A 144,179-nucleotide genomic window follows, 5' to 3' on the forward strand; every position below is an offset into this window, starting at 1 on the left:
GTGCAAGTTAGGTTCTCCGATATTGCCCATCTCACTAAGTTCTGCGGAACTAACGCGCCAATTTTGCCCGACAGCTTTCTTACAAAATTCGAAAGGGAAATGAGTTTCCTACACGTCCCGCGCAGCCAATATCTTGAAATGCTTGAGTTCTGTTTACAGGGTGACGCGCTTTCCTGGTTTCATCTCAATCGCACCAAAATAAGTAACTACAGTCAATTCTGTGTCGCGTTGAAACAACATTATCAAAATAGCTTCATCGTCGCGAACAGACTTACAGCTCTTCGTACAGAACGTTTCACGCCCACGAAGCACGCTTCGGTAGAGTCATTCGTCGTAAACCGCTTCCAAGATATCAAGGCGTTATGTCCTTCTATTACCGATACCGAAATAATTTCAACTGTCATTCCTTTGCTCCCCACTCGATTTCAAACGTATCTAGTCGCAACTCAACATGAACGGTTCCACGACTTTGTAAGTTGCGTACAAAGACTCGAAGCTTTGCAGGGATCAGTTAATGAGACTCGTTCCACGTCTCACAACGCGTCACGTTTCACTACACCACGCAGTAATTTCAACACACGACAACACACATCGTCATATGTTCCGCGCGCCAACAACACGCAAACTTCTGCTTCTTTGAATAACAATACGTCGTCACGGACGTTTCCGAGTCATGTGAACCGGATTTCGTATGAGCAAAACGAAACCGCGCATGAAAATCAAAACACTTCGCAGCATTCTCGTAATGCTCAGTCCCGATCGTCACGTTCGTTCCGTAATGGACATCGTGGACGGAACCGGAACCGTAGCCTGCCTTCACATAGTCAGCGTCCGAGCAGGAACGAAAGGCAAAATCACGTGCGCTTTCAATCACCGTCTTCAGAACCGGAAACTGATGATCGTGACGAACGACGCAGTTCCTCGGCGTTCCGACCGTTGAGCGACGATGACATGTATCACGAACAACAGAGCCATTTAAACTTGTAAAGAGCTTTCTTGGTTCGGAGGTCAAGAATAGCTATGGCACGGGTAACGATAATGTAAGCAAATCCTCCATTAGAGATAATTTAAGTTGCGAGACAGATTGCAAGAGCTTTTTCGTGAGGCAGTCTCTTCTCAATGTGGACCAGCCAAGTGATACTGTCAATTTTGAAAGTTTAGGTGACAGTGAGTCAGAGAGTGATGATGAACCTCATGCTCCATCCACGAAACAATTAGAATTTCTTGAGTGCACGTGCAGTTCAAATATTAAGGTGGAAATTCTTGGGAAAGAGTACACGTGTCTTTTGGATGGAGGCTCACAATGCTCACTTCTTAGTTTAGATATGTGGTCAAATATAAGCAAAATAGTGTCGTCACCACGGTTGAGCCCAGTTTCACATGTATCACTTGTAGGGTTTCATGGTGGAAAGAGAGCACATGTGAAAGGAAAAGCTTGCATTCCTATCAAACTTGCAGAGTTGGAAATTATTGTACAATTTTTAGTCGTTCCGAACATCAACGAAAATATCATTTTGGGTCTTGACGCATTGTCACAGTTACGTACCATTCTAGATTACGGTAACTGCACCGCTACATTTCACCATTCAGATTTTTATGCTATTTGCAACCTTCTGCCCGTGGTCAGTGAAAGAAAAGTTCGCAAAACCGTAAACAACATAGTCCTACATTCCAGTGTGGCCCCGTCCAATACGGAAGACTTGTTTTTGCAAAAGTTAACTCCCGAGAAGCACTCAGAACAGGATTACGAATTGTGCTATAGTCCTGATGACGTTATCATTGACGACACGGAAAGCATTTTGTGCGCACAAGAATGCGAGGCCATGCTTGTAGCTCACGCGCAGAATTGTGCAGACTCTCATACTGACGTTTTCAATGGGAGGGGTATATCTCACGAAAGTCACCCCGAGCTTTTTGCTTCCGATGAAGAAATTATGAAAGCAGTAGAGTCATCACACGTTCCTTTAGAGTATAAAGATAATCTTACTAACATTCTATTTAAGCACAAACATGTCTTTGCCAAGTTCCCAGGATTGTGTCGCGATTTTGAATACGACTTTAACATCACGCACACGGAACCTATTGTACGAAAGCCTTACCCTGTTGCACACAAATATAGAGATGCAGTCCATCGTGAAATAAACAAGCTGCTTTTCCTTGGGGTTTTAGAGAAAGCTTCGTCACCTCACTTGAATCCTCTTCACGTGGTCCCCAAAAAGACTGTAAATGAAGATGGCACTCCATCTATACGCTTGGTGACAGATCTGAGAGGTGCTAATGCTGTTACCCCCTTGCACCATCAGAGACCAGAAAAGATTGATGAATTGCTAGCCAAATTTAGCGGAAAGAGCATATTTTCAACCCTAGACTTTTCACAGTCGTACCAACAAGTGGGTATTTCCCCAAATTCGAGGCCTTTCACTGCATTTTTATATGGTGGTGTCCAGTATCAGTGGTGCCAGGTACCGAACGGACAAAAGAATGGGTCAACTGCCTTAAATATGTGCCTGCAACATGTGCTTGGTGACGAACTCGCTCGCCAGACCATCAAATACATTGATGACCTCTGCCTTGCAAATTCCACGCCAGCAGAACACCTGTCGTTGCTAGACGAAGTACTTTCAAAAATTAAACATTCAGGCATGACACTGAATTTGGCCAAGTGTGACTTTTTCAAGTCTGAAACGCAATTTCTCAGTTTTCAGATCACACCACGTGGATATCGAAAAAATCCCCAGGCCGCTGAAGCCATCAAACGTCTCCCAAAACCTCATAACTTAAAGTCTTTGAGGAGATGGTTAGGCATAATAGGGTGGCATCGTCGCTACGTCCCAAATTTCTCTATTTTAGCGGCGCCCCTCTTCCAGCTTCTGAAAAAGAATTCACGTTGGCAGTGGACAGAAGCTCACGAAAAGGCATTCTCCCAACTCGTCAATCACGTGGTAGATGATGTAATGTTGTCTTTCCCTGATCATGAAAGGCCATTTTACATTCAAACTGATGGAAATTTGCAAGCAGTCGCCGCAGCTCTCTTGCAATTCGATGAAGAGGGCAATAGACGAGTCATCGAATATTTTTCAAAAACACTTTCACCGGCGCAGTCTAAATTCACAATAACAGAAATTGAGGCCTATGCAATTGTGTGTGCTGTGAAGAAATGGGAGGCATACCTTTTGGGCACCCATTTTATTGTGATTTCAGACCATAAAGCTCTGACTTCCGGAAATAACATATGCTCGTGGAACCCCAGATTAACTCGCTGGTTTATTCAATTACAAAAATTTGACTTTTCAATTCAATTCGTTCCTGGGAAACAGAACGAGTGCATTGATGCATTCACGAGACTAATCCCGTCCCTCGAACAGAAGGTGGTGAGAACGCATGCTCTCAATGTACTTAATGAAGATGTCGCTAGTGTCTCGAGGCAAGAACTCATTAAAATGCAGCGTAGTGACACCGAGTACGCAAAAGCCGCGTCCCACGTGTCCCCAGACACGGCAGTCCCACCGGGCAAGAAAACTTGGGACACATTGTACCGCATACAGGACGGCGTTCTCACAATCAAAGACTTCCGTTTTCCCGAGCGTTTCCGCATCTGCCTGCCTTCACAGCTCATATTCAAAGTTATAAAGTCATACCACGACATGGGACACTTCGGAAAAGACAAAGTTTTGTCCAGTATATCCCGCTCCTTCCACTGGCCACGGATGAAAAAAGATATCGCTCGCTATGTACACGATTGTGTCGTTTGCTTGCGTACCAAACACCACAAAATTCATACCGCACCTTCCATGGGGTCCATCATTCCATCCACCAAGGGTGAGTTAATTTCGATTGATTTATATGGGCCTCTTCCACGAGGTAAACATGGAGAAACATATCTACTCACCGTCATGGATTGCTTTTCTCGCCTAGTACAGGCATATTGTTTGCGATCCGCGAATACGCAGACCATAATCAAGTGTTTGGAGAGCAGGTACTTTCAGCATCTCGGTGTTCCCCTTAAAGTTCTGACCGATAATGGCCCACAATTTGTGTCCCATCAATTCGAACGGTTCCTCAAAAATTATAACATACAACACCTACGTACGACACCTTACCATCCTTCTTCATCGCCCATTGAACGTGTACATTCGGACATTTCACGGCTATTCCGATTGTTTTGTTCTCAAAAACATCAAAATTGGACACTTTTTGTGTCCCAAATAGTAATTTTATTGAACCATTCCATTTCCTCATCCTCTGGAATGTCGGCGATAGAGATGCATTTCAATGATGACCCTAGTGTTGCCATCGAACGGGTATGGCAAGTCTCTTTGAGAGAACAGGGGTTGAACGACGACATTTCAGATTGGCGAAAACGTCTTCTAATGGCTGACATCAAGAGACGTCGGAAGATTGATCGTAGGAACGACAAGATCAAAGAAAAGGGAGAAAAATTACCCTCAATCCAAACTGGTGATCTCGTGTTCTTGCGGTCGAGGCCAGTCAGCAGTGCCATCAATAAGCAAATTTATAAATTCTTTGATGTTTATTTGGGGCCTTATCTTTGTCACAGGCGTGTGGGCAATAAAGTATTTGAGCTATTAGACCTGAAGGACGGTTCGTTGCACGGCACACATTCTGTCGACAATTTGAAATTGTGGAGACCAACAGCACACATGCGGGAAAAGTGGCTGCGGGGCGTGGGACAGACGAAGGTGGGTGACCGAGACGATTGATTAAACACAGTGCACAGGCGGAGGCTCAATATTTTCATTGCAAAAAAAAAAAAAAAAAAAGAAAGAAAAAGAAGAAAAAAAAAGTATATTCGATAGTGCCTCGAACTTTATCCCAAAAGTGCAACCAGTGTCTCAATTCACTCATCGTCCAGCACGAACTTTAGTGTCAACATCCCACGTCAAGCTCAGTAACAAACAAACAAAAAAAAAAGTTTTTATGGTGTGATCTCATTGAACAAAAAAAAAAAACTGTCCCATTGTGTACTGTGAATAATCTCCCAGAATGTGTGCAAAATAACTACAATAGTGAGCTGTCATCAATCTCCACGGATAGACTTTGATCTCCAAATGTGCACCAGGAACACTTTAAAAAGAAAAATTCCAGTGTCTCATGTGTGTCTTGTGTTCAAGTGTCCCACTCAGTGGAAATGCGTTACATCGAATGACATAGTGTTTAGAACGCTTATATGTACATTCATGTCCTAAAAAAAAAAAAAAAAAAAAGCAAATTACATGTCATATAAATAGTGATCAGTGCTTTTACTCGATCCGATTGTGTAGATTAACTGGTTTCAACCAACAAGACTGCAGTGATTTTCAATGTATACATATTAATCATCATCTTGTTTTTATATATATAATGTTATTTCGTGTACTCTATATATATATATATATTTGTATTCGTCGTCCATATCCAAGAAGAGTGTAGTGTACACCAGTCCACGTCATTAAAAAAAAACCGTCCAACAAACTTTAAGTATCAACAATTCCATGCAGCGTTTGCATCTCATTTTTTTTTAAATCGCCAAACTTAATGCATTTTTTTTCCTGTTATTCATAGTTGCATTCCCTTCACTGTACCAGCGAGGCCCAGGAGTCTCAGTGATGGCGCAGTTCCACTTCATCAGATCCAGTCGACCTGTACTTCGTGAGTTCGCCCGTCTACGGAGCACCATCTGTGGTAGTCCCCTCCCACAGAACTCTACAGGTGACGTCACGCAAACAGTTAGCAACACTGCTGTCCAGTCGGCGAGCCTACGAAGCGGACATACTCGGAAAGCAGCGAGGGAGGCTCGTCCACTTCGAACTCGACGGTTGCTGGAGCAGGCAGGAGCAGTAGTGAGCTCCTAATCAAGAAAGAAGAATAGGACGGTTGCTGGACGGCAAACTAAACTTCATAAGTATCCTACTATTCTGAACAGTGGACAAATATTTACTTAAATACTTTGAAATATAAACATTTTAAATTGTATATTTAAATTTTTGAGGCCATCAGCCTAATAAAAATTGCTGTTTACATTCAATTGTTTTCGTCCATCCACCTGCTTGAATCGCATGCCTTTAGCTGTAGCTTTTCTCACATGTGTTTTACCTGCGTTTTAAGTAAGTAATTAGAAAGCGTATTCCTGCTGTTAGCTGCCTTGGCCGACAACGGTGAAATTTTCACTTGTTGTGAGGGTTTGTGGGTCCCCGGATCATTTAATGTGAATATCTCTTCAAAATTATTTTAATTAAATGAGCCGGCGACCACATCCCTTATGTACTGAAGTTGCTTAATTCTGTCTTGATTCTCAGAAAACTGACATTGCGTGGCTAATATAGCAGAGTGTAATAGCCGTGGGGAATATCCATGAAGGGCTTCGAAAGGACTAAAACCCATACTCAAGTTACAAGTCACGTTGTACGAGAACGTAACCTGTGGAAGTAATTCTATCCAATTCGACTGATCATATTTGTCCAAAGCTAACTTCAATTGCTGTTCTATATGCCGGATTACGACTTCAACTGTTCCGATACCGTAATGCCCTTGTACATCTGCAAAGTGTATCTGTGTCCCTAGGATGTGACAAAGCTCTTTAAACACAGCACTAGTGAAAGCTGCTCCGCGGTCACATGCGATCTCTGTTACTAGTCCATATTTCAGAATAACGTTCTCGTATAGAAAAGAACTAACGGAAGCCGCTGAAGCATCTGGTAAAGATCCAGTGATACAGAATCGTGTCCCTTCATCCACGACAACAATGAGGAACTTGTGTCGTAAGATATTATTACAGGGGTACACTCCTCCTAAGTCAACATACACTCTATAGAAGGGTGGAACACAGGGGTGTGTCTGCAGACTTCCGTAAGGTTTGCCACTACGCTTTTTCAATACTTGACAGCTAATGCATTGTTTGCATTTTTCATAAACGAATTTCTTCATGTTTACAAAATAAACAGATTTCACTAGGAGGTTATACGTCTTACTGAAACCAGCGTGATTGGCACTTAATTTCTCTGAATGGGCCTTCTCGAATACTACATCCCTTAACTTGGTGGGCACTGCTAATAGAAAAACTTTTCCCAATGGCGTCTTGTTAACTTTATACAGGATGTTCTTACGCAGGGCAAAATGCGATGCTCTCCTCTCATACTCCGGGTCTTTGTCGGGTCTATCCTCCAAATACGCAATGACTTTACTCAGAAATCCGTCATTCCTCTGCTCCTTCTTAAGGTCAATGCTATCCAAGTCCTCGATCATGAAGATCCTTGGGTCTGAGGCACTCGCTTCTTCGTCCTCCTCGTCTCTTCGATGTTTTACAAAGCGGCTGATAGCGTCTGCTTCTAAATTCTCGGAACCAGCAACATGAGAAATCGTAAAGTCATGAGAATCAATCTCTGACAACCAACGAGCGAGTTTCCCTGTCAAGTTCTTACTATGGCGAAGAAATGTGATAGCCTTCGAATCAGTGTGAAGATGAAAATGACGTCCGAGGATAAAGTAACGAAAGGAGCGTAAAGCGTAGAGAAGGGCTAAAAGTTCCAAATGGTAGACGGACAAATTCTTCTCCGATGGAGCAACTGCTCTGCTCGCATACGCAATTGGCACCAATTCAGCATCCGGCTCATCTGTAGCTGGTTGTTTGGCTACACAGGCCAAACCTTTCTTGCAAGCATCTGTAAAAATGTGCAGCTCTCTTTCAGGCTTGTAGGCCATTAAAGTTGGACTCTCCAAAATCGCATTTTTTAATGCTTCGTAGGATTGCTGCTGTTCGGAACCCCAAGTAAATTCCTCGTCACGCCTCATCAATTTCTGTAAAGGGTGCGCTATCTGGGCAAAGTCCTTGACATACCTTCTCAGGAAAGAACAAACACCGAGAAAACTCTTCAAGTTCTTCTTTGTCCTTGGGCGTTGGTAGTCCTTGATCGTGTCCAGCATCCGGTCAGAGATCTGTAAACCATATTTCGAAAGTTTATGGCCTAAAACCACCATAGAGTGATGTGCTATTTTCGTCTTCTCGGGTGACAATTTTAACCCACGTTCTCGAAGTTTTTGGAAGAGGATGGTGCACCAGTGTATCATCTCGTCCACAGTAGAGGCCACTACATAAAAATCGTCAATGTAATACATTATATTCGAACTCGGGACGCCTGCGAGAGTCAATTTCACTAATCTATTCAAAGCAGCTGCCGAGGACACATGGCCCATAGGCAGAAGTTGGTAAACATAACTCGAAGCACCTGGTACGGAGAATCCTGTACACTCCTGACTCTCTTTTGTGATTGGAATTTGGAAGAATCCCTGTTTCATGTCACTAGAAGTGTAAAGAAGACGTCCCGCCATGCGAGCAAGCAAGTCATCAATCGATGGCGTCGCAAAGTTCGAGGGGAGAGATTGCCCATTGAGATGGCGCAAATCTGAAACAAATCTGAACTGTCCATTGCGTTTTTTCACTAAAAGAATAGGGTGGTTCCATGGAGACGTCTGCTCGCGAATCGTTCCTTGTCTTAGCATAGTATCCAGCTGTTGTTTGAGGACTTCACGTAGGTGGTAAGGTACTAAATAAGGTGTTTTGTTTACTGGCGTGGGGTTGGAAAGTCGTATCTCATGCTCAAAACCACGGGCGAGTCCCACATCGTCTTCCGACCAACTCCAAACATCGGCAAACTGATAAATTAGGTCGTAAAAACGCTCCCGTTCTTTTGGAGACAAATCTGGGTTGACATCTACTCTTTGCGGGTCACACATCTTTCTAGACTGTTCCAACTTCTCTGGAGACGGTAAAGATTCTTCTGACGCTGTCAATGTCCTTTTTTCTGGATCATCGGGTACTTCCTCGAACTCCTCTGCATCGCCTATCTTCGTTCCTTGGCGCAACTTCACGGTGTTGACGGTGGGATTCGTTACAAACACCACTGGGAACCCACAATCTACTATTACCCTCGGGATAAAAATTCCCAACATTTCCTCTATACGCTGAGATGGTAACAGTAACGCCTTTTTCCCCGTAATGTCCCAACAGGAACGTAACTTCACTAAAGTGTGCGAACGAGGTGGTAAAACGGTATTCTCTAAGACTCTAAAAATAGCTCTAGATTCCCGAGCGATTCTCGCTGTTAATACTTCAGATAAGTTGACCTCTAAATTCCTAGGTGGTAACTTCCTGGACGGAGGACGTCCAAAACGATACAAAGTCAAATTTTGCTCATCATAACTTAAGATGGCTTTATGTTTTTCTAAGAAATCCGCACCAACCAAAGGACCATAATCAAAATTCGGGATTATCCTAAAAACGTGAGTAAAACATCTGTTCCCAAGGAAAAATTTCAACAAGGCAATTTCGGACACTTGAATGCTTTTTCCCGTAACTCCCTTCAATCTGGTGTTAAGACGAAAACGTCTTGCGTTCTTCGGAACGAGATTCTCCCCGAGACAGCTTATTTGGCTGCCAGAATCTATCATGATCTTAACTTGCTGACCATCTAAAAGGGCCGAAACATGTGGTAAGTCGTTAGAAGATACAATGGGGACTATAACGCACCTCCGAGCAGATTCGTCCCTGTCATCTACTCTGTTTTTGAGTTTAAAGACGCCCTACAGTACCGTGCAATATGGTTAGGCATGTTACATTTATAACAAACAATAGGACCCTTACTAGGAGTCGAACTCTGGGTCTGTGAAGAAGATTGCGTGGAAGAACCTGAATTGTTTTTATTATTGTTGTTATTATTGTTTCTACGGTTTTGACGATTATCACTTCTCTCGTTATTACCCTGACCTACATTCCTTTCCTGACTTTTCTTATTTTGTGCATAATCGCTACCTTGATTGTCATCATTTGAGGTTAACGCGGATATCTGAAGAGTCATTTTAGCTAATTGCTGTTGCAAGTCATTCATTTGATCACTAATTGCCTTAGTCTGTTCTTTCTGAGCTGTAGCTGACTGAACAAAATTCTCTTGCCTGTACAGCGGACTTTGAACTGCTGACTCCGCACTTCTACATAACTGACTATCAACTTGGCTTGGCGGAAGCACTGACGAATGCAAGACCGCAGAATTCTTTTTAAAGAATTTTTCCAACTCTTTTCTCTTGAGTAATAGCCGAGTCTTTTCTTCCACTACTAAATCACCCAATAACGCAGATACCGTATTATATTCTTTACGAATGACGACCTTGAAAAAGTCGGGCAATAACCCTTCTATGATCAGTTGTATTTGTTTTCTCTCAGGCGCGTTAGGATCTGCTCTCAGAATGAGATCCTGTTTTGCATATACATAATCAACGACTGACTCATCATCGCCCTGTTCCCGTCCTCGCATTTGGGCCTCTGTCAACTGAGGAACCAAATTATCCTTAAACGCTGTTATTAACGCCTGCTTAAATTGCTCATAAGACAGCTGAGCAAAATCCGGCTTTCTCTCTATAGATGTAAACCATGATTCAGCTGGACCCCTAAGCAAATTCCCAAGTACAAGCTTCCGTCTCATCCCATCCCAACCATTGATGTCAGCAATAGATTCATATTTACGCACAAAACGTTCCACGTCTTCCCCTAATCTAGCGTAGAAAGGCTCTGGTCTTACTATGGTATTAAAAATAGGCAACGGTTGGTTATCGCCTCCTGACGCCATGTCTAAACTGGGCTTCTCAACGGTAACTTCCAAAGAATCGGGAGAAATATCGGATAAGACCTCAGAAAATTCTAACTTTTTCCGAAGCTGGTCTAAATAATTTCTGGTAAACTTAGCAGATACAGGGGACGAACAAGCCGCGGGATCGAAATAAATCGTGTCACTAAGATTTAAGAAGTCATCACCCGGTACTAAAAATTCGTCAACAAGACGTCGCAACATATACACAAAAAATGAACTAAAATGGGCACTAGTTTAACGAAATACACTGTGTACATATATAACTACTTAAGTCTAAATTACACATGCAAAAACTTAGAGGGAGGAAGAGAGATAACAGAATGTCTTAAAGCACAAGAGGTATTTGGGGTTTCTCCACCACTCTTCAAAGGATTGAAGAGAAAAGAAAAAAACTTGCGAATAAGAAAAAAATAAACTAATAGCGTTTGAGAAGCTACAGAGAGGGTGGGGGAGGGGTAGCGGTGGTGAAAATGATTAGAAAAAAAACTTAATTGAAAAGTTGTAAAGAAGAAACCAATATATCCACCCTATTACGGGGGAAATAAAGAAACAATTACTGATAAAAGATCAGCATCTCCGCCATTTTACGGGGGGGAATAAAAATAGAGATTACTAACAAAGAACCAGCATCTCTACCATTTTACGGGTGCTAAATTTGAAAAGTAATTTCAAAGAAAGCTGTGTCGTCAAAGTGAGATTCTTGGGATGTTTCTCAAGGGTAGAACGGGTCCTGGAACCGGACGACACCCGTCTGATTTTAAAAGAAATAAAAATAAGAATTTTAGCTTTTCTTGGAGAAAGAGAGAGAATGGGTAGGTGAGAGGTGAGGAAGAGAAAGGAAGAAATCTGACGTCACAGTACCTGAAGCTTCATCTTCTCTGCTGGGCTTCGTCCTGTTGTTCGTCTGGTGTTCAATATATCGAAAACCGAATTATAGACTGTTCGGTTTGTTTTCCAAATTACTCCCGAAGTGCTCGATTGACTGCCGTGCACTCCCCGGACCGACTCCGTTGACTGTCTTTTGATAACTTCGCGATTAAAGTCCTCGATGACCGACTCCAAAGTCTCCAAGCGACTCTAAAGGTTCCGTGAGACTTCGAAGGCTCCGTGTCTCTCCAAAGGCTCCATGTGACTCCCTGTTTCCGGGATGGAGGGAGTATTTAAAGACCAACATCTTCTGGTAATCCTGCTGACTCCAGACACGTGTAGATGTGATGTTTTCGTCCCAACAGGTACTCATGACGTCAGAGATGGACAGATAGTTAGGAAAGGAGCTCTCTCAGCTTTATTACATAAAATACACATTGACATAATACATTATATAACATAAACAAACACTTCCACGATTTAGCCACGAAAACACAAAATTACGGAAGAGAAACGTAGACTAAATTCTCAGACATACATGAATTTCATAAACTAAGACATCCGAATAACTAGCGTTCTTCGACACATAAGAGATGGCTTTATGAAATTAGAAAAAAAAGAAAAAAAAGAATAATCTCACAACACCGAAGATAAGTCTGAAGATGTCTTAAAGAATAAATGATTTTGTGGGAGATCAACGAAAGTCAATAAATATTAGTCTCTTCACAGTATCATAGTATTCTAAATATTCGATTTCTTTAATAGGGATGAGAAAATGGTGCTGTTACGTAAAAAAATGTACATTTCATGTACACTCATGTCCAAAATGATTGTCATATATCTATAACTGTCTTCCTTTAAGAATATAATTTGATAATGATTTTGCAGGATACTTTTAATACGGATACTATGTCTATAATCGGGAAATGTACGATGTGTGGTAAATTTCGTAGGAAAAGAATTGTAAATACTAAGATTAGAATGAGTAAAACAAAATGATGGTAAATGGACAAGTAAGTTTCTTTTTCGTTTTATTGTTGTTATTTACTGCTTTTTTGACATGAAATTTTCCACATATATGTCTTTGCCGACTATACACATACAAACATTATAAGAAATACCAGGCGGATTCGTTATCAAATTATATTCCTACAACAACATATTTATAGATATGCGACAATAATTTTGGATGTGAGTGTACCTCGCAATATGGCGTACCTCACACAAACAGAATTGACCAAATTCATCAATGTTTTCCAGTCTGTAAAACATTCCATTGAAATGTGCAACAAAACAAGTGTATTCCTGAAAAAGTATTATTTTGAAAAATATGTTATGCATATTGTATATACAACATATAGCTATACAGGGTGATTCTTTATAGGATTCACAATTTCAATCAGTTAATAATTCTTTATTGGAACCACATACAAGACTTGGTTTATATGTCATATACTGCAAAACACTTCAAGTTTGACTCACGTAGTGAGTAGTTGTGGAGTTGACCACACGCGGCGCCACAGGTCAGTCGTTTAAAATTGAGACTTTCACTGGTGCGGAAAGATCTAAGTGCATGTTTTGGTTTGAAGAGACGAAGTCAGCAACGAGTGTACAGCGTAAGTTTAGCACACCATACGGCAAGAAACCACCCAGAAAACCAACAGTGTACAAATGGAACCAGACATTTGTCGAAACAGATTGTTCTGTGCCTCATACAAAAACTTCAGGGCGCTCACCCGTAACTGACGATGTGGTGGAAGCAGTTAGGGAGAGTTTTGTCATCAGTTCTCGAAAATCTACACGACGTGCATCACAAGAAACTGGTATCCCTCAGGCCATTCAGACTGTCCTTGGTTCAAGCACTGAGTGAAGCGGATAAACATACCTGACATGAATTCTGTGTTACAATGTTGGTTCGCATTAGTGGTGATGAGTCATTCTTGAAAAATGGTATTCAGTGACGAATTAACTTTTCAGCCTGCCGGCCGAGTCAACACACACAATTGTCGTACTTGGGGCACCGAAAATCCACATGTACGCTTGAAGCTGGTTCGTGGACGCGTTTTGCGCTGTTTCCAGAGCAGAGCTGTATGGACCATTCTTCTTTGCTGAGAGTACCATCATTGGCATCGCCTATCTTGATATGCTCCAGAACTTCCTTGTTCCACAGTTAGGTGAAGATGACTACGATGTACGTTAAAGGAGCAGTTCGACTTAGAAATGCGTTTTTTACAATTTATTTCCATTTGTAGAGTTGAAAATTCTAAAAGGAATGGTGTTTGTTTGATCGCGATACGTTCAGTCGTTCGCGAGTAACAAAGGAAGAAAGATTTTGTGATGACGTCATAGGTGGGCAAGTAGCGAGAGCAGGCTTACACACTACACAGTGCCAAGCATTTCGTTTGTGAGAGGTGCGGTGGCAGTTCTAAGTGCGGTTTCCTTTTCCAGAACTGATTGCAAAGACTTACAAATATCATCTGCATGTAGAAAATGATATCTGATGGTGGGCTGTACAAACGTTTTTATAACATTATAAAACGTATCTTATAAAGCATGAGTTCAGCGTTTCAAAAAAAAAAAAAAAAAAAATCGAAACCAATATGTAAATAGATGGCGGACGAGATTGCTGCAACACCTAAGTACCTTTTCTTAAAGCATTCCGATTCCCGAACATAAGTATGTTCATTTTCACGTTTTGTTGCAATTTTTAACGCTGACCTTATAATTTTGTGCTTCAAGGTATGCACAGGAGCGCAACATATGAGGCAAAAATGAAATAACATCTGTAAAGTTTGCCAGAATACGAAAAACACTTCACCGGTTAAATTTCTTTTATTCTCATAGCTGTAGGAACAACTCTCATCACCCATTTCATCATTGTCACATGATACAGAGAAATTAAATGATGAATCAATATCTAGAGGAACAGTCATCGTCTTCTATAAGCCGGTATATTTCACTCCCTAATTCACATTGTATAGCTTATTTCTAAAGCAGTATCTTCAGAATCATGAGTGACATCGTCTCTATTACCCTCTAATGCAGCGTTTCCCAAGCTTTTACAACTTGCGGCACACTACGGGCATTACTTGGATTCTCGCGGCACACTTATAGATGTTATTTGTAAATATGAAACACAATGGTATTTTTTCTGTGATTATTGATCTCCTTCTCACAGAGAAGAAAGCTCTATCACTGAGTTTTCCCCGTGGTAAGTCATTATGCTTATTTTTCACTCTAATTTAAAAATAGAAAACAATTGCAATGAAATATTGGACTCAGGTCTTTAAAAATACGCTTTCTTTTCAAAAACTGTATCCAACCTTTTACTAAGAAGGAAGATCACTAAATAACGAATGAACAAACAAATCTCTTTTAAAACATAAATGTAGGTAATTTGTCGAAAGGACTGAATGATATTTTAAATTTTCAAGTTACGAAATAGTCTGCAACAATAAAGAAGCAATAATGGTCTTAACAATGATAACAAATACATTTTTCAACATTAGAAATGTACAGAATAGTAACCCGGAATGAAACTTAAACTTGTAGGTTCATAGTAGAGTTTTTCAGTAATGTGAAATACAAATATACATTTTCCCCTACGTTTTGCAATTTGGTTGCTATAACGTTAATAATTTTGTTTCGATTCCTCGCGGCACACCAGCGGCCCATTCACGGCACACCAGTGGGCCGCGGCACACCGGTTGGGGAACGCTGCTCTAATGCCTCGTCTTGACTACAACCGTCGATTGCGTTTTGTACGATATTTGTACGTTGGTAACTGGACATAGATCGGTGCTTGTTCAATGGCTCGGATTTTAAACCTTTCAATAATATACTTGGAACAGTATTCTATCTCAGTTTGCGTGTAAATAATTCTGGCATTAGCCAGAAGTAGATCTAGACGGTAAAAACTCAGGGGGGGGGAGGAGTCAGAACCCAGACTATGATATGTATATCATGTTTACTAAAAACTTTCAAAAATACCTAATAATAATAGCTTAAATGAATTGTGTCACTCAAAAACTGGGGGGCCTAGGCCCCCGGCCCTAGCCCAGATCCGCCACTGGCATTAACTTTTCTTTCAGTAGACTTGACTTCTCGAAGGCAGGCTCTTCAAGATGTTCGGAACAAGAGTGATTTTATTTGGTACATTTTTTTCCCATTGATTTTCTTGAGCCATAATTTATATCGATCTGGTGATTTCTCACGACTTAGAAACGTAAGTAAAGATCCTCAGCTTCAATTGCACAAGAATTACAACCGAAAACACAGCAGGTGTTAGGCATTTCTACTTCACTTCACAGACACAGCACGCGCTGTACTAACACGTGTTTTCTACTTCACACTAGTATTTCTTTCAGAAAAAAAATCCGGGGGGGGGGGGCAAAGGGACACTTAGTATTCGGCGAGGCACATTATTTTTACACACTACTATTATATTTATTACATTATAGACGTAATATTTTGGTCTCCTCCGGGGGAATCTCTCAGAGCTCCGGGAGACAGTGCCACCCTAAAAACATGTCTGGAAGAAACACTGTTTCACACAACAAACGTAATTACTGCTCTCTCTCTTCTCTTTTTAAACTAATGCTATAGGAAAAACAACTAACAAAAATTCCCTCAAGAATTAAACACAGAGCAAGACTGCTAACAAATCCAAAACACAATCGATTAAATCCAATGCACTATTAAAGGTTTATCAGCTGCGTACAAGGGAGTGGTTGCTGACTCACATTGAGTTTCTCGCGTGTCCCACCAGTGACGTCACTATTTACGATTAATCAAAAACAAATCTGTAGAAGCTGAACGAGACGGCCTATCAAGATATAAAAAAATACGGGTCTCTTATTTTTTGTTACTCTTTCTATTGCACCAAACTTGTTTTTAACTCGAACTGCTCCTTTAAGCACATCATTGAAACTTCGGGCTTCATACTAAAATTTCGTTTATCACAATTCCTAAATTTGGAAGAGGTACCTAAGTATTAGATCAATATACCTAAGTATTAGAATTAACCATAAAATTATATGTTGTAGTTAGGTCTCATCTAAGAACATCAATTAAGGTGATAAGCTCCGTACTCATTCATATAATCAGATAAGGTAATAAAGCAGTATGAAAGAAGATAAAATAGGTCAATAACCTTCGACATTTGAATATTTGGCCATATTTATACCCATAAAACGAAACAAGATAGACCATCAAAATTTACAACGGGTCCTTGAGAATGTCTACCAAATTTTGTTATTTGGTAATTCCGAAATTTTAGGAATGGTCCTATGTATCACCCCAAAATTTAAAAGGGAACATCAAAGAATAGATGTACTATAAAGAACATATGTTTAGATTTTGCAATTTTCAAACTTTATAGGGGTAGTCCTATGTACCTTTGCCAAAATTTAGGGGTTAGGCCAATGTATCCACGTGTTATGAAAGAGAATGTACCCCTTTACACATCCATATAATCATATAAGATAATAGGACCTCATCAAAGACGATAAATTAGGTCAAAAACCGAACATGTAGTACAACGTATTGCTTACGTCTATATATATATATATATATATATATATATATATATATATATATATATATATATATATATATATATATATATATATATATATTTTTTTTTTTTTTTTTTTTTTGCAATTTTTTACCCATGAAAGGGAACGAGATGAACCTTCCAAATTTATAGTGGTATATATTAAGGTCTTATTTTTACTATATCAAATGTTTAAATTCGACAATTTCCCAGATTGAAGTTGTTTGCCAATGTATCCCTCCCAATTTTTAAAGGGTTTATCAATCTACCTATGTCTTATGAAAGGGAATTGACCATTGTACATGCCCATATAACAATATAAGGTTATATTAACTCAACAAAGGGGGGAGAGGGATACATTAGATCACAAACCTCCGAAATTTGAATTTTTGGTATTTTTTACAAATGAAAGGAAACGTGATGGACTCCCAAAACTAATAGAGGTACATACACAGGTCCCGTTCTACCATATCAAATTTTTAGATTTGGCAATTTCTAATGTTTAAAGGGGTGGTAATATGTACCACTGCCAAAATTTATGGCGTGGGTCAAGCTACCTCTACCGAAATGTAGAGAGGGAGGTCTAGGCTTCACTGGCCCTGGGCGAAGGGCCTTGACCTTTGACTTATGACATCACAAAAATTTTGCTGACTGAGTTGCATATAATGCGGGACATCCTACTGTTATTTAACTTTTATAAGCTTCTTGTTGATTAGTAAATCTTGAGCATTAATGTAAATTGAATCCATATTTTGGCTTTGAGGATTTTTGTGAATTAAGATAGTACTAATAATAACGTTTTGGTAGTTTCAATATTACAGTTCAAATTATTTTTACTAGAAGAGGGTGTTGAAATTTTGAAAGCATGGTAAAGGCTTCAAACATGATTAGTCGCTAATTATATTTTAATTCCTACTTCCACAGTGTAAAATGACTGCACGATCAGCGCATTGCACAATATTATACAACATATTGAAATTATTAATAATTCAGCAGAATGAAAGAGTTTTAACATATGAAATTGTAATTTGACTTTTCCAATTTAATGACTTCAAAATTGTAGTACAGCGGGGTCTTGGTAATCCAAACAGGTCCGCGGGAGGACTTTTTGTGGCGAAAAAAATGCTGTTTTCGGAAATTAGTAACTAAAAAGATGAAAATGGGTGCATGTTTTCTTAGAAAACAAAGTAAACTTGCATTAAATACAGTTTTTTCTTTAATATCTGTATTTAGGCCTTAAGCCACATTACGACAATTGCTCAAAATTTGAGATAGAATAAAGGCATCAAGTTATTCCAATTTCCAACATTTTTCCAGTACACTACAAATACTGTAGTCATAAAACGTGTATACGCTATGCATTGCAACACAATAGACCCGTTTGCCCGCTTCAAACCGCGATTTTACTGTTATTCCGGCTAATCCGAACAGGGTTCGGTCCCAATTAGTTTGGATTAGTGGGATTCCACTGTATTGATAAATTTCTTCAAACCAGTTTTATTCTGTAAAAGTTTACGTATTATTGCATACATAATCACAGCAAATTAATATCAATAGAACTAGTACGATGGATACTTTTCTTTAAAATGATTCTTCTCTGCTGTTTACTAAATATTATCACAAACATTTAGATCTGATTTCCTTCCTGTTTTGATTCTGGTACAGATGAGTGCTCAGTGGCCAACAAAATGATCATTAAATTGAGGGGGTGAGCCCAACAGTGGTCTAACCCAAATTTTTAGAGCTGGTGAAAAATCAAGTTAAACTTAAACACATGTGTTTTTTATACAATGTATGACACATTCAACCACTTGTGCTTGCTTTTCGTATATTGTACAGAAAACCACATGTGTTTAAGTTTAACTTGATTTTTCTCCAATTTTAAATCTCCTGAAACAAGGAGATGCGTTGTCGCCATTATTATTTAACTTTGTGCTGGAATACGCCATAAGGAAAATCAAAGATAGCAACCAGGGCCTAGAGTTGAACGGCATTCAGCAGGTTATGGCATATGCTGATGATGTAAATTTAATAGGGGATGATAGGAGAACAGTAGAAATAAATGCAGAGATCTTATTAAACGCTTGCAGGGACATGGGTTTAGAAGTAAATGCAGAGAAAACTAAATACATGGAAGTGCGTCGGACCGTAATACGGCAAATTGTGGAGGCGTTAAAATATTAAATAATACTTTTGATAAAGTGGGTACTTTCAAATATTTAGGATCAATATTAACAGACGAAAATCATATTCGCGAAGAAATTAAATGTTGACTAAAAGCAGGGATTTCGTGTTACTATTCGGTTCAAAATCTCTTGTCGTCGCGAATTCTGTCGAGGAATTTGAAGCTTAAAATATATAAAACGATAATCATGCCTTTGTTCTGTATGGTTGCGAAACATGGTTGCTTACTCTGAGGGAAGAACATAGACTGAAAGTATTTGAGAACAGGATCCTGAGAAGAATATTCGGACCCAAGAGGAACGAGAATGGGGAATGGCGGAAACTTCATAACGAGGAACTACATAGTTTATACGGTTTACCGAACATTGTTAGGGTCGTCAAGTCTAGGAGGCTTAGGTGGGCAGGTCATGTAGCTAGAATGGAAGAAAGTAGAAACGCTTTCAAAGTCTTGACTGGTAGACCCATAGGAAAACGACCATTAGGAAGACCTAGGCGCAGATGGGAGGATAATATTAAGATGGATCTCGCAGAGATAGGAATACAAAGTAGAAACTGGATCCAATTAGCTAAGGATATAAGTCAATGGAGAGGTTTTGTGAACGCGGCACTGAACCTCCGAGTTCCATAGGCCATAGAGTTAGTTAGTTAGTTAGTTTTTTTTAAAATGTGGGTTAGACCACTGTTGCGCTCACCCCCTCAATTGTGTTTTGACGGTATTTGAGTTCAATTATAAATACTGAAATGTGAATTATAGAATACGGTTGGTACGTAGTTTTTACTTATATATGGACCAATATTAGAGTAAGTGATGTATGTTATAAAATGTGTAGAAAGCATGCAAGGTTAGTGTTAAAAATTGGAATTGATATGTATCTTGATATTGCATTTATGGACAACAACAATTTAGTATTTTATAAACTATACATGTAAACACCTGAACAGAAACTTGTAAGAAATTGTGAAACATTATTTTATTTAAAATTTATATAATAGGATGGAGATACACATGGACAGATACTCTATTTTACATCATCCTTTTGTATCGCGAGCTATCGTTCAAGGGAACAAGTGAAATACTGCATGCTCAATTAAGCTAGTTGGTATAATGTTTCTAGATCGGTAAAACTTCCTACACAAGACGTCACGGACAGGGAGCCAATCAGAACGTTGTTATTTCATATAGCCTACCTTGACAATTTGCTGTGAAGAAAGATTAACCTAATCAATAAACGATCTTATTTCAGTATTTAGCCAGATGATTTCTTTGCATTTTGCAAGTTTAGAAAGTTTACATAAGAATTTGGCAGAGCACTTGCAAATATGAAAGAAATACATTTTTTACTAGCAATTGCAAAGCGTTCTCAAACATTCAAAGAACAACCTGAATTATAACTTTGATAGGTTCATGATAAGTCAGATTGCCATTAGCAAAGAATAATAAATATTATTTTTTACTTTAAGTAAAATTTCGGTTTTTAACATTTTTAGGAATATTTCTAACAGCTACTAAAATGGCGGGCAGGAAAATACTTTAAAGAGGGACGGGAAATGATCAGAGACGATCATATTGAACCTCTTTTCAATAAAGGAAGAAAGAATTGTCATATTTCACAACTAAATGCATAAAGGTGGGATAGACTTACACGACTGATTGGTTTCTAAGTATGCAATTTTCATTAGGAGCAAAAAAATGGTATTGGCTCATAGTGATGAGCATTGTTGATATGTGTCTTATTAACTCTTGGCTGGTATATAAAAAATTACATCCCGAGAGTAATGCGCTTCTAGATTTCCGGAGGGAAATAACACTCCCGTGTATAAAGGGTTCTTCAATACAACTTCATATTGGTCGCCCTGCATTCCCGTAGCAAGATCCCAGATTTCAACAAGTCAACACGTCTATTAGATATGACAACATAAATCATTATACAAAAAAAAAAAAAAAAAAAAAAAAACTAGCTACACAGAGACGCTGTCAAGGTAGGAGTTGCAAAGCAAAACCTCTGTCGTACTGTGGAAAGTGTTTGAAGTACTGTGGAAAGTGTTTGAAGTACTGTGGAAAGTGTTTGAAGTACTGTGGAAAGTGTAAAACACTGTGTTCAAGTGCTTCATTCCATTTCATTCACCAAAATCACCCTGAACATTGAGTCATGCTACAATCATCATCCAGAATGTGATTATGAAAGCTTTTGAGACATTAATAGACATTCAGATAGAGAAAGTTGCAAAAATAATAATAAATAAATAACATTTCTAGCAAAACATAAAATCATATAATATTTGTTAATTTACATACCTTTTTTTAACCACTGTTCTATTTATAGACACCAGTTTTGGCGGTAAAAAAATTTTACTGTAAAACTGACGTTATGTACATCAATGAGAGGTCTTTTCTACTACTTTGTAACACATTTAACAAAGAATTTAAAAAATTGAAAACTTGGTAAATAATGGGTTATGTAGCCCCGTAGAAATAAATAGCAGGGTTGCCGGGTGCATGTAAGTAAAAGTTTTATCATGATTGTTTCAAAGTTTCTCTTTATTTGTTCTCACGAACTGTACAATGTAGACAGATTATTAACACACTTTTCATGCACTGAAACATCAGCAGTGTTGCCAATTCAGAGTGTTAATTTATGAAAACTACGATTTTCCTAGTTCTCCCTTACAGAAGCCACATCCGATTAGTTATCGGTGGAAATGAAAAATTCTTTTTTCTGCTCCATAGTTTCCAAGCTACTCCAAATAAATAAACTGATAATTAACGACAGAACATATATACGTATGAGTTATGAGTGAATTTACATGTTTTGAAAAAACATTGATTTACACCTTTGGCTACATCTGACAAGACTGTGCGGTTACTAGTATACTTCAATCGTCGCTTCCTAATTTAAAAATATATGCATGAACAAATCTTCACTTTGGTATAACCGTTATTTGTGTATCGCTTCAGGTTCAAAAGTTCTACTATCCCAAACTCTGGGTTGCATTGTAATTTGGACACCCTGTATCTCCACTATATTGAAGGATATACGAGGTATTGCTAAAAAAATCGAATTGATTTAGCTACTGGCAAACAACGTGTACATGAAGGTAAAGCAATGCATGATTCTATAGCACAATACCCTGCCTACTGATTGACAGACTGCCCTGGATGCAGGTCAATCAGTTTTACTGTGGTCTTTGTACAAAGCGGAACATACGTCTGTGCTCCGTCGGAAAAATGCCGAATGTTAAAAAATAGAACAGCGTGCTAATGTGAAGTTTGTGTGCAAACTGGGAAAATACGCAACAGAAACTTACGATATGTTAAGATCAGTGTACGGAGATTATTGCTTATCACGTACATAAGTGTTTGAGTGGCTTAAACGTTTTAAAGAGGGTCAGGAAATGATCAGAGACGACCCGCGTCCAGGATGACCTTGCACGTCGAGAACAAAAACAAACATTCAAAAAGTGAGTGATGTGATTCGGAAAGATCGTTGATTGAGTATTACAGCTGTTGCTGACATCACAGGAACAGACAAAGGAAGTTTTCGTCAAATTTTACATGAGGATTTGAACATGGGTAAAGTGTTCTCAAAATTGGTGCCAAGAAACCTGACATTGGAACAGAAGGAAGCTCGAGTGAACATTTGTACTGACATTTTAACAAACATTGAAAAGGATCCTACATTCTTGGACAAAGTGATTACGTGTGATGAATCGTGATTTTTCATGTACAATCCTGAAACAAAGCGCCAATCAATGCATTGAAAGAGCCCGATTTCTTCAAGCCAGAAGAAAGCTCAAATGAGAAACTCGAAATTCAAAGCCGTGATTTTTTTTTTTTTTTTTTTTTGACGTCCGTGGGATCGTGTACGTTCGTTGGGTACCCGAGGATCAAACTGTAAACCAACATTATTATTTTGATGTTCTGGCAATCCTTCGTGAGCAAGTAATAAGACGACGACCTGATTTGTGGAAAACGAAGTCATGAATTCTGCACCAGAACAATTCTCCATACGGCCCTATCAGTTAAGACATTTTTGGCTAAACATGGCATTCCAGTGTTAGATCACCCGCCATATTATCCGGATCTTGCTCCGCGACTTTGTTTTATTCCCCACTGTGAAGTCAGCCCTGAAAGGAGCCAGATTTGAGACAGTAGAAGCTGTAGAAAGAAAAGCGACGGATGTCATTAATATGATTTCAAAAAAGAAATACTGAGAACACTGTTTCCAACAATTGAAGAATCGTATAGAACGATGTAAGGATCGTGAAGGGGAGTACTTTGAAGGTGATAGAGGTTCCATTGTGCAAAATGTCCAATAAAAAGATTTGGTAGCATCAGTCCGGTTTTTCTAGCCATATCTCGTATATTGTCCTCTCAAAGTGAATCACATCAGTTTGACATTTGAATCCTGCCTACCCAATACTGTAAATCTAGTATTGTTGAATCAATACGCATAACTATATTTTAAATTTCAATTTTGTTTTATACAACACACAGAAAATTAGAGGAAAAAAAAACAATATTTTACTTGCGTGATATTTCTTCTACCTGGCACATAGTTAATATTCTGCAAACCACGGAAAATAATTTTCAGTGGTACGCTTATCTCTCTCTCTGATGCATATCTCCAGGCAACGTAGCTGTGTAATTTATTTGTACTCACATCAAATAGCCAATAGGTAGGCGCTTGATTGTATAAACTTTGTTATTAATCTTTCTCTCTCTCTCTCTCTCTCTCTCTCTCTCTTCCACTTAAAAAATTCTGTTATTACATGAGGATAATTGTTATTTGTTGGTTCATATGTTAACAAAAGCAAGAAGTAGTATAACCACTTGAAAATACATCATTATCAGTTTTTGTATACTGTATATATAAATATCAATGTATATGTACAGGTCTAGCACAATACCAGTGTCTCATTTTGTAATAAGGCAAAATCCTCTTTGATGATATAGTATTAAAATTGTTTAGAGGATTGTAAAAAGAGGATTTAAAAAAAGCAATAAGGGAAACTTAAAACCAGAATAAAAGCCTCTAAAATATTTTGTTAAACAATCTGCCTATAGAATTTTATTTCCTTAAAAATATGCAACAAACATGTCTAGAAGTAATCCTATTAATATAACTTTAAGGATAATAAACCTCAACATAGATGTTTTAAAAAACTTTTATTTTAGTAAAACGTGTCTAAAGGTCTGGTTTGGCAGTAAATATGTATGTTTAACTCATAGATATGGTCATCTCACGAAATAATAAATTTGATATGCCTATCAGTGTTTCTTACGTACATGTTTTTTGAGGGGCACTGCCCCCCGGAGCGTCTATAATATAATAATTAGAATAGTACGAGCAGTGCCCCCTTCCGGAATTCTAAGTGTGCCACCCCGAAACATTTTTTTCTGAAAGAACGAGTGTGCCTATTTTGAAATAATCTCCACAGATATGGTGTCAAATGAAATAGATTGCTTTAGAAGTGGAAATGTTACTTCGGAAACGTAAGAAAACGAATCTTGATTATGATGTGATTAAGAGAACAAGTCTTTCACAGTTAAAAAATGTTAACTAAGAAATGTATTGTTCAATGTTAGTTGGTTACGCTGATATGTGCAGTATAATGTTTTAAGAACACTATGTGTCATTTATATGGATAGATATATCAGGTAGTCTAAAAATAATGACACTTTTGCGAATAAGATGGCGTTATTGTCCCAAATCTCAAGGTGTATGAGTCGAAGCGAGTCAGGCGTTATGTCATTCTATAATTTGACAGTTGAAGCATATAGGCGTCCAAACTGTGTAGCAATTCTTATAAATAGACGTAAGGTATCGTACTGTAAAAATGAGTACATTTTCCACAAAACTGCACTACATTTTATTTCGATGGGGCAAGTGCTACACAGGCCAGTGAAAAAACCTGTGCTATATACATTATAAAAAATCAACAACTGAAAAATGATCCAGTCACTTTCATTCTTGAAATTTCGATATTACAAGATGCTCCTGACAGTGTGCAACCAACCACAGCAAAAATGAATGCTATTCTGGCAAAAGTCAAGCAAGATCAATATTTAAGCAGACATGACATCGCCAATAACCAAAACAGTCATCACCAAATAGTGTTAAACTATTTGGAGAGAGCTGGGTACAAAAAGAAGCACCATATTTGGATGCCACATGTTCAGGCACAAAATCATGTACTCGGTCGAATTTTTATCTTCTAATCTCTAACCCAGCGCTTCCCAACATTTCTCAACGTGCGGCACACTACGGGTGTAACGTGAATTCTCGCGGCACACTCATAGACACTGTTATTATTATTATTATTATTATTATTATTATTATTATTATTATTATTATTATTATTATTATTCGTAAATATAAAATACAGTGGTATTTTTTTTCTGTGATTACTGATCTTCTCACAGAGAAGAAAGGTTGATTACTGGTTTTCCCTCATAGTAAATCAATATACTTATTTTTCATTCTAATAAATATAGGACTCACGTTTTTAAAAATGCACTTTCGTTTTCGAAAACTGTATATAACATTTCACTAAGAAAGAACATTACTAAATAACGAAAGGAATAAACAAATCTTTTGTATTTTTGAAATACAAATGTAGGTAATTTTTGAATTTTGTGCATGTTTGTTTTGTCGAAAGGATTGAATATTTTAAAATTTCAAGTGACGAAGTAGTCTGCAACAATAAGGAAAATAATAGCAATGATAACAAATACTTTTTTATCAATACAATTGTTCAATAATATTAGTAATGTAACAATTTTTCAACAATATTTATTAAAGGTTACAATAGTTTAGTAATAATATATGAAGATTTTTTCAAAAATAAGTAAAACGAGTTGGTGCACGAAGCAGAATTAATGTGCAACTTGCGTTTGATGTTCTTTCATAATCTTCTTCAATTCTGTACGGATAGTTGAAAAACGCACCCTCATATCGTGTTCCGGAGATAACAGTTGTGACCTGTCCGAACACTTGATAGAGTTCATTGCAGAAAATACTGCTTCACTTACGTGGGACTTAAAAAAGAGAATGAGAAATTTCACTTTGTAGAAGTAGCTGGAAATCCAGAATGATGCAATGTCTTGTTGTGAATACTGGAGCTTCAAAACTTGGTCATTCCTCACATCGACCAATTCACTTTCTTCCCGGACATTTAATTCTGCTGACTGTAGGACAGAAGGCGCAAAGGGGCTCCTCACCAGTCAAACGTAGTCAACTGAAGCGTAGGAAAATACTTCTCAACATTTCGTACACAACGAAGACAATGTGTCTGAAATGAGTGTTGAGAGGTTTGTGTCCATTTTACAGCACCTTGTAAGCTCAAATATGTCATATTTGTTTTCTTTTCTAATTATGTCCTCCCAAACTGAGAGTTTCTCCCTAAATGAGCAAATTTTGTCACTTGAGGTTAGGATAGTTTCATTTTTACCCAGCGTGCTTTCGTTTAGCGTTTTCAATGATTGGAACATGTCTAAAATAAAAGCAACTTTATTGCACCAGGAATTATCACTAAGGAATTCGACATATTCACTTTCTTCTGACAGAAGGAGAAGTTGTTCTTTAAGTGCATAAAATCTTGACAATACGCGACCATTAGACAACCACCACACTTCTGTGTGAGTGTACTCAGAATCCATTGCAGAACATATATTAAATCTTGTTCTAAGAGGCCTTGCTTTTACGTAATTAACCATTTTTTTTCACTTGATTTAATACCTCTGCAAGTTCAGGAACAAGTCATTTTGAATGAAATACTCCTCTATGGAGAAAACAATGTGTAAATATTATTTTCGGATATTTTTTTTCTTTTTGGCTTTCTTGGCTAATGCCAAAAATCCCTTTACAGACGCTGTCATAGAAGGAGCGCCATCTGTGCAAATACTCAAACAAGACAAACCTGCTGCATCTAAATAATCACATACTAAAGCAAATATCTTGTCCCATGATTCATGGTAATGTGAAATACAAATATACATTCTTTCCTATGTCTAGCAATTTGGTTGCTACAGAATTAATAATTTTGTTTCAATTTCCTCGCGGTACACCGGTTAGGAAACGCTGCTGTAACCAAACGTAACGACAATCTGTAGTAAGCTCATACTGGCGCCCAGAAAGGTTACGCTGTGCGTTTGATGGGAATGGAGGGGCATTCTGCAGCGCGAGCTGCTAGCATAGGACAGAATGATAGACTTGAAACTCTACTGTCGACAATTAACACGAGTGCATATAGTAATTCAAAAGAAATGTCTGGAAATAGTCAACAGAAAGGATGCTGTATACCATGCTGACAACATCAGAGAGCATACGTACCGGTATTTAAAGATCTGTTAGAAATTGAGAAAGCTCGGCTGGAAGGTTTTAATACATCCAACCTATAGCTTACACCTGGGACCACCAGACTATCATCTGTTTCGGTCTCTCCAGAGCTTCTTGAATAATGTTAAGTTAGTTTCAAAAAGGGATCTTGTAGACCACATGTCTCACTTAAGAAACAAAATCTGAAACTACATATATTCTATAGTGACGGGGGTCATGGTGTTTCTAGAAAAATGGCATTCCCAGAAAAATGACAAGTACTCGAACAAAATGGTTCATATGTGACTTCATAATGCTATTTTCACATCTGAATTATAACCAGCAAATGTTCAATACGTTTTAGACAACCTAATTCTTATTTGCCTATCAAAGTTAGCATTTCTTTTCAGCACTGCTATTCGATATTCTTAAATAGGAAAACAGAATTTATTATTCTATTTCACATGAATATGCAATGTAGCTAACAGAGAGAGACGATTAACGAAAATAATTGATTTTATAAAATTTGGTTGAATGAGAATGTGGTAGCAAACGGAAGAACCCTAAGAAACCGCACAACATGATGTTTATCACCACAAGTGCACGTAACCTATGATAGACCTACGGAACCCTTGCACCACATGTGAGCATGAGCACTCTGCCACTTAGCCATCATGCAACCTGCAATACAGTAGAAGCCGATGATATCTGATATTATTTTGTGATAGTGTATGAGAAACTTCATCTTGATGGATGATGTGATTGTTTTGTCCACAAGGGGCCGCAGTGGGTCAGCGTTCACTTCTGGTGTACGAGGCCCTTGGTTCGATTCCAGCCCGCGCCACGTAAGTTTTGTGGTGAACGTGGGTTTTCTCGGAGTTCTCTCGCTTCTACCCACTTTCTTCAGTCCACTACTTCATTCGTTTCTCATAATCGCCGTTTCTTTTAGAATAGCTGGCATAATCGCGGGACGTAAAACTTAATTCATTTTATTTCACGTTTTGCTTACAGATGAGCATTCTTTGTGTAGAATGAGGTAATTATAAGGTAACCAAGAAAGTTTTATCGCTTTTTCACCCACCCCCTTCGAGCATCGATATGTTACCTAAGATATATCTGTAAGATGGAAAAATAGCCCCCATCAGCGTTGACGACCTTCTACCAACATTCTGGAAGCGGTAGAACTTGGTGGGCCGTGAAGCAAAGAAGGTATCAAGTACGTTTTGTACCTTTACTAGGGATTTGAACTGGCATCCCCTAAGGTGATGGTCCAAGGAATGGAACAGGTGATAATCGGACTGAGCAATGTCTGGGGAGTATGGCGGATGCAATTGTGTTTCACATTCAAGGCGTACAATGGTGTCCCGGGTCGTAATAGCCACATAGGGCTTACCGTTATCCTGTAACAGGAGGACCCCTTTGCGATTCAGAAGTGCTTGCTTCAGAGTTTTGAATTTTTGTTGAACATGGCTCAACTGCTGACATTACCCAGTTGCATTGATGCTCTGACCAGCTGGTAGCAGTTCCCGATGCACGATGACGCAAGCAGTCCACCAAACAAACAGGAGGACCTTCTTCTGATGCAGTGTTGGTTTCGGCTGTTTTGGAACCGGTTCATGGGATGCTGATTAATATGATGAGGCGACGTGGAGCTTCGTACAGGACTCACTTCTTATCACATGTCAACACTCTGATCTTCATTTTATACACGTGTTGGTCTTTCTGCAGGTGGTGCGTCTTTAAGTGTTTCGTCACCGTCCTTAAACTTGTTAAACTACTGCTGCACTGTCCACGTAGTCACGACACCCTCACCAAACACCTGGCATATCTTCTTACCTGCTGCAGCGGCGTTCGATCCCAGTTTGAACTCGTACAGAATACACGACCTTATGACGCTCTGTGGAGATCCCATGCCCACTCTGTCCTTACGCACGTTCCAGTGTAACTTTCTTGCTTATCTTTACAGTTTAGAAGACGAAAGTAAAGTAGTAGGAGGAACAATTTTTATGATATTGATTGTGGAGTCTAAAACTGTGACAGTTACAATCTTGTATCAATAAATACTAAATCAACCAATCGATAATCACAACCTCATGAATGACGGCAGGGATTACGGTTTGAAATTCGTGCAAATAAGGGTAAAACCCGCAATGTGAACTGCTATTGCTACTGCCACTACTGTGGAGTTTGTTGGCAACTTTCTCTCTTTTTTCTTTCTTTCTTATTATTACCAATGTTAATTATTCGAGGGAAATTTCATGGGTAAATTTACCAAAAAGGGAAAGAAGAAATTTTTCGATAAAATTTGAAAATCTAGGGAAAATCTTGTGATGACTGCTGACTAGTATAAATGTTGAAATGTATCTTTCTTCTTCAGAAATAAACCAACACAATGGCGATGTGTACAAAGTAGCATAGTTTGCCACTCATTGTTGGCTAGGTGTATTTGTTTGTACTTCTTGTTTCAAAAAATACACACAAAAACAAATGAATAAAATAAATATGGTTGGTACTTCCTTTAATATAGCTAAATTAACCTTATCTTCTGTCATAGGCAGTAGCGTACTTAGGGGTTCTTCCGGGCTTAAGCCCCCCCTCGAAATCTTACTTACTATAGTAAAGTATATGAAATATCTTGCAGAATTTTCATATTTTCAGGCAAAGCCCGCCCCGAAAGTTAGCAAAGCCCTCCCCGAAACAAAATCGTAAATACGCCATGGGTCATAGGTATTGGACACTGAACAAACCAGGGAAAATTTGATAAGAAAAGGGAAAAATTTGTGCCAGTCGAGGGAATCCTTCGAACACTCGTTAATCATTTAAGGTAACTGTTTTCTATTAGCAATCTTTTCTGTGCAACAACAATGACGGTGAGCCAACTAAAGTGCTCCAAATGGCTAATGCGCAAGCTTTCTATACCTATATGTGGTCCATTGTTTGTTCCCAGTGGGACTACTTGACTCAGATACAAACCTGAGTATGGGTATGAATTGTACTTTAAGTAATCCACCTTGTGTAATCTATTCGCTGGCTTTTTAAAAGGAGTGTTAAAATTACTTAATCATTTCATTCCAAATCTATTGAGAAATGCAATAAAATTTCTGGGTTCACATCCCAGGAATATGCCCTGCAGGCTAAAGAAGACTAATGAGTGGTTAAAGTGAATGGTTATCAAAGTGATTAATGGAATGACACTGTGGGGGGAAATGAAGGAATCCAGAGAAAATCTACAGACACAATGGTGTTCACCACAAAACTGACATGACATGATATCGAACCAGGGATTTCTCGCATCAAATTTGGGTTCTTTTACACTGAGCCAATGTGCCTCCAATAAATCTTAATAATAGGTGTATTCTAATTGTATATTAGAATAACTTTATCAATTTAGTGGCAATACCAAAGTTCAAAGTACTATATTAATTTGGCCTTGTACAGCCTTTGGCTCTCAGAACAGCTTTGATGCGAAGTGGAATGTTGTCACAGAGACCATGAATGGTAACAAATGGAATATTATACCACTCAAGCAGCGTAAAATTCAAGTTGGAGAGGATGGTAGCGAAAGTCTGCTCCGGATTCGTGTATCCTAAAGAACCACAGATGTTCAATTATGTTCAGGTCTGGAGATTCGGCCGGCAAAAGAATATGTTCAATTTCATCTCAATGTTTCTCAAAGCACCACAACAGCTCTATCAAAGTGAATCGGTACATTGACATTCTGGAGTTTGACATCATTACCCTGAAGTGATATCTGGACCATAGGATGCACATGGTTTACTAAAATAGCGATATAATCACGGCAATTATGCGACCGACAAGCCTCACCACAGGAACTGCCGAAAACCAAGATATTGAAGCTCAAGGCATCACGATCCACTGCTATATTTGATGGTTGGTCAGAGACACTGCGAATCATTCGCTTCTTTGAGCATAAAAAGGGACAGTGCTTTGAAACAAGTTGAGCGATGACCCATCCAACCATATCATACCTTCAAAATGGTCAGTAGTTAATATTTCATGTTCGCGGTACCATTGACATGGTGCAAAAGCGTTATGCTTCCTTATCAGCGGTTTGTTTCTTGCAATCTGACCACATAGACCCATCTCATGTAGCTCGTTGCGGAATGTAATTATCAGAACAGGCTGTGAGAGATTCTACTTAGTTCTTCAGTCACTTGCACTGTAGTTCAACGATAGTTTTGAGTGTTAATCCAGTAATATTCGGTGTTACCTGTCACTCACCACCATTGTTCTTCCGACCACTGTCCCTCTTGGTCGATGTGGTTTTGTAAACTATTGTCAACTTCGACACTGTCTCTCGCGGAACACTCAACACATTTTCTACTTGCGTCAAGTTCGCATCAAATAACAGAGCCCCAACAATGTGTCCTCGTTAAAAATCAGAGAGATCATCCATTTCAGACTATCACCATATCCTCAGTTCACTACATACTACTGTTTATAGCTGCTTACGTAGTACAGAGTTCACCCTAACGCATCGCCACCACAAGCCTGGCGCTGCAGTTGTAGTATGACCGTTCCCAACCCATACACATGACATTTTGACGTTTTTGTAACTGCTGCTGTTTTCTTTATGTATTCGTAGCGTATATTATGTAGATTGTATGCTGAATTTCAGTAAGGATGTGATTAATATGGTCTTTTAACAATAGTATTACAGAAACAAATAGTAATATATGTTATTTTAGGAACATTGAAATACTCCCAGGATGCTCGTAGGTTACCTTACGATATACAATTCCTTGATATTTCTTAGTTAAGTAAACCGCACGATAATTCTAAATCGGAGAATAATTGACTTTTAGAATCAGATTGGAATGGAGTCAATTAAGAAATGGTATATTGTATACTGGTTGTCCACATTCTCCTAAACTGATCCGCACCACTGTCCATAGTGATTGGTGCCCGTGCAAGAAGCCAACGGAGCAACCACTCTTACGTTGTTTGTTTGTACAGTCCGTAGCAAAATACCTGCAACATGAGCATGTAATTTTATTGTGAAACTACGCCTAACAGCCCAGGGAATCAACATAACGTCTAAGTGGCACGAATCACGCAGGAGAAACCTCGGCGTCCTCCCCTGCACAGTTATTGTGGAGCAAGAGACTTCGTCGTTTCACAATAAACTTACATGCTCATGTTGCAGGTTTTTTTGCTGCGGACTGTACCGGTAGCGTTATTTCAGGTTTCGCCACGGGGAGTGCGAGAGGTAGATAGTCCACAGACTTATAATTTTCACTTTTTTAAATAGTATACAGTACAATTTATTAAATAGCATGAGTATCTCAAGCAATTACCCTTCCTAAATTACGCCCCTGGTCTGTATGGTTCAATTTGGGAACGGAAAATAACTTTGGATGTCAGTGACAGTACATATGACGGAGTCAGATATAATTTTTTGACATTGAAGCGTTTTTATCCAAAACAACGCAATTATAGTAAGCACAGTTTTTCATTGCTATTTTTAACATAATCTAAAAGGAACTCTATTTCTGTTCCTGTTTCTTGCCGCTTGCATTGTCTTATCGTCCTAAACCGTAAAATTAGGCCACCAACTGCAGAAGTTGGCATGCTTAATGAACCAGGGTGAACACACACAAAAAAATCAAGAAAGAATTACACTAATGGATACGAAAAAAGATCGGTTTAGACATTGCAGAACAGAGACACCTAGCGGTGAAGAAAAATAACTTTACTTAGAAACTTCACGAATAGGAGGTGCGTTTTTGTATTACTTTTACTTTCGATTTTTGTCTCTGTTTTAATATTTCTTTTTCCTCCAGTTTTCGTTGCTTGTAACATTTGTGTTAGTAAAACAAAAGGAAAATAAAGAAGTTCTCTATTTTCGACTGTGCTTCCTGCGGACCTGATTCTATTTTATCTCCTTTATTTCTTCCTTAGTTTTGTAAAATTATTTTCTCTTTAATTCGAGATACAAGAAGTCAAATGTTAGTGTCAGAATGTTGAATTACATCGATATATCCCGTGTTTTACAATACCTTATGTTATTGCTCAATAAAATTATTGTGTCCTCTTTCATGTGCTTGGTGGTATTAGAGCATCGACTGATGTTCTGAGGTGGGGTGAGGGCGGAGGAGCAAGATTTCCTCAAATGTTTCTGCACCAATACTGCATATGACGGTTAAATAAATTCCGGTTCTCAGGGAAAGTTTTCTCCATCACTTAGGCCTTTAGTCCATCGCGGAATTAGCCTATCACCTTACCCTTTTGGGCGTTAGTAATGGCCAATCTATCTATAAAAAAGGCCTGCCGCTGTATAACGGACAAATGCCAACCGATCAAATTGTGCAAAAGATACAGTTAAAAAGAAAAAGCTTCAGCTCGTGCTATATCCATCAAAATACAAATAGTACGAGTTTGGTATGTATATCCTGACATTTCCTCAATTAATGTTGAAGCCGGGTGTGATAATAGATTTATACCACTTCCGGTTTTGGCACAGAAATTTAAGTGAAGAGGAAAAATATTCTTGGGACGCTTGCAGACAACCGTTGCTAGCAGACAATAATAGAAGAATACATCTAAGGGAGATACGATAAAAATATCTAAGGGAAAAAGGAAGACAGAAAGAAGGAAAATGGAAGACTAACTACAACAATTTATCAGTATGAGTGAAGAACTCAGAAATAATGAAGTTAACCAAATAAGAAGCACTACAAGCAAGTTACAAGAAAACTGTACAAAATATGCAGATGAAAGTGTCATGCTGTAGGAAGTAGCTCTGTCTCTGGTTGAAGATAAGTTGAAGAACAAAGTAAAAGGTACTGAAGAAGACAATTAAAGAAATACAAAGAAAGTTTGAAGTGGTAAGTGTACAAAAAGTAGATGACTGTACTGGTGTCTGTGAAAGTGTAAATGTACCAATTGTAACTAGTGATAGGTTGACTCATTAGTCATGATTTCCGATCTTTAAGTAACTTCAATAATTACTACTATTCTAGTGATGCAGATACAAGCTGTGAATGATGGTATATATTGGTAAACACGGTATTTCCAGTTTGCACCTGTACAGAAGTAATCGCGCATTGCGTGTCCGACTTAAATAAGCATTCTATATTGCACAGACACAACAAAAAACTCTCACATAAGTCGAATAATGATCATAGGTCATTACTAAAGTTGAGGAGAGGTTTGCTCTCTGATGATGGTGAGGAAGATTGGAGCTCAGAACTCCAGTCGGCTTTCGAAACTTAAGTCGAATGCTCTAACAGAAAATTCGAAATATTCTTGCTAACCAATTCCAAAAATAGTTAGACTATTTGTCGAATATTTTGAGCATTTTCGATTCATTGTTTAAATTAACGACCGAGATAAATTTTTACTACTGCTGAGATGCCTCACAAGCTCATGGTTGAGAATCATTCTACATTCAATTTTCTGTAACCTGAACTTCATTCCCCTGTTCAAAAGACAGTATATGTCAGTTTATTTGGAACGCGTCAACAAGGGACAGCTTTTGCAGAAGAAGCATGACAAATATCGACGTGGCAGATCACGGAATTCGCCTTGTACATCGCAGAAAAGTATGATAAAGACTAGGCAATCGAGATTGTGGTGCCATGTATTCTCTATGAAGGCTCTCGGATAATAATAGTGTCGCTGTGAAGAACCATTGATGAATTATTAGTGAGGTGATCAGACATATAGAAGAGTAACGTTTGATACTGTAATGCAATCTCTAATCCAACATCCACTGAAAGGCGCACACTGTCAATACACATGGCATATGGTTCTGATAAAACAAAGAGAAACACTACTTACTCTTACAGTAGGTGAAAATGTTGACTATGTGGAGCATAATACATGACTAGAAACAAAACAAGATGTATTACTATTTATCTTTATACAAAAAACACCATCAGTGAGCTGGGAGATGGTACTACCAAAGATTATAATCCCTTACTAGATCATAAAAATACATCACAAAGGGTATTTCGTATTAAAGGTATGTTCAGCAGTTATTACTCTTTAAAATTGTTATTAGCATTTAGGCTATGAAACGTAATGTTAAGTTATCCATAACAACTTAACCAAGTAAGGTCACTATTCTATATCAAGGAGTTTAAGAGAAGAGAAACATGACGATAATTTTCAAAAGAATGCGTTAATTGGGTTAAACTTAAGACATACGGCATCTACTGTGCATATCATGAGAAGACACGAAGGTTAGAACGTCCATTCTTCTCCACTGATCATACAAATAACATTGACCAGTGCAGTACATCCAGAATACAATTGTTGCCGTTATAAACCCTTTTTGTTATAAAATACACTGTCTAAAGCCTGCGTAGTCTCCTTTGCCTTGCATGATCAACAGATCTGTCTTTCATTGAGTACCTGTGGGACTTGATGCGATGGCGTCTGGTCCCGTCTAGAACTTCGACAAGCTTTAACCAAATGCACTACTAGCGGAAAAAGAGTGTAAGATTATATGCTTCTTCGGGATAATGTTAGTGTTTGAAACTTTCCCTTAAAATATTTCAATTTCACAGACTCTACTAATATTTCATTTCTAAATCTACTGTCTACAGTTGTATACTAAAGTAGGTTTACCAATTCTCTTAATAAAGAAATTTTATTTGTCTGAATAATCAAATTAACGTAGAGCCTTTTGCTCGCATTTTAATATAAATTATTCTCATAATAAAATTCATTTAATACTTATCTCCTTCTACAGTCAACAATAAACAAAACATACCATAAATTAAGCTACTAAAACAGTTCGTACGAAAACTTAGAAACCATTTCGTTTACTATCCAACATTCTTCCGGATTCACATGAGAAAAATATTCTGGATTTAATTTTTACTTATGCTTCTTTGACATTATTTCATGTTCCTTCAATTGTTTGATGATTCTTCTTACATTCTTCTCCAGCTGTTTAATAATACTCTTTATCCTTCTTATTTCTCTATACAAGAAAGGAAAACAATATTCTTGCCGTTGTTCTTAAAGTTGTGCTATATACACTCGTAGAACTTTATTATATCAAACTTCATGCTTACTCTCTTTTTTTCGATTTGATTTTCCTCTCTCGATTGGTGATGCTTTCTTCTACGGCTGAAATTATCCTTTCTGTATCTATACTGACTACATTTCTCTGTATTCGTATAACAATGGGCATTAAAGTTAATGTCTTTTCTCTGCTCCCGTTGGCATTTCAGAATCCCTTTGCTTTAAATTTCTGTCCTTATATGTAGCCTTTTTAAAGGTATTCTTACATCTGTAGCTATTTGATGTAGTTTTATAGTGATTAGTTTTCGTAAAGTAATTATCTGACTGTACTGAATTGGTATCAGTTGTTAATTAATACTACTAGATGGGCACGTACTAGCCAAATTAGGTCTGTGGGTATATAATGTCCCATACTCAACTATTACTTACCTAAGTATATGGTAAGCGTTGGCAACTTTCTTTTTCTTCTACTAAATCCCATAGCATAATGAAATTTACTACTGCTTGATTACTTTCTTCTCCACCATTATGTATAGTCAACTGCTTAAGATGTTGCTCTGTCTTTTTTTGCACTACATTTTTTAGTAGATATGTGTGCAACATGATTCTTCCTCGAACATTTAAAACATTGTTTACTATAAGCTGGATATCTTTCTTTTGCGTGTATAGTGTCGCACGATCTGCATTTCAGTCTCCTAGTCTTTCATTCATATCAGCAATGGATGCAATCTGTAACTCTCTGCCTTCTTATTGATCTCTTACACGTTGACTGTGAATACCTTTTCGTAGAACTGGTTTGTCTGGAATTAACTATTGCAGTCCATTTCTGTTGTTTCCAGTAACTTGTTAGGAAAGGCTTTCAAATGCTGCTCCGATTGCTCTACTGCTGCTAAAGACATATCTACTGTCTCTTGGAATGTGAGTTTCTTTTGTCTGATAGTTGATGTCTTGTTACTTCATTGTTTATTCCTATCACCAATAGATCCAGTAACAAATGCTTCAGACAAGTTTAAAACTCAATTTAGAGAAGATAGTTTGTTCTCTTAGGTTAATCAGAATTTGCATCAGCAGTTGACTTGTAGCTTGAAGCATAAGGTATATATATATATATATATTTTTTTTTTGTTATGTTTCCGAAATCATGTTTGTACGAGCACTATAATAAGTGAACATGAGATTCTTCAGTATCTCAAATGATTTGTGTGTCGAATGGTCTGGACTACACATGTAGCTTAACTTTCCATAATGCTTATGTGTCATTTACTGAAAGGAGCTCTTCTTTCTTCTAGAATCTGATTCGCCTTATACATTTGAATGAATCTTCCTATGTAGAATTGCACTTTTCTTGTTTCAGTTTCAAAATTCGACTGAATGGCCATCTTGATTATGAGCATAAGTAGAATTTAAAATCTGTGCGAATGTTAGCATTTGAAATTTTACATTAAAATGTGCTTACTTAAGAAACTCAATTTGTATCTCCGTTGCAACTATACTGTCAAAAGTGTGCTTATTATAATATGTCTGAACCTCAATAATCTTGTTAATTATTGTTTAAGCCCGAATGGTATATATTTACAAATTATCACCAATTGTCTAGAGAAAAATGAAATGAAATCTTTAAGTTTTACGTCCCATGGTTATGCCGGTTAGGCTAAAGGAGACGGTGAAGATGAGAAATAAATGAAATCGTGGAATGAAAGAAGTGGGAGGGAACGGGAGAACCCCGAGAAAACCCACGAGCACGATGTTTGTCCACCACAAAGTCCACACGGCGCAAGCTGGGATCGAACCAGGGACCCCAAGCACCGGAGGTGAACGCTCTTCCACTGAGTCCCCGCGCACCCGCAATTGTCTAGAGAATACGCATGTCTACTTCAGTAACTTCTGTTTATTCTTGAATCATTGTTGTCACTTTTAGTGAAGAAACTTTATTCTTCTCAACAATCAAAAGAATCCAGAGTCTTTACGTCGCCTTTTAATATAAATTATTATCATACTAAAATTCGTTTAATATAACTTATCTACTTTCAAATCAATAATAAAGTGCACATAATATGTAAATTAAAATACTAAACAGCTTGTTCAAACATTCTTATGGGACTCTCAACCCGATTCGACCTATTTTGCACCTGATTAATATATGCTTAATGCTTTATATTCGTTCAAATTACACTATTTGTTGTTAAGTATGATGTAATCTAATGATTTTTTACAGAAAGTAATAGATTTAGCAGTGTTAACAAGGCCAAGTGTTTCCCAACTTAATCCGATATTAGTTCTTGAGCAGCTTTAATCCTTTTTGCTAACTACAGTATTTAATTGTGCTGAATATCTGTGACACCTCTGTATATTTTAGCCCATTGTTTTATACAAGGATTTTTTTCTGTTTTCTTGGAAATACATTGATTGTTTTTATACCGGTTTGTTCTTCCATCTACATATAATTTTAACATTTAATCAGTGGAGATTCCTGAAAAAAATTTATACCGATATAAAAATAACATTTTATCGTTCCTAGCAAAGTGAATGAGCCAGGGGCATATTTATGGACAATTGCCCTCTCTGGGTTTGACGTCATATACTTTTTAATAAACATGATAATTATATACCAATACAAAACATGACCAGGGTCAGAGCTATTGCTACTGGAAGGAGAGCGGAAACGTTGTCCCGGGCGCTGATAGTGCTCCGAACGACCAAGAAGAAAGAAAAAGTGTTGGAAAAATTGAAAGACCCGTAAAAGTATTGGCACCCTATTAAATCAATATTGTTGTTGGTTTGTAAAGAATAGGTTTGGTAAAAAAACTTTCTTGATCACTCCCCTCACAACTCAAACATTTCAATAAGAGTCAATAAAAGGTATTACTTATTAATTAAAGGAAGTTATTATGATATGTTAATGACGATGTGAAATACAAAGTGATGGGTAATGACTTATGCAGGAGCATTTTCAAAATCAAAACGGTGAAAGTTTGAAATACATTGACGTTTGATGGGGATGACTTTGGTTAGTTAATACCGCTTTTCTACCAAATTGGATTAATCACGATGGCGAGAATAAGGGTATGAAAATGACAGGAGTAAAGAGACATAAACAAGCTGTTGTTTGTGCGAAAATATTACAAATGAAGGTGAACAAGGAAAATAATAATATTTTCGAACTTGAAGCAGTTGTAGGGGCTTAAGAGACCAGAATGTAACCTAATGAATTTCGTATTTTTCAAACTAATCACTACTACTGACTTTTTTATTGCATTGATAGATATATGAAATGTTTCCAATCTGAAGGAATTTATTGAGATTATTTCTCCAATCATCTACCTGTATCGCCAGGATTTTTTGTGCATAACTATCTAGTTGTGTGATATATTTATCTAGGTACATACACAAAAAACAAATACATACAATATACATGTGTTTGTATGTGTGTTAGTGCATTTTTAATATGTTAATAATAAGTAATCTTAAATTTAGGATTTCCATTCATTAAGAAATTAAGTAATTACTGTAATTTGAAGGATATTGAATTGAATTGAAAAAGGCTTTATTTAACCCATTGCTGCCCCTTGGCAACTTAAGTTGCCATGGCAATTTTTCGTCATAGCGCAAAAAACTCATGGATTGACATTGCTAGTTGTAATCGTAAAGTAACTTTGGGGTCTGTTTCGTTATAGAATTGTTACATTTTCTTTGTATAATATATTGATGCGGGATTAGCACTGTTTTTTGGGTACAATGTGTTTTAAAGAGAAAGACTCAACTGGATTGATTTGAAAAACTCCAGAAGGAAAGATTGAGGGTCTGTAAAGGAAGGATTGATTTGATTTTAATAGTTATGATTTTCCAGTGTATTTTCTCCTTGAAAATTGTAACTTTTCAAAATGTTCCCTTTTTCTTGAATATGTTGCCTGTTGGAAACTTAAGTTGCCGGGCTAAAAAAACAAGAAAAAACCAAATATTTTTCAAAAATATTTTAATATATATTTTAGAGTACTAGTAAGACCAAATAGGCGAAAAAAACTTTTCAAAATATAAGTGGGAAATTCTGGGCACTAATGGGTTAAGCGGGAGAGGTTCAGCATATTGCTGCTCTACCAACTAACCCTTGACAAGGAAGTGCATTGAGTTATACAAAAAAACATACAATCAATTGAGTCATAAGATACGGTTATATGCAACAAAAATACAGGTATACATTAAGATGATAAAAAAAGAAAAGAAAAAAGTGGTACTTTTAACAAAACACAATCACACGCACAAGTACGACAAGTGAAGAAAGAAGCATACAAACATGAAAACAAACACATACCGATCAATAACATAGAGACAAAATCAGTTATGCCTGTGATTCATTATGCAGGGAGGAGGGTGATGAAATATTTTTACAATGCATGATTATTTAATAAAGAATATGTACCAAGTCTGATTTCATTTACGTAGTTCGAGTGATAGAATAAAAATCATGGGAACCTGAACTTAAATTTTGTGGCCCATTATATAAATTTTTAACATTTTCTTGAAAGAATTAAATGTTTTAGCTTCTTTTACTACATTTGGTAAGGAATTTCATGACCTTGGTGCTAATACTGAAAATGCCGCAGTGGTTTGCTTGAGTCTATGGTGTGGAACATCAAACGTATTTCTTTTGCGTGTTAAGTGAGTGTGAATAGTTGACCTAGCAGTGAGTTTCTTGTATAAATACGCGGGACGTGTTGTTTTAAGAATTTTATAAATGAGAGAGCAATAATGCAAATGTCGTCTTCTGGATATTGTCAGCATGCTATTGCTGTTCAAAATAGGCAAAATATGATCGAATTTTCGTATGTTGTAACCGAAGTGGGTGCATGAATTTTGTACCTTTCGGATCAGGATGGCATTGCTTTTTGTTAGAAGCGAACCATACACAACATCACAATAATCAAACAAAGACAGTATCAGCGTTTGTGTCAGGAGTAGCTTGGTATCTTTGGACAGACAGTCTTGTATTTTGTACAAGTTTCTTAGTATTCCTAGAGCTTTTAAACACTGAGTGACGTGATTATTCATAGAAAGTTTATCGTCAATTTGTACTCCAAGACTTCTAACACAAGGTGAATAGCTAATGTTTGAGTCCATTATTTGTGATTCTAATTTGTCAGGAGCAATTTTATTAAGTCTATTAGAAGAACCTAGATCAATATAAGTACATTTTAAGGGATTAATAATAAGACCGTTACCAATACACCAGTTACTGATAGCCTTAAGATCTTGGTTAAGGAGTCGAACAACTTGTGGTAAGTCCTGAGACAAGGCTTTTATAAACAATTGAGTGTCGTCTACGTAACAGTACATCTTTGAATGCTGTACAACAGATACCAGATCGGCAGTGTATAAGGTGAACAAAACTGGCCCTAAAATTGAGCCTTATGGAACACCTCTATCAAGTACAGCAGCTTCAGAAATTTTATAATGAGAGGAACTACGTAAAGTAACTTGCTGTTTTCTCTTATGCAGATAGAATTCGAACCATTTTATGGTATTTACTGAAAAGTTATAGTATTTCATTTTTGCTAAGAGAAAACCATGCTGTACAAGGTCAAATGCCTTTGAGAGGTCTAATAAGACTAGTATGACAACATATTTGTCATTTAGTGCATGAAGCACATTGCCTTTAATACCTAACAAAGCAGTAGAAGTGCTGTGAAGAATATGTAGTAGTGGATATGTAGTAGCCAAACTATATTTTGGATTTTAAATAGACTACAAACCTTAAACATATTCTTCAGCTTTATCGATCAACATTGAAAAATTTGCAAAGATGGTTCTTTCTAAATTTCCGTTATATTTCACAAAATATTTTTTTACAGTAAAAGAATCGAAATTAAAATGCCATCTGCGTGGTCAGAATAAAAGTTCAAAAGTTTACAATTATTACTGGAAATTAATACTCTTACCCACTTCGAACATTATAATAGCATTTCCATAACTGTTTTCCTGTGGATTTGTTTACCAACCAAAGGTATTTTTGTCAAGTTTAACAAAAAGTTCAAACTAGGTCTCTTGAAAACAGCTCTTATTTGTTAAAGAATACATAATGATCGCTTTTGGCTGTTGTAATGATCCGTCCAAGCAACTTAATAAAACGTCAGTGTGGCATAACAGCAAAAACCGCTTCTCTTACATGTAGAAAAAAATAAGAAAAGAAAAAGAAAGTTTTGTGAGAAGAGTACGACGGGTAGTGAATTCTACTTCGCCCCGGGCGCAGAAATCTCTAGCTACGGCTCTGGCTGAAGGTCTTGTTCCCCCAAGTAAAATCTACAATGATTTTGCTGAAATTAGTACACATTTTATTGCAAAACACGAACTAACTGTATATCCTGTCGAACCCAAAGGTTCAATATGCATTCACATTCTCTCCATTAACTTCTGTTCCTAGCTAATTGGATCTAGTTTCTATTTTGTATATTTATTCCTGGGAAATCCATCTTAATATTGAACTCACATTTACTCCTAGGTCATCCTTTTTTCTTTTTGATTGGGTTTACAGTGAAAATTGTCAGTGTTCCTACTTTCTTGCATTCTGGCTACGTGACCTGTCCAGCTAAGACTCCTAATTTTAAAGATCCGAACAACATTACGTTAAATATACAAATTGTGCAGTTCGCCGTTACGGCGCCATTTCACATTCGTGTCTCTTATGGGCCAAAACATTTTGTTTCCAAATATTTCTAATCTACGCTCTTCCAACAAAGTAAGCGGCCATACACTATTTCGCAACCATGCAGAACAACAGGCATAATATCATATATTTTCGTTAGAAGCCTTATACAAAATTATTACATATCTGAAGTTTCTTTTCCTTGGAGTGATAAAAATGTTAAGTTTTACTAAAGTAATTTCCATCAAAAATGTCCCATACATTTAGCAATCAAATTTAACTTACGCAATATTAAATTTAGTTACATAATGCAAAGTAAGGAATATTTAACAAAACTAAAGAAGAAAACTGTAAAGCCACATCGTTAAATTTCCAGTTTATTACAAAGAAAACAGAAAAATAACCCCATATTCCTGTGTAATGTCCGCAAATTTTTACTCAAAATTTCAACTCAAATTTCAGGGTTCGGACATTACATGCAATTTTCAGATTATAAGTTTGACTACCGATACTTACAGATACCATGTCCGAAACCAAAGAAAAATGTTTAGAAAGCAAACAGAAATATAGCAATTCAATATTACTATATATGGACGTATCTACTTAGATATAAGCTGTAATTGCTGGAAAATACTCCTATTTCTCTATTTCAATAATAAATAGTAAATAGAAGAAAAATCTAAAATGTGGAAATGGTATTGCGGATATTACATGGTTCAATATATGTATATATATATATATATATATATATATATATATATATATATATATATATATATATATATATATATATAGAGAGAGAGAGAGAGAGAGAGAGAGAGAGAGAGATAATTTCTGTACTTCCCGAAAAATTGAGGTGAGGACCTTACACAATATCGGACATTTCACGACCGTATACGGTAAATTAATGGTCAAAAACGTACTCAACCTTCTCAAGTTGAATAATTCGCATAGTACATATTATTTGTAATGGCAAATTCGTTCTTTCGTTACCCTTTGTTTTGTTCTCTGAGAGGAGAAGATAATATTGACTAAGTAATGTAAGTAAACCTTACAAATACTTGGTGGTAAAATAATGGTGGCTACGAAATAAATAATACTAGGTAATCTTCTAGGAGACCGCGAGAGAAGAAATAATTGCCTAATAAACAAAAAAAGCGTCTTTTTAAATTAATGAGTTGCTTAAAACGATGGAAAATGAATTTTAAAGTTATATAACTAGAGAATTATCAAACCTATCCTAATTGGTTCAGTGAAGTACTTTGGAATTACTACGAAATACGGTCTACATATTTAAAATTCAACTCTATCAAGAAAGGGTATGAGGAGATATTAAGTACCGTACTAATAAAGTATAAATGACAATATTCATGTAGATGGTATTTAAAAATACGTTCATTTTTCTTCTACTATTACTTAAAAATAACCAATATCATACATAATTTCATACATCAGAAAATACTATTTTCAGAGGTTTCGCAACCACATAAAACGAATTTTATCTTCCCAGAAAAGTGTCTGATAAGATCATTGAAATATATTTCGATATTAGGATTTAATTTTTAACGATTTTAAGGACATATTTACTAACTTGTTCTTCCCTAAGAACAAAACTTATGAGAAATACGTCATATCTGAAGATCGGTAATAACTTCTATCTTGAATCGCAATTATTTGATAAAGTGAACGATTGTAATAGGTACAAATGTACAACAAACAAAAATCTTATCTTTCAAGTATAGCAGAGAAAAAAGATCTCTCACTTGATGACGGTTACATTATCACTTAGGTACTTTAGAAATCAGTTATTTACAACTGTGTTGCATGGTCTTTATAGGAAAGAAAATAACATTTAAATTGTTACTTTACACTTAAGTATCTAAAAAGACAAAGCAATGATGCCCCGCTTGGGTTCACTGACAGCCAGAAGATAATGCCTTGTTATACAATGCAGTATAAAAGTGTTCCATGGAGACAGGCCCGTATTTAGGTAAGTGCTGTTCTGTGCTCAAGCACAGGACGGCAAAATTCTAAGTTTTTTTTAGATTCACAATAAAGTAATATTTAAAAGTAGCAACTCGCAGAGACGCGCGCAAGTGCAAGAAAATATGTTAATGTGTTTAATTCGCTCTAATTTCAGTAGTTACTAATTAGCTAGCTTATCTCATTATTTTTAAAAATTCATCCTCTCCTCTCCCCCATGCCCCAAGGGATGAAGATGAGCTTGAACATCATGAAGACTGATGTCGTTAAATTCAGTGACCTCCGAAACTATGAATTCAACAGTAATAAAGGAAGTTCGGGTATTATGGAATAGTCGGATAATATGGAATATTTCATTATCTCACGTGTGATGTATTGCTTCCAAGAGAGAGTGAAGAAACTACTACCTGACGCTCCCATGATACTCTACATTCAATCTCGTTTTGATTGTTGCATTTGTTGTGTTGGTAGACACTGATTTCATGTTCGTGAAAACTTTTACACGTAAGTGTTTTACAACCTGTATTTTTCTATTGAAATATAGTAGAATAACGATTAATTGTTTAATATGACGTTGGATATATAGGATGATAGTTTGATAAGCGACATTATCCTATACGCCTACGAATGCGTTTAACAACTCTTTCCATTCCAAGATGGCGTGGAGGGCAATATAGAATAGTATTCCATAATAACCACAAGAAAAGCATAGTATTCCGTATTCCGTATAATATTCCGATTACAAAAATATCTGTCGGAGATTGAGTAATTAAACATACATTTATATAACTGCCTTTGAATATGAATAGTACTCTACGTGCTTTCCTACTTGCATTAACGCTATTGTTGGATTTATGGAGACTTTTTAACTATTTAGCTCTTTGCTATCTACTACAGATCTTAGTAAGGAAACCGTCCGTACAGTTACAGGTAAGACAGTCGAACAACAGGATACTATTGTTGCCAATGAACCCAGATCTGCTACAAATTCAAATGATGCTAACTCAATTGACTGTCTTATATCGCCATCCTGTTCACCTCTAGCTAGATAGAAGAACAATATGCTTGAGATTGCGAGTACGCCACAAAATAGTTTCCAAGACCCAGAAATGCAACAAGTGGCACGTTCTTCTAAAACCTCAGATGTTATCCTACCACTTGAAATATCTCCTTTACTACATAACAAGAAAACCTTGAATAAAGGATTGAAACGAGGAACTGCCAAGATTATTACCGGATCTCCTTACAAAACACAACTAGAAACGAAACTTACTACGACATGAAGCAAAAGGCAAACAAGAAAAGTGATGAATGTGAGAGAAAGAGTGTTTCTCAACGTAGTGCTCATATATTGTCACTGTATTCATTGTATTTACAACAAAAAACTCATTTATTTTTTATATAGGGGAAAGTCGGATAAAACCGGGTAGGTGGATAAAACCGTAAAGTGGGTTTTCGGGCTATATTAGTGTCGCTATCTGTCGGCCAACGCATGGAATTAGTTTCAAACAGCCGCCATGTCATTCTTAGTTTAAGAGAATGTTGAGTAAGTGGCTGGCTTCTTTGATGTTGGCGATGTATTGAATAATTTGTGTAGAAAAGTTTTGATTTGTCTCCCATTGATAATATATTGCAATTCCTAACCACTGGAAGATTGACTTATGTGAGTATACAACATATAATAACACCTCTTTCTGCTGTTATTTCGTATCTTGAATCATAATTTTTGTGCTCTTTGAGAGGTGCTAGGCCTGTAGTTCTGAATAATGGCGTAGTAGGATAAAACCGGGACATCAACATTCGGACAGAACCGGGTAGTACAGTGTAAATCTGAGAAGATTAGATAGAGTGTCTTAACTGTAAAGGATGGGCACACAAAGCTTGTAGCAATATAGACGAATATGATGAAACTTTCATTTGTGATTTTTCTTCTTAGATTTAACAAAATCGTGACCTAAAGTTATTTTTCTATGTTATTGGTCTAATATAGTCTAGCCCTCTATATTTTCCGTACATTTTAAGCTCACATATTTTTTCTGTTGTATTGATTCTTACTGTGCTGGTTCTTGGCGTAATTACATATTTTTTCTTGTAAGAGAAAAGTTTTTTATATTTATTTTATATGTACCCGGTTTTGTCCAACTGGTCGGGCAAAACCGGGTTTTTGCATACCCTTTAAAAATTGTTTTTGCTCTCGAAATTTACCAGCTTTTTCCTTTGAAATAAACATTTTTGTCTCAATAACAAATCTATTTAACATTTGAAAACTAATTCAAGCTATACTATCCACATAGATGCTGAGGAACAAGCAAAAACATTTTGGGTCCCGGTTTTGTCCGACTTTCCCCTAATATTTTTATTCCATATTGCCCGACTATTTTATATTACCCTCCAAAGTGGTTATCTTTACAAATTATCAATTTGCCCACCCCTGTAACGAAACTTTTTTATCACGGTGCGGATAAATAAAGCCAAATATGTAATGTGTATACTTGTTTTCCTGTTTGTTTCAATATGCAATTATTAGCTGAGGTACAAGCGAAACAAAAATGGTATACCATAATACCCAAGCTTGAACTATTTGTCGTTTTCGATTACTTTTAAATTTCACCCCCTTCCTTGGGAGTGGTATGACTTTGAAGTTGAATTGGGTTAAAACTGTCACTATTCATCTCAGTGACCCCAAAACTATGAATTCAACTCTAACATTGCTCATTTTTGATTATTTTAAAAATATCCCCATGTTTTTCTTATGGGGTTTGTACCCCCATATCTCAGCTCATGTGTGACCTAGAGACCTATAGTAAGTCATTTGGATCATTTCTCTGAGAGCTTTAAAACATTAAAATTTCATATTCCTATATATTATGGTTCTCGAGTTGAAAGGAGCTACAGACATACATCTAAATATTTAAGAAAGTCAATCATAAATCAACTGAAATTATGAAATATAAAAAATACATAACGGTTAATTAAGAATTTATACAATGCATTTTCTCTGGACAGTAAATTAAAATCCACATGAATAAATTACATGCCAGTATTGAGAAAATGTGTTCCCAATGGAAGAGTGGTTAATCTCGTTGCCTTTTAATCAAGGGGCTGGTATGTTTGCAAAATCACGGCCTGTTTCCTTGTTTAAGACATAAGTTTGTCCGGGGAGGAGGGCGGAAAATTATTTAGAGCACAGGGGCGCCTAATATATAAGTACGGGCCTGCATGGAGAACAGAAAATTGTAAGATTTTTTTTTTTTAAGAATACAATCTAGGACATTCTGCACAAGCTGCAAAATAAATTAACAGTACATTTAAGCTAGAAATGGTAAACGAACACATCATTAGCTGTTAGTTTGTCAAATTTGGGTTTCGGTGACACAGCATTGTAAAATGAACCCCGTGGGCACGGACTAACATCATATTTTTATGAGTTCCGCAGGAACACCGTGGAAGTGGACTCTCGGAAACGTGTTCCTGACATTTCATAGTAGTTGAGTATACCTATATCATATCACTGTCATACGGTGATAAGTTGAGCTCATTATATGCTTCAAACCTCAGCAAGATGTGTGTGAGGGATTCCCCAAAGAAACATAGCGATCTCCTATAACCTGGCAAGTAATCTCTACGTTCCTTTGGAGAATCCCTCGCACACATTTTGCGGAGGTTTGAAGCATACATTTGTCAATCGAACAGGTATGACTTCGAGTGTCATGTTTTAAACCGAACTCTCTACGTTGCATTGTTTTTGAATTACAGCCTCCTGAAGTTCATCTTTCCCACGCTTTCGGCACCTCATATCACTGAAACTATCCCTCATTGACCAAAGTTCCAGGAGACCTTTTTGCTTGTTTCGATGTCAGGAATTAGCTCCCGAAGTTTGTTCGAATAGTTTCTTACCACCCTGCATATATGATCGAAGATGACCAATTTAGTGTCAAACCCATAGTTTTCGAGATCGCTGAGATGAATAGTGACACTTCCGATGCAGTTAAAATTAAAATTCAACCCCGCAACTTGGGGAGAGGAATATATATAAATGATCGAAAATAAACCGATATCAGAGGGCGCTTCAGTAGTTGTAAAAAGTGACTGACTAACTGAACTTATTACTCATTTTTCTTATTTTAACCCAAACAAGCAAGTAATTGATGCTAGTTTAACCTATAAATTGTTATTTGTATAAGCTACACCTGTTTGAGATCCTCAAATATCTTTCTGATACGCAAATTACTTTAATTGTAGCTTTGGCGTGTTTTTTGGGTGCAAATACAAAGTAATAGGTATTTTAGTTTTACAAGTATAATGTTATTAGTGTAAACTTACTACAAGCGCTTTACGACGGATGAAATAAATGAATGTATATGAAAGATGATTGTGTTAGATACTATTTTTCACTGGCAATGTATTTCTGTACAGTTTATAGAAGCTGTGTTTTATATTTACAAGTAGAATGCTATTAGTATACAATCATGACAAGTGTCACTGAAATTCGTATCATTGCCAAAACCTACTTCCTTTTACTACCCTCTCTTATGCGTATGCTCACCGTCGCTGACGCGCCTGCTACCGCTTGGGAGCATCTGCTTCGCCCTGCCCTGCATAGTTTCTGGTGCCCACCTAGCAAAAGTTTGTTTCTGTTTCCGCACTAGGTTTTATGCCATACATCCGAAAGCATTCTTATACTCAAATCGTAAAATAATTGTAATTTTTCAACAATTACTTCTCATAGCTCCTTGAATTTTATCTAAGTCAAGTGGGATAACTTCATGTTTCCCAGTGTGAATCATTTAAAAGACTATAAAAAGGAAATCAGTGAAAGAATTACATTTGTTATCAATTATTTCGGGTGGGGAGCCAAAAGTAAACCTGCACGCTTTGTTTTATTAAACTTCAATATGAGAGTACCACTCGTGATCGGTGAGTCACAGTTTGAGAAACGTTGGTCTATGGGGTAACCTAAAAAAGAAAAAAGAAAAGAAGTAAAAGAGACCAAGAGAAAAGTCCCTTCAATTTCCCGCAGACTGTCTTCTCTTTTTGTTGTAGTATACTTTCTGAAATTCAATATAGATTTTTGTATTTTTGTCTTTTCCAATACCATGTATAAATATTTATTTATATTTACAGTTTTAACTAGCGGTTAAATCTATTTATCCCATGTGCAAACACTATGCCATTACTTTTTTTTAAATAAAAAAAAGGGTTCCACATAACACAGGAAGTGAGAAAAATGGTACTCTGGAGACCACGGAAACATCTGCTGCCCTCTATCATGCTACGGATTTAATTGAGAAATGAAATCAGGGTACATCTCGTCTGGACGCTGTATTTGTGCCTCTTCCCACGTTTCCTATGCGGCTTTCTTTTCTTCATTTCCTACCTCTCTTTTATATCCATCATCTCTCTCTCTCTCTCTCTCTCTCTCTCTCTCTCTGTCCTTTACTTTGCCTAGTTTCCTACCTTCATCTTTTCATTCTTCTTATTTAACCAAAAAGCTTCGCCAGCTGGACAGCTACGGGTTAACCACATGCATTACTCCCCACAGGAACGAGTCTGTGTTTCTCTCTCTCTCTCTCTTCGCTAGCATTAATCTTCCATGCAGATGATGTATCATCCGTGTCGAATTGAGGACAAAAGCAGAAGACGGATTAACCGTATGTCGTCGACTTAACATCTTCAGCTTCAAAAGAGAAACTACGCGACGAAAAGTGTGAGAGAGTGGGGAAGCGAGTTGTTGTTCTTTCGTAGAACCGTGTTCTAACTAAGGGAGGGGATAAAAGCTGGAACGAAACACTGTGTCTGCCTTTACTTCCAAGCATAGTTTTCCCAAATGCAATTACGTACCTGTAATGAAATTGTGCTTTTCCTATCCTATCCTGAACGTTACTAATTAAGGTTTTCGTCCTATTTTATGGGTGTGTTAAAGCTGTATCAAAAAGATACCAATCTGGGTTTTAGGTTAAAACATCGTAGCATAAGGTATTCAACATTATACATAAGGTTTCTTGAATATGCTATCATTAAAGCAATTAAAAATTCTTTCTTATTCTAGGGGATGAGTCAAAGAAGGAAGCCAATAAATTCTGCCCCGTTCTCGAGGCTAATTCTGAGCAACATTGAGCTCAGTATCTTACAGAATTGTACCTCCCTTCCCCACTTTCGATTTGACTAGAAGAGGACGTTGCGTAAGTCTTATTGGAATTTTTAAGCGATATGACTTCAAACGGAATGTTGTTGGTCAATATGGAATAACTTGTAAGACCTATTTTAAATTCCCAACCTTGATGACAATTTGGAAGCTACAGTATATGACTTTCCAAACGGAAAGTCGTATCAATGTGGAATGATTAGTGAAACTTCTTTCAATTCTAGCCTTGATAACAATTTAGAAGTGGTATGACTCCCAAACGGACAGAAGCATAAATATGGATTCACTTATAAAATCTTTAAATTTTCAGCTTGATAACAATACACACCTCTGTGACAACAGACCTTAAACTGTGCTCATAAAGGAAATATCTCCTATTTCTCAACAATAATATTTATGTAAAATGAACTCAAGTGTTACCTTCCCTCCAAAAAAGGCAAATATCTCTCGCCTACTTGTCCTAGAGTTATGGCTGTGGGTCTTGTGCAGACCTGTTGGAATTCGGAAGATCTAGATTCAATGTACTATACTTAAAATCAGAAAGACCATGTAGGTTTCTATGACCCAGACCTGTAGCTAGAGGTAGCTTAGCTTTCACTGAGTCTACCTTCAGCGCCTTTGAAATTTTCAACCCTTGTCGGATTTCAAAAGTATTTATTTACGTATCAAAACTCAAGTAAGTCCTCCAAATGAACTCGGGCACCACTGTCTCTTATTATTCTGCCTACAGACTATGATCAGAGGTGTAGAACTAAGGTGGATTGGAGATATATCATTTTATATAGATATTTCAGATATAGATCTACGATGGGGCAAATAGGGCATGTGGTCTGGGCGCCTTTGCCAGAGAGGCGCTAAAGACCATGCTGGGACAAAAAGAATAGCAGACAGACTCCACATTAGTAGGTCCGTGCTTGTCGATGTGCTCGGTGTCACCAGCTTTACAACTGCCACCTTTTCTGGTAGTGTCCAATATTTGATAATACTCGATTAGCTTTATCTTGTCCTGTTACGCATTTAAACTTCGTGTCCCTTTCCTTTCTTTAATTTTTCGAAGTGGTCTCGGTCGTTAAAGAAAGGGTGATATTTTCGGATCTTAGTTGCTCCCTACGATACTATCCCGATAACACTCAGACTAGAATGGTCGACTGAACTATCAGTGGCATATGTAGTCTGTGTTTGCTATTTTGTTTCCCAAACTTTGCATTGCTGATGTAAGATTAGACTTTGACTAACTCGTCATAGAAACAATACAAGATTTTTACAATTTAAAAGCATTGAAACTTGAAGTTTAGTCATTAGTACAACCTGATTATAGGATGAACAACTTTTATTAAGTCATGATGTATTGGAACAGACAAGAAGGAATCTATTTGATGTTTTCTGATCTTTTAGCGTTTATAAAACGTTGAGAATTGAAGTTGTAAAATTAATTTTAATCGCAACAACTTGAGTTGTAAGGCAATAAAATCTAGTTATTTTGGAAAAGTAAGTAGTGCTGCAGGGGGAAGAGACGGAAGTTAGAAGTAGAAGAAGCTTTAAAGTAAAGTACAGCAAATTCTTTTGCAGCATTTAAAAGAACAGGAAGCAATTACTTCATGAACTTCGGGATGCTCCGTATTCGATGAATCACAGGCTGAAACGTTAAGTTATGAAAGTGAATTATGTACCAATGCGTTTCACATGAGGATATCCGCATGTGATCTGTTCAGGGATTCTACAGCATTACCAGGCATTCGTGGAAGCGGTGATATCGACCACGGTAACAAGCAAGAAACTACTAATATGAAACCCAGAATGGTTATACTACAGGTGATTGAAGACCACAATATGGGACTTCTGGAATTTGAGAATAACACTGTTGTCTAAGTCGTTGAGTGAGTCTGTGCGAACTATTTCCAAAATAATGAGGGACCTTCCATACCTGAAAATAATCGCTCAATCAACAAACCTTAGTTTAAAATTAATTTAGCCAACTATAGTGGCAAAGGGGTAATTTGCTTATGGCTGCTCTATTCTCATTCTAAAAGGTCAGCATTTTATTTGTTTCATTCTTCTCTTTGAATCAGCATGTAGTTATCTGTTTCCATTAGAACATATTTAACACTGAGAAATAAATTGAATTGTTTCAAGAAAAAATCCGAAACCACATCGTGCTTTCTTCACCCTATGGAATGAAATATAGTTGTGAACATAGCAGTTATCGACGTAGATCGTCACACACTGATTTCGGGGGAAAAGGAGAAGCGGCGAACAGTTCACTGCATAAAATTCCTTGTTACACAAAACTTATCTCTGTACTCTGAGAAAAAATGTAGGTGGCGTACTTAAAAAGGTACATTACATGCGTAATTCCTGTAATTTTTGGACTTAATGTACAGCGGACTTGTAATTGAATACGCACCTTTTATAATACTTTCCATATAAGTGTTCCATCTATACGTACTTTCCACATGAAACAATATAGGCGGTCAGGATCTCACATACAAATGGACGTATATAACATATAGCTGACGAAGGTAACATACATATAATAGTATTGTAGCGAACATGCAAATAAAATGGAGTAAATTATACGTTTATTTTAACAATCATCTTTGAGTATCAAGAAATTCACATTTCTTGTGTGAAGCTGTAGACATCAAGTACAATTTCAGTACAAACTGTTATTCTGGAAATAGAAACGAAGATGTCACAGTAACACATTTTCCCCAGATTAAAATTAAAAACCTATATGAGTAAACCAGGATGCTTATTCATATATAAGCCCAAAATTAGAAAGTTTACTCGTCCAGTCTTATCCATTTCACACGAGTGAATAGTGTGTAAACGCCGTCGCTCTACGCGAGAACCCATAGGACCCGGCGCCAGTCTTCAGGGATGTAACTTCAAGAATCAGAGGTCCAGGTAGCTGATCCGGCCAGTCCGAGTGTCCAGAACCGTCTATACCCAGGACGACCTACAGGAAGGACTCCAAGGTTTCAGTCCAGATCCGCTGAAGGTAGACGCCAAAGGACAGCCGCCAGCCGAGTTCGAACCCAGGACTACAAGGTTCCAAGCCGAGCAGCGAGATCAGCGAGTCTGCGAGGCAACGCCATTGAGGAAAAAAGAAGGGGATCCAATTTCCCCGGCGGGTTTGAACCAAGGGCCTCGTCAACCGAAGACAAGTATTAGTGCGTCGCATAAACGTTCCAAAAGCAATAACAGATTCGTAATCAGTAGCCAGTTCCTTGGACAGCATCAGGCAGTGATATACGTGAGTAGACAAAACCATATTTAAATTGTTTTCTCAAAGAGGTTCATTTGAGGGAAAAGGAAGTCATCACTCTATGACTACGCATAGCCTTGCATTGGCATGTTTTAACTTTCCCGTCTCGATCTAGCCTTCAGCTAACGAGACACCCGGTCATAAACCAAGACCCTTCTGGTCAATGTATAAACCGGTGTAATCAAAAATTTAAATTCTTCCCCTTTGTTTAAAGAACTCCGAATCTTTCAGTTTAATCATCCATCTTACCATAATCATCATCTATTTTATAATAAAATATAAAAAACAACCTTTTAATCTTTTATTTACATAACAGGCATCCCACTGATGCATAATTAACTTTTTATAATGGCAATCATAGCACCTAAGTACCGTTATAGTATATGTATGTAACATAAGGAAGACTGTTAGATATCAGACATCCTTCAACGGCATGATATAACATCTAAGGGCAGTGTATATGTAGCATATGGATAACGTATGCTTCACACCAGAGATGGTCATTTTTCCTAACCCTCCCTCACCCTCACCCTCAATTGACGCCCTCATCCTCACCCTCCATCACACTTACCCTCCATTGACGACCTCCCCTCACCCTCCCTCACACTCACCCTCCATTGACGCCCCCGCACTCACCCTCCCTCACACTCACCCTCCATTGACGCCCTCACACTCACCCTCAATTACTTTATCACTCTCACCCTCCAACGCCCTCACCTTCAACTACTAAAATGAGGGTGAGGTGAGGGTGAGGGCGGCCCTCGTGAAGGCAAAATGAGGGAGGATGACCATCTCTGCTTCACACTGATTTCTGTAGTAAGCAAGAGGATTCCGTAAATTTGTACAATATACCGCTGTCCACAGAACGGATTTTTCTCAGTGTAGAGACACAGAAAATCACTTCAGGTTAATGATGACTCCAGCATGGGTTAATTACTAGACTCCTTGAAACTACTTTTCGCTTCGATCCCAATATTAAAAGAACACTATTTCACGCAGAAAAATCTTAGATTGATATCTTACCTTACACCCAGTGTTCATAGCTAATCCATCCACCTAATGACTGTGTTTCAACGGTTGTTACAGAAAAAACTTATGTAAAACTAAGTACTAGAGCTTAATCTTTGACTTCACTTCTGATCAGATACACCGAGAGAAGATATCAGAAATAATAAGCTATATTGAAATTGATTTTTAAGGGAAAAAAACAGTACACGTACTTAGTCTTTCCTTTTGTAGAAATAAAGCAGAAGGGTAAGAAAAGTTGAAATGAAGACTTCTTGAAGCAACTAGAGGTTGACAAAATTTAGTTAAGAGATTGTTGGTCTCAGTGTTAAGACAACGCTACTGTGACACAACACAGAAGTAGCATTCCTTTAAGAATTAAAGAGAACACAAATCTAAAAAAAATATTCTAAACTATGACAATCATTTTCTCAAGTTTGGTGGGTAGAAATGTAACACAAACGAAATGAAACGAATTCTTTCAGCTTAACGTCCCACGATTATGCTTGTTAGGCTAAGGGAGACTATGATTAAAACAAGTGAAATACGATGGAAGCAATGGCGGAATGAGACTGTGGGAAGAAAGGAGAGTATCTCCGAGAAATCCCACGGACAATATATGATTCATTCATGGTAACGTTCTTTTTAGAACTATTGAAGTCTTCTAAATTTTCTTCCTCGTTCAACGTAGACATACCAAAAACTGAAAACTATTGTTCCTATGGCTTTAATATGGGAGCCAAAATTTATGTTAAGTGCAAGAGAAGAAGATATAAAACCCATCACTAAGTACACTCATGTCAAAAATGATTGTCACATATCTATAACTGTCGTCTTGTAAGAATATAATTTGATAATGATTTTGCAGGGTGCTTTTAATACTGATACTATGTGTATAATCGGGAAATGTATATTTGTGTTAAATTTCATAGGAAAAGAATTACAAACACGAAAATTAGAATGAGTAAAACAAAATGTTGCTAAATGGACAAGAATTTTTTATTTTCGTTATATTGTTCTTATTTACTGCTTTTTTGACATGAAATTTGCCACATACATGTCTTTGCCGATTATACACATACTAACATTATAAGAAATACCGGACGAATTCGATATCAAATTATTTTCGTAGAACAACATATTTATACACATGCGACAATAATTTTGGACATAAGTGTACATGGCAGAAGTATTTTCAACTCTTCAGATACATTAGAGTGAGATCAGTCAAACAAGAAGGACACATTAACAGTTATGTAAATTCTTGGATTTCTAACTTCGTTTATACACTATATTTCAATCGGTCGAGTCTATAAGAGGCTGTAGAACCAACTTTCATAGTGCCGCACTTATGGATTTAAAAGATGATTTTTCGCCGAAAGAGAAACTTTTCTGTGAGTCTTTACACCCTGGTTGAAAAATTTAAACTCTTGTGAAATGGGGTGTTGCATTTGAGAGACGTCAAAGAAAAAAGAATTATGCTCAGTGAGATGGAGAAATGAGGGATTAACCAGTAAAGAAGAAACAGAAAAGTATAAAAGAATCACTCGATCGAGTTCTTATGGAAGAATTGATGAATGGTTCACTAGTTCCAGAATATTAATTCAAAGGTCGAGTTTGTTCTGGATGTCAACACATTGTGTTTGTTCTGACAGTGGTGGTTTAAAAAGTAATTGAATAAACCTGTACAAAATTTACAAAAATGAAAGGAAATCTCCGTTTTACGTCTCACGGTTATACAGTGTAGGTTAAAGGAGAGGGTGATAATGAGAATGAATGAAATGAGGGACTGGAGAAAGTGGGAGAAGATGGAAAATCCCCGACAAAAGCCACGAACACGGATTTTGCTCACCACAAAGTCCACTTGACGCAATCTAAGATCGAACCAGGGACCCCATGCATCAGAGGTGAACGCTTGTACTGAAAGAAAAACGTTTGTCCGTTGCCATAGAAACCGCCGTTTCCAGGGCAACAGATCCTGTCACGGTTAGCCAATATTGAAAGAAAAACGTAAACGAAGAAACAATAATAATAATAATAATAATAATAATGGAATGTACTGGAGAGAAGTCGCTAGAATTAATTCTCTTTAACGAGGACGATTTACGAAACATCATCTACTAATTGAAGTCCGGATTATTTTCCAATAAAGTAAATTCCAATAAACTTTCTTGTTATTGTTGATTATTCCATATCGGACTCCCGAAGAAAACTCATCTAAACAACTTATTGACCGTGCCAATAGCGACTACTCTCAATCATGACTTCGTTTTCTTTCATTTAGAAATAGAAAAGAAAGAGAAGAAAGTAGAAGGGTAAAAGAAGGAGGTAGGAAAAGAAGAAAGAAAAGAAATAGGGTATTTTAATAAAAAACCAGATTACTGGATAATTCCGGAAATATAGTAAAAGGTCGGGAAAGTCGTTGAAAGATGAATCATTCTAAATGTTATTAACGACTAATCAATTTTGGAATGCTTCGGAATAGACACATGTTCCCTCATACCACCCAGACCTAGCTCCAGGCACCACGACCGTGGGGTTGCCCAGACCTAGACCTGGAAATGAGAAAAGTGAAATTTAATTCTTTGTACTGTTATTCCAACCGGTAATTGATTACCATCCAGCATCTGAACTCTGTTCTCTAGGATCGACCACACATATGAATTAGCCAAGAGGAAAAAAAAAAATCAGACTTATAAACTCAATATGAATTCATGTATCGCATCAATAAGAGTTTCAACTTCCTGGAAGAAAGATGTCGTATTTAGGCTCATCCTGCTATTTTTGTTTCACTCCTAGAGCCGATTTAAACCATTAGTAGCGGTCCTTCATGACCTAGGTTATTTACCTTAACACATATATTAAAACACTACACATATGTTACAGATGTTAATACAACAAATGATATCACTAAAATTACTTATATTAAATCTATCATGCATTCACACGCTCACTCACTCAGGACAGTGTATATATGGTTAACGGAAACCAACTAACTACAAATATACAAATAATTTATTACATACATAGTGAAAAGAAAAGACAAACAGATAATTATGAAGAAAATATTACAAGCACAAGTTATTGGTTATATATTAATAGAGTACATAGTGTTATATTCTAGTAAAATTTTATATATTCAGTCATCTTGACAAATAAAAATAATTACATATATTGTATCTTAGGCATGCTAAATCAAAATTAGGATTTGCGACATATGCAAAGGAGACACTTATTTCACTTTAAAAAAAATTGGACAAAGAGGAAAGAAAGAAAAAAAAACTTTTAGGTGCATTAAAACTTGTATGAGTCTCTATCTCACATTGAGAAATGAAATATCAATAATTTTGAGCGTTCAAATCACAAATCACGCACTACTCATAGCGTCCAAAACATTTCGCTCCATTTAACTTAGTTTGTGTTTATATATATCTCTCTATATATATCTCTATATATAAATATTGGTTTACAAAAAACCATTCATCATTTATATTTGGTTCGTAACTCGTCACAGTTTATGTCTACGATCACACATTACGACGCTTTACCCATCTAGGGACCTTAAGAAAACTACTTTCACTAGAGGATGTCTCTCCTCTGAGACGATCCATTTCCAAACTTATTATTTGAATAGTTTCAAATTATTTATTCAATACTGGGACACGTCATGAGACCTTTCTTCAGGATCACTTTTGTATATATGTGTATATAATTCGAATTTTTAAGAACGATCTCCCGCAGGTGTACGGAGTATAAAGGTTCAAATTGGAAAAAGAAAAAAAAAACTGGTCAAGTCACAGGATACATATTAATGGTGAGAAGGATTCAAGGTGCACTTTCCACGATGGTTTTAGGTTGGTAGTTCAGGGATAATTTTCGTTATGATGATGTGGGTTACGTTTTGACCTGCCGTTACTTTTCAATACATGCCATTACATAATTACAGAAGTTGTCATTTACATTTATTCAAAATAAAAGGAAAATTACTGAAGTGCACGGCGGTATTCTTAACAAAATCTACATTCTTACATTCGTCGGAGAACTCACTGGTAACTATAGCAACCAATACACGTTTAGGGGGACAGACACGAGCGCTCTTACATATATTCATAATACATTTAATATCATACTTTTACTTTAAAATCATATTCACATACTAAGTACATATACATTCGACGTATTCATTTCTCTCTCTATATATATATTTATTATAAATGCGCACACATTTAAATTAATCACCCCCAACAATAATTTTTTTAAAAGGTTGCAAACATTGTCCCAAAACAAATGACTTCCGACATTACATATGAAAAAAGAAAATCGCTTTTCTACCTGATACCGCGCATCTATAAATTTTTCACTTTTATATAATCAGTTCGTGCTTAAATCATGGAGAAAAAAAAAACTTTGGAAGGCAGGCACGTAACACAGAGCATTTCTAAAGATATAACTAGATAACCTAAAACACAATTTCTGGGCCCAGGTTAACTACAAAGTAATCGAAAACCAAAACAGAAAGGAAAGTGACCAACGGATTACAAAAAAAAAAAAAAAAAAAAAAACTTAAGAGGAACGACGGTGAAAGAACGTAATCGAATTGTCGTCAAATACTAAGTCTTTGTTCATTTCAGCGATAGGTCAAAATGTGATGGAGGACTCAATCACTATCTACTCCATTCATGAATCGTGTCTTGCAACGTCTCAGCTGGTAGTTTCAGATCAGAGTTGTACGTTAACTAAATCGTAAGTAACAAGTTCAAAATCTTGGGGGGGGAAGGTTGAAAAAAATTTAAAAAAACTTGAAGAAATGAAGACAGAGAGAGAGAGATAGAGAAGAAGGAAGACGAAGAATAGGGGCGCCAAAGACTTAAGTGAGAAATAACTAACGCTACAAAGATGGAAGTCGAATTTCGCTCTCAACAAAATCCATAGCCAAAATATTCTTAACATGCCAAAAGGGGTGGTCTACTCAAATACGCAGACTCAAGGGGCGCCCTGCTGCCAAGGATGCAAGTTCTGTGTCCATCAGATCCCAATCCCACAAGAGTTTGTTTGTAAGATTGAAATCCGATCCCCGTATCCGGCCCAGACCAGCAGGTTAAAAGGAGAGGGGGAAAAGGGACCAGGTAACTTCGTCCCCAATTTTGAAATCTCTAAGTAAAAAAAAAACATTCGACCCCTCAGAAGAACTAAGGAGGTTCGAGGACAGTAATGAAACTAGAGTAATAGCTACGATATCCCTAATTAGTGATTTGCCAAAATAAAAAAAATTAAATAAACTGAATTTTGGATCGGTGATTTCAATTACCAAAACATCACCGATAGCTACCCTGCGCAGACACGCCACAGTCTGGGATGTCGTTAATTTCCCTCGTCTAATTAAACTAAGAAAAGAAATGAAAATACTTAAAGGGACTAGGGGTCGACATCCGGGTACGCGAATAATAAATTTCAATAATTAATTGTTTTGCTTCTGTACCCCTGTCCGAACCGTCGCCTCCATGAACATTGTAAGCTAGCCTGAGTAAGTAACGTGAAGAAAAAAAAAATCTCACGGAGCAGGATATTCTATTTTAAAACCGACCAGAAGATATGATTCACTACAGCCCTGTTGTATAACTACTATTGTCTTTTCATAATTTAGTATTCAATATGTCTAGTCAACGATTATATGATGCTACCCATTCTATCAGATGGTATTACTATGGTTGATTATTATTATAACACATAAAACTACAAAGTATTACCATAGTCCGACTATATATCGCCCTCCGGTCCGCGTGATATCATGGTGCAGGGGTCAGAACCTGAGATGTTTGTAGTTACACATATCTATTCAATATCTATATGTCAACACACGGCGAAGTATTCACTGGGCTACTATATATTTAACTATATGGGTGTCCTATATTCTATATTCATTTACTACAATATTCATATACTTTATATTCATATTCACATTAATATTCATTTGCCACGACGCTATATTCTACAAACACCCTGTTTCCTCTATCTACGCCCAGCCTATATACGCATTTCATCCTAACACTTTAAAATCTATAATCACTACAAACATTTCCCATTCCGATCACCGCACGACAACCTCACTCGAACCCAAGACTTTTTCATCCCATACACAATACTATGTAATACTCGGTAGCTTTACTAAGAAGAAAGAAAAAAAATCCTACGTATGTTCACTGAAAATAGAATTATCTGCGATAATGTTTAATGTTTATGAAATTCTGCAGCAACAATAAACTTCTGCAGCCACGAAGAAAAATGAACATTTAATATAATTTCAAAGCGAAGAACTAGCATCATATCGCCCGACTTCTGTTAAGAAATTACGGATTGTTTATTTACTTAAATATCTCGATTTCTAGACTATACAGAATGTTGAAACTTTCAGAATATATTAATTTTGGGTCACTTGACCTAACTGTACATTCATATGGGCTGTGAATTATACCTTCTAGATTTTATTTCGAAAAGAAAGGTCAATTCCATGAAAACTAAATCACTAAGCACCTCGACGGAAGAATGGCGGTTAGTACTGACTTTTGACACTAGAGGCTAGCGATGATATAATCAACCCTTGAACAACTGAATGTGACCTTGTACACGGAATTATTATACTATATTACGTTCACTCTTAAATATTGTGTATGAGTTCACTTAATGACGGAATAATAAAAATTTTATTGCATAGTAAATACTACACTGTCCCTATTCCATAATTTCACACACTCTTACATCACTTAACTACAATTGCTACTACTAGAAAATGTTACAAATATACTACATTACAAATATACACACACATGCCACATCCATACTACACACTACATTAATACATGTTATACTAATAAATATACACAGAAAACATTCATATTTTACCATGTTAAATCGGCTCTATGCAAGGTAACGAAAGGAAAGAAATGAACAGGGCCAACTGGCCCTTATATTTATTAAATCACATTCTTACTCGACCTGTTTAATCAATGCCCTGAGGGGACATATCGAAGTATTAGCTAACAATAGGACCCCTGCCCTGAAGGGGCAGAAACCCGGAACCAAACTACATGTTCAACTCATCCCGCTGGAAGCCGTACTCCCAATTTGGGAGTCAGATAGGAGCCTTCTTGAAACTTTACACGTGCATGCTGATGGTTACTATTCTAACTACAACAAAATTAAATACCGCCATGTTAATTAGTAAGAAAATCACTTACTATCTATATTAATAAATTACTACTCGGACAGGTCTTAGCTGTATAAGATATTGGGAGGGGTGAAAAGGATAATCACTGTTCTGAAATTTCTGAATCGAAACAAATGAAGAGTTTAGCACACCAAATTAAATGCACGGAACGTCGAACCTGTCCACACTAAATATTTACATCTGACATGGCGTCCTGTGGTTCTGGCTATATTTCACTAAGATTTTAGTCCAGTTTTTTACTATAAAAATCTGCAACTTATGGCTCCATAGCTTCCTGGACGGTATTTATTCAATTATTATACTATTTTACCTTTTACTGCAGCTTTTCGAGCTCCCTTTTGACTTTTATATCCTGGGAAGATCTTAGTCCGGCTGTTGTCAGTAAAAATCTTGCAAGGAATGGAATAATTGCGCCCTAATATCATAGCGTGGGTTTATCAGCCAATCAAAACTAAGCATTTTGGCGGTGGGGCTTTGAAACGAATAAAATTTGGTAAAATCTGGATTAAACTAGATTTTAGAAGGACCTAGGTATCTAAAAGAGAGGTGAAGGGTGGTCCTGAAAATTCTGTCAACTTTTAGATTGGTTATTTGATCTGGAAAGTTCCGTCCAATAGTGGATCTATATTTTCGGATAGCACTGACACCGTAAGAATTGTAATAATCCATTTACACATCCATATACAAGACTTATAACTAATTTAAAATATAAATAAAGATATTGATTCCCAAAACTATCATTCCCAATGAATTTTTTACAGTTTTTCCATGTTAATTTGAAATAGAATAATGAACAATATTACGAATTATATGAACAGCCAGAAATTTTTTGTTAAACGTCAAGTACAGTCGGTGCAAAAAATTTCGGGCACCCTCCTATTAAAAACATAATATCATTAGGCTGTAATGGAATATTACAGTTCCCCGGCGTCGTTAAAAAAAAATTTTGTTTGAATAACAAAATTTTGTTGAATAGAATTAACATGTATTAATACTAATAAACTAACTACTCACTCATACTCTCATGCACTCAAATGAGACAGTGTAACATTCACTTTGGGTATTGAGATAGAAGATCCCGTTTTTTGTCCTCAGTACAGTTGAAAAGCTTAAGATTCTGGAAATTGTGAGTTCCGATACTTTCACCTTTTAGGTAGCAGGAAAACACGAGGTAACCAGTTCGCAATGTTCCCATCGAAAGTGGGAAAATGTTCAATATCCCGGAGGGACACTTTAGAGCTCATACTAACATAAGTAGGGGAATTGTTAGTGGGAATTAACATATTATCCTGCACAATCGGAGTCATCACCGGATTTACCACCGACGACGTCGTAGCGGTGTTATAACTACCCATGTAAGTGAAAGGGATTCTGTTGGTCGTATTGAATATGTTGGGCTCCATCCCCGGACCAATCGCACCCGTGAACAACGACTCAGGATGGCACCCATCTCCTCTTCCCGGCAACACGCTATGTGATTGTATACCTCCATGTAAGGAGGGAGCACTCACGCTAGTGACCGTAGTCGTCACAACACTCGACTGATTCGGCACACTATTGGAATTGAACCACGACTTTGGTTCTGACTGATACATGGGGTAGTGAGTCGCAATATCCCGTGCATCAACTGACACTAAATTTTCTTTTCCTGCGCTACAGGTAGTTGTTATAGCAGGTAATATTTCCGGGGAATCGCTACCGGGGAAAGGATAGGCTACCTCTGATTTTTCGCGACTTGGTTTCGTTATTTCTTTTTGAATATTTACTATTTCGTCCTGAATTTTCAAAATTTTTTGGTCAGTTACTTCCAGTTTGGTTTCCAGAGATAAATCTGACAAAGTTTAAAGTTGACTTTAAATTATCAATTTCGGCCTGCTGAGTTTCTAGTTTATGGTTGATCTTATGCAATTTGGTATCTACTTGTTTAAATTCGGAATTTACATGATCGAATTTACCCTCAGTCTCCTGCTGAAGTTGCTTTAGAGATTGCTGAGCCTCGCATCTGACCAAGTCAATTTCAGTAGACATTTGCTCTCTCAACGTAGTTATTGAGGAAGCAAAGTCCGAACATATGTTGTCGATTTTCTGGGTTAGTACCTCGAATCGAGATTCGGTTTCTCGTTTCGAGGTATCAAATTTTTCATTTATTTCACGTTTCATCTCTCGGCTATTCTCATTCATTTCGCGTCTCATTTCCAGGCTATTTTCATTCATTTCGCGTCTCATTTCCTGTAGCATTTGTTGCAATGAAAGGAGGAGAGCATCATTATTAGATGACCCAGTCTTCCTTTGCTTTTCTTTGGGTTTATCACCAATTGGATCCCCATCTCTTTCATCATCATCGAGGTCAGATATCTCCACTGGAGATATTTGGCCTCGGTTCTTCGGGGTACTATACCCTCGCTCACCGTCTGAATCGGGATGTTCATTTTCTTTCTCAGAGGATAAGCTCATGGGTTCACGCGACTGGTGGAGCTTCCCCTCACATTCTTTACAGTATTTAACTATCTCACCAGCCCGGACCTTTTCTGCATTTTCAGCAGTATCCTCTAAATTGGTACAACTGAAATGAATCCATTTCAACCCACATTCGTGACACCTCACTAGCCTACGAGAGACGCGAGCTCTTTTCTCACTACTTTCTATAGTACATTGTGTACATGAGACTTCCGCGTTCTCGTGTGATACGACAACTTCTCTATTGGTTGCCATAGCTTCCGTACAAAAAGACACAATATAAACACATGCAATTATATACTTATAGACTAACAAAACTTACTATTCAAGTACTGTTCATAAATTAAGGGACTCCTATCTAATTCCCTCCTTGGGTCAACTTCCAGCATTTTCAAATTTTAGAAGTCACTTTAGCAAATTCCTTCATTTCCCCCTTTCTACAGAGAGAGACAAAGATAGCAGAACAGCCAATGACTATTATTATTTAATCCCACTGTAACTTTTTAATTATGCACTTTTGTGGCCAAGTCAATATGTGCTCGATCCTAAACAGTGTTTAATAAATAATTTCAGATTCGTTACCAGGGAAAACAATTGTTTCCATGGTAACTGTCCGATGTCAACGGTCGCCAATATTTTGAAGAAAAACGTTTGTCCGTTGCCATAGAAACCGCCGTTTCCAGGGCAACAGATCCTGTCACGGTTAGCCAATATTGAAAGAAAAACGTAAACGAAGAAACAATAATAATAATAATAATAATAATAATAATGGAATGTACTGGAGAGAAGTCGCTAGAATTAATTCTCTTTAACGAGGACGATTTACGAAACATCATCTACTAATTGAAGTCCGGATTATTTTCCAATAAAGTAAATTCCAATAAACTTTCTTGTTATTGTTGATTATTCCATATCGGACTCCCGAAGAAAACTCATCTAAACAACTTATTGACCGTGCCAATAGCGACTACTCTCAATCATGACTTCGTTTTCTTTCATTTAGAAATAGAAAAGAAAGAGAAGAAAGTAGAAGGGTAAAAGAAGGAGGTAGGAAAAGAAGAAAGAAAAGAAATAGGGTATTTTAATAAAAAACCAGATTACTGGATAATTCCGGAAATATAGTAAAAGGTCGGGAAAGTCGTTGAAAGATGAATCATTCTAAATGTTATTAACGACTAATCAATTTTGGAATGCTTCGGAATAGACACATGTTCCCTCATACCACCCAGACCTAGCTCCAGGCACCACGACCGTGGGGTTGCCCAGACCTAGACCTGGAAATGAGAAAAGTGAAATTTAATTCTTTGTACTGTTATTCCAACCGGTAATTGATTACCATCCAGCATCTGAACTCTGTTCTCTAGGATCGACCACACATATGAATTAGCCAAGAGGAAAAAAAAAATCAGACTTATAAACTCAATATGAATTCATGTATCGCATCAATAAGAGTTTCAACTTCCTGGAAGAAAGATGTCGTATTTAGGCTCATCCTGCTATTTTTGTTTCACTCCTAGAGCCGATTTAAACCATTAGTAGCGGTCCTTCATGACCTAGGTTATTTACCTTAACACATATATTAAAACACTACACATATGTTACAGATGTTAATACAACAAATGATATCACTAAAATTACTTATATTAAATCTATCATGCATTCACACGCTCACTCACTCAGGACAGTGTATATATGGTTAACGGAAACCAACTAACTACAAAAATACAAATAATTTATTACATACATAGTGAAAAGAAAAGACAAACAGATAATTATGAAGAAAATATTACAAGCACAAGTTATTGGTTATATATTAATAGAGTACATAGTGTTATATTCTAGTAAAATTTTATATATTCAGTCATCTTGACAAATAAAAATAATTACATATATTGTATCTTAGGCATGCTAAATCAAAATTAGGATTTGCGACATATGCAAAGGAGACACTTATTTCACTTTAAAAAAAATTGGACAAAGAGGAAAGAAAGAAAAAAAAAACTTTTAGGTGCATTAAAACTTGTATGAGTCTCTATCTCACATTGAGAAATGAAATATCAATAATTTTGAGCGTTCAAATCACAAATCACGCACTACTCATAGCGTCCAAAACATTTCGCTATATTTAACTTAGTTTGTGTTTATATATATCTCTCTATATATATCTCTATATATAAATATTGGTTTACAAAAAACCATTCATCATTTATATTTGGTTCGTAACTCGTCACAGTTTATGTCTACGATCACACATTACGACGCTTTACCCATCTAGGGACCTTAAGAAAACAACTTTCACTAGAGGATGTCTCTCCTCTGAGACGATCCATTTCCAAACTTATTATTTGAATAGTTTCAAATTATTTATTCAATACTGGGACACGTCATGAGACCTTTCTTCAGGATCACTTTTGTATATATGTGTATATAATTCGAATTTTTAAGAACGATCTCCCGCAGGTGTACGGAGTATAAAGGTTCAAATTGGAAAAAGAAAAAAAAAAAAACTGGTCAAGTCACAGGATACATATTAATGGTGAGAAGGATTCAAGGTGCACTTTCCACGATGGTTTTAGGTTGGTAGTTCAGGGATAATTTTCGTTATGATGATGTGGGTTACGTTTTGACCTGCCGTTACTTTTCAATACATGCCATTACATAATTACAGAAGTTGTCATTTACATTTATTCAAAATAAAAGGAAAATTACTGAAGTGCACGGCGGTATTCTTAACAAAATCTACATTCTTACATTCGTCGGAGAACTCACTGGTAACTATAGCAACCAATACACGTTTAGGGGGACAGACACGAGCGCTCTTACATATATTCATAATACATTTAATATCATACTTTTACTTTAAAATCATATTCACATACTAAGTACATATACATTCGACGTATTCATTTCTCTCTCTATATATATATTTATTATAAATGCGCACACATTTAAATTAATCACCCCCAACAATAATTTTTTTAAAAGGTTGCAAACATTGTCCCAAAACAAATGACTTCCGACATTACATATGAAAAAAGAAAATCGCTTTTCTACCTGATACCGCGCATCTATACATTTTTCACTTTTATATAATCAGTTCGTGCTTAAATCATGGAGAAAAAAAAAACTTTGGAAGGCAGGCACGTAACACAGAGCATTTCTAAAGATATAACTAGATAACCTAAAACACAATTTCTGGGCCCAGGTTAACTACAAAGTAATCGAAAACCAAAACAGAAAGGAAAGTGACCAACGGATTACAAAAAAAAAAAAAAAAAAAAAAAAAAAACTTAAGAGGAACGACGGTGAAAGAACGTAATCGAATTGTCGTCAAATACTAAGTCTTTGTTCATTTCAGCGATAGGTCAAAATGTGATGGAGGACTCAATCACTATCTACTCCATTCATGAATCGTGTCTTGCAACGTCTCAGCTGGTAGTTTCAGATCAGAGTTGTACGTTAACTAAATCGTAAGTAACAAGTTCAAAATCTTGGGGGGGGGGAAGGTTGAAAAAAATTTAAAAAAACTTGAAGAAATGAAGACAGAGAGAGAGAGATAGAGAAGAAGGAAGACGAAGAATAGGGGCGCCAAAGACTTAAGTGAGAAATAACTAACGCTACAAAGATGGAAGTCGAATTTCGCTCTCAACAAAATCCATAGCCAAAATATTCTTAACATGCCAAAAGGGGTGGTCTACTCAAATACGCAGACTCAAGGGGCGCCCTGCTGCCAAGGATGCAAGTTCTGTGTCCATCAGATCCCAATCCCACAAGAGTTTGTTTGTAAGATTGAAATCCGATCCCCGTATCCGGCCCAGACCAGCAGGTTAAAAGGAGAGGGGGAAAAGGGACCAGGTAACTTCGTCCCCAATTTTGAAATCTCTAAGTAAAAAAAAAAAACATTGGACCCCTCAGAAGAACTAAGGAGGTTCGAGGACAGTAATGAAACTAGAGTAATAGCTACGATATCCCTAATTAGTGATTTGCCAAAATAAAAAAATTAAATAAACTGAATTTTGGATCGGTGATTTCAATTACCAAAACATCACCGATAGCTACCCTGCGCAGATACGCCACAGTCTGGGATGTCGTTAATTTCCCTCGTCTAATTAAACTAAGAAAAGAAATGAAAATACTTAAAGGGACTAGGGGTCGACATCCGGGTACGCGAATAATAAATTTCAATAATTAATTGTTTTGCTTCTGTACCCCTGTCCGAACCGTCGCCTCCATGAACATTGTAAGCTAGCCTGAGTAAGTAACGTGAAGAAAAAAAAATCTCACGGAGCAGGATATTCTATTTTAAAACCGACCAGAAGATATGATTCACTACAGCCCTGTTGTATAACTACTATTGTCTTTTCATAATTTAGTATTCAATATGTCTAGTCAACGATTATATGATGCTACCCATTCTATCAGATGGTATTACTATGGTTGATTATTATTATAACACATAAAACTACAAAGTATTACCATAGTCCGACTATATATCGCCCTCCGGTCCGCGTGATATCATGGTGCAGGGGTCAGAACCTGAGATGTTTGTAGTTACACATATCTATTCAATATCTATATGTCAACACACGGCGAAGTATTCACTGGGCTACTATATATTTAACTATATGGGTGTCCTATATTCTATATTCATTTACTACAATATTCATATACTTTATATTCATATTCACATTAATATTCATTTGCCACGACGCTATATTCTACAAACACCCTGTTTCCTCTATCTACGCCCAGCCTATATACGCATTTCATCCTAACACTTTAAAATCTATAATCACTACAAACATTTCCCATTCCGATCACCGCACGACAACCTCACTCGAACCCAAGACTTTTTCATCCCATACACAATACTATGTAATACTCGGTAGCTTTACTAAGAAGAAAGAAAAAAAAATCCTACGTATGTTCACTGAAAATAGAATTATCTGCGATAATGTTTAATGTTTATGAAATTCTGCAGCAACAATAAACTTCTGCAGCCACGAAGAAAAATGAACATTTAATATAATTTCAAAGCGAAGAACTAGCATCATATCGCCCGACTTCTGTTAAGAAATTACGGATTGTTTATTTACTTAAATATCTCGATTTCTAGACTATACAGAATGTTGAAACTTTCAGAATATATTAATTTTGGGTCACTTGACCTAACTGTACATTCATATGGGCTGTGAATTATACCTTCTAGATTTTATTTCGAAAAGAAAGGTCAATTCCATGAAAACTAAATCACTAAGCACCTCGACGGAAGAATGGCGGTTAGTACTGACTTTTGATACTAGAGGCTAGCGATGATATAATCAACCCTTGAACAACTGAATGTGACCTTGTACACGGAATTATTATACTATATTACGTTCACTCTTAAATATTGTGTATGAGTTCACTTAATGACGGAATAATAAAAATTTTATTGCATAGTAAATACTACACTGTCCCTATTCCATAATTTCACACACTCTTACATCACTTAACTACAATTGCTACTACTAGAAAATGTTACAAATATACTACATTACAAATATACACACACATGCCACATCCATACTACACACTACATTAATACATGTTATACTAATAAATATACACAGAAAACATTCATATTTTACCATGTTAAATCGGCTCTATGCAAGGTAACGAAAGGAAAGAAATGAACAGGGCCAACTGGCCCTTATATTTATTAAATCACATTCTTACTCGACCTGTTTAATCAATGCCCTGAGGGGACATATCGAAGTATTAGCTAACAATAGGACCCCTGCCCTGAAGGGGCAGAAACCCGGAACCAAACTACATGTTCAACTCATCCCGCTGGAAGCCGTACTCCCAATTTGGGAGTCAGATAGGAGCCTTCTTGAAACTTTACACGTGCATGCTGATGGTTACTATTCTAACTACAACAAAATTAAATACCGCCATGTTAATTAGTAAGAAAATCACTTACTATCTATATTAATAAATTACTACTCGGACAGGTCTTAGCTGTATAAGATATTGGGAGGGGTGAAAAGGATAATCACTGTTCTGAAATTTCTGAATCGAAACAAATGAAGAGTTTAGCACACCAAATTAAATGCACGGAACGTCGAACCTGTCCACACTAAATATTTACATCTGACATGGCGTCCTGTGGTTCTGGCTATATTTCACTAAGATTTTAGTCCAGTTTTTTACTATAAAAATCTGCAACTTATGGCTCCATAGCTTCCTGGACGGTATTTATTCAATTATTATACTATTTTACCTTTTACTGCAGCTTTTCGAGCTCCCTTTTGACTTTTATATCCTGGGAAGATCTTAGTCCGGCTGTTGTCAGTAAAAATCTTGCAAGGAATGGAATAATTGCGCCCTAATATCATAGCGTGGGTTTATCAGCCAATCAAAACTAAGCATTTTGGCGGTGGGGCTTTGAAACGAATAAAATTTGGTAAAATCTGGATTAAACTAGATTTTAGAAGGACCTAGGTATCTAAAAGAGAGGTGAAGGGTGGTCCTGAAAATTCTGTCAACTTTTAGATTGGTTATTTGATCTGGAAAGTTCCGTCCAATAGTGGATCTATATTTTCGGATAGCACTGACACCGTAAGAATTGTAATAATCCATTTACACATCCATATACAAGACTTATAACTAATTTAAAATATAAATAAAGATATTGATTCCCAAAACTATCATTCCCAATGAATTTTTTACAGTTTTTCCATGTTAATTTGAAATAGAATAATGAACAATATTACGAATTATATGAACAGCCAGAAATTTTTTGTTAAACGTCAAGTACAGTCGGTGCAAAAAATTTCGGGCACCCTCCTATTAAAAACATAATATCATTAGGCTGTAATGGCATATTACAGTACCACTACATTTCCTAAACAAAGTTACAGCAAGCAGTTACATAAAGAAATTACGAACTGCGGCATGTTACTCTCAACTCACACTCCAAAAATTTAAAGACGTGAAGACCATCTTAAATTCATTGTGCAGTATGCAGATGAAGGTGTATTCCCCAATCTTTAAATCACCACCGAAAAATGATAACCATTGCTGTTTCCATTGCAATCTATGTAAAGCCATTCAGAATATTAAAATGAATTCTTTTGTGCTTAAAAGCATCCATGGACCGAGAAGAATGTATTATCTTGCTCTTCAAAATGTTGAAAATGAAGTTTAAGCGCCTAACTTTGAGGATAATATAGGTTTATGCAAATTTACGCAGTAAAGGCAAGAAAACTAACATTGTTAAATTGTGTATAAGAAACAAGTATGATAATCATACTAAAAAGTGAGGTTATGTTCAATCATTCTTCAATCATTCTAAATTAGAACCCTAAAAAGATTGTGGCAAATTGAATGAAATATTTTGAATAATGAAATTCTATCTCATCTTCACATTTAAGCCACAACCATGTTTAACAAAGAAATAGAATGGAAGAATTAGAATTGAAATAATATAAATGCAGTAGTGGTGATAAAGATACGAAGGCAGGGACGCAATTTCAAAGCTTGCCCTAGGCTGGCTGGATATACCATTGATTTTGGATTTCTTTAGATTTTTATGTCTGTTCTAGATTTCGATATTTATTTTTTTTTAAATAATTTATAGCGTTTAATGTACCTAGTATAAATGGATCAAGGTAAGTCTAAGAGATTGTTAATAGGTTTCAGAAAATTTTTCACTATCTCTTAAATGTACTATTTTCAGGAAGTGACAATACATTCAAGCACAAAACATGGATGTTTAAACATTGATCAAAGATAAGTTGATTAAAGAACCTGAGGATAATAATAAATCGACCTTTACTTCATTTATTATTAGAAGCACTTTATTTAACATTTTGGAAAACATGATGTCAGTAATTCAATTTTAATTAATGAATTGCAGTTATAGTAAAAGTAAAGGACTATATTTCTTAATTACTAACTAAATTTGATTCAGGTGAAAAATTACAAATACCGCATCTTCAATTTTAACCATTAATTAACACAGAGCAAACGTATTGATCTACTAAAGATTCCCAATTACGAAAAGAGCAAATAAACATCAAAACTGACTACTATAAATGCATTGAGTTTAAAACTCTTTCGTTACAAAAAGGTATCTGCCGGTACTATAACCATGAGCGTTTACAAAATTCTGCATCTGTTAAGAAATTCGTTTATGAAAAGTTTTACAACTATAAGTATTCTAGTGGGTATACTTGGAAATATATTACGTCCATCAACATAAACTCTCTAGTTAATGAAATATTAATGAGTGACTGTCAGAAGATTAGCTGATAGACAGGGACATCTCTTGGGAAATTAGGCACTTTATGTATAGGGAATATATCGCGTCTATAGCACATCTCATTATAACTAAGTTGTTAAAGTTAATCAAAATATGGGGTTGTTATATAATCTATAGTTCACTTTGATCTTATACAGAAAATCGTATGTAGTTAGTTCAAAGGATATCGTTCTCCAGACATGTAATAACAAAGCATTTGCCTTTGATTAAAATCTCATCCAAAGGGATTTCCTCGAAGTAATCTACATATAACAATGTGTCTCTGAACATTAATTAACCTAAAAGTTTTAGCACATTCAACATACGATGATCTCATGTATTTCTCGAAGCTTAAAACGACTTACAATGAAATACGTAGCTGTCCATAGTGATAATAATCAATCACTGTTATATGAATAGCCTATATGTGGTCATAGAGTTGCGTTGCAACCAGTGGCGTATTGCTTGGACGGAAGTATGGAGATGCGTCTCTTAACAAGATTATTTTAGGAAATCAAGGGGAAAAGAAAAGTCCAAAAATCGAACGTCTGAGACCAGTGGCGTATTTACGATTTTGTTCCGGGGAGGGCTTTGCTAACTTTCGGGGCGGCTTTGCCTGAAAATGTGAAAAGTCTGCAAGATATTCCATATACTTTACTGTGGTAAGTAAGATTTCGGGGGGGCTTAAGCCCGGAATCCCTCCTAAATACGCCACTGCCTGAGACCCAGTGAAGAAGCCAGCTTTAATTTCTTCAAGGAAGAGAGCTAGCGGAGGGGCGAAGACCAAGGGCGCCAGTGTTGTGGTTTCCAAGGGGGGGGCAAGTATAAGCGACATTTCAAATATAGTTTCAAATTTTGATGTAACTATTCTAAAAATTCTATTGGGTTTTCGATATTCCGAAGTACAATTTCCTCTAGGGGAGAAAACGCCCCTCCTTTCCCCCCTGATGGTCGCCCTTGGCGAAGACACTTTGAGGACCAGCTATTTTTTGTATACCGAGAAAAAATAATTTCACATTACTTAACCTACATTAAAACACAAGATATCTAGGAAACAGTGGGATGGCGGAAAACTCTCCCCTTACAACCTCTCCTCTAGCGTAGTCACTACCCAGACCACTCAACTATTTCCACCGGTGCTACTAAGCTATGGTGACCCTTTTGTTAATTGCTAAGTTGTAGATTCTATTCCTTTGTGATCAAGTACCTATGTTGAGAGGTTATGCCATCGATTCCCAGTGGAATGCTTGCCTCGGATATAAACTGAAGTACTGGATCGAACTGTCTGAGAAGTAAGTTCTATCTAAAATAACTTCAATATTGATAAGGAATATTGAACTCCAATCATTCTGTCCTTGCGAATTGTGTTACACATCCCTTCAGGAATGATGAACATGCTTATTATGTTATATTGTGCTTAATCCACGGTGTTTACTTCAATAATTTTACAAGTTTTATGAATTTAAGCAACTATATGATAACAAATACATAAACCGTTATCAATTAAGGAGTTTGATGTAACAAAACTCCCTTAGGTCTATACGTATATTTATCCCGCCTGTCCGTGAGTGTGTATTGTTTCCGTTAGAAGTCAAAAAAATGTTAAGAACAACTTGATGAATCATCAATTTGGGTTAGGGTGTAGAGGATAGAAAGCCAGGAACCAAGTTTGTTGGAGGAGGTGATATTCGAACCGGAAATGGTAGATATTAACAATTTCCGGTTTTAACATTGATCACTATAGAGAGGAGACGGTGATACATAGCAAGTGGCGATTTTCTACAACAGATTAAGTTTCCTGAAAACATTTCATGTCTGTTCTTAATTCTCTATTAAAACCGAAAGCGATAGAATCCATTATAACTTCAGGTTTCAACATTGATCTACATACACTGAGAAAAAAAATTGTAGGTGGCGTACTTAAAAAGATAGGTTACATGCGTAATTCCTGTAGTTTTTGGACTTAACGTACAACAGACGTATAACTGAAACCGCATGTTTTATAATACTTTCCGTATAAGTGTTCCATCTATACGTACTTTCCCTATGAAACAATATAGGCGGTCAGGATCTCACATACAAATGGACGTATATAACATATAGCTGACGAAGGTAACATAAGTATAAGCATGTGATATACGGAAAACTGTTAGATGCCATACATCCTGCAACGGCATGATATAACATCTAAGGGCAGTGCCTATATTGCATACGGATAACGTATGCTCCGTACTGATTTCTATAGTAAGCAAGAGGATACCGTATGTTTGTACAATATACCGCTGTCCGGAGAACGGATTTTTCTCTGTGTAGAGCATTGATCTACGATAAAGAATAGCGAGAAACGTTTATTTTAAAATCGATTTAACGTCCTGAGGATAGGTATCGTTTTCTCTCTTAACTCTCTATTGAAACTGGAAGTGGCAGAAATCACCTACTTCCGGGTTTAACGTTCATTGCTATACTGTAAAGACGGTAATAGATAGCGAGAAACGGTACTCTACAATCATTCAAGTGTCCGGAACCGGAAGTGGTAGTGATATTAATTGAGAAAATATCACGTTATACAAACCAAATTCCTTTACATGGTAAGTGCTACTTGGTACTATGAGTTTTAAGTTGCATTTTTAGGCAGAGTATCACTCTTTAGCATGTTACGTTAAGAAATAATATAGAACGTATCATCATAAATCTGATTTTCACGTTAATTTTGTATTTTAACGGCTTATTTCCATTACTTTTCCACGTCATGTTCGTTGCAATTTTCCACATGACACTACTGAATAAAAATTTCATGCGGTCCTAAACTGTTACGTCGCGAATGTGGTTATTTACTTGTCTTCCTTTTCTCGATTCTGATAAAATCAAGATGGCGGCGCTATTACCTGGGTCAAATCAGGCTCAGTTACTTCGTGTTTCAGGTGACTGAGAAGGAGAACTATCCTCGTGAAGATTTCTCAACATCGATAAGCATCCAGTGGCGGATTCAGGGGGGCGATCGTGGCGATTGTCCCCCCCCAGAAGAGAAAACTTTCTTATTTTATATATATAAATAAAACCCATCCCAGAGTTTGGAGCTGTTAAAAGTAGCTCTCAGTAGCAGTATTAGAACCCCCCCCCAGAAGTCCGTCCTGGATCCGCCCCTGTAAGCATCGTTGGCATTCTGGAATAATAAAGTTGTTTTGCACTCAAACTGACAAAAATTTCCTTGAATGAAAGTAAATATAGTTCTTATATTGCTCTAATCAAACTGCACTGTTAGAAGGGAAGATGAAAAATGAAATACACACCATTCATGCCCTGAGCAGTAATCCGACGAACGGGCCTTAAAATCGCCAGCATTATATCGGTCGACCGTACTAGTTTGCTGGAGAAGAAACATATGAGGACATTGTCTAACATTGACTTGTCATTGACTTGAAGGATGTGATAGTATTTACGATTAAAGGTAAAAGAGAATTAGAAATATGAAGATATTATTAGTGGATATTCATAATTATTTAATGACTATAAAGTAAGTGTACAAAATAATAATAATAATAATAATAATAATAATAATAATAATAATAATAATAATAATAATAATAAGTATCAAGTAATTTTTACCTGTGAGTTAGAGCCTCGATTGCGCACCATTTAGGACGAGTCATAGGCTGTGGCCCGTAGCTTAGGCACATAGGCTACCCGCACATTGTCCAAACGTAAGGACAGTCAAGCCGAGACAGAAGGAGGCAAGAAAGGGCGCAGAGGGGGTAAAAAAATTATAAAATATTAATCTCGCTATCTTTATCTTTAACTATTTATCGGTATCGCTTTATGTTTATATTAACTATATTCCTAATTGATATTCTTTATCACCACTCTTACGAGTCTGCCATTTTTACCTTACAACAACAACAACAAAAAAAAAGAAATTCCAAAATAAATAATTCGTCCGCTCGCTGTTGTCTAAGTAACAGGTTCAAAAATACGATTGAGTTAAAAATAACAAGTCAAAATATTTACGGAGAATAACTACATTTATTAGCTTAATGTTTCTCTAATTAAGGTAAGGTGAGTTGACTAGAAATCTGAGATTCAAAGGACGTTACTTTGCCCTTGCAAATTTAATCTTTAATATTTTGCTCGGCTTCCTAAAAACTCATCATGAGAGTTCAAGGAGCACAAACTCTAATTTAAATATCACTAAACATAAAATAAAAGACTTCTCTAATAATTCTTTGGGAACTGCGATAATATGGAAACTAGTACTCTCTCTACTCTAGGTCCATATTCCTTACTTTCAAAGACTGCTTAACTTCACTTAGTAACAGTCCGGCCTACACCTGGTTTGGACTCTCAACACTCTGAGAAATCCAGAAAAAGGAAACTAGCTAAAATCTTAAGGGTTAGGTAAACTTTGGGAATTAGGAGTAGCAGCCGTCACTCATGGCCCAGCTATATTACGTCTTCCATTCAAGACTCTAGGTTAAAAGGTGAACACACACTCTAATACTTTCAAACACGAAAGTCGCAGTGTGAAAACAAAAACACCAGCCAAGCCTCACTATTGCATGACTGTACAGGGAAACGAAACCAAATCGCAACTTGGATTCTATTTTAAATGGGAAAAACCTCCAGCACCTGGAGAGTTTCAAAACCTAAGTGCCCTGGGTTCACTCTCTCCCTAGGGTCACCCCAAGAGCAAATTACTTTTCACTCCTTCTAACCTTTAACTAGAGCCCATTTAAGCCATTACTCTGACGTAGAGCTCAAAAATTCCTACTTCATTCTTTAATTCCTATTCCTAACTCTGGAATTCACCTAAGTTACGGCTAGAGACCACTTTCTCTAGCGGGACTGGAAGCCACGGACTAACATATCCACTGGACAACCAGTAACTAATCTAAAGGACAAATTCCCAGGAAAAAGCTCTCTTGCTAATTCCCTTCGGACTGAACAGCCACCAGCATAGTCCTCTACTCTACAGGCCTCCTTAGCTGAAACAGCGAAAGCCATTAAAAAAGATCCGCCTTTTTATATGTTTTGCCGGGGACAGAAAAAATGAAGAAAAAATTTAAGTATTAACGGTTCTAGAAGCTTCTTCAGCAGTGGAAAATTTCTGGAAAAGTATGAAAGAAAAGTGAAATCTTCAAAAAAACTAGCCTCTCTACCAGGTCTATAATAAAATGGGAGCGAGAGTAATACTCGATCTAACTAACTGAATCTTAATCTTTAAAAAAAAATTGGCTTATATAAATGATTGGGATAATGCACTAATTGATATTTACATACATTTACATATATTAAACATAGTAATATTATATATTACGCTATACTTATTAAATAGATAGAACCAAATAAATGCATAAGATAAATACGTGTCAGGCCTGACTTATTATTAATACACACAACTTAATTATGTATAGATAGATTTAATATTAAAATATATAACTTGAAATATCAAAGCAAGGTAACGAAGTGCCCCTTGCAGGGGAGAGGGCTGATTAATTTGACTGGGTGGGGAGATCTTTGTCTATCACGTGCTTGCATATATGAGTAGATCATATGCATAGTACTGATCTGCTCATATTATTTCATATCATTTCTTATTGTTATCAAACAGGTAGACCTAGTTTCTTTATTATTTGTTCTTAATGTCTTTTTACTTATACCTTAAGCCCTGAACAGCCGAAAAAAAGAAACCCATAAGCTAGAATATTGTACTTGATCAATGCAAGGGTGTATACTAGGGATGGCCAAAATTTTCCGGAATCCGGATTCCGGAAATTTTGTTTTCCGGAATCGGAAAATTTACTTTCCGGAATTCGGAAAAATTCCGGATTTCGGAAAAATTCCGGATTTCGGAAAAGTTCCGGAATTCGGAAAAATTCCGGAATTCAGAAAAATTCCGGATTTCGGAAAAAATTCCGGAATTCGGAAAAATTCCGGATTTCGGAAAAATTCCGGAATTCGGAAAAATTCCGGATTTCGGAAAAATTCCGGAATTCGGAAAAATTCCGGATTTCGGAAAAATTCCGGAATTCGGAAAATTCCGGATTTCGGAAAAAAATCCGGAATTCGGAAAAATTCCGGAATCCAGAAAAATTCCGGAATTCGGAAAAATTCCGGAATTCGGAAAAATTCCGGATTTCGGAAAAATTCCGACATTCGGAAAAAATCCGGAATTTAGAAAAAAATCGGAATTTTTCCGAAATCCGGAATTTTTCCGATTTTACTTTCCGGATTCCGGAAAGTAAAAATTCTGGAATTGGCCATCCCTAACTAGTAGCTGTTAAAACAGAAACACAATAATGAATATATATACTGTATTAGTTTCTTGTAGTTGGATATGTCTTTATCACTTACGTAGACAATTGCTACTGCAGTTATTTACTGTTTTATAAGGAAGGTCTTATTTTCACACACAAAAAAGTCGCCGGTATGTCTCAAACATTATCGCGTTCCCACCTGCAGCTGCTCCAAAGCACTGCAAACTACTTTAACCAGGCGAAAGGCAGTGGAGGAAAAGAAATCTCAACAAATATTCTAATAACATTCGCTTATTGTCAACATACCTACAGTGAGCGCAGAAAGTGTTCGTACACCGTGCATACTTTATATTGAAAACAGCTAGCATGAGAACGGGAGGTGGAAAATATATATATAACCAGAATTAAGACTACACATTCATACATTTTATTTCTATATACAACAGAAAGGCCAAACAAACACAATCACTTTTTGTTCAGAAGAAAAGAGAGAATTCCTTTTTTGTAAACGCAAAATGTCACCTTACACTTATGCGTGAATTAGTGCTTATAAAGTATATTACGTTATTTGATATTTTGTGGGATTACCCTGTGCGTTAATGATTGTCTGTAGTCTTCGTGGCATTGATTTCACCTATAGTAGTTCGTAGTTCTGTAGCTTCGGGACGGATTATGTCCCATTCTTCTTGAATAGCTTTTCTTAGGCCTTCTTTAGTAGAGACAGGGCCGGCGCGAGAGAGGGTCGAGCCGTGCCACCGCCCAGAGCGGCAAGTCTAATGGGCGGCAAAATTTGAAAAAGAAAAGAATACTATCAAAATATAATGCTTCGTAATAGGCTCACATGGAAAAATAAGATTGTGTTAACCTGAGAATGTAATTGAACTTACTTTACTCACATTCAAGAAAATACTCTCTCAGGAAATTCAGAGCATTCCTCCTCGTTTTCAATTATCAAACTACTAGCCACAGGTATCTCGTTCAATATTTCCCTTGCAGCAGTGTAGATAGGATTTTGAGCTAGAGTGCATAAGATTATCACGGTGTCTTTTTATATTTTTTTTCTACTCAATAATGTTCTAACGCTCCGCTCCAAGTATGCAAAAGGTACACTCCCACTTGAGACAGGCCGTTCTAGCCTGTAGCATCCAGGGGCGGATCCAGGACGGACTTCTGGGGGGGGCGGTGGGTTGTAATACTGCTACTTAGAGCTACTTTTAATACTGCTACTTAGAGAGGAAACTTTTAAGAGCGTCAAAAAATAAACTATATATTTTATTTATATATAAAATAAAAAAGTTTCCTCTTCTGGGGGGGCGATCGCCCGATCGCCCCCCCTGGATCCGCCCCTGGTAGCATCTAGAGACATTTAGGTTCTAATAGCGAGTTTTTGACCAATTTACAAATTGTTCATTCCGAATATAGTAAATCGTACAGCGTATTATTTCTTGAGAAATGTCTCATTTTTTGTATAGCTAAAAAAAAGTTTATGACTTTTTTTTCTGCGTCAGTTCAACGTTAGGCCATACTAAAGGAACATATTAGTAGTCTCACTTTAAAATCATAATCCACCACAAGGTGGGAGAGCCGAATTGATGCTCTGACTCAGTTATCAAATATAGGAAGTTTATGATGCCTTACTTCAAATAAGTAATGACAATAGAACCGATAGAATGGTCGTCCACGATGCTCTGTGTATAGCAAACCAGCTGAGTTACTTTTCTTTCCTTTACTCACTCGTTGTCTGATATGACTTTAAAGCATTGATTCTCATGTGTTGGATGCAGTAGGATTTCTTGAAAATATATCTGGGTACTTTGAGAGGAGCAGAAATTATGCAAAGTTTAAATCTTACTTAGTTGATACGATGGACTTGGCATCAGCATTAGATACGGGTGATCCACTGATACGTAACACAGTGCAAGCTCGAAGTCGAAAGAAGAGACAGTTTCAGTACGAGGCAGAGGATGAAGCTACTGAAAACAGCCACAAACAAGATACAAGATCGATTTTTATTACAAAGTTCTAGAAGTGATTGTGTTAGCTTTTAAGAGAAAGATTTGAGCAACTTAAACATCACAGCGAGTATTTCAATTTTCTTTGCGATATAAGTAATCGTAAAGATATAGCCTACCACCTGAACTTTTTGTCTGAAAAGTGTACTAAACTTACCATCATTTTAACACACGAAGAATTGAAAGATATTAACCCCAGTGATTTGAAAGACAAACTGAAAGTGTTATCCACTATAATTAAGCGTGTGAAAGTTCACAAAAAAAAAAAAAAAAAAAAAAAAAAAAAAAAAATACGAACATGACTTTGCTCCCAATGTTAGTATTGCACGTAGAATTTTGTTAATCTTGCCTGTAACAGTGGCAAGTGGAGAAAGAAGTTTTTGGAAACTTAAGTTTATTAGAAACTATCTACACTCTTCTATGTCTGAAACACGCTTGAGTGGTCTAGCGTCGATATCAATAGAACACAAATTGGCTAAAACATTGGACTACGTGATGTGATAAAGGAATTTGCTCATATCAAAGCAAGAAAAGTTTCTTTCAATTAAGGTATGTTAAATTTATGTATGTCTATTGTGTTTTAGTACATTATAAGGCTTAAGCTAATCACTTACATTTACCATAATTATCTGATTTACTGTATTATCTTCTTGCTCCATACTCTGTTGAAAACGCCTTTTGATATAAAATAAGCCTAAAAATTAAAATTCTTAGTCATGATTAAAGTATATTTTTAAAATTTTATTTTCTGTATGCGCTGCTCTATATTACAGATATACAGCGAAATCGAGCATACTGAATATTGTGTCAGTATAGAGTCGTTTAAATATTACGTGAACATTTCAGAAAGTTAGTTCTTTTTTTTTTTTTTTTTTTTGTTTACTTTTCCATTTTATACATGTTTTTAAATGACACTTGAACGTTATCTGTCAAAATAAGGTTTGCGGATTAAAGGGGCGGCATGTGAAAGCACCGCCTAAGGCGGCAAAATTGCTAGCGCCGGCCCTGAGTAGAGAAGCTGTGCCTTCTGATTGTTGTCTCCAGAACAGACCATAGATGTTCTATGGGGTTCATATCTGGGGATTGGGGAGGTGTGCGAAGCTGTTTCAAGGTATTATAGAGTAGCCACAATCGAGTATTTTCCGCTGTATGTTTGGAGTCGTTGTCTTGCTGAACAATAAATTGTTTTCAAGAACCATCTTCTGAGCACTAGTATGGAGATTTTCCTTTAATATGTTAATATACACTTTGTGGATCATCACTCCATCGATAAGGTGGAGACGACCCACTCCTGAGGCACTCATACAACCCCAGACGAGCACGGACCCTCCTCCGTGTCTTACTTTAGGGACGAGATTTTGAGGATTCATCTCTGTATTCACCTTGCGCCATACAATACGCCTCCCATTGGACTCGATAAAGTTAAATTTACTTTCGTCCGAAAATATGACCCTATTCCAGAAAGAAGCCTGATCCCTTATCTTTATACTCTTTTTCAAACTTTAGTCTCTTTATACGATTTGTCTTGTTCACCCAGAACATTTTCCTGGCTATCCGACCATGATACCTTGCAAATATTCCGCACTGTACTGGCTGATACTTTAACACCGCGTGTTTCCAGATCCGTTGCCAATTGCACAGCACTATTTTTTGGAACCTTTTTTCTTTCCCTAATAATGTAACGTTTATCTTGTTCACTCAACACTCTTGGTCTTCCAGTTTTTTTTTTTTTTGTTTGTTTGTTTTTTTTTTTTTTCGCACAGTGATAGAAACATTATACATCGCAATTATTGTTTGTACTGTTGAACGAGGCCTGTCTGCAAGGTTTGCTATCTTTCTCAAAGACTTACTCTTCTTATGCAATTTAATAATTACTTTTCTTGTCTCCTCATTTGTTTCTGTTCGGTTGCTTCCCACTTTGACAGCCCACCGTGCAGTTTTTTCACTTCTATTCACAACTAAACTCATTCTGTTACTCGTCATGCTATACAGAGGTGTATACCCAGGTGAATACTAGTGAACCCCAGTTGTGGTATCTTTGTTTCGTATTCGTACGTCAGGTGTACGATCATTTTTTGCGTCTACTCTATACACTTTCTACGGAATTTATTTACTTTCTAACCATTAAACTTGTCTTTGTGGTTCTTTATTGATATATTCATAAAGCTTAGTTTTCATTATTCATATTGTGTGTGTTATTACACTTCTTAAATTTTCTGTTTCTTTTTCGCAGGCATTCTCGTTTCAATAGCATAGGTGTACGAACACTTTCTGCGCTCACTGTATGTACAGTTAAATACAAATTTATAATTTTTGACTTTACGAAGTGTACAATGTAATTGTTCAATAATTAACATAAGCAGGCATTCATTAATTTATATTAATATAATAATTAATAAAACTAATAAGCGGGTGATTGATGACTCAGTGGTAGAGTTTTCATCTATGGTATTCTAACCCAGGACATGTGGGTTTTCGATGGCTAATTTTGTGTTCGAAAATTTTCCCGGTGGAAGGCCTACCTTTCTTATATTTGTTCCATCATCACTCATTAACGAATTTAGTTTATCAAAACTCTATAGCCATATATTCATTCTGTCCGTCAGTGAAGCAAACAGTCTCAAGAACTATCTGATGGATTACCAATCAATTTTGGCCATGATGTACAGAGTCAATAGTTAAGAATCGAGTTCCCTGATAAATGTAATATTCAAACCGGAAGCGGTACAAATCAACCATTTCCGGTTTTAACGTTAATCATTATATAGTAAATATGGTTATAGATAGCGAGAAGCGGTTTCCAGTAATCATGTAGATAGAATGTTACCCAATTTGTACATCTGCTGAAAATAATGAGCTTAGGTATTTAGAGAGCATTTTCCGCTTTAGAAAACGTGTGCTTGATAAATAATGTAGAGAATTAGCTGAGTCAGGCATGTAGCTAGAATATGGTAATAGGAAGGGGGGGGGGGGTCTGTCACGAAATACTGTGGTTATTTACCAGGGGCTCAATCATTCTAAACTATTCTATTGGCAACATATATTGGTTCGTTTAGCCAAGATTTCTAATGGGGGGATGATATGAAATACTGTGGTTACACACCAGAGGCTCGATCAATCTAAATATTTTACTGACAACATACCCATATTGATTAGTTAGGACAATAAAATGAGGATATATTAGTAAGTATTTTAATAAGAAGCTATGAAGAAATCTCGAGTAAAAGAATATAAAAAAGTATTGAAAAAGATATAGTTTTCCGAGGTCATTCGAACGGTGTCGAGAATTTTGCGTCTGGGAAATTTGCGCCCTACCTCAAGAACAGGGAAAATTGCGCCTGCGATGTACCTCCACCGGGAAGTTGAGCTCTGCGAAATAAAAGAACCTATTGGAGCTTACGCATTTGCTCGGAGGGGCTGACATTACAGCATAAACAATCCTCCCCCCACAACCATGCCATTTGTGATTTATTTTCATTGTGGCTATATAAGGGGAGAATAAACTTCAATATAAGCCAAAAGAACACAACGGATCAACGCAATCACTGCTTCTTCCAGAGATGATTTTGGGGGAACACTGGCCTCCCCAGAGCTCTCAGAGTGCCCCCTCGGAGGAGACCAAAATAATACGTCTATAATATAATAATAAATAGAATAGTACCAGCAGTGACCTCCCTCCGGAATTCTAAGTGTGCTCCCCGGAAAATTTTTTTTCTGAAAGAACGACTGAACGCAATTGTGTGTTTGAATTCCAGCAAGTAAACACACTGTACATAGTTTTCTTGATAATATTACTGAACTGATTTTACATTCACTTTACATTTTCTTTTCTATATTTTGTGTCCTGAAAAGCCAAACAACTCGCAAGGATTGTGAACAGAGATATCTGGGTAGAGCCAAACAGCCTTTTGTAGATTAAATTATACTCTTTCATTATATTAATAATTATATATCAGTCATTTATACTTTTTTGTAAATTTTGTAGTATAATGAAAAATTGTATTTGTATGGATTGTCCTTTAGTGAACTAAAATTATATTTTTTTCATTTGTTCGGAATAATATAACGGATGGAGTAACTCACTGAGACGATGATAGGCAAGCCTAGTTCAAGTGTGAGTGGAAGTTACTTTACACAATACAAAAATAAGTTGAATTGTAGGGCGCTAACATCCCAGTGCAAATATATAGCCGGCGCATTTTCCCCTCTTTTTGGGGTAGGGCGCAAACATCCCAGTGCAAATATATTGCGAGCGCATTTTTTCCTATTTTTGTGGTAGGGCGCAAATTTCCTGGGCGCAAAATTCTCTCATTCAAGGAAAATATAATGTCCGTGAAGTTGACAAGCCACTTATGTCAGACTCCATTTCGACTTTAAACGTCGCTAGTGCTACGTTAGTGTTCGATAGTGACGCAAATCGTTAGTACTTCACAGATAACGTGTGCTTTTTAAATAATGGATATAGGTCTTCTAACTGCATGCCAACACGCCCACTTCTAAGAATCATCTCAAAAATGAGGTTAACCGTTAGAGCAAGTAAGTGCTCATTAGTGCCATTAACATTAATGCCTCCATCGTACGGCCCTTTGAGTAATGATAATAGCACGCTCTTTGCTAGTCTCAATGCGTCCCTATATTCTCGCGAACATTCTGACGTGCCCAAGTTAGTCACTTTTTTTTTTTTTTTTTTTTTTTGCAACTATTGTTTATCTGTTATTGTTTATTGCTAGTCTGCAGAGTAGTCCTTACATTAATATGCCATTGTCCTTGATAATCATTGCGTATTTACAAGCAGTTTGTTATTATTGTTAGAAGATATCAAAAAACAACAGATAAAATCTACTACTTAACGGTTCACATTTTTCTTTTACAGTACATAAACGATTAATAATAATAATAATAATAATAATAATAATAATAATAATAATAATAATAATAATAATAATAATAATAATAATAATAAGACTATTCCAGCATAAAAGTTATCAATTGCATCCCACTGGCAACAAGCGACGCATATTTTAACTTCACAAAAATTAGTTTCTCACGATTTTCTGGAAAACTACGTATGATAACATCTTCATTATGTCAAGTTGTTTATCTCAGTGTGATATATGTCTTACCTCTGGACAATATCACAGTAAAACAAAAATTAAATATTAGAAGTACATCGTACTTTTGGACTACATCTCATTAACCATGGGAAGATTAAGTAGTGTATACTTTAGGATGTAAGTTTCAGCTTAACTTGCATCATACATTCTTAGGATTACAAAAAGGAAATTTGTTCGTTTGCGTTTGAACAAAATTCTTAGGATTACAAAAAGAAAAAATAATTTTTCCGAATTCCGGAATTTTTCCGAAATCCGGATTTTTTCCGAATTCCGGAATTTTTCCGAATTCCGGATTTTTTCTAAATTCCGGATTTTTTCCGAAATCCGGATTTTTTCTAAATTCCGGAATTTTTCCGAATTCCGGAATTTTTCCGAATTCCGGATTTTTTCTAAATTCCGGAATTTTTCTAAATTCCGGATTTTTTCCGAAATCCGGAATTTTTCTAAATTCCGGAATTTTTCCGAATTCCGGAATTTTTCCGAAATCCGGAATTTTTCTAAATTCCGGAATTTTTCTAAATTCCGGAATTTTTCCGAATTCCGGATTTTTTCCGAAATCCGGAATTTTTCCGAATTCCGGAATTTTCCGATTTTACTTTCCGGATTCCGGAAAGTAAAAATTCTGGAATTGGCCATCCCTAGTGTATACCTACTTTTTTGCAACCTTAGTGTTGTAAAAAAAACGTTTTTTTTTCTGTGAAGTTTTTTTCAATAAAAAACATCATTCTTTTTCATGTTTTTTTTTCAAATGTCTGTTTTTTTCCTGGCAAATATTATTTATTGCTTTATGTTACAGATTATTGAAATAATCAACAGAACTTGAGTCGAAGCCCTCGTAACTTACAAATCGTTTGTTTCTTTGTACCTATACGAGCAAAATTGTGTGATTATTCCTTTCGGCACCATGTCATTTTTGGCGTTTTCCTACATTTCCAGTTAGTGACTTATTGCTCAAAAACTATTCATTCGATTGATATGGTTAAGGACTTGTTTTTTAGAAAATGAATGTGGTTATTTTTTGGTGTAAGTTGCATTGCAGTCTTGTCAACGGGTGGGAAATTATTGAGGGAAATGTAGGGGTGAAAATTTACAAAAAATTCCCTAACCGAATTTCATTTTTTTTTTTTTTTTTTTTTGTATCTAGCACCACTGCTGCTATATGGGTTCAAGTCACCTAAACAAATTTTTGGTGTGTTCACAAGGTACAGTGAAATCCTGAAGTCGCTGGCTTTCATTCAAAGAGGGAAAGAAAAAATCCTGTCATACACATGAAATGTTGACACTTTTTACGCCTCAGAAGCAAAAATGAAATATGCCGGGGCTACAGCTTCTCTAATTATCCTATTGAAACTTTTTATGGTGCGTTCTGTAGGGCAAAGAGAAAGCTTTCAGGTAGTGGTACGTTTGTTTCAATGTAGCCAGTAAGAGTTTAATAATAGAGGGGAAAAGGGAAATTTTCCGAATTTTTCACCTAATAGCGGGAATCAATTGTTTTGGCTGGAAATGCTGCCATCAGACAGACGAAAACTATCTGAAAATAAACCGTAGTACTCGAAGAATATATCCTGCAAGTATCATGGCGATATATAACAAAGTAAGCATGAAATTAAAAAAAATCTCATTCTACCTCAGGAACTCACCATTTTCTTGCCATTTTCAGAACATGGTTTATTATAAACCTCAACTGTACCTTCCCTAATTATTCTAGTGAAACTTTTTATGGTGCGCTGTGTAGGCTAAGGATGAGGCTGTTAGACACTGGTACGTTTGTTTGAATATAGCCAACAAGAAGGAAATAATAGAAATAAAAAGCGATTTTTTTCCAAAATTTGCCCCTAAAATCTGGAATTAAAACTTTCTGTAGCTGGCAACACTACTATCAGACATACATAAACTATCTTAAAATAAGCTTTGGTATCCCTCTAATATATCCTGCAAGTATTGTGACGATATCTAATAAAGTAAGCATGTCAATAAAAAATATCTCATTCTACCTTTAAAAAAATCACAGTTATCTTTCCAATTAGAGAACAAGGTCTACTGTAAATTTCAACTGTACTTCCCCTAATTATCCTATTGAAATCTTCTATAGTGCGTTGCGTAGAGCAAAGACGAGACTTTCAGATAATGGTACGTTTGTTCCGATATAGCCAACAAGAGGGAAATAATAGAAACAAAACATATAATTTTTCCAAAATTTCCCCCTAAAATCTGGAATTAAAATTTTCTGTAGCTGGCAACACTGCTACCAGACAGACGCAAAACTATCTTAAATTAAACATTGGTACATCAATAATATATCCTACAAGTATTATTGCGATATTTAAGGAACAAAGCTTCTAATTACCAAAAATATATTACGGCAAACAGAAAAGTCAGGAAAAACTAGAAAAATCAAGGGTTAGAACCTAAATACGAATTTTACGTGCGCCCCCTAATTACCTCATTGTAACGATCTGTACTTGCGTTTGTTAAGTAAGGACAAATGTTCGATTGGCGTAAGTTGACTTTCACTCGGACGTATAGGTACGGATTTATAAACAAAAACTTCTAATTTTTTGCCCAAACATGGGATAATTTTAATTTCCCTAATTGGCAACACTGCGCGCAGGCCTCTCCAATTGTTGTTTACAGTTAATTACCCATCCGAGGTATCTACCTGGCAAGTCTTAAGGATGTCTTTCTACAACGAAGGAAGCTACAGGGGAAAAAAGAAGTAAAGGAAATTCGAAATTAGAAAATTCTCGAATTTTTGACGGGTGAAATTTGAGAAGGAAATTCGACACCAGGAGAAAAATAAATTAATATGATAAACTATAGTGCAACCATATTTTGCATGAATAATATCCCGATATCTTAATTAGTGTCCACACAGGAGCGGATTAAACAAGTGACACACCCATGTGTGCTCCATTGGCCACCTGGACCACCGAGTATACATTTGATTACATTTTTTTGGCTACTAACTCGTGTTGTTGTTGTAGTTATAGTCTCAACTAATAATAATATCGTTGTAAACAATAACTTTATAAGGAAAATTTTCTCTCCTTTTTACATTTTAGTTCCAACACTGTTGGTGAGAAATGCAGGGTGTTTCAAAATACATTTTGGGGTTTTAAGTCTTCGTAGTACTTATTACATTTTACGTACAATTATAAGCAATGCATCAAGTAAAAGAGTACCTCAAACAGTCTTTGCTACAAGTGTTCAATGTGAGATTCATTCGTCACACGGCACACATCTAGTCGATAGGCGAGAAAAGCCCATAAACTTTCCGCCATATGGCACAAAACACATTCACTTTAAGGGAGTCTCGTTTCAACTGTACCATATCCTGGGGATTTACTGACGGCCAGGTGCAAACATTATGAGTGTTCACATTAGCTCTTAGGTGAAAGGTCAATTTATCACTGAAGACGACACGATCCAGAAAATCTTCATTGTTATGCAGGAATATTTCACTTGCGAAATTGGTACATAAACCGTAGTCTGTAGGCTTTAGACCTGTAGCAACTGCAAACGATAAAGACGTAGTTGCAAGCGTCCCCTTAATATTCTTCACACAGACGGTTGCACTGTACAGATTCAGTCTTTATTAAAACACAAGAAGCTTTCTGCTTTCTAGTCTCCATCTTTGCTACTTGCTCTTTCTAACGGCAGACAGAAGAAACAATGCATGTACTTGCGTGTGTACAAAATTGAGTTGCTCTTTCATATGATATAATATTTATGATTGTAAGTTAATTGTAATAGATTCTACAAAGTTTCAAAATCCTAATATTAATTTTGAAACACCCCAGCATTACTTCAAAATGTCTCATCCTATATTCATGTCTTTTATATACATATCATCAGGGCCGGTCCTAGTCAATTTGTCGCCTCGTGTAATAGCATAATTTGCCGGCTCCCCCTTTTTCCAGAAAGAACAAATCTTAAAAGTCATGATTTTAAGTATGCTACTCCAGCATGAACAACAAAGGTGAGGGTAAGTGCAGTCGCACTCAGAAAGGCTTAAATACTTACTAAAAATGCAATTCCGTTGTGTCTTTTTCTCTTTAAATGTTAATCTATTATGATAGTGAAAAATAAAGCAAACACACCTGCAGAGGAAAGATGGTAATCCTTTTTATAGAATTCACTATCGAGCTTCAATCTCAATGTATCAGTTTACAATTCCAGTGCAACTAGCTCTTTTATCTTTATTTCTTATTTTTTTCTACATCTATTTTTTTTTTTTTTTTTTTTTTGTAGTAAAACTTGTTTCTATCTTCAATGATAAGGAACTTGTTTCTGACAAAAACAAGACTACTTTCAAATCAAAACTGTGATAACTTACTAAATGGAACAGATATTCACTATTATTCGAGAATTGAATTCTTGTATTTGACAACAATCAAGCAATTTGTGCTCGGATTTATTCCACCATTTGCTTTAGCATTGTCCATGTGGTCTTAAAATAATGCAACTTAAACATAATTTATGAATGTAGTATTCAAATAGAAGGTCAGCTTAGTAAATGTAACTACCATCATCATGAAGTCTGTTTCCAACAAGAAATATTTAATTTAAATAATATACTTATGACAGATTTTACCGCATCATCCAAGCTTATGCTCCACTCAAATGCACGTGTTGCATATATGGTAGAGCCGGCTCTGCACATCATATATATCTAGTCGACAAATTATTTATATATGACATTTAGAAAAATACTATTAGGCAAATTAGTATTAGTTTTTACCATTAGACAAGTTATTGGAATTTTATACTGTTCGTGACATTATTTTCGTACTTATTAAAGGCCTGCTTTCACGAAAAAACAAAATTTCATTTCTACTTTTATTTCTTAGTTGATATTGATGAAAACTGCTGAAACCCGAATTGTTAATAGGTATGGTATTCATGTAAATTGTAAAATATTTGTAGCGTATCAGTATCTAGCGTTTAATGTATGTTGCATTTTACGGTGATTACACCTACATAAAAATATTTCATACTTAAATAGACGTAAGATGCATTAGAAATGACTATTTGAAAAAAAAACTAAATTTAGAAAAAAAACGAGAGGGAATGTTTGTTTTTCTAAAAAGAAACGTACACATCTGAGAAAATACGAACTTTTTTTTTTTCTATTTACAACACTATGCAACCCTGTATAGGATGCAAAGCTTTCATTCTTGATAGCTTTCTGCTTATACGGCGCCTCGCCATGTCTGTTTTGCCCTTTCAATATGTGGGTAGTTTTAAGGAAGCCAGTACATATTTAAGGAAGCTCCTGTCGCCTTTATATTCCAAGTTGTCCCAGATATCCACTTTAAAGAGGGTCAGGTGAACATCTGAGCCGCTTTAGAAGGAGGCTAAAATGACAAAAATTTCCTGATGCGCGAGGAACGGAACTCTGGCCACTCGATTGAGTTAGACGCTTTACTGACAATACCATTGTGGCTGTAACTTTTACCATTGTATTTATATTTGAACATATTTAAAACTTTAGTTTACATAATTTCTTACGAAAGAAAAAACAAGTAAATGTAAATGACAAAAAAAAAAGAATAACAGTGGCGGCTGATGAAGGATGTCACATCAGTAAAAATTATAATTTTATCTCTGCACGGTATAAACGAAAAAAAAACCTTAAGTAATTACTAATTCTTATATACAAAAAATAATAAATTTATGTACGTTTTCTTCTGTTACCTTGTACAAACAATATATATTTTTTTTTTTCAGATATGATCAGCGATAAGTTAAGTTATCTCCGGAGAGGGCTGGGAATTTGAATACACTGGAGGCATAAAGTAGTACCGCCGAAATACTGGGAATCCACGTTGGCTGCGATAAGGGAAATTCTGGTCGGGCTATCCCTTGAAGCAATGACTGAATGTAGATTCCCTCAAGAACTGCCACTGGGTACGATACAGTTCCTTATTTTCAGTTTGTGTTTGCACAATGTGCAGCGACGCAACTAGGCTAGTCGTCGCCCGGGCCAAGAACTCGCCCGGGCCTCCCCAACACACCAACCAAACGAAAGCGCTCCCCGACTAAACCCGATATAGGCATCACACAGTAATTCTTCTATTCCATTTTTCTTCCAGTGGTAAAGCTTGATTTCAAAATTATAGTACATAATTTAATTTTTAGCACAAAATAAAATACCAAATTAATTAGTATTTGATTGCCAAATAATTTGAGAGTAGCATGCTTGACATATTGTTATAGACTTATCATAATAACTGCAAACACAATGTTTTTGGAATTTATCTTATTATATTTGAAGAATAAATCAGCAGTCTGTTGCTTTAAAATAGAATATTTAATTACGACAAACAGTCAAGCTGTTGTCTTGGGTATTATATTCGGACATTTTGCAAATCTCTTAAATCGACGTAAGTTAAATAAAAACACAAAAAGCTGTAACTAAAATTTAACTACGCGGACTCTTTTGACTGCAAAGTTTTTACAATGTCCTCAAAAGACATCTTTGAAGCCAACTTATGTCCTATGGATATGATCCTAAGGTTGGTGAATCGTTGTTGTCCTGCTAAGTTTCTGAGGTAACTTTTAATTATGATCTTTAGTTTGCTAAAACTTCTTTCCTTGCCATGTAGTGAAAATAAATATTTGCCCAATTTTGCGCGCCCCAATCCGGCGCCCAGGACACAAGTTACGTTTGCCCTCCATACAATGTACCAAAAATTTAAAAAAAAGAAAAGAAAAGGAATAGAAAGAAAGAAAGAAAAAAGGAGTTGCGAATGTTGGTGGTTTCCTACAGCAGAGTTGATTTCTATGTTTGCATACTTAATCCCCACTACCAGGGGTAAAGATGAGGGGAAGCGCGTAGAGACGCCGTCCCCCCGCCTCGAAAAAAATATCTACGGCGTCCCACAGTTCCTAAAATATTACAATGGACAAAGATAGGCAGGGGGAACAGTCTGACGTCATGAAGCTACCTACCGATTCCTACCTTTTCAGATCCACTTTTACCCCTGCCCACTACATAAAAACACATATTTCCAGCGGTGGTAGCGGCTATGATGTGGACTATTGAAGGTTTAATCGAACTAGAAATAAGCCTCTATCCAAGCCAACCAGATGGTAATAGGTAAAGAGATTATGAAGACTGTATCCAGAAAATAAAATGTCATTTTATTATATATATACTTAAAAATTCTTAAAAATTCCGTGATTGGTTTTCAACCTCTTCCTTCACTGTTCTTGATATCCATATTGAAGCATGACTCTTCATGGCACTTTCCCACAGAGTTATTTATATATATAAATATACCAAAGTATGCTTATTCCTTTCATCTTGTGTAAGTGATATAAGCTTCGTGACTCAATTCGTTAAATGTCTGCTATTAAATGGCTTCTATAGCAATATAAAATTAGATGAACTTCAGTAGTTCAAAATCAATGACAACAGCAAAGACGTATTAGTGTCAAGCTATAAAGAGTAAAATGTGATATATTGTATATTCGTGTAATTTCATCTGTGGAGTAAGGTTTTACAACTAACGTTTCCATTGAAGTAAAACATTTATTTAAGACCCACCTCAGCCCAGCTATCTACGGGTTGCGCGAGGTTGTGTCCTGGAAGCTACACATAAAGTTGTTTACGCAAAACATGTTATACGCTGTATAAATATAAAGCAAAGGTTAAGGACCAAGAACGTTTATGCATTTGTCATAGCACTTTATCAGGTTTGAAAATCGCTTTAAAAAACGCGTCCTGCATACACACACACACACACACACAAAAAAAAAAAAAATCCTTCACAGCTTGTATTTCCAAAATGCATTCTGCTGAGAGCTTTCTCCATGACAAAAATTGATGGAAAACATTGGGTGCAAGGCCGGGACTGTAGAGCAAACGAGCAAGGTGTCGCAAGCCGAGGGTTTAAAGATAGTTTTGTGTTTCGACCGCCTAGTTTGGTCTCACATTATCGTTTTAAAGAACGCTATACTTCGGAGAGCCAAGCCACTTCCTGCGAACAGCACTTTTCAATTGTATCAGTATCTGACGATGCCGCTAAGTATTGGTTTGTTTCACCCTTCATACTTGCCGGGCAAGGAATGGGTTGCTCATTTGAACTCTCTCCTAGTACTGTGATAGCGCCATCAACAGGATCTTCATCTTAAATCACCAAATGGTATATAAATGCAACTCACATTAAACTTACGCTTTGTTTGCTTCATTGTTTTGTAATTTCACAGAGAAAAAGGAGGGGAAGCTTAATTTCCGACTTCCTCTACCTATTAAGTATCAACGCTTTGCTAGTAATCCACTGCAATCTACTGAAAATTCTTAAAAAAGAAAAAATTTAGAAGTCATGAGGATACATAATTAATTCAATGCGCCCATCTTCTTTACAAAAGCAAATTATAGAATAATTTAATGAATCAAATAGTGCACTTGCAGCTTTCAATTTGTCTAATGAATCAAATAATGCACTTGCAGCTTTCAATTTGTCTATTTGATATTGAGTACGAAGTATTGTTCGTTTTAATTGAATGGAGGGAGGATCTGGATGCAAGTAAAACGGCGGCCATTTGTCTCCGTCACGATTAAAAAAAAATGACAAAAACTACTTTGCGTTATCACTAGTGAAATTTCAATTACAGTTAAATCAACTGAAATTAGAGTTTTTGAACTTCAATTTTATTTATTACGAAAGCTTTAGTATTTACCTCTAGTTACGCATGAATGAAATGCAAACTAGGATAATGTCATTTCGCATTTTGTGATTGTCAATTAGAAAATTTGATAGCATTGAATTTAACTTGTGCATGACCACAATAGGTTCTGTGGATGCTGTAGAGACTACAGTGGCACGCATAAAAAATACGACCTTTTAATTTACGTATCTAAATCCTAATTGAAGCGACCGCAAGCGTCCTTTCACCTTTTTGAATCGAAACACATTTGTCCATCTGTGTTAACTCTGAATAATCTCCAAAGGGTCTACCGGTTTAAGTTGAAATTTGTGAAGAATGATGTGTTCATTTCTCAACTTTAAGAAAATATTCACAGCAAAATTCGTAAATTGTTATTATTCCGATATTCATTATAACTGGCATGAATATTCCCATAAAATGTGAATGTACACCAATAAAATATCCCGAAGATTACGTTTTCTTCTTAGATGCAAATCAACTCATAGCTTCTCTCTCCTATGTTTCCAAATAAACACAGCATTGTTAAAGAAACATAGCAAGGAAGTTTTTCTTCTTTTTTTTAATGACACGACTTAGATTTTAAAGTATAAATTTATATACTACCTAAGATTTTAAAACATAAATTAACTTCTTATTACCAAGGATTTTAAAGTATAAATTAATTTATTAGACAGGATTTTAAAGTGTACAATTATATTTTACCTATGACTTTAAAGTATATATTTATCTATTACCCAAGATTTTAAAGACTTAATTTCTTTATTACCTAGTAGACCTATAATATATGCTGATGAAAATTTAATTGGGAATAATAGGAAAACAAGAGAAAGAAATACAAAGGTCTTACTAATCGTTTGTAGGGACTTGAGTTTAAAAGTAAATGCAGAGAAAACTAAATACATGGAAGTTCGTCGGGATTGTAATACGGCAAATTATGAATGCGTTAAAATATCGAATAATAATTTTCACGAAGTGGATATTTTCAAATATCTAGGATCAATATTAACAGACGAAAATCATATTCACGAAGAAATTAAATTTCGACTAAAAGCAGGGAATTCGTGTTATTATTCGGTTCAAAATCTCTTGTTGTCGCGGAATTTTGTCGAGGAATTTGAAACTTGAAATATATAAAACGATAATCATGCCAGTTGTTCTGTAGGGTTGCGAAACATGATCGCTCTCGGAACGAACAACATAGATTGAAAATATTTGAAAACAAGGTCCTCAGACAAATATTCGGACCCAAGAGAAACGGGAATGGGGAATGGCGGAAACTTCATAACGAGAAACTACATAATTTATACGGTTTACTGAACATTGTTGGGGTCACCAAGTCTAGGAGGCTCAGGTGGGCAGGTCATGTAACGAGGATGGAAGAAAGTAGGAACGCTTTCAAAATCTTAACTGGAAGACCAACCAGAAAACGACCATTAGGAATACCTAGGCGCAGATGGGAGGACAATATTAATATGGATCTCGCAGAGATAGGAATACAAAGTAGAAACTGGATCCAGTTGGCTAAGGATAGAAGTCAGTGGAGAGCTTTGGTGAAAGCGGCATTGAACTTCCGGGTTCCGTGGGCCATAGAGTTAGTTTTAGTTAGTTAGTTATTACCTAGTATTATAAAGGATAGATTATTTACTACGATCAGATACTTATAATTAAAAGCATGCATTTAACTAATGGAAGCTTTATGGAACGATTGTGTCCGACCGTCTATCTGACTGCCTGTCGACAGGCGTAGAGCAAAAATAGTAAAACATAGAGAGAGGGTAACTTTTTTTGTCATTATTTTGGAATCGATTCAGTACCAAGAAATAGGTTTCTTTCCTCTATCTCTAGATAGATAGATAGATAGATATACTGTAGTTTCAATTATTTTTGTCACTCAGAAAACTCTGGGGTCTCGCGTCCCAATCCCCAGGCTAGATTAAGTTTTCCACGTAACTAAATTGGACTATTTCAATGGAACCTCTCGCAGTCAGTCAGTAGGCAGGTTTTACTGTATAGCATATTCCCAAAAACTAGAGATAAGATTTTATGTTGCTGCTGGCAATCATGATTTGAGTAGAAAAGACGCCAGAAGCCATGTACAAATGATTGAAAAAAGAGGCGAGTAACATCTTCGAACAAAACACATTCCTGTCGTAGTGTGAGGTGTTGCGTTCCCAACAATGATCCAGGAATAGCCATAAAGTGGGAGGCGTTTCTGTTTCATCGACTTCCGCTGACCCTGTTGTGCGAACGTCAGCCACTTCCATGCGCTTAGAATCCCGCATCAAGGTTCTTGTCGGCTCGCACAAGGAGATGATGTGATGGTGTTCACAACACACACGCTCAACATATATGCATGACATACAGTGTCCCTTCAGGCTTTTGCAATACTCTAACACCTGTCCTTGAGAGTTGTGGGTGTGTGTGTATATATTTATATGTAAAAGATGGTACGAGCAGTCATTATGAAAACAATGTTTGTCGTGCTCTGCTTACACACCGTCTTTCCCACTCTCGTTTGCGTTAACATGTAAGACACACCTCCTTTACTGGGTTTCACGTCATCTTATACGCTTCTAACGTTGAAAGTTAAGAGTCTTCATCCCGGTGAAATTAAAATACCGCTAATTTTACAGTAGTTATGTGATATCTTCAAATAGATGAAAGATAATCGAAATGTGGAACAAGAGCGCCCTAGACATATTATTTTACATGAGAAACCGTTATCACGACTCACTTATCTGCTTCCGATTTCGAGCCATTTTGAAAATTGGCATTTATTTTCGCGTTTCTAAACAGTTGAAAACGGAAAGCCACTAGGTGACTTGTAATAACGGTACCTCACGCAAAATAATATTGTCTAGGGCGCTCTTGTTCCATATTTCAATTATATTTTATCTATTTGAAGATATCACATAATTACTGTAAAATTAGCGGTATTTTAATTTCGCCGGGATGAAGACTCTTAACAGAGAATAAGTTGTGGGAAAATTGAATGAAAGTATTTCGGGCACAATCAACGTAAATTGTGTACAAAGGTACTGTATAATGTCAGTGATGGCTCTTCAGGGAAGTAACATCGGCAAAAGTTACAATTGCATCGCTTTAACGTAATTGAAGAAAACTGTCTTACGTATTAATTCTTATATACAAGAAATAGGATTGCTTTCTTCTGTATAGTAGATACTGAAGCAAGGATGTTTGATGTTAAGGATTTTTGGTATGTTTGAAATGTTGAATAATACTGGTATACCAAAAACCGAAATACCAGAAGATATTGAAACTATCGAAATAATAAACAATACTTAAAATATAAACAAGTGAGTTTCGTTTCATATTGTGAAACTATGGTAGAATTGCAAACTATGCAAATTCAATACCCAAACTTGAAATGATACATCTATAACTTCTAGTTGCAATAGATTAATAAGATCAAAGGTAGAACATATTCTTCGAATGGTGAATTCATAAATAATACTCTTTATCTGGTTCTATGATTATAAAGGTTGAACCTTAAAATCGTTAATTTCAGCAAATTCCGGTTTGAAAATAGGGAAGAAGATAGAACCTATTGTTGGGACACTGAATCGATTGCGTTAAAGCACTTCTTGATATCTCTTACAGTTTTTGCTCTATGAGAATCAGTATTGAAACCGGAAGTAGTAATAAATTTCAACCACTTCCTGTTTTGGTAGAGTATCGTTGGTTGTGATGATATGTTCGCAAAAGACGTTGAGTCGATTGCAGAAACCTGCTTGTCGTTATATATTACCGTTTTTATTCAACGGCAATAAATGCTTAAACTGGAAATGGTTAGTTTAAAGCATTTCTAGTTTGAATAGAAGGTTAACGGAGAAGATGGAACCCATTCTTGGGAAGCTGAATCGATTACCAAAAAGCTCATCTCGATATATATTTTTACCGTTTTTCCTTTATGGAAATTAGTATTGAAACCGGAAGTAGTAAATTTCAAATACTTCCGGTTTTGGTATCGTATTGTGAATTGTGATATGTTCGCAAAAGACGCTGAATCGATTCCAAAAAGCTGCTTATTGCTATCTAATACCATTTCTGTTCTATGATTGTAAGTGCTGAACCATTTCCGGTTTCAATAGTGACGAAGAAAATGGAATCTATTGTTGAGAAGCTGAATTGATTGCAAAAACATCCCATCTCAATATTTTAATGCTCCACTCTAATAACCATAACATTTTGTCATTTGTTTGAATTCATTCTTATTGTTTTGTGTTAATTATTCTTTACCATGTCATAATTATGATTGATGCATTCTTGATCTGCACCCTGACTACTTTTCAAATTTGCACTTCTTGTTATCCTATTTTAGTTCTGATTGATGCATTCTTAATCTGCACCCTGTCTACTTTTGAAGTTTGCATTTCTTGTTATTCTATTTTAGTTCTGATTGATGCATTCATAATCTGCACCCTGTCTACTTTTGAAGTTTGCATTTCTTGTTATCCTATTTTAGTTCTGATTGATGCATTCATAATCTGCACCCTGTCTACTTTTGAAGTTTGCATTTCTTGTTATCCTATTTTAGTTCTGATTGATGCATTCGTAATCTGCACCCTGTCTACTTTTGAAGTTTGCATTTCTTGTTATCCTATTTTAGTTCTGATTGATGCATTCGTAATCTGCACCCTGTCTACTTTTGAAGTTTGCATTTCTTGTTATCCTATTTTAGTTCTGATTGGTGCATTCGTAATCTGCACCCTGTCTACTTTTGAAGTTTGCATTTCTTGTTATCCTATTTTAGTTCTGATTGATGCATTCTTAATTTGCACCCTGTCTACTTTTGAAGTTTGCATTTCTTGTTATCCTATTTTAGTTCTGATTGATGCATTCGTAATCTGCACCCTGTCTACTTTTGAAGTTTGCATTTCTTGTTATCCTATTTTAGTTCTGATTGATGCATTCATAATCTGCACCCTGTCTACTTTTGAAGTTTGCATTTCTTGTTATCCTATTTTAGTTCTGATTGATGCATTCGTAATCTGCACCCTGTCTACTTTTGAAGTTTGCATTTCTTGTTATCCTATTTTAGTTCTGATTGATGCATTCTTAATTTGCATCCTGACTACTTTTCAAATTTGCATTTCTTGTTATCCTATTTTAGTTCTGATTGATGCATTCTTAATCTGCACCCTGTCTACTTTTCAAGTTTGCATGTGTGCTAAAGTTCTGAGTGATTACAGTTGTATTTATAATTTGGAAACACGAAACATTAACATGTAACAGAACTGACGACACACACGTAAATTGGTGCTATGAATACAAGTCACACAAAAAGGAAGAAACTAGGATCCGTCGATTTTAATCTTTACGAACTGAATGACAAGTTTTAAAAAATGAATGGATTTTTTTTAAAAAAAATATGGTTTATCGTATATTGGTGTGGAATAAAACGAAGAGGACAATACTTCAAGAATTTTTTTTCTAAAAGTATCAGGTAACTTATTATAAAGGGGTCAATCCATCTGAAGTGGTCGAAAGATGGCAAAAATAGTTGCTCGACCATCTCCGAAAATTATATAAATTGGAGTGTGATGAACCTTGTGTATGAGAAGGTCAAAAATACTTCGCGCTGTCGTATGTACAAGTGTTCCTCAATGGCGGCCATCTTTGTTGTCGGTTGAGTGTCATTTTTTGCATTTGCAAGCGTTTACGAAAAGTACAGTTGCTCAGGACTACGAATCTGACGAACACCAAACAAAAACGAATGTTTAGAGGAGAGACTGAGGTCCACGGAAAATATATAATCTTGCTTCTAAATAAATATGCAGGGTTGCAAACCAATACACAAATTCACTAGAAACAGTACAGAAAATTACACTTTTAAAGGGGCTGTGATTTGGAATGGCATAAAGTGGGGGGTTCATAAGTTTTGTGCTGAATACTATTTTATGCAAAGAGTCTGAAGAAATATCCACACCTATGATAGTACTAGCACTATAGATTTATGTGGCCGAAATTGAAGTTTGTGATTTTGATGCCATGTTTGGGACGTAATATCTCAGGAGAGCAAAGTGCTAAAAATTGCTGTTTAGGCCACAAAATAATTCTGTAAGTGAAAAAACTATTGCTGAAAAATCATGACTTATATTACATGAAGAAGAAAGTAAGGACATGGTAAAAACACCAAGAAAGCAAATGCATGATGATGGTAATAGCCCGGAAAAAATTAAATGTTTTGATATGTTTTATGCTAGATCTCAAAAACAACGCATAGTTCAGCAATTAGGTCCGCTTTTGTTTGTGCTCAGTTGTGCAAAAGCTTGTGAATGGCTTTTGTTCCATCTTTTAACTTCATCATCATTGCCACGTCCATTTGGTAAGGGGGAAAGCTAACCCTTGTGCCCATGACACTCATCGTCGCACTGAACTGCGGTATTAAGACACTTAATGTATCAGCAAAGTATCATTGAAATCCAATCCCAGTTACGGAAGTTAATGTGTTCACAAGGTTGCGTTATACCTATCTATCCTATCCTGCTGAAAATGGCGTGTTTGTGGAAAATATTTAAAATGATTGTTGTTTCCCTTTCTTCTATAGCATTAGAGCAATAGCTTTTAGTAGCTGTAATTACAAGTTCTCGCAATTACACGATTCAAGCAGTGTTACAAACTTCAGCATTGTTTATGATATCTCCGGAACGGTTTGAGATATCGAAGTGTTGTAAACGACAAAATAATTTACATATCAATCACAAACCATACAGATACTTATGATTCTTATCTCAGCATTTTTTTTTTTTTTTTTCGAAATAAAGGTTTTTAAAAAATCAAGCCCTGGTAACTTCGTTCCTATTCATTCGAAACAAATCATACAATGACCATGGTATCCAACACTAAAGTACTTTCGATGTTTATTAAACTGTGCATTTCCGTTATGCTGTATTTGCGTTAGAGGCTTCCGAACTTTGGATGTTTGTAATACTATAGCATCCTTAATTTGCAACATTGATTAATAAAAGTAATATTTTTAAGTTTACGTTTGACACACTGATTTGAAATATGTAATAATCTGACATAGTGCCATTTGAAAAATGTAACTTTATATTGGATTGCCGACACTGTTTATTAGGTCTTTCTGTTTGACACATACGTAGATGCCCCCTTCTTATACCTGATTCGTGGAAAGTTTCAATTTTCTCTTTCTTTTGGTTTGTTCGTTAAAGCGGATGGCCAAGATAAATTGTCCACATTATAAACGTGGCAATGATCATGGAGCTAGAAAGATGGAACAAACGCCACTCGCAAGCCTTTGCACAATTGAACACAAGCAAAAGCGGACCTAATTGCTGAACCATGCGTAGTTTTTGATATCTAACAATCATATCAAACATTTTAATTTTTCCGGGCTATTACCATCGTCATGCAATTGCTTTCTTTGCGTTTTTACCATGTCCTTACTTTTTTCTCCATGTAATATCAGTCATGATTCTCTTTGCAATACTTTATTCACATACAGAATTTCTTTGTGGCAAGGTTCGTCACACTCAAATTTTTATAATTTTAGGAGATGGTCGAGCAACCACATCTGGACCACTTCTTATGGATTGACCCAAAAGTATCCAAGAAAATTCTGTCGGTTTTTTCTGAAAGTCTGTGTTCAATTGGACCTCACACCGTGAGTTTAATGCTAATGGAGATAAGGAGAAGGCTAGTTGTTGGTGTGGATATATCCAACATACGACCTGGTTGTAGCAGTTGAGTTACATTGTGAACGTGCGTAAGCACAGAGTGAACATGGGATCTCCATAGAGCGTCATAAGGGCGTGTATACTGTACGAGTTCAAACTGGAATCGAACGCCACTACAGCGGGGCAGAAGGTGCCAGGCCTTTGGTGACGGTGCCGTGACTACGCGGACAATGCAATGGTGGTTTAACAAGCTTAAGGACAGTGATGAAACACTCCAAAAGGCATCGCGTACCGGAAGACCAACACATGCACAAAATGAAGATCTTCAGGCAGGGATTGAGAAGAACAGTGGCCAGGCATGTGAGGAACTGGGACTACAATTCAGTATGAGTGGAGAAACCATTCAGCAGCACCTTCATCAACTTGAGAAGCACTACAAGTTGGGTCGATGGTTCCAACTTGATTTGACTCCGGGCGTCAGAAGGCAAAACGAGCAGACATCTGTGTTTCCTTGCTGTCTCTTCTGAGGAAGGAGCTATTTCTGGGCAGGATGTTGAGATGTGATGAGCAGTGGGTCGTGTACGAAGCTCCGCGGCGCTGTCATCATTGCTTAACATACCATGAATCGCTTCGAAAATAGCCGAAACCAGCACTGCACCAGAAGAAGGTCCTCCTGTTTGTTTGGTGGACTGCTCACGGCTTCGTGCATCGGGAATTGCTACCAGCTGGTCAGGGCATCAATGCAACTGTGTACTGTCAGCAGTTGAACCATGTTCAAGAAAAATTCAAAACTCTGAAGCCAGCACTTCTGAAACTCAAAGGGAGCCAGCACTTCTGAATCCTGTTACAGTACAACGCTAATCCCCACATGGCTAGGATGATCCCGGAAACTATTGTACGCCTTGGATGGGAAACATTAGTGAATCCACCATACACCCTGGACATTGCGCTGTACGATTATCATCTGCATTATTCCTTGGACAAACACCTTAGAGGTCGCCAGTTCAAATCCCTAGTAAAGGTGCAAAATGCACTTAATACTTTCTTCGTTTTATGGCCCACCAAGTTCTACCGCAATGGAATCCATGATCTTTCAGAACGTTGGCAGTAGATTGTCAATGCTAATGGGGACTATTTTTGATCTTCCAGGTACATCTTAGGAAACATATCGATGTTCGAAAATAGTGTGTGGAAAAGCGACAGAACTTTCCTGATTAACTTTATAATTATGTTGAATTGTTTGTCTATTTCTGCGAGCTATGAAAACTGAAATTAAGAAGGTAAATATTGTGTATATCTTATAGGGTTGCCTGCCGCAGATAGCAATATCTTGATATTCTACAGTATAAAATAAAATTAAATATTGAATTCAATACTAAATTTTAGTCTGTATTATGTTTTCAATGTATATATTAATTTCGTAGAGACAAATAACACATCAACTTGGAATTAATAAAATTGAACATCATGAAACAGAGTATTTGAATGTGTATATTCTAATTATTGATTTCCATAGTGACGATTGGTTTACAGTATGAACTATAACATTTAATTTCACTTTACCCATGACATTTCGTAATAATAATGAATATGTTATCATCATCCCCATATATAAATACAGCTTAATTTAATAAAGTAAACAGTATATTTGAATCAGTAGTTTTGAAAAGGTCATGAGTCAGAAAAGTAAAGTTATAAAAAAATCGAACAGAAAACTGTTTAATTTTTGAAACTCCTGCTAGACATGAAATGATCGACCTTTGTTCGAAAACGTAGAGTAACTGTAGGAAATCAACTTGTTCAGAGGAATTGGTAGCAACAAAAAGTGTATTCAATTCGAACTCGCAATTTTCTGACTCATGATCTTTTCAAAACTACTTATTCATTTGTAGGATATTGTCTTCTATCGCAACTTAAAAGTGGAAAAATATTGATAAAATATGAAGAATAAATAAATAAATAAATAAAGGAATAAGTAAATAAACAGACCAATAAATATACATAAAAATACATAAATAATTAAGAAATAGGGTCTACATATACGAGGCGTATTAGGGAAAAAGTACCGTTTCGCATTTCCGCCGCTGCTGTGCTGCGATCGGCGTTCCGCGCATGCGCGCTAGTCGTCCTGGTTCGTTTGCTCTCAACTGACGCCATTTTGGTTGCTCTGCATAGTGTTATCTGTTTACAGTGCAAGTTTAAAATGTCTAAGACAATTGAAGATCCCACCGACTGTTGGATTCGTTCCGTAATTCGATTTTTAAACACAAAGAATATGAAATCGGCAGAAATCCACCGTCAAATTAAAGATGTTTATGGTGAAAACGCAATGACTGATGGAATGGTGAGAAAGTAGGTAAGGATGTTTAATGAGGGTCGAACTAATGTCCACGATGAGCCCCGGAGTGGTCGGCCTTCTGTCGTCAACGATGACTTGGTGAGGAAAATCGATGAAAAAGTCCGTGAGAACAGACGTTTCACTATGACAACGCTTTCAGGAGAATTTCTGACGAAGTGAAATTCGCTGTGCAGCAATGGTTCTCACCACTGGCGGCATATAGTGTCAAACTCACTGGCGGCATCGTTCTATGAGGAAGGACTAGATAAGTTGATCCACCGCTACGACAAGTGCCTCAACAACGGTTGAAACTATGTGGAAAAGTAGTGTAAGATATGCTGTTTCTTGTCTCTACCTCTGAAAATATTTTATCTATGAAAACTGTTGATATCCATAGAACACCTGAAAATATAAGACATAGTTAATAATTAGAACGTTGATTTATTGAAATAGAGAAAGGCTAATTAACAAATTTTTAAATTGGTAACATTTGTATAAACTTACTTTCCTGGTTACTATTAAGTAAGTGTTCTTAAGTTTCGTAATATTATATTTGTTTAGTAATTTATAAATCCAATTCTTGCGCACTTGTTTTGATTGTATTGTGTTAAGTGGACTTATCTTGTCGAAACACGTCTGCACCTATCTCTCCTATGTTTGACTTCTTCGAGGAAAATTGTATTTTTCGACGTTTGTCTAGAACGGTAGGTTCAAGTGGCGACTTATAGTGTCGAAAGTGTTGCCAATTGCGTCAATCGTCGGTAGTGCGGCTATCCATTAAATCTGTTCCTTGTTGTTTCGGAACTCGAGTTATATAGAATGCGTTATTCTCTCCGGAGTCTTAATAATGATGGAAATGGGGTAAAACAATATCTCTTACTGTTTTTGCTCTATGGAAATCAGTATTGCAGACAGGAGTTGTGGTAAATTCCAGACACTTCCGTTTTTGGTAGTGTTGTGGATTGTAATGACCTGTCTGCTTGAAACCCTGAATGGATTTCATAAAACAGCTTGTCTCTATCTATTGTCATTTTTGTTCTACGGTGGTGAGGTTTGAAACCGGAAGTGGTTAATTTAACCCACTTCCGGTTTGAATAGGAGGAAGTGGAACTTATTCTTGGAACACTGGATCGATTGCAAAAAACCGCATCTTGAAACCTCTTATCGAGAAATTATTTGCTCTGTGGAAATTAGTATTGAAACCGGAAGTAATAGTAAATGTTCTCATAGTGTTGTGGATAATCATGGTGTGCTGCCATGAAACGCTGAAATATTTGCAAAAACCACTTTTCACTACCGTTTTAGTTCTATGGCGATAAACCTTTCCCGGTTTGAATAGAGGATTTACAAAGAAGGTGAACCTATAACGTAAAAGGTCCTCAGTTTGTATACATTTATATAACTAAGGCTACTGATTTATTAAAATCCATTTACACACTGCGTCATGATATTAACCTTTTATTGTAGCACGAAACAAATTAAATTTGTACACACTTTAAAAATTGTACATATAAATTTCACGAGATGGATCCTCTTTTATATATTTCTGTGATGCATATTATTTATTTCGTCAAACCACTATCATAACAAAATATCATCTCATAACAACAGGAAAGAAATTACCTCTAATTCTTTTTCGTTTCTTGAACAGCTTGTGCATATTTTAAAAGTATATTTTGCCCATAAATACAAATAAAGATATAAGAAAGATGTTAAAATACAAAGTATCGTTATAACCCATTCCTGGGAAGCTAAATCGATTGCAAGAAACACGATCTCGATATTTCTTACCACTTTTGCTCTGATACCTGTCCACATACGTACGGATGGATGAACATGTAGTGTGCTTTTAAGCATAAGTATTCTTCAGACAAAGATTCTTGTGAACTCTTTATAATTTCGTTCGTATTTCAGAGTTAAATGTTTCAGGGACAATTGCAGTATAATGTGGTTATATTTAAGAAATTGAAAGGTGAAAGTTTAGTGTCGAAGTCCGTAATGTGTGTATTTTTAAAATTTTAGCGCTTTTGAAGATATGGTAGATAAAAAAAGATCTAAATTTCAACGAAAAGGAGTTAATTCAATTCATTTTAGCATTGCTTTTTTTCCTTATCGGATTGGAGCTTTCATCATTGGGTCGTACTCAAAGCCCTGTATTTACACGGCGTGATTGTCCCAAACTTTCAAGCCTACTTCTAGTCGTAATTTTCCATTTCTGGCTTTTTGAGGCGAATCGATATTTAGGTAATCGGATTTTGAAATGTCTAATTGACAGCAGGATGAAATTTATATAATGCATGTTTCTTTAGCTTGTTTTCTTGTTTGTAGCGTTTGTTGCATTATTTTAGCAGCCCGTAAAAAGATATATAATTTTTCCTTTATCACTCTAATGGAATGGAACTTTCTTCTTAGGTAGCACTCGAAGCTTCTACATTTATGGATAGTATTCAAACAGCTTACAGACCCCCCAGACCTTTCTATGAAAAGAAATTACCCCGAGACCCTTTTATGAAAAGAAATTACCCCCGAGACTCCTTTTATGAAAAGAAATTAACTTATAAAATTGTCTTTCAGAACACCATAACCAATGAGGCGGAATGATATCAATGAAACCAATGAGATTATTGATGAGCAAATGCAAGACCAAGACCAAGACCCGGGTGGTCTTTGTCTTGGTCTTGCACATCCAGTCTTGGTCTTGGTCTTGCACTAGAACCTTTGGTCTTGGTCTTGGTCTTGGCCTTGCATACCCAGTATTGGTCTTGGTTTCGGTCTTGCATACCCAGTCTTGGTCTTGGTTTTGATCTTGGCCTTGCATACCCAGTCTTGGTCTTGGTTTTGGTCTTGCATAGCCAGTCTTGGTCTTGGTTTTGGTCTTGCATAGCCAGTCTTGGTCTTGGTTTTGGTCTTGCATACCCAGTCTTGGTCTTGGCCTTGCATACCCAGTCTTGGTCTTGGTTTTGGTCTTGTTGCAAGAGTCTTGCTTTTAAGAAATCTTATGTCTTTTATACGTAAATCTGACTCTGGATAAATTCTACATTGCGCCAATAGTAACGGAAATGCAATTATGTTTCTAAATGAACCTTCGTGTAAGTATGATGATAGTATACAACATAGGCGATAACCTTTATTTTTTTTTCAATGGGTTCCCACGCTTCACTACTTATAAGATAAATTATAATGTTTCGAAATCTTTTTATATTTTTTAACAAATTCAATACTCTACTGGTTCCCAAATTGGGGAGACGCATGAAAGAAAATCAAGACGGCACAGATTTCTGAAATACCATAAATTGCTAAATTATTTTTACACTCTAAAGGCGTCAGATATATTTTATTTTCAACCAAGATTAGCTAATCATTGTATTGAACAAACTTCCAATTAAATATTGAGATTTTATTTTACTGATTCCAATACGTACTCTAAGGAACAGAAACATGAACATTACGCAAAAGCGATGAAAAAAATATTGGAGGCTTTCGATAAAAGGGGGAGTTAGCTGGGTTGAACGGAAAACGAATGAGGTGTTAGAAATAGTGGCAGTAGGCGATAAAAGAAGAATTTTACATGGAATTAAGAGGAGGAATTGTTGGGACATTGGTTGAGGAGGAACTTTATTATGAGGGACATGCTAGAGAATATGGTGGAAATAAAGAGAGGTAGGGGGCAAAGGAGGCTGTAGTTGAAGGAAGGTATTAAAACAGAAAATTGCTACCTCAAAATAAAGAGACTAGCGGAGGACCACCGTATATCGAAACTTCTGAGTTGCAACAAGTGACCTGCCAATAATGGCAGAATATGTCTGATGATGATATGTCAGCTATATTGGGCAAAAAAGAGAGAGAAAAATTAAAATAATAACGATGATAATCAAACATCTTAATATTTTAGTATAATTTGAGTAAAAACTGAAAACGACTCAACTGTCCACGTCTTTTGTGTAACGACTCTGTCCATGTCTTTTGTGTAACGACTCAACTTATACACATACTTTTGACATATGTTAGAAATACAAAAAAACACCATCAAATTCCAGGTTATTTGAAATAAGCGTACAAAATCACTCTCACTTGTGAATACGGATTATTTATTGTTGTATAATGCTATATCGTTCAATCCTCGTGTGCCATATACCTGAGGAGGCTAAAAGTTATATTGATAAACAATTATTCAACGTATAAGCACCCGCCCATGAAATCAAACTTGCGGTCACACACAAGTTTTTTTTTCAATGTAATGAAAATGTTATTTCGATATTAATTTTTTGAGAGGACATTAAAAATGTCTAACGGATGCTTGATCCTTGGAGCCAAGGCCATACCCATTTAGTTCGCACCTATGATGTACAGAATTACCGATGTTCAATACTACATTTCTCTTTAGTTTTAAAAGAACTCCACTAATATGTTTTGGAAATGATGTAATATCTAGTTTTACGTGTCACCGAGGCTGAGAGATGGTGATGGTGAGAAATGAATGAAATGGCGGAATGAAGAAAGGAGGAAAAGGGGAAAACTCCGAGAAAACCTACGCACACGGTATCTATCCACTAAAAAAGCTTAAATGATGCAAACTGGGATCGAACCAGGAACCTCAGCACCAAAGGTGAACGCTCTACCACTGACCTGGTACTTGTGCAAGACTCTTGCGGAAGAGTCTTGGTCTTGGTCTTGTTCTTGCAGGTATGGTCTTGGTCTTGCATCGGGATTCCTGGTCTTGGTCTTGATCTTGGTTTTGTATGCAAGACTCTTGCAGAAACTTCAAGATCAAGACTCTTGCGCTCACCACTAATTGAGATGACTCTTCACAAATGTATTTGAATAGTAAATAGCTCGGGAAAAATCTTAAAATGAAATTTTTAAGTTCTTCGATTATGTCCTTTAGGTTAATGGAGACGGATGATTAAAGCAAGTGAAAGATAATGGAAGAACTGGTGTAACGAGAATATGGAAGGAAACGGGAGTACCATGGAAAAAACCAGTGGCACAATGTCGTCTACCACAAACTTACTTGGTCGGACATCATAATGGTATATCGCGTTTTCTAAGATTCGAGTTAAATAGAAAAGAAGGTTCGATATACCAATGCAATTTAATGCAATGCCACGTATCAAACAAGCTTCTCCTGCTATTTGCAGGTACAATTATGATATTAAACTACCTACATACTCTTCTGTGGTTCGATTACAACCCCTTTCACCTAATAACTCAATTTTACCGGACATGGCTCTTGCTATTATATTCGCCGGAGCCGCTCATTTGTTAAAGAAAGTGAAAGAATGTTTAGTATTCTTCCTTACCGGCGGCACAGGGTCGGTAAGGTATAACTTCTGATATGAACTAGATCTAAGGTTAATTCCTAACAAACGTAGGAAGACTATTGAAGTGACTGGCTCGGACGAGCAATTCATTGAAACAAAGTCTTACAAATCCACAATGCTCTTTAAGAAATATAACATCTACAAGTAATATGTGCCCTGATCAGCATAAAAATTTCAAATGAGATGATTAATGGGAAAACAGAAAGAATGGTTCACGATAGATAAAAATATGTATTTTCTAAATTTAAGAAAAGTTTATCTGTATGTACTTATGTATGTGTGTTATTAAAAATGTTACAGGTCAAGCAGACTTAGAACTTAATTTCTTCCACCTAAGTAAAATCTTAATCTACCATTGAGATGGCAATCCCTCTTGTCCATATAAATCTCGAAGTTTAGCTGGAGTAAATGTTTTGTTGTTTGGAATTAGATGCAGCTTCCGCCTGTTTCATGAACACCTTCTGTTCCATACTGGCACAGTAACAAGAGTCAATATATTTACAAACCAAGTACATTTTATGGAACATCTTTCATTTCGTGGAACTAAACTAGAATGTGCAGCCAGCGGTAAAATCTATTTATATTGACTCTCTAAATAATCTTCTAGTAGATGAAGTCACCATGGAACAGACAGCTGCAGAAGTACTTTTAATGAGAGAATAGCTATGTAAGAATTTTCCTCACAATTAATTAGGTCAATGGATTGAAGGAAAAACAATACCGGAAACTTGACACGTATTAGTTGACTATACATTGTGAATGCGATAGATATTTCTATAGTAGCTCAAAGGTATGAGGTACTATTGTCCCTATTTTTCCTCCAATTACTCAGTCAATCTCCGTATACGAGTGGAGACCTTATCGTTGGTTTATTAGCATGCACGTGTGCCTTTCGTGCACGGGATTCGGGGTTAATTTCCCGGTGAGAGACCCTTGAAATGCATACCTACTACAACAGTTCAGATTTTATCTTAAAAACCGTAGGTAGTGTTGCCTACTAGACCAGAAAGTCGAGATGAGACAAGCCGAGAATTTTCTTCAGTCTCGTGAGCAGCACTAATTCATCCAAGTCTTAGGTCTCAATCATTGTTATAGTGTTTCATGATTCATAGTACAAAATAAATTGATAAAATGATTATATGAACACAATGGGGAACGTTTATCAAGTTTAAAGATACGCAAACTTTTATTGGAATATATTGAAGTATACGTCATCCTACAGTATACTCCAATAATACGAATAGTTTTATTACACCTTTCATGGACTTCCTGTGACTCGGAAAGATTCGGATAGTTTCTAGATTTAATAAAAAAAAAAAATTAGGGCATACATTTTGTACATAAATTTGCAAAACGACACAAGAAAAATTTCAAGTCGAAACGAGAAAAGCTCTTTCGAGAATCAAAATGAGACGAGACTTTCGTAAAAAGTTTCGACGATAGACGAGAAAAACCTTTTCTCTCTTCTCGTGAGGAACTAACTATAGGTCCTAGTTTCATAAAGTCTCGGTGCTAAAAGGGACATTAAACTCGAATCCAAACAATCGATCAGTTCGAGTACTTTAGGCATAAAACACTAGAAGCCTTATACTACAAGAATAAGTCAATAAGTATCTGCAATTAATTTTCATTATTTATCAATTGCAATTTGCAAGCACTTATTGACAAAACTTGAAAGTGATAATAAAAGATTTATCAACTATTCTTACTGTAACTTTGAATCTCTAGTATTCTAGAGTTCTGTTAAACTTTCGTTTTAACATATTAGCGTAGAACAAACAAGACATTCCATCACGGTGGTTTCTTTTCTTTTTCTTCTTCAAAACAATCTTATCCATTCATCCTATTCATTGACACTGGTTTACATTAGGGAAACAAATATTTGAGCACACCTTCTTAGAAGTGAAATGGAATGAATTGAATTCCAAGGAATCAAGGAACAAATAATGATGTAAAAAAAAATACCAACACAAATTTCAAGCATAATTTTATTGTATACATTTTTGTCAAACTATTGTTTCCTTGTTTTTATAATAGTATTTGCCGTCGGATCTTGTACGAAAGAAGAATATGCAAGAGTGATTTCCAGGAACTCGATAAAGTAGAATGATGAAAAATATTATTAAAAAAAAAAAAAAAAAAGACAGGAGTTACCTGATAGAATGGTCGTTATTCTGAACCATAACATATGTAATTTGTATTAAGACTATGAAGAAACTTCCTTGAAGATTTGGTGAAAGAAGTAATTAAAACTTTAGCTTTAAAATTTATTTTTCCTTCTTCGTAGTATATATGCAAGTACTACAAGTACTGAATTATTAAAATAGTAAACGTTGAATACAAATTCTGGACACTGAAATAATGAAGAAACACTGTATTATTAAAATATTAATTTATAAAGCACAAATGTTATGTAAATTTTAACAACACAATAATATACTGTGCTGGCATAGAATTGTACAAGAAAAATTGTATATATATTTAATACGACGAACTGATTTACTTTACAAAAGTCGTTTACAATCATAATTTTTATTTTTTCACTTATTATTGAGGAAAATTACTTATAACTGAAATCATCAATTGATCACATTGAAAAGAAGAAAGATAAACGAGTAAAATGGAGGAATGAAAAATATGTTCCACACAAATTAAAAACACGAAAAAAAATATAAAATAATAATTAGCAAAATACAAAACTTAGGTAGAAATTGACAACACAATATACTATGAATACGTGAAAATCCCCTAGGAAAGGTAATTTATTTATTAATAATAGTAATTTTTAATTTGAGGATATTGTTTATTGAAAATATCAAATATTAAAAGTTTCTTAGTAACCGTTTGAATGCTTTTATGTAGAGATGCAAGGGCTCGGAAAAAACCGGCTTTTTTGGAAAAGAAACTCGGTTTTTTCTGCTTTGCTTTTTTGCTTGGGAAATTTTGGGCTTTTTTGAAAATACTGCTCTAAATTGATAAAACAGACTTTGTATCGCTTCTCTATAACACAAAAAATCATTTAATTAGTGTTTGATGCTGATAATAATATAAAACATCGAAAATAAACTATGAATTTCGAAAAAAGTATTTCAAACAATTTTTCTTCAACATATTTACATTATGAATTCCACAGGATTAACCAATGTATATAATAAGAATTTTTTAACCTCCTATATACAAAAGTAAGCAGAGTTGGCAAGAACCATGGTTGTTTTTGAAAATGCCAAAAACCCGTTTTTTGGGGGTTGTTTAAACCAGGCCTTTTTGGTTTAAACCAGGCTTTTTTGACTTAGATTTTTTGCTTTATGTATTTATATTACATATTCACAGAAATAAGTTTGTTTCGCCTTGATGTTATTATTCAACAGCGGGTTTATGCCGGAAGAACTCCCTTAAGCTTAAAGAAGTGCGGTCAGTAAATTTCTTAAGTTGAGAATCTCCCGCCCTAGCCATTGGGAAAATCCCGTCATTACTTGAAATTAAGACAATAACGGGAAAATCCTGTTATTGCTTTGCATGTAAAATTTAAAGGTCAACGTACCATAATCAGTACGCTAAAACTGAGGTATTAAATTACAAATTTAGTACCGGTACGTAGATATCATTGAAAGTGCAATCCAAGCTAATGTTGGAAGCTACGTAGGCAATCGATAAATTTTGCCAATTTCTATCAATATATTTAAGCAATATTGGCTTCTTTATAAAACAACACGCATTTAGGCATGCAGAAATATACAATTTGGTTTGTTTCGTATATTTAGGCTTAACATCCTTACGAAATACCGAGGTTATCAAGGAGAAGACTTTCGCTTAAACTGACATCCGAACCGCTACTTGGGTTACGCATGAAAGAAGGTTTGTGGTTCGACCGAGAATTGAACATGGGACACCTTGATTAAAAGGTGAAAGGGAAATAAAACTATTGCAGGTGGTTTGATATCTGGAAACGTTATCATGAAGTTCACACGATTCGCATTTTTCATTCTTTTTATTTTTGTGGTTTAAACCAGTTATTAAAAAAAATAGTTGGTGTAAACCAGCCAACCCTAAAAGTAAACACTTCTTTTTAAAGAATACACAAATAACTAGCAAAATAGTATGTAGTATTTTTACTTCAAAATATTCCACACCCTCTTTTTGAAACAAAATAAAATTAAAATAAAACATAAGAGAAATACTAAGATTTATATGATACACTTAAAGGCTGCACATCTAGAGTTTTGGTTCTGTATATTCTTGAAATTCTACAGTTAAGTTTTATAGAACCACCATCACAGTTTACCAATTCCTCAAGTTTTCTGAATTTTTAACAAGAGGGATTCAACATATCATTACGGAACTCCCCCCCCCCAAAATAAAGACTACGGAATATATTTAAGTTAAGCTAAATACAACTGCACAACAAACATGACTGAGTGATTAGCTTTTGCGCTTCTATCGGGAAGTCCGGGATTCAACCAGCATTCGACCATTCTGACAAAGCTTATCTTCATTCCATCTGTGAATGTAGAAATAGTGCGTGTACTGTGAGTTGGGCGACTTCTTTTTTTTAGTAGAAATAGTGCGTGTACTGTGAGTTGGGCGACTTCCTTTTTTATTGTTTTTAAATCGTTATTATTACTAATTACCAGCAGTGACGGTTTTGCGAAAGTTAGGGGGGCGGTCTTTCGGACTGAAGCCCGTTCCCCAAAGTTACGGAATGTCTGCAACAAACGAAATATCTATTATTTATGCCTTTACTCATAAACTTTAAGCTCCCGTCAAATAAAAATTACGAATGTTTAAAAAAACTAAACATTAGTAAGAAACCCTTCCCAAAATACTTTTCTAAATCCGCCACTGATTCTCAGTATAAAATGATTTTTAAAGTTGTATCCGGAAGATTATTGCTAAACATATAAACGAAACGAAATATTAGTTATGCCTGTACTCATAAACTTCAAGCACTTCCCAAATAAAATTAGGACTTTTTAGGAAACGAAACAATCAGAAAAAACCCGCCTAAAGTACTTTTCTAAATCCGCTACTGATTATTTGTATAAATTGGTATTCAAGGTTGTGTCCGGAAAATTATTGCTAAATCACTTCACAGCTACAGTATAACAGAAATGTGGAAGTACGGTTTGAAGGATATATTGAAAAACGTACGCTTTGACGGATAAATAGAAAAACGGGCAAGTTTAACTTTTGCGCTAGAAGCTAGAGTACTAAAAGCTCTTAGAAATGAAACACGGATGACAAACTAGAGAAGAAAAAAGATGTCGATAACTCAAAAGTTAAAATAAAGTTAAATAGCCTCTAAAATTACCCTCAAATACTACATTCTTCATGTTAGCTTTAATTCGTAAAACATGTGCTCCATCCATCTTGATGGTGAATTTCAGAGCGAAATATCACATTCAGGTCATGGAATTCTTACCTAACTATAGAATATACTATAAGAAAGCTATTTAGATAGAAAAATCATGAAGTTGAAAAAAGCCAAAATTTCCAAAATTCTCGTTTTTTTTCCCAAAAAAGCCGGCTTTTTATGTGATACAACGACTTATCAAAATGATAGTCGTAAACCTGGTTCGTTTGCTAAAATAAAAATTTGAAGTGGTAGTACTTCTTCCTCATGTAAAAATTAGCTTCGATATGTAAATACCATTAATCGCACCTTTTTTAATAAATATGACAACGTCTATAAATGGTATTAAACTGGTTTATTATTTTGATATAACTTAAATATCCTTTTCTTTAAACTGTTAAATACACAAAGTCACTGACTAGGTAACCATAAAACATGTCCATATCAACAACTATCCCATAATAATCACTTACATATATTAAAAACATTCTTCTTTTGTTAATACGAAATTAGCATTCTACTAAGTATAGTGCACATGTATGAGTACTTTCTGCCCTAGGTACAGGTAAATATTACTCAAGCCAAAGTATTTTGTTGTATAAAATGTCGCTCGACAAAGGGACTGAATATAAAAGTCATGAGAAGGCTTGGCTTTTATCTTCAAGAACCACTGGTCCGTTAACATTAGTGTTCTTATATTACATATGTCCATCTTATTTTGATCGCACCTTGTATATCTATGCATTACATTTTACATATACATTAAACAAATCTTACATTTCATCAATACCTATTTTTAACAATAAAGTTTTAACACAAATTAATATAATGAAAACAATTTTTGTGCTTGATTAATCATGAATTAATTTACAATCCTTCACGTTAATAAGAAAGAATTCAAGTCATTGAAAAATTATCGTTGATGAATGAAAATCAAAGAAAATATAATTGAACAAAAATCAAAAATTAAACACAATCTACGTTTGAATAAGCACATGTAAGTAAATAAATCTATTTTACAGAAACAAAAGACACCCTTTTGTTATTATATAAATACATTTTTATTATTATCACTATTATTTTTCATTCCTATTTATTTGAGCAAGAATGTCAGGTGCTACTAACTCTTTCACTAGATGCATCCATTTTTCCTTTGTATACGGAGTAGGTTTCCAAACCTTTAACTCATCTATATTGCGAAGTCCAATTGACATCCCCGTTTTAGCGTTCAACAATTCGAAAACTTTAGGATTTATTTCCTTAAAACATAAATAAGGACCTGAGAAAATGTCACAAAATTTGTAAATCTTCTTTAACAACATATTACTTTGCGGATGTTGTTTAACAAAAACTAAGTCATTGACCTTGATCCGATATTTTCCTTCCTGTAAAGACTCTACTTGCGAATTACGTTTCAAAAACTTGTTATGTCTTCGGATCTTTACCATATTCACTAGATTGGATGAATCTATAATTGTCGAGTCTTTCAATTTGACATCAAAATGTTGTTCCACAGGGAAAATCAGATCAGAGCCATTATGAACATTAGCAGGAGACACACCTAAAGTGTCTGATATAGAATGGTTCAAAAGGTACGTAATTTGGTTGACATGCTTAATCCATTCAGCATGTTTATCCTTACAAAAGTGCCGAAACAACATACCAAAATTGCGATGTACATTTTCTACCACGGAGCTACTTGGATGGTACGGCGTCACAAAATGAACTTTAATGTTGGCCTTGTTCATGGCTTTGAGAAACACATCACTTTTGAATTGTGAACCGTTATCGCATAATATATGCTCGATAGGGCCACAATGTGGAATATATACATTCAGAATTTTATTCACGATAGCAGCGGAGGTTGCTTTACGCAGGGGATAGGCTACCACATATCGTGAAAAGATGTCCATAGTTGTTAACAAATAAACTTCTCCAGTAGCTGCTCTGGGTAACGGTCCATATAAATCAATCGATAGAAATGAATGTGGTCTCTCAGGTGTTATTGAGAGCATTGGTTTTTGTATAGCCTGATAATTATGCTTAATTTGCATACACTCAATGCAGTCATTGATATAATTTTTGACCTGAGCTCTCATTCCCTTCCAGTAAAAAGATTTATTAACCAAGGCACATACCTTCACATACCCAAAATGTCCGAAATCATCATGGTAGGCCTTTAATATGCGTGTTGTTAACGTAGGTGGAATGCAAATTTTGTTCCTAGATTTGAATTTGAAATCTTTAATAAGTAAAATCCCGTTGTTTAATTTAAATCTGGAATTCCAGTGTTTGGGACAACTACATCCCTCGCCACATGAAGATAAATGTTCCATGATTTGTTTATATTCATGATACTTCATTTGATGTTCTCTTAAATCTTCTATCGAAATGGCAGCTATTTCATCCTGTAAGATCTTAAATTCGTTAATGGACAAAATATGTTGCTCTTCTCCAGGAAACAGACGTGATAAGGTATCTACGGGTCCATTATCTACCCCTTTAATGTGTTGTACTTCGAAATCATAAGCTTGAAGATCTAACGACCAACGAAGTAATCTGTTATTATATCCTTGTACGCTATTAAGGTATCGCAATGAATTATGGTCGGTAAGTACTATAAAATGACATCCGCTAAGATATGGAGCGAATTTTTGTATTGCAAAACGTATAGCCAAAAGTTCAATTTCTGTCGTGGTGTATCCCTTTTCAGCTTTCTTTAGAGTACGACTAGCGCAATGTATAACAGCTGGTTCCTGAATGGTTGGGTTAGGTTGCCAGAGTACTGCAGAGATTCCAAGTTGAGAACCGTCACACTGTACATAGAAAGGAACGTCGTATCTGGGGTGGTTCAAATGGATGTTTCGTTTTACGCACTCCTTCAACTTATTAAAACTGTGTTCTTGAATAGGACCCCATTGCCATGGTACCCCTTTCTTTATGATCATAAATAAAGGCTGGGCTATCTCAGCGAATCGCGGGATGGCTTTGCGAAACCAATTGAAGAGTCCTAATATTTGTCGTGTCTGTTTCACATTTACTGGCGCAGGCAGATCTTCTATGGCTTGAACTTTAGATTGACTGAATTGTAGACCAGAGGCATCAATTTGGTATCCAAGAAATTCTATAGAATTCTGCAAAAATTTGGATTTCTGTAGATTGATAGTAAGGCCCGAACTTCCCAATCTGTCTAAAACTATATCTAAGTACTTCAGGTATTCATGTGGATTTTTCCCCATGATTAAGATGTCATCAGCATACGTTATCACGTTGCTACGTAAGTCTTGACCTAGAACTTTGTTCAAGCAGGATGCTAATGCTGCGCTACCATTGATAAGCCCAAAGACTACACGATTATATTCGTACAAGTGACCTTCAAAACTAAATGCTGTGTATGGTTTTGAATCTTCATGTAACTCGACCTGATTATACGCCATCACTAGATCTAGATTTCCGAATACAGTGTTCCCTTGTAAAGAAGCTAGTATTTCTTCTACTGGAGGATACCTCACTTGTTCCAGATCAATGTGACTGTTAGTGCGTCTCAAATCTAATACCACACGTAGAGAACCATTTTTCTTGGGAACAACATGTAATGGATTAAGGTGGACGCTTCTTGAAGGCCTAATGATCCCATCTCTTAACATATTTGCAATTTGCTGCCGTACATTTTCCCTGTATCTATATGGAATTATATAGGGCTTGGTTACTATGGGTTTGTCTGTTTTAACTTTAAAAGAATAAACAAAATCCTTGCAACGTCCAGGACGTTCTGAAAAGACATTTCTATGTTTATATAAAATGTTCTTAAAGTCGGCTATTACTGTATTATCAGCAAAATCAAGGCCGCTTTCGAGTGATTTCACATGTTCAGAAAATAATACATCGTCCTTTATATTCATCAAATTTTGTTTGTCTTCCAATCGAGGATCATTTAATTTATCACTTTTTGCACTAATACAAACATTATTCACTATAGGAGACATATCCTTATATTGACAAGAAAGATTATCTAATTTTGGAAGCAGTTTCTGAACAATTTCCTGAGGTATACCCGGTATCGTCAACGTTTGGTTTTTAAAATCAAGCATGACACGTAATTGGGATAATAAATCTAAGCCCATAATTAATTTCTCGTTAAGATCCTTTATCACCAGAATAGGGATTGATATTTCAAAATCTTGAATAGATATTGTCACACGAGTAATTCCTGCTACTCTCTTTTTATGTTTACCGGTAAAATCAACTATAATAAGATTCTCAGCCTTTTGTAACTTAGGATTCGAATAATTACTAGTAATTGCTTTCCACAATGAACACGATAATAGAGAGGCATTTGCTCCTGTATCAAGTAGAGCTTCGGTACTTAACCCATTGACTTTAATAGGTATTTTAGCTGTACTATATGACTTTAAAAATACAAAATTTTCTTCAATATTAAAACCATCATTGACAGTATCATCTTCAAACCAACAACGATTTACAACCGGTATAAATTGGTACTGACACCTATTAATTGCTATTTCAGAATAATTATTTACAGTGACGTCATGTGAAAAATCATTTTCATAATTAGCATTAACATGTAAATTGGAAGATAAATGTTCGTAAGAATTATCGCTTAAATTTTTAGATAAATGTTCATGAGAATCTACAGCTGACATGGGTTTAACCCCTACCACATCAGCCGCGATTAGTTTAAATTCATACTCGTGTATGGTTCCAATAAGGTACACTGTACAGCACAATCGTGATTATGTCCCGTATTATTGTTCTGTACAGAAATTACTTCAATGCCTGAATCTTGATGCGAAGTGCCATCTCTTGTCCTTCCATTACGTCTATCCGCGTAGTTCGCTGTATTTCTGGAATTTCGCCATACATTACGTCGATTTTTAAATCTATTTTGACTATATGGTCTAATGTACGAATGGCTACTATTAATTAGGTTAGGCGGATTCTCTTCATAACCTTGCCTATTGTGCGCATTTTGATTGCTAGAATATACTCGGCTTAGGTTAGGTCCAGTATTATTCACACTCCGAATATTTAAATTCCGAACAGGCACCAAATGATCTGAATTATTCTTATTTTTACCTATTCCTGATTGTGAATTCATGGCATGATATTGAGTTTCGTAGCATTGGACAAGCATCAATAAATGGCTGAAACTCATACACTGTGTGGAAAATAAGATCTGTTGCAGTTTAAATGGAAGCAAATTTCGAATCGATGCTATTATTCTCGATTCCGATTGCAAAGGATTAACGACCTTTAATTCGTTGTAGACATTTACAACAAACTCTACAAGAGATTTGTGCAATCGAGGATTGAAGTGTTGATTTCTAAGAGTGGCATCTCTATTTGCCAGCAAAAAGTCATTTTCATAATTTGCGATCAATGCCGCTTTGAATTCCTCATATGAACTAATGTGATCACGTATTGCTTTAAACCATAAGGAACAAGGTGGGAGTAATACATGGGGTATTAATTTCATATACTGTGATCGATCGATAGACATTATGTTACATTCATCTTGGAATTTCTCTAAGAAAGAAGTAGCATTCTCATTACACTTACCACTGAATTTGCTCATAGCTCGAATTTCACTCATCTTAACACTTAATTTTACCTTCCCTTTCTCATTCCTTGTTCTTGTTGAGTGATAGTTCCTATCCTTGACGTGCTGTGTCGTGACATCATCTAAGTTTCGCTCATCAGTACTCTTCGGATAACTTTCTTCTAGGATAATATCCTCATCAGATCCGGGCGAAGGCGAGATCATCTCTGGTGAGTGGGGCAACTCAAAGCGATCACTATCCAAGTTATTACGGAAAATGTTGTCTTTGGCCTGTAACGTTCTAATCTCTTTCTGAATAGTAGCTAACAACTGTGTATTTACACGTATGTTATTAGAGTTGTTACTGACCTGGATCTTTTGCTGTTTAATGGAAGATTCTATTACTTCTAAATCTTTTTTTACAGCACAGATTTCTTGATTTTGGTGATTGTGCTTTTCTTGACAATCATCGGATATGCTTTTTAACTTTTCCTCGAACTGTGAGGAAATGTCGTTAACCACCTGTATAATTGTCTGTTTCGTTTCGTCGGATTTTTGTTCTATCCGTCTACTTAATTCTTCATATTGCTTATTAGATTCGTCGAACTTCTGGTCCATTCGTCTACTTAATTCTTCATTCTGCTTATTAGATTCGTCGAACTTCTGGTCCATTCGTCTACTTAATTCTTCATTCTGCTTGTTAGCTTGGTCAAACTTCTGTTCCATTCGTCTACTTAATTCTTCATTTCGCTTGTTAGCTTCGTCAGACTTCTGCTCTATGGTCTGCTTTATCTCGGTAGACATTTGCATCATTTGTCGCTGTAAAGCTAACAAGAGTCGATCCTCTGATGACAAACCTGGTGTTACACTAGTTTCACCTTGGTCACTAGTATTTGATTCCTGCTGCATGGCTTCGTTGTCCATTTTTCTTATGATTACCTTACCACTTCGCAATATGGTTAAGTTCTTATTCATAAAAGTAAATTCAACCTTACTCTTCTTCTTCGGGAACTGAATTTACAAAGTCCCGGGTGAAGTAAACCAAATTTTTACAACGACTTATCAAAATGATAGTCGTAAACCTGGTTCGTTTGCTAAAATAAAAATTTGAAGTGGTAGTACTTCTTCCTCATGTAAAAATTAGCTTCGATATGTAAATACCATTAATCGCACCTTTTTAAATAAATATGACAACGTCTATAAATGGTATTAAACTGGTTTATTATTTTGATATAACTTAAATATCCTTTTCTTTAAACTGTTAAATACACAAAGTCACTGACTAGGTAACCATAAAACATGTCCATATCAACAACTATCCCATAATAATCACTTACATATATTAAAAACATTCTTCTTTTGTTAATACGAAATTAGCATTCTACTAAGTATAGTGCACATGTATGAGTACTTTCTGCCCTAGGTACAGGTAAATATTACTCAAGCCAAAGTATTTTGTTGTAGTGAAAAAACCATCGATTCAAAAAAGCCGGCTTTTTTGCATCTCTACTTTTATGTATTGGGGCACCAACCAAGTTATAGTTACAAGAAAAAGTCGAAACTTTCTAGGGTTATAAGATGAGTCTCTGGTATACAACAAATAGATTAGATCAATCTTACCATGAATTATACTGTGAGTAAATTTTATTTGCCGTAAATTTCTTCTTTCAACGAGGGAGATTAGATAAACTTTCAAAGGATAGCATCATTGCTTAAAGTATTACATTTAAATTTAAATAAAACCAAAAACGAAATTTGAATAGCTTCAATAGCTTGGAGATTGAGATCAAATTCCCATTCCATATCAAAGTATTAAATACAATATTCTAAGTGGGATCTAACATAAGTACATCATAGAACTTTGCTGATAAAAACATTTTTAAAGTGTCTTGCAACACATTTAATAAGGCATAAATTCCTTCTAGTCTTTGACAAAATATGTTCATTAAACAGTAATTTATTATCCATAATACGCAGTACCAAGTTCTTCGGTAGTTTAAACCATCTCAGTTTTATGAATATTAATTTTGTACTGATAAACTGATACATTGGTTTTGCTCGAATATAATACTCTTTTACTTTCATTCATATTCAGCGGTATAAATTATTTTTAAACCACTGAACCTCATTATCTACCTTTAATATTACATAAATCTGGTAAATTTGAATACTACAAAGAATCTTAAGATCATCATCATATAAAAGAAAATTACAATTCAAAGAATTTACCAATATCATTAACATACATAATAAATGACAACGGACCCAAATTAGATCCTTGGGAGACACTAGAAGAAATACTATGCATAGACGATTTACAACCAATATACAGAATCACACATTTTAGATCAAATAGATAAGTGGCAAACTAAAGTTTTTAAGACTTAGAAATATCAAAAAGACAAAGCTTTGTGGGAAGAACATGATGAGAAATCTAATTAAAAGCTTTATCGAAATCAAAATAGTGTCTATTTAACCTTTATTAGTAACCACGGGAGTAACGAAAGTTAAATGTCTATTTAAATTCACTGTAGTTGATTTACCCTTTATAAAGCCGTATTGTTTGGAGAAAATCCGATGATGAACAGCGTTATATAAATACTTAAAAATATGTTGGTCAAAAATCTTAGATATAACATCAGTAAAAAAATGTTTATAATCTGCTATAGTCTTTTTGTCAGTTTCAGAAATTGAAGTTACAGTTACCACTTTCCATACACAGATAAATATGAGAATCTAAACTCCAGTTAAACAAGAATGTTAAAATTGAAGCAACTAGTTCAGAGCTGCCTTTAATTATAAAAATCAGTATAAAATCTAGATCTGTAAAAGCTATAGCATTTAAACCTTTTATAGCCTCAACTACCTATTTAAAAGGAATACACAACTCATTACTACAAACCTGATTATTCATATCATCACTTTGAATTGAAATATTCTTATAGTAAACAGCTTCGAACTGCTTAGCCATAAATTCGATAAATAGTTGTAAGTTAGATACAAAATCATCATTAACCGACACCGCTTATGATATAACGAACATTGATCTCTGAAAATCTTTAGTACTCTAGGTGAATTTAACAGAGGTAGCAATAGGATCCCATTATATTGCTCAGCAAGAACCGTGAGTTATGACATTTGTACTACATTTAACACATGCGTCGTGCAAGGTTAGATCAAGACTCGAGATTATACAATCTATATTTAAATTCGCATCATCCAAAAAATTGAATAAAATTGTAGCTTTGAATTTGGTTAATAAATTTATATTACTAGAAAAAATGTCTATTAATCCAGTCAATTTTAGATATGTTAGTCACCAATAATCACTATGTTATAGTTTAAAAAAAAAAAAACATCCTGGAAGCAATAAAATTCCAATAATACATTAAGTTTATAATTGAATGTATTGGGTAAAAATAACAACATGCAATCAATAACCTCTTTCCATTCACTATATCCATTTCAATCCACACATATTCAGTGGATTGTAATGGATATAGTGAATGGAAAGAGGTTATTGATTGCATGCTGTTATTTTTACCCAATACATTCAATTATAAACTTAATCAATTATTGGAATTTTATTGCTTCCAGTCTGTTTTTTTTAAATTATAACATTTTGAATCATATATACCATTTCAATTTCTGAATCATATCTCTATTAGCAACTTATATATCTTTTAAGAGAAGTAAAATACCACTTCCACGACTACACCGCTTAGAGAAATGATCTCTATTAAAGCGAAAACATTTATGTACTTCGGGAAAATAGTCATAGGAATGTTGATTATCACTAAACTAAGATTTGGTTCTATAACATCAAATGAACAGTCAGCAACAGCAGTATAAAATATACTACATTTGATTCTCAAGCCTCGAATATTATAATATCAAATATGCAACTCAATTATAGACAAATTATTGTTATTTTCATTCCTATCTTGTTTTATAGCATTAGTTGTTCAAAATCTCCCAAAGCAAGGACAAATTAGCATATCTGTTCAAAGAGTCATTTATAATTCCAAAATCTGTCTAAATTACTTCAACATGAAAAGATGCATTACTACCATATTTAGTTTTTAATATCTTGCATTTTACATAGGTTGCATTCCTCTCATTCGCAATATTCTCTATATTGCTTCTTTTTAAACACTGGGATCAAATTTGTTACAAAAAGCTCGTTTCCTACTTCTTACTGTAAGTAAGCTTGTATACGCCAAGCCTATCTTAATTTTTAATTTTATTTCCTCCTTTTGTTTCTTCAAATAACTTGAACCCATTGTTCTTTATTTTTGTCATAAGTAGTACTTTCTGGACTGTTTTTATTACAATTAATATTTTCATTAATATTCAATTCAGGAATTTCTTCAGAATCATTCACATTTATAGTATCCAAATTCTTATATGAATCAACTAACAGTTACTAGTACTGCTCTAAACAGTTAAATATTCTTTTTCTGAAGTTCTTTATTTTGAGAGTTTCATTGACTAATTTCTTCTTTCAAAATTTCAAGTTCATGAAAAAAAAAACACTCTTTAAATCATTCAATATATTACTTACAAAATATTTCAAAAGATCTTCACCAAAAACACACCTAGAACATTACATTGTTTCCCTTATACAAATATGTAACACTTCTATCTTTTGATTTATTAGATTCAGAAACTATTTTCTTTTATGCACTAGTCACAAAAAAATTAAAATAATTAAAAGGGACTACTATCCATATTAGAATGAGACTCAACAGTCAGTTACGCTAAAGTAACATGTATTCTTCAAATCAATATGGATTTCCAAAAGGTAAAAGTACATAAGATGCGGTATACAATTTAACAGAGATTGTTTGTAAAAATGTTGATAAAGCTGAAAAAGTAATTGCAGTTTTCCTAGACCTAGCTAAAGCATTCGACACAATATCACACAAATTTCTCTTAAATAAACTAGAAGTATGTGGAATAAGAGGTTTATCGCTATCTTGGTTTAACAGTTACTTGAAAGACAGAAAGCAGGCCGTCCAAATAGGTAATTTTCAAAGCAATTATTTATATGTAAAACAAGGAGTCCCTCAAGGAACTGTATTAGGCCCAATATTATTTTTAATTTATATAAATGATTTGTGTAATTTAAAAATGGACGGGCATATACAATCATTTGCTGATGACACCTCACTTATATTTACTGGTAAAACATGGACAGACGTATTCAAAAAAACTGAAGCAGAAATGAAGAAAGTAAAACAATGGCTTGATGATCATCAGTTAGTATTAAATGCTGAAAAAACCAGGTATATAACGTTTTCACCAACTATAACAGGACAGCCAGAGAACATGTCACTAAAATTGCATTATTGTCAAAATACTGAAAAACGTAACTGTAGTCCTCTTATTAGTGAAAATAAAGTAAAATACTTAGGTATATTTATTGATAAGAATCTAAAATGGTCTTCTCATATTACACATATCGCCACAATACTAAGAAAATTATCATATAAATTTGTTCAATTACGAAACATTGTAAGCATAAAAATATTACGAACTGTATATTATGCTCTGGTAAATAGTATACTTACATGTGGTATATTAATTTGGGGTGCTGCTTACCCTACTCATTTAAAAGCTCTGATTATTCAGCAAAATAATATTGTAAGAATATGTTTAAAAAAGGGACTTGAAAGTAGACTAGATAGACTCTATGACAAATTCTCAGTACTACCACTTTCAAAATTATATTTGCAGAAGGTATTAATATATGTTAAAAAGAACAGAAACAAATTGGAAGTAATAAAACATACGTATATAACCAGAAATGTGACAAATAAAAATTTAGAAATTAGAGCAACGAGTAAATCTATAACTCAATACCAAACATATTACAGAGCTCCGAAGATCTATAATGAACTCCCACTCCGAATCAAAGATGAAAGTAATTTCAAAACATATAAAAGGTTAATTTTACAGTGGTTAAAAGAATTAGAAAGTGTATAAAAAACTATTGTTAACTAAAAGTAAGAATAAACCTCATATGTTACGAAAAAAATAATAATAAAACACGAGAATCAGGCTCACACACAAGCATTTGCATAAAAAATAATAAAAAAAAGCAATGTAGAAATAAGTGCATTGAATCAAGTTACCCGACACTGGGAGATAGACATGACTTCTGGAAGTCCGAAGTCCTGTCATCTCTGAATACCGGGTATGTTAAACTCTACTAATAAAGGGATTCTAGGAAGTCCGATTTCCTTTAAAGAAGTAATAGCACTTGTAAGTAGAAAATTTACTTGTTAATTTCTGTAGCAGTTATTTTTCTTATTCTTTTATTTTATTTTCATTAATATTTTGCATATTGTTATTTTATAATTTAATATGTTTATGTATTTTTATGTATATTCTTTAATATATTGGATACATCCAATATATTAATTTTCTTCTTTAAATAAAAATAAACAAATAAATTGAACAGTTGCTCCACTTAATAATAATAATAATAATAATAATAATAATAATAATAATAATAATAATAATAATAATAATAATAATAATAATAACTATTATTATTATTATTATTATTATTATTATTATTATTATTATTATTATTATTATTATTATATTAGCATTCGCACTTCGGTAGGTAAGTTTTATTAGGAGTGTTAATTCGAATCAAACATCCTTCACCCGTTTTAAGCGTAAATGCCTTTGAAGATACTAACATAGTGTGGGTTTGTTGCTCAACTTCCGATTTTGTTCTAATATTTATTAAATAATTACTAAGTTCCACACCAAATACTAGTCTCTTTTTCACAGGTGTAGACATTTTCATATTGCCAGTCAACTCTATGAAAATTTTGGAAGTTACGTTTCAATCTCATCAAATGTTTTAGTTCCTTTCTGATCTTGTTCGTGTTTCGTTCAATTAATGGTCGCGGTGAACTTTCATGAGGGACACCACTGTGATTTTGTTTCTACAAATCAAGAAGAACTGCAGATTGAGAAACACAACGACTACAGCATATTGGTTTCTCGACAGTAGTACAATACCTGTTTTAACTAGGGATGGCCTTTTTCGAAAAATCTGTTTTTCGATTTTCGGAAATATCCTTTTTCGTTTTTTCGCTTTTCGCTATTTCGAAAAATTTTTCGTTTTTCGGAAAACTTTTCGTTTTTTATTTTTCATTTTTTCGAAAAAGTTTTCGTTTTACGTTTTCCGAAAAAAGAAAGTTTTTCGTTTTTCGTTTTTTCGAAAAATTTTTTGTTTCTTGTTTTCCGAAAACTTTTCGTTGCTCCGAATTTTTTTTTCGTTTTTCATTTTTTCGAAATTTTTTCTTTTTTTTTTCGAAAAAATTTCGTTTTTCGTTTTATTCGAAAAATTTTTTTTCGAAAAAATTTTCGTTTTTCATTTTTCGAAGAAGTATCTTTCGAATATATGTGGCCATACTTAGTTTTAACCAGATAAGGTACACTATGAATGCAAGTAAAGTATAATTATTACAGGAACTACTGTTAGCATTAATTTTCATAATTTTAGTTCTTATTTGTTAACATATTACAGTAATTAACAATAATTCATAAGTGTATAAAATAAACTTAAATAATATTGTTCTTCGTTGCCTCCCGCACAATTGGAGTAGTACTGTCAATTGCCGCTTGAAGCGCTTCAAAGTCATACAGGGACATGCACAAAGTCATAGAGGGACTGCAGGTATTTAAACATTAAAGCCATACATTTTTATTTTTATTTTTATTTAATTTTTCAGCATAAAGTTTTAAACGTCATTCATCAGTCACAAATCTCAACTGTGACTTTTTTGAGTACTGTAGTGTCGCAGTTATTCAGAGAAATAAATAAAATTGATCAACAGTGGTTTCAAGTTGAGGTATGGATGGAAACAGTTACTAGTGCTACGAAATCATGAGATTTTATTATTTCAATCAACATAATACGTATTTATAGCAACTTCAACCTAGATCTCTCAATTTTATAAACATGCAACATTCTGAACTGCAATATGTATAATTAGTACGGAGCATACACTTTGAAATATACAAAATAAAAATACAAGACACTAAATTGCCTCCAATTTATAATTTCCCTTGTAAGTCGTCCTTCTGGTTATAAACTATCTTTCATTAACTCTAAGTTTCATTATGGCAGCAATTCTTTCCACTTTACACAATGAAAGTGAATACATAAAGGCGAAGAGAACTTTACATGGGCTAAGTAAGAAGAATTAAATCTCCTTTCATCCGCAAAGAAGTAACAAATTAAGATTTTTATATAATAATGTGCATTATGTGACGGTTTCACAGTAAGTAGCAAATTAACGGGGGAACCGCTCTCTCCAGAAACCACACTTAGCTCAGTTGATTTTTGCCCAGATACTTAGACCCACTTTTACTCTCGTAAACGAGTTTCTGGGCACCAGGTCGCCATAGCAACTGAGAATACAAATCTAGCTAGAAAATAATATAAACTAAATAGGTAAAACATATAAGGTTACGTATCAATTACATTTGTATTATTATGTCACTTAATTTTGGAAACTAGAGTCTCAGTCAGAAGAACATTTTTTCGGAGTACCTTGAATATATGTATGGAAGAGTTCGATAACAAGCCTTACCACTCGACTAGATGAAGCGTTCACCTCTGGTGTTTGGGGTCCCGGGTTCAAACCCTGCTCCCGCCAAGTGAACTTTGTGGTAGACAAACACCGTGTGCTTGGGTTTTCTCGGGGTTCTCCCGTTTCCTCCCACTTTCTTCATTCCACCATTTTCATTCATCTCTCATCATCACCGTCTCCTTTAGCCTAACCGGCATAACCGTGGGAAGTAAAACTCAAAAATTTCATTTCATTTTTTTTTTCCGACTAGATGCACTATCTATCTACAAGGCATTGGTCTTCAGTTTCTCATTGATAAGAAACCCAACGCCGCCAGTCTTGTTAAATTCTCGTTCTCTGTCATAAAAAAGGTGAACGTACTACATCTAGATTATTTCATCTCGTGTTCTTCTTATTTCACTTAACCCGATGACGTCTCGTATAAAAGGAAACATCTGACCCACCTTCATTTCGCTCATGACGTCGTTCTCTTTGCAAACAACGGAGATCTGCAACATATGGTAGGTTGTTTGAAGAGCAGGAAAGTCGGATTGAAAATGGATATAGAAAGATGAAAGTAATGTTCACCAAAACAGCTCGGTAATGAAATTAAGTTTTGAAGCTGAACATACGGAATTAGTACCTGAGACAGGAGATGTTCATATGAGATAATATTGAAGAAGAAATTAACAGACGTAGGCTGGAGTACATTCAAAGAAAGAGCTTTATATTGAAAATCAAGCACAAATGAATTTAAAGCTTGAAATTCTCAATGTACGTTACCTGTTTTGACATATGTGTTGAAACGGGGGAACTAATAAAATTACCACCACCAGACTACAAAACGAAGAAAGGAAAGATAGTTATATACTAGGAATCATCCACAAAGATAGGAAAAGAACCATATGGATCAAACAATTGTAGGAGTTACGAATATTAACATGAAATTAAAGGCATCAAGGTAGCAATGGGCCGGACATATTCCAGGAAGAAATTATGATTAATGGAGGAAACCAGTTCCTGAACTGGATACCAAGAGACGAGGGGGAAACTAGAACACATCTTCGTAGAGGGTGGTGTGACGTAATCAATAAACACTGCAGTTATGTGGAAAAAAATTCCGAGATAGATGGTTGTGAAAAAAAAAATAGATGATAACCAAACAGTAAATTTACAATGTTCTTCTATGAATATACGAGTGAATTTTAATATATGAATCTACCTAGACGCAAGTTCTCAATATTACGAGTCAAAATAACATTTACTATAGAGGCTTACATATTTTGCACTTAAATTATCTAGATGTCAAACTCGTATTTCTAGACGCCATGGCGACCTAACGACAGGGCTTTTTGAGCCACGTCCATCACCTTCCGCCCTTTCTTTCCAAACGGCCCTTCTGGATCAGCTAGTATTCGCAGTGCATATTGATATCTATATGTTACGGATAAGATACATAATTATATTGATTCTTTTGATACGTTGATTGATTGGTATTTAAAGTTCCTTTTCAGCACCGAGACTATATATGACACGTCACAAGTCATGAATGATTTATACAGGGTGTATCAAAAGTCTATGCCTTTCGGACAATTCCGTTATGAATAAAGATAGAGAAAAAATGGAAAGAAGCAAAATTTGTTTGGAAATGGGCGGTTTTGAATCTAAAATGGTGGAATTATCCCAATCGAAACTAGCTGTTTGCGCTTCGCTATGACAAGACGCCCTATGCAGAATGAAAAAGGAATGTTGCCAGTGCAGTAGTCTATTTCCTTAAGCCTCCCTCATATCAACAATACAGCATTCAGGGTGTTTTAGGTCCTGTCACACAATAATGTGCATGTTTCACCTTGACATTTGTGGATGTCCTTGCGTTTCGCTCGAACAATCTGCTAGACTGAAATTTTTTTTTTTTTTTTTTGTTTAACATGAGGCATCTTATCAGAGTGAAAATTTAAACGGCTGTAATTATTGAAAACATTCCACTATTTTAGATTTAAAACAACTTATTTCCATAAGCTTTTCTCTCTTTTCCTTTTTTTTCTTTTTGTATTTTCACTTATAACTGAGTTGGCATACGGCTCCGGACTTTTGATACATCTGGCATATCTATATAATTATTTCAGATTATATTCTTATCTAATTATCTTCTTATCTAAATGGTCACAAACAATTTGTCTCATACAAACAAGTTAAATCATTTACTTTTGAAGTGAGATCTGGCATACTTGAGGGTTCTAATTTAGGACCATTATTTCTTTTATTATTTGTGAATGATTCTTCCACGTGTTGTTAAATTTTCAAAATGTCTTTTATTTGCAGATGATGTTGAGGCTACACAAGAAAATAACAAATTATACTGATTGTTTAGAGTTACAGGATAATTTAAATGGTGTCACGTCAGAAGGGCCCGGACAAAAGGGCGAGGACAAAAAGGCTCGAGTCAAAACGGCTCCGCGTCAAAAGGGCCCCCGGTCATAAGGGCCCGAGTCAAAAGGGCCCCACGTCAAAAGGGCCCACGTCAAAAGGGCCCCGGTCATAAAGGCCCGAGTCAAAAGGGCCCCGGGTCAAAAGGGCCCGATTCAAAAGGGCCCCGCGACAAAAGGGCCCGAGTCAAAAGGGCCCCGCGTCAAAAGGGCCCGGTCATAAGGGTTCGGTCATAAGGGCCCGAGTCAAAAGGGCCCCGCGTCAAAAGAGCCCCGGTCATAAGAGCAGTGCGTCCAAAGATGCCGGGTCAAAAGGGTCCCCGGCAAAAGGGCGCGAGTCAAAAAGGCCCTGAGCCAAAAGGGGCCCCGAGTCAAAAGGACCCCGCGATCAAAGGGCCTCACGTCAAAAAAGCCTGAGATATAGCGTGAAAGGCATGAGAAATATAAAAATGCTTATTAGATTAAACGTATTCAGTGGACACCACCTGCTTTGTGTTGAAAGAACGTACATGTGGATCTGTATACAGTGTTAGTCAAAGTTATTACGACAGCCCAGTTACGATTCATGTGAACAGAGAAAAGTGTATGCAGGTAGGTATTGATCAGTGGCGTGTCATGGTGTGGGTGAGCGGGGCAACGACCCTGGCTGCCGAAGTAAGGTGGCGCAAAATTCGGGAGTAAGAAATAAAAGGAAAGAAGGAAAGAAAGAGAAAGAGAAAAAATTACTTGGAATATTTTAGATCAATAGCAGATAGTGTTACTCGTGTTAGGAAAATCTATGTACACCCAACAACAAAAGTCTCTCCACCCTAAGTGCTCTAATTCCATAACTTGGGGTCCAGGTAATTTGCAGTTGTGAGAACGCCTGGACAGGTGCAACCCAATTTACACGTAACTTTTCTCGGCACTGACAACAGTTGGTAGCACTGAATCCAGTCTTTATGCAAGTAAAAGTGTGAGTAGATGACGCACGAAACATTTCTCCATTCTGAGATGAACCTCTCTGGTTTAGAGCGTGTTGTCCAATGAACATCATATGTTAATCTCAATATTGTTGTGTATGTAATGTATTATTTCACTATATACTGTATATTCAAAGAAATAAAAACACTGATCACACATAAATCAGAAAATGCTTGAAAGTAGACGAAAATATCAAATCTAGAACAACTGCTGGAAATAAGTTAGTAAATGATTGCCTTCATTAAGAGACCTTCTCCAATTCTCCTCATTCTAATATTTTTTCTTTCTGGAGGAGAGAAAATCTTGGTTGTCACACTGAGTATGTATTGAAATTGAAATTGAAACATTTGAAAAAGTTAGAACCTGACCGGGATTTGAACGCGGGTCCGCCGAATATAAGTTCAATGCGCTAAAAACTTACCCACCTCGTCACTTCATCTTCCGCCTAAACTATTAGCTAGTTAAAAGCATTGCATGTTAGACTATACCCAAAATACTCGTACTAATACTCGTATAAGGAGATGTTCCTTATGAGTGTCACAATGACTTACTCGAGGTTTCCTTCTTTAACTCAAAAACAAGTGATATAGACCTTCGTCAATGAGGAAATTATCGCGAAGCGTTCTTCAAGATGAGGCTACCTCATTGTCTTTAACTGGTCCCGATTTATATTACTGCAATTCTTCCTCACCGTGACTGCTAATTTCTAAAGAAGAAAAGCCGGCAGACATTATTTTCGCATTCTATGAATTGCATCAACACGTGTAGAAATAGTGTGTGCTATGTTTATGTAACATAGCTACTAGTTTATTTTCTTAACTTTGTATCAAGTGTGAAAGCAGAGAACTGCCATTTCAGTGACTCGGGTTCGAATCCCAGCGTGACAGTTATTTTTCTTTATTCGAAGGTATTGTTTATGTAATTGATATTGTAATTCTGTTATTATTATTATTATTATTATTATTATTATTATTATTATTATTATTATTATTATTATTATTATTATTATTTTGCGTATAACTGTATGAATTTCGATGGCAACTGTCGCCAAATATTAAAAAGTGAATATGGTAGAACCATGAAATAAAGAAAAGAGATGCGCGTAATTTTATCATAAAATTATATGGCGCAACGAATTTTATCTTATCGTAAACGGTTATCGTCGAATATACACGGTTAAAGGAGCACTCTGTTGATCAAATTAATAGAAGTTGCTCGACAAGTATTGACCACCGGCAGAAAGAAGTACAGAGTAACTGCAAGTATGCTCAAAGACCTTTAGAGAACTATCTTCGTGGCTTGGTTCACAATTTTAATTTGCAATCCACGCAAGTAGTTTGGGACAAATGTCAATCGTATTTGGCATTTGGAAAGTTAAGCAAAAATGATAATAAACTTATGTCCAATATAAGTTGGAAGAACTTCAAAACAGATTAAAGTAGCCAGAATTTTTCAATGTAAGTTCACATACTTTATATATCTGCGACTTGGGACTAAAAGGGCTAATGTCAACACGAAGTAGTTTGGAGTATATATACTATTCATATTACATTTGCTTTTCTTGCAAAAGAAAATATCCATTTATAGGTGTTAAAATTTGACGAACATCTCATTTTTTTGCCAAAAAGTGACACTGGCCCTTTTAGACTCAATTTAATCGACAAGATATGAAGATTTTTCTTTCTAAGGATTCATGTTAAGTAAGTACTTTTCAAATATAATAAATGTAATGTGTTTATCTCAAAAATACTTTTGTTAGTAATGTGTTTTTTTCACTTTTTTATCTTACTGTAAGGCTTTATGCAAGATTGGTACTTCTAAAATATAATGATCATAGTGTAATGTTAATCAAAGTCAAGTTGTTCAAAAAATATACTGTAATGTAAAATAATTATATACGTATAAAATCTGATCAAATGCAACAGAAAATACAAACAAATGCTATTTGTTTGTAATGTTTGTCATTTGTCTTTCAGCTGTTTTTAAATCCTTATTATAAGGCTTCGTGTTAGGTTAGCACCGTTAATATATAATAAGAATAATGTAATGTTCACCGAAGTCAAGTCGTTAATATTATATATATCTATATATATAATTTGATGAGATTTAGTGGAGAAAATATATATAATAGTTTTTAGTAAGGATTTTTTGTTTATAATATACTTTTTGTTTCATTATTTTTTATTTGATTCCATGTCAGTAAGGCCTACACAAAGAACGACGTGTACAGAAGGGGTCGTCCTCAATGCAATATCGTATATCAGTGGCTCCCAATCATGTTTACCTGGCACCTTCAATGCAAGCCCTTAATACTTCACACATTTCTTACCGCTTGTTGGCTACACGAACTTTTTCTGATCTTTTACCTGATTTCATATACACCATTGAATTTTCAATTCGATAATAATAATAATAATAATAATAATAATAATAATAATAATAATAATAATAATAATAATAATAATAATAATCTCAATATATTTATATTTCCTCTAGCAAGACTTCTGAATACCTTTGTAGTCCAATATTATTATTTACCAGCTGTATTCCTAATTAAACCACAGTTCGTATTCAAAAAATATTTTGCATTCCTACTTTTAATTTAACATATCTCTTATATCATTCGAAATATTTCTAATAAGAATGTAGTTTATTTCTGTCAGTAGCTTCTGCACTTCTGTTCTTCGAAATAACATCCCATCAATGTGGGTTTTCATCGCTCCAATAGTTATAATTTTTTCGGTTCACCAGACCATATAAGGTAAATATCACTTCATCAAAGAATACCGGAGGGAGGGGCACGCTGGTTCAGTGGTAGAATGTTTAGCTCTGGTGTGTAGGACTACTGGTTCGATTCCCGGCCAAGTAAGGTTGTGGTGGACAATATTGTATAGGTGAGTTTTCCCGGGGTACCCTATTTTCCTTTTGATTTCACCCGTTCTTTCCCGTGCTTTAATCATCGTCATCCTAAAGGGCATAATGTGGGACGTTAAACTGACAGTCTGAAAGTTACCAGAGAATACCATGTCATTTACGACAATATTGCTGTCATCGATATTTCATATCATTACTTCGCAAAACTCAATGTGGTGATCAAAGTCGTCTTCCGTTATTTCATGCACTAAACGCATTCTCCTAGGGTTTCAACTTATACCGCCTTATGCAGAGTCGTTTTGATGTATGATTAGCGTCATACTAAAGGTTTGACTAGTGCAATTAACATGTTAATCGAACTCTTTAGTATGGTATTAATCATACTTCAGAATTACTTTACATAAAGAGCATAGTGTACAAAAATTCATTGCGCTAAACTCTGGGAAACACCTAGCTTGTTAGCAACTCTGGTTATCAATGAATGCGGAATTTCCACAAAAGATTGTAAATTAAAAGAAACTGCCAAATTGCAACATTGTTTCGGCCTTCCTGATCGCATGCGGTACCTTTCTGCAAAACATTCAATGGTCTCTTAGGCAGTTGACTTCGAAATTGGCTTATGGTCGGAAAATGTAGCATTAAATAACTGTTGTACCTCTGTATATGATCTCTTCCTATCCTATAACCGGTGTCACGTCAGAAGGGCCCGAACAAAAGGGCGAGGACAGAAAGGCCTTAGTCAAAAGGGCTCCAGTCATAAGGGCCTGAGTCAAATGGACTCTGGTCAGAAGGGCCCCGGTCAAAAGGGCCCCCTAACAAAAAGGCCCCATGTCAAGAAATCTGATATAGCCTGCAAAACTTCAGAAGTATAAAAATACTCATTAGATGAAAAATATTACGTAAACATACCTGTTTATTTGTGTTGAAAGAACATACATGTGGAAAAAATATAGGGTTAGTAAAAATGTTACGACAGACCAGTAATAACGATACGCGTGGACGGAGGTAAAGTAAATATTGCAGATGGTGGATTCTGCGATATTTGATATTACACAGTATCTTTTGAATGGAAAGAGGTGGGTTTGACACATCAATTTAGGCTAGAATGTTCCCACAGATGAGAAGAAGAACTCATTTTTTAAAATCTATCTTCATTCGTTTGCGAGAAAGGGTGCTACGTTTGACATTTGTATCGAGTAGACCAAAGTATCTGGACAGGCAAAGAGACACGTAGACGTAGAAAAGTAAAAGGTTGCAGGTTGATGCGAAAACTACACTGAGTGAGGGCGTGGACATAATGACAGCCATCCTAGATTCGCCATATTGTATATCACATAATATTTTTAAATGGAAAGGAGTATGTTTAGCACATCAATTTAGGATTGAATTTTCCTACAAACGAGAATATGATTCATTCTTTAGCAATCCTCATTCTTTTACGAGGAAATTGTGCTATGTTTGACATTAGTGTGTAGTAGACAAAAGTATCAGGACAATAAAATAACAATGTGGCGGAGGAAAAGCATATGTTGCAAGTGTGTGTTGTTGCAAAAACTACATTGAATGGGGATGTGGATACTGTTGATCATATAAATATTCAGATATTATTAAAAAACTACTATAAAATGTCCTCTAAAATTTTATCCCTCCAAGTTAATACAGTTAGTATTTAATAGCAAACACACAATGATTTATAACTTTCTTTAAGCATTTCGGCATCGTTGTTACAATTTTCCTGGTGTAGTGTGGGGAAATATTGTTCCAATCTGTACGTAATGCTTTTCTCAAACCTTCTTTCACCGTAACTCGTATATATTGACCTTACGTTGCAATTCGCTCCAAAGATTCTCAATGGGATTAAAGCCGGTACTGTGTGGTGGGGTTTAGCGAACTCTTGGGCAGTTTTAAAGCAATCTTTTCTTTACAACATATACTTTGTTTGGGATCAATATCTTGATAAAATTAGAAGTCCTTCTAAGAACGTTAAGATATATTTCTTCTGTATTTTAAAGCAGGCTGGAAGTTCTTGACATTTATTTCTGTATTTACTTGTCGAAACACTATTATTCTACCATCATATTCATGCAGGTTTAACTTAAATTCGTCGATAAAAACATTCCCACCAGTTTTTGAGTTTATTTTCAAAAGCTTTAGAAAATTTAAGTATCTTATAATTCTTAATTTGGGTAATACATGGTTTGTTTCTAGCAATTCTACCATTATATCTTTCCCGTATTAACTCTACATGGTACAATACGCTGACCAGAAGAAACATCGTTATCACCCACTACTATTTGAACGACGTTGTTGAGCTCTACCAAATATTCGATACTGCACATTAAAAGCATTCTATTGCTTTATAGTCGTAAAGTAACAATTAATCACAAATATACTTACTATTAAAATATGTTATACATATGTGGTAACTTCTCAATATTTTACAAACGTAAGCAAACGAACAGAAACGTTAAGAACACAATGAAGTACTATTTATTAGTTACCTGTCTAAATACTTTCTTCTACTAGAAACAAATGTCAAACTTAGCACACACTATCGCGTAAATGAATAGAGATCGGTCAAAAGTCGACTCAGTAAGGGATGCGCACGAGACGAGTCGAGACAGAATTTTCCTGAGAATATCCGAGTCGAGACAGCTCTTCCAATAGAAAAATGCACATTTTTCGAGTCGAGACATCACATTTACAGTACATTTTGAGACGAGACAGCCTCAAATCTTGTCTCGTGCGCATCCCTAATTCAGATTATCGTTTGTAGCAATATTTTAGCCTAAATTTATGTGACACAAGTACCCCTGTCTATTTGAAAATATTTTATGGTATATAATATGCGGAATTCAAGTTGGGTGCCATGATCATTTAACGCAGTCTTAACACCAATACCAACCTCTAACATTTACTTTTCCTTTGTCCATTTGTCTCTTTGTTACTGCCCTGTCATGATACTTTTTTTCTATTAGATACATATGTCAAACACCCTGTCTCATAAACAAATGGTAATGTGTCAAAAATGAGTTCACCTTCACATTTGCGGAAATATAAAGCCTAAACTGAAGTGTAAGATCGTAGCCTTTTCCATTAAAAATGTACGATCCGCAATATAGTGTAATTCAAAATGGCTTCCACGGTGACCATACTCCAAACCAATGCAGTTTTTGCAATAACAGCAATTGCAACATTTGATTTTCCTCCGTCCACGCGTGTCGTTATTATTGTTCTGTTCCAACACTTTTGACTAACCCTGTATGGAGATCCACATGTATGTTCTTACACCAAAATGAAAGAAACGTTTTCAAGATAATATTATTCATATAATACGTATTTTTCTACTTTGATTCAGGGGCAGAAATTGAATTTTAGAACTAAGGGAACGTCATTAATAGATAGTCTGATTGGGCTAGGTCTCGAGAATACAAACTTAGAGATATGATATGATATGATTTTCACTTTAGCATCCCTTTCAGCAGCGAGGCTGTATGAGATGTGGACCTACTGATTAACGTGGAATTCGAACCACATGAGAAGATCCCGCCGGGAATCGAACGTGGAATTCGAAACACATGAGATCCCGCCGGGAATCGAACCCGGGTCTTCCACGTCTACAACCTCAGAGAGACGCGGTTGAAAGCAAACTTTCATCGAAAAACGACATAAGCGATAGGGATTGTTGCAGAACAAGCAGCAATCAAAACAAAATTAGGATCACAATTCAAGTTTCCTTCTTGTCTCTAATAACCACTGATATTCTTCCTTCTATTAGACAATCACTTCTACTTACTAAGGTGACACTATCCACTCGTGCATCTTTGATTTCCACTTCTGTTTTGATTTCAGGCTTTCTGGCCGTGGGACTATTTCCACCCGGGCTCTTTCCACTCAAGCCCTTTTTCGCGGGACCATTTTGACATGAGGATCTTTTGACTCGGGCCCTTTTCTCGCGGGGCCGTTTAGAGGGGGCCCTTTAGACTCAGGCTCTTTTGTTGCGGTGCCCTTTTGACCCGGGCCGTTTTGTCGCAGGGCCCTTTTGACGTGAGGCTCTTTTGACCCGGGACCTTTTGACGCAAGGCCCTTATGACGCGGGGCCCTTTTGACCCGTGCCCTTTTGACGCGGGGTCCTTTTAACCCGGGGCCTTTTGACGCGGGGCCCTTTTGACCCGGGCCCTTTTGACGCGGGGCCCTTTTGACCCGGGCCCTTTTGACGCGGGGCCCTTTTGACGCGGGGCCCTTTTGACCCGGGCCCTTTTGACGCGGGGCCGTTTTGACTCGGGCCTTTCTGTCCTCGCCCTTTTGTCGGGACCTTCTGACATGGAATCGATTTAAATAAATGTTATGAATGATCTCTAAAAAATAAGTCACATTTTAATATAACAAAATGTTTCATAATCACACACTCTAGGTGACATATTCCAGTCAATATAAAATATACAATTAATAATTCATTAATCACCAGAACAACTAGTATTAAAAAAAGTAGGAATATCTAGTAAACGTCTCTACTGAGAAATTCAAAAGATCTAACGAATTACAAAACTTTAATAACATTATTTAATATACTATGTTTATTACAACTAAGCTGGGATATGTTTCTGTAGTGTGGAATCCCTTTTACCACTCTCATGTCAAAAATATCGAGAGAGTTCATAAACAAGTTCCTACGACATTTGTATTATAAGAAGTACAAGTAATCCTTTTATAAAGAAAATGTTTCATGTAAAAGTGTGATTAATGAATTTAAATGTCATAAGTTAATTGCTAGAAATCAAATTAGAGATCAGATGTTTTTCTTCAAAATGGTAAATGAAATATTTAATAACGATGAATGTTTACAACAATTTAGATTTGATTCTAGGAAAACTAATTTGCGAATTCGTCAAATGTTCTATCCCGAAAAATCAATTTGCATTGTATATACATCAAAACTCACAACTAGTGACTATTACATGAAACCATAACGTCTTAACTAGAGATGGTAAAAATATAAGATTTCTGGATGCCACATAATAATTTTGTATCTAAATTTAATATATATATATATATATATATATATATATATATATATATATATATATATATATAAATGTGTGTGTGTGTGTGTGTAAGTATACCTATGCATGCACGTATGCATATAAGTAGATGTGAACGCGTGTTTGTGAACATATACATTTCGCTGCATTGCTCTTTAGTGATTGATTGTATTATAATTTTTCTCTTACTCTTTTCTCATTTTTGCAATAAATATTGATATTTATTTCAATTACTAGCAGAATACCAATTATTCGCACGGGCAGAATACCTTTCATTTTGGACATAAAAGAGTGAATTTGGATTTTAAATGGCATCGCAAGTGTCACTGTTCTTCTCAGCAACCCCAAAAACTATTGATTCGACACTAATATAGGTCATTGTCGATCATTTTTTTTAAATATTGATTCCATCCCCCTCCCTTAAGATATACTGTCAAAGTAAAATGATAATAACCACCCCACGCCCGAACTTCATCAATAGGCCCTATTGAAAATTTTGATCGAGATCGGTCGGGTTGTCCAAGAGGTATGAAATCACAAACATAGTCACTTTTATTTTTATATATACTAGCTGAACCTGCGCTTTCTACACAGAGCATCATTGACATATGAACATGAATCTCCTTGTCATTCCTCACAACATCTGTACATGTCTTTTTACAGACACAAGTGGAAGACACCTTGATTTTTAAAAAAAATCAACAAGGGGTACAATAGAGGGAGATTTTTTCCCATTAGTTTTTGAATATCTCGCACTATTTGCAAGATTGAGCCTACTTCCGGTTGGAGGTTTTAATTCATGTATGATCAGTGTTTTCTTTCTTGTTGCATGCAGTATGTAATAAGCAAATACATTACATACACATGTGTGTTCAAAATGATACCGAACTTCTACTGTAACTCCTTTGTTGTTCATTGTATATACAACATTATAAGTACTGTCCCCCTCAACGTAGTCTCATCTATTGGCAGCACACCGTTCCCAAAATTTCTGTCATTTTTCTAAAGCCCCCTGGAAAGCATTTTCTTGGACGCTGCGCATGTCTCTTGTCGCATTGTCCTGAATCTCCTCTTTGGTTTGAAAACGACGTTCTTCCAAAGTGATTTTAAGTTTGAGAAACACGAAAAAGTATGTTAGGGCTAGATACGAAGAATATGGAGGATGGGGCACAAGAGAAGTCTGGTGTTTTGCCAGATAGCTGCGGATGAGGAGCGAGGCGTGAGTAAGCACATTGGCATGGTGCACTTTCCAAGTCTATTTTTCCAACAATTCAGGCTTCTTCCTGCGCACATCACTCAACCGCGCTAAAATGTCCTGGTACAATTGTTTGTTCACCATCTTACCACGTGATATAAATTCATGATGCACAATGCCTTTCCAATCAAAATACATAACCAACTTCAATTTGATCTTTGACCTACTCATGCGTACTTTTATTGGAGAAGAAGACCCTGAATGCAGTAGCGTATCCAGGAATTTATTTCGGGGGGGTCCAAACTAAATATGAAGCTATTTTATTTTAAAATTGCTAAAATTGCCCTTAAAATTAGGCTAAATTTTTAAAAAGTCGAAATTTCGGGGGGGTCCGGACCCCCGTGTCCCCCCATCCGTACGTCCCTGCCTGAATAAATTGAAAAGCAATTGGAATGTCTCTGTAAATGTTTTTTCAAGTTTGTAGCAAAATTTCACACACACCCCTTATTCTTCAAGTTTTTTTAATCGTCACTGTATCATTAATTTGACGAACACCTTGTGTACGTGCTCACTTCTGCGGTTATAGCTTACCAACTATCGGTCATAGTGAAACGTGGCAAATGACAATTTATTGTCTAAATCTGCTGGTAGGTGCACTCAGAAACTGCTGCACGCTCCCTCTGCCGTTTGGTACGCAATTTTAAAAGTTTTTTTTTTTTTTAACACACCACGTATAATGTATCAATGATATATGATGTTCATCGGGCAAAACACTCCAAATAATAAAGATTCATCTTCGATTCTAAAAATGGTTATTGTTCGTTTTTAATTATTATTTGGCCATGAAACAAACGCCTGGACGATATACAAACCCTGCATACAATTATATGGTATTGAAATGTATAACTTGTAGGATATGATGCTTTACTTCTTTAAAAATTTGAACATTTTCAGTGTACCCCTAAAAATGTAATAAAGAAATAACGGCCATGTTTTTTTTCTAAAATATTCAATTAGAGCTGGACAATTTATACAAAATTTGGAATCGACCACCGTTCCTAGCACTTGTGGTTTCTGAGAATTTGTCCTGTGGCATTGTCGAAAGGATTGGAGACAAACATATAAACTCATCATTTTAATATATACTCGTAGATAGCTTGTAATGGTTACTGTATAAGTAGATAGTTCTATTATATGTGAATGATAGAGTAAAATAAATAAATTAATAGATT

The sequence above is a fragment of the Thermobia domestica genome, chromosome 12 (assembly GCF_964235325.1).
Source record: "Thermobia domestica chromosome 12, izTheDome1.hap1.1, whole genome shotgun sequence".
Lineage (NCBI taxonomy): Eukaryota > Metazoa > Arthropoda > Insecta > Zygentoma > Lepismatidae > Thermobia > Thermobia domestica.